Here is a 144,179-nt window from a genome sequence, read left to right on the forward strand (position 1 = left end):
GGCTAGGATAGATGTCGTCGTCCTATTCTTCTTCATTGTCTTCCATCATAACCCCTCTTTCTCCGTGCTTGGTCCAAACATTATAGTGGGGCATGAAACCGGACTCAAACAGGTGGACGTGAATGGTTCTTGACTTAGAGTAATTGTGATCATTATTACAACCAGCACATGGACAAGGCATAAAACCATCCGCCCGCTTGTTTGCCTCAGCCACAAGCAGAAAAGTTTGCACGCCATTAATGAACTCGGGAGAGCATCGGTCATCGTACATCCATTGTCGGCTCATCTTTGTTACACAACACAGAAAAGACCAAATTAATACAAGTTCATACAACACTTAAATGCAACAAACAAATAGCTCTCTAGCTAAAGCATTTAAATGCGACAACAAATGCGATCAAGATCGCAACTAAGGTAACAATTGATCCAACAGCATAATGATACCAAGCCTCACTATCAATGGCATATTTTCTAATCTTTCTAATCTTCAAGCGCATTTTCTCCATCTTGATATTGTGATCATCGACGACATCGGCAACATGCAACTCCAATTCCATCTTCTCCCCCTCAATTCTTTTCAATTTTTCTTTCAAATACTCATTTTCACTTACAACTAAATTTAACCTCTCGACAATAGGGTCGGTTGAAATTTCCGGTTCACATACCTCCTAGATAAAAATATCAATGTCAACATGATGGGCATAATTTGTCATAAACACGAAATGCAACAAATAGTTTTAAAAGAGAATATACCACATCCGAATCATAACACGGATGAGGGCCGACGGGGAAAGATATCAAAACCATGACACTATGTATAACAAACAATGTATGGGTAAGATAATTATATGAGTAACTATATATCCAAATGACACAAACATGAATTTTTTATATAAAAAAGATAAGAACAATAGGCTCACCACAAGGTGGTGCTGGCAACGGGACGGTGCGGGCGATCGACGGTGGTTACGACGGAGATTTAGAAGTCACTAAGTAACCACACCTACATATGCAAACTAAGTGTTATTTTGACCTCAAATTGCATATAAATCAAATACTACCACATATAATTCCTCCCAAATTACTAAAACCCACAAGTAATCACTATATAAACCAATGCAAGAGCTAATCTAGCAATGAGAGATGAAAGGACAAAGTTGCTAACCTTTGTGATCATTTGAATGGATGGGGGCCTGCAAATCTTGACAAATTTTGGGCAAAATTTATGATGAGCTCGAGAGGAAGAAGGGAAGAACAGAGGAGAGGGAGAGGGGAAAGGGGGAAGAACAGAGTGCGGGTGGACGAAGGGTTTATATAGGACGACCTTTAGTACCGGTTCGTGCCACGAACCGGTACTAAAGGTGCTGGAGGGGCCCTAGTCTAACAACATCCTGCCACCACTCTATTTAGTACCGGCTCGTGGCACGAACCGGTGTTAAAGTTCAGCACGAACCGGTACTAATGAGGGACGCCCGCCTAGCCGTTGGAACCGGCACTAATGGTCACATTAGTGCCAGCTCAAATTCAAACCGGGACTACTGAGCTGAACATTTGACCCTTTTTCTACTAGTGTTAGTTTGCATATGTAGGTGTGGTTTACTTAGTGCCTTCTAAATGTCCGTCGTAACCACCGTCGATCGCCCGCACCGTCCCGTCGCCGGCACCACCTTGTGGTGAGCCTCTTGTTCATGAATTTTTTATATAAAAATTTGATGTTTGTGTGATTGGGATAGATAGTTACTCGTATAATTATCTTACCCGTACGTTGTTTATTATACATAGTGCCATGGTTTTGATATCCGTCCCCGTCGGCCCTCGTTCTTGTTATGATTCGGATGTGGTATATTCTCTTTTAAAACTATTTGTTGCATTTCGTGTTTATGACAAATTATGCCCATCAAGTTTGACATAGATATTTTTATCTAGGAGGTATGTGAACCGGAAATTCCAACCGACCCTATTGTCGAGAGGTTAAATTTAGTTGAAAGAGAAAACGAGTATTTGAAAGAAAAATTGAAAAGAATTGAGGGGGAGAAGATGGAATTGGAGTTGCATGGTGCCGATGTCATCGATGATCACAAGATCAAGATGGAGAAAATGCGCTTGAAGATTAGACAGATTAGAAAATATGCCATTGATAGTGAGGCTTGGTATCATTATGTTGTTGGATCATTTGTTACCTTAGTTGCGATCTTGATCGCATTTGTTGTGGCATTTAAATGCTTTAGCTAGAGAGTTATTTGTTTGTTGCATTTTAGTGTTGTATGAACTTGTATTAATTTGGTATTTTCGGTGTCGTGTAATGAAGATGAGCTGACAATGGATGTACGATGACCGATGCTCTCCCGAGTTCATTAATGGCGTGCAAACTTTTCTGCTTGCGGCTGAGGCAAACAAGCGGGCGGATGGTTTTATGCCTTGTCCATGTGCTGGCTGTAATAATGATCACAATTACTCTAAGTCAAGAACCATTCACGTCCACCTGTTTGAGTCTGGTTTCATGCCCCACTATAATGTTTGGACCAAGCACGGAGAAAGAGGGGTTATGATGGAAGACAATGAAGAAGAAGAGGACGACGACATCTATCCTGGCCATGGGTTCCCTGAATACGATGATACAACAATGGGGGAAGAAGCTGAGCCGGCAATGCGTGAAGAAGCTGAAGAAGAGGCATCAGATGACCCCGCGGATGATCTAGGTCGGGCCATTGCCGATGCAAAGATAAACTGCGCAAGTGATTTGGAGAAGAAGAAGTTGCAGCGCATGTTAGAAGATCACAAGAAATTGTTGTACCCGAATTGCGAAGCTGACAAGAAAAAGTTGGGCCCCACACTGGAATTGCTGCAATGGAAGACAGAGAATGGTGTATCTGACAAGGGATTTGGAAAGTTGCTGGTAATGATAAAGAATATGCCTCGAAAGGACAACGAATTGCCCGAGAGTACGTACGAAGGAAAGAAGGATGTCTGCCCTCTCGGGTTATAGTTGCAGAAGATACATGCATGCCCTAATGACTGCATCCTCTACCGCGGTGAGTACGAGGATTTGAACGCTTGCTCGGTATGCGGTGCATTCCGCTATAAGATCAGACGCGATGACCCTGGTGATGTCGAGGGCGAGCGCCCCAGGAAGAAGATTCCTGCCAAGGTGATGTGCTATGCTCCTATAGTACCACGGTTGAAACGTTTGTTCCAAAACAAAGAGCATGCCAAGGAGATGCAATGGCATAGAGAAGACCGTAAGAAGGGCGGAAAGTTGAGAGTACCCGCTGACGGGTCGTAGTGGAGAAAAATCGAGAGAAAGTACAGGGAGGAGTTTGCATGTGATGCAAGGAACGTATGGTTTGGTCTAAGCACAGATGGCATTTATCCTTTTGGGGAGCAGAGCAGCAACCGTAGCACCTGGCCTGTGACTCTATGTTTGTATAACCTTCCTCCTTGGTTGTGCATGAAGCGGAAGTTCATTATGATGCCAGTGCTCATCCAAGGCCCTAAGCAACCCGGCAACGACATTGATGTGTACCTAAGGCCATTAGTTGAAGAACTCTTACAGCTGTGGAATGGAACAGGTGTACGTGCATGGGATGATCTCGCAAAGGAAGAATTTTACCTAAAGGCGTTGCTGTTCGTGACCATCAATGATTGGCCTGCTCTTAGTAACCTTTCAGGATAGACAAACAAGGGATACCGCGCATGCACGCACTGTTTGGATGATACCGACAGTATATATTTGGATAATTGTAGGAAGAATATGTACCTGGGACATCGTTGATTTCTCCCGAGCAGGCATCCCGTAAGAAAGAAAGGCAAGCATTTCAAAGGTGAGGCAGATCACCGGACGAAGCCTCGCCACCGTACAGGTGCTGATGTACATGATATTGTCAAGAATTTGAAGGTAGTCTTTGGAAAGGGTCCTGGCGGACAACCTGTTCCGAATGACGCTGACGGACGCGCACCCATGTGGAAGAAGAAATCTATATTTTGGGACCTGCCCTATTGGAAAGACCTAGAGGTCCACTCCGCAATCGACGTGATGCACGTGATGAAGAATCTTTGCGTGACCCTGCTAGGCTTCTTGGGCGTGTATGGGAAGACAAAAGATACACCTGACGCACGGGAGGACCAGCAACGTATGCACGGAAAAGACGGCATACATCAGGGTCATGCCAGCTACGCTCTTACCAAAGAAGAGAAGGAAATCTTCTTTGAATGCCTGCTCAGTATTAAGGTACCGTCTGGCTTCTCGTCGAATATAAAGGGAATAATTAATATGGCAGAGAAAAAGGTCCAGAACCTAAAGTCTCATGACTGCCACGTGATTATTGCGCAACTGCTTCCGGTTGCATTGAAGGGGCTTCTACCAAAAAACGTTCGATTAGCCATTGTGAAGCTATGTGCATTCCTCAATGCAATCTCTCAGAAGATAATCGATCCAGAAATCATACCAAGGTTAGAGAATGATTTGGTGCAATGTCTTGTCAGTTTCGAGTTGGTGTTCCCACCATCCTTGTTCAACATCATGACGCACTTCCTAGTTCACCTATGCGAAGAGATTAACGTTTTGGGTCCTATATTTCTACACAATATGTTCCCCTTTGAGAGGTTCATGGGAGTCTTAAAGAAATATGTTCAAAACCGTGCTAGGCCAGAAGGAAGCATCTCCAAGGGCCATGAAAATGAGGAGGTCATTGAGTTTTCTATTGACTTTATTCCTGACCTTAAGCCGATTGGTGTTCCTGAATCGCGGCATAAGGGCAGACTGGATGGAAAAGGCACGCTAGGAGGGAATCAAATAATATGTATGGACGGACATTCTCTCACTGAAGCACACTACACAGTTCTATAGAATTCCGCCTTGGTGGCTCCGTATATGGACGAACACAAGAATTTTCTACGCTCCAAACACCCGGAGCGGTCTGATGACTGGATTACACATGAACAAAAGGGGACTTTCGCCGGCTGGTTGCACACACGTGCCATGCATGACGCCTCTATTGAAGATGACCTGTACTTGTTGTCCCAGATACCATCTTCGAAGGGTACGAGATAAATGGGAATACATTTTACATGATCGCCCAAGATAAGAAGAGGCACCAACCAAAACAGTGGTGTCCGCTTTGATGCAGCAACCAAGACGGGAAAGGAAACATATTATGGTTACATAGAGGACATATGGGAACTTGACTATGGACGTGGTTTGAAGGTCCCTTTGTTTCGGTACAAATGGGTCAATATGACATGAGGCGGGGTAAGGGAAGACCCGCAGTACGGAATGACAACAGTGGATCTCAACAATATTGTGTATGCAGATGAACGATTCGTCCTAGCCAATGATGTGGCACAGGTTTTCTATGTGAAGGACATGTCTACCAAGCCGAGAAAAAGAAAAGATAAGGAAGCGAATGCATCATACGATGAGCCAAAGTGCCACATAGTTCTTTTTGGGAAGAGAAATATCGTGGGAGTGGATGACAAGACGGACATGTCAGAAGATTATGAAAAGTTTGATGAAATTGCTCCATTCACAGTGAATATTGACCCGAGCATCCAGTTAAATGATGAAGATTTTCCATGGCTACGGCGCAATGGGACACACGCGAAGAAAAAGTTTCACACCCAAAGATCTGGGATGTGATCGGCTTCACTATCATCACTTTCTTCTGTGTTTCACACCCAGGAGGGAATCTATGTAATAGTTAGGGTAGTTATGTGTTTTGGCATTTGAAACGCGAAGAAATTTTATTTGAAAACAAATTCTTTCATGCATTCACTGATTTTTTTCCAGCTAAATGACACTGAAATTGAAAAACACTTCAAATGAACTCCGAAAAGGTTGAAAGTTGGCATGGTACCATAATTTCACCCACATAGCATGTGCAAAAAAGTAGAGAGGATTACGGCAAAAACTGGATGCACTTCGTGTACAAAATGGACAATCTCTTGCGAAGTATCAGGGTTTCGGACGAGAACTCATCAGTTACAAAGACATTTCATTTTTTTAAATAACCTAAGCATTACCAAATTGAATATAATGATAAAACACACTAATATTAAACATAGGAAAAAAGAATCACTAAAAAAATCTATTTTTAAAGTTAAGTTATTCACAAACTAGTGATTCACACAAATTTCAAATAAGTCAAAATTTAAACTATTCAAATTTGAAAACTACCGGCACTAACAAAAAGTTTGTAATTTTTTCTACCTAAAGAAAAAATATTCACAAAGATACTCCAAATACAGCAAAAAACAACTCAAAAATAAATAAAAGAAAATAAATAAAGAAAAAACAAAATAAAAGAAAAAAAGAAAATAAAAAGCCCGCCTACTGGGCCACAGCGGCCTGCATACGACTAGAAACCCAACTTCTGTTGGGCCAGGATGCAGGCCCGCAAGGCCCAGTTGGCCCATAGGGCAGCACAGAACATGTAGGCCTAGAAGGCCTGCTTTGGAGAGGAGCTCGAAGGAGCAGCCGTGGCTAGGTTTATAAACCAGTGCGGCTGCCCTTCGCTAGGCGAGGTGGGACTAAACTTTGCGCCCCTCGCCTGGCAGCGCACCCCACCTTAGTACCGGGTCGTGACTCCAACCGGTACTAAAGGGGGGTCTTTAGTATCGGTTAGAGCCACCGCCCGGTACTAAAGGCCTACCCTTCCTGCCGCTTGGCCTAGCCAAAACAGGCCTTTAATATCGGTTGGTGGCTCCAACCGGTACTAAAGGTGCCTCCTATATAAGAAAACACTTCAAAATTTCAGTTTCTCATCTCCCACTTCTCTCTGCCGCCGCCCCGTCCCGTGCCATCGCCGTCCCCGTCCTGCGCCGTCGCCGCCCCCGTCGCGCCGTCCCGCGCCGTCGCCGCCCCCGTCGCGCCGTCCCGCGCCGTCGCCGCCCCCGTCGCGCCGTCCCGCGCCGTCGCCGTCGCCGTTCCTGTCACGCCGCCGCCCCGTCCCGTCCCGCGACGTCGTCGTCCCCGTCGCCGTCCCCGTCGCCGCGCGTCGCCATCCTTGTCACCGTCGCCGTCCCCGTCGCGCTGCCGACCCGTCCCGCGCCGTCGCCGTCCCCGTCGCCATCGCCTCGACCTCGCCCGCGCGCGTTATGAGCCCCTCCCCGGCCTCTCCTCGCTCCAATCCACCGCGCCGTCGCTGGTGCCGGCCGCGCGCGCGCACACACACACACACTACACGCGCGCGCACACACACACAATTTTTCTGTTTTTAGTTTTTAGTTTCTTCTGTTTTTCTGTTTTTCATACAAAGTTTTAGATAAATTAATTAATTAGATTAGATTAATGTCAAATAGTACATAGAAATGTTAGGTATAATATAATGTCAAAGGTTTTTTCTGTTTGTTCTGTTTTTATACAAATGTTATAAATTTTAGTATATAGAAATGTTAGAAATTTTAGAAATGTTAGTTTTAGCTAGATGAATTAGATTAATTTCAAATTGTTAGACGATGATCGAGATTTTTTAGTTTCTTATAATTTTAGTTATAGAAATTTAGAATTTGAATATAAAACACAATCCAATAATTTAAAATATGTTACATTTGCATATAGTATTTGTTTTCGACGATGCCCGGACCGCATCTTCGCTGTCGACCCGTTCGCGACGACGTCCTGCTTCAGAGGACCCATGTCTGGGACTGGGCTCCGCCGGGCTGGCACTGGGAGGTGCTAGCTTGAGGGGCGCGCCACTTCGTGAGGAACCCGGCCCCGGGTCCCGTCGTCGACCCTCATCTCCTATGGTGGCGTTCGCGTGGGCCACATTCGGTGCAGAGGGAGCCGGCCCCGCCGGAGGTGGTGCGTCGCCGTGTCAGGGAGGAGGACGAGCACGTCCGTCGCTACATGGCTTCTATGGACGTCAGGTTCTCCAATATATGGCAGGTTCTTTGGGCAGATGACCGGAGATATGATCCTGTGATGGTTCCTTCTCTTTGGGTGTCCACCGCCCGTGCATCAGGAACCACGAGTGGCCTAGATTCTTCTGTAGTATTCAATCTTTATTAGCTAGCTAGCTATAGTGATATATTCGATATATAATATTCGAGACGATGTATTCGAGATTATATATATTATTAGAGACGATGTTGTGACGCCCTCGATTCAATCATACACTAATCATGCACGCAAATGTGTACGATCAAGATCAAGGACTCACGGGAAGATAACACAACACAACTCTAGACACAAATTAAAAAATAATACAAGTTTTATGGTACAAGCCATGGGCCTCGAGGGCTCGAATACATAAGCTCGAATACACAAGAGTCAGCGGAAGCAACAATATCTGAGAACATACATCAGTTAGACAAGTTTGCTTTAAGAAGGCTAGCACAAAAGCAACATCAGTCGAAAAGGCAAGGCCTCCTGCCTGGGAGCCTCCTAACTACTCCTGGTCGTCATCGGCCTCCACGTAGTAGTAGGCATCAGCGGTGGCATCTGGCTCCTGGGCTCCGACATCTGGTTGCATCAACCGGAAAGAAGAAGAAAGGGGGAAAAGGGGGAGCAAAGCAACCGTGAGTACTCATCCAAAGTACTCGCAAGCAAGGATCTACACTACATATGCATCGGTATCAATGAAATGGGATGTATATGTGGACTAGACTACAGAATGGCAGAAGAGAAGAAGATAGCCTAGCCTATCGAAGACTAGCATCTTCAAGCAGCTCCAAGCATCTTGTAGCATCAGAAGAGATAAGAGTAGCATAAAGTAAAGTAGTAGTAGTGTTATCAACCTCGGCCAGAGATCCTTTCTCGACTCCCTACGAGAAAGCAATCCCAGAGCCATACTATCCAGTTATCACCTCAAGTATCCAGTTCTAGTTGTATCGATCGGGATACAACTCCAAGTGTCCGTTACCGTAGGACAGGCTATCGATAGATGTTTTCTTCCCTGCAGGGGTGTGATAATCCCCAAGTGCAGGGAATCATCGTAGCAATTTCCAAAGGTGGAAGTGATAAATATAGAGTGTCGAACCCACAAGGAGCTAAAGGTACGATCAATATTCTCTCAAGCCCTATCTGCCACTGATACGACTCTACTTGCACCGAACGTTTGCTTCCAACTAGAAACGAGAAATAAAACTACGTTGTGGGTATGAAGTGGATAACTTTGTATGATATCGGAGAGCTAAAATATGAAAGTAGGTCCTGTTATCATAAAGTTAGAATATATTACTAAATATTATAAATAGTGAGTGTGGAATAATGGTGGATCGGTGTGCGGAATTGTCCTAGGCAATTGTTAACAAGACCGGTAGTCCTCACTGCAATTTCATATGAGGGAGAGGCATAAGCTAACATACTTTCTCTTCTTGGATCATATGCACTTATGATTGGAACTCGAGCAAGAATCCGTAACTACTAAAGATCATTAAGGTAAAACCCAACCATAGCATTAAAGCATCAAGTCCCCTTTATCCCATACGCAACAACGCCCTTACTCGGGTTTATGCTTCTGTCACTCAAGCAACCCACTATAAGCGAATCATAAACGTATTGCAACACCCTACAACGGGAACCCCTCACGCTTGCACGACATGGAGGGCACCATAGGACAGCATCAAAGTAAAACATACAACTCATACCAATCTAGATCATCAATCAACCCAAAGACAAAAGATATCTACTCAAAACATCATAGGATGGCAACACATCATTGGATCATAATATGTGGCATAAAGCACCATGTTCAAGTAGGGATTACAGCGGTGTGCGGGAGAGTGGACCGCGTAAAATAGATGAGGATGGTGATGATGATGGTGATGTTGATGAAGACGATCACCGCGGCGATGATTCCCCTCCCGATGGCACTCCGGTGCCACCAAGAGAGAGGAGGAGAGGTTCTCCCCCTTGTGCTTCCTCCTCCATGGCCTCCCCCCTGGATGGGGAAAGGTTCTCCCTCTGGTCCATGGCCTTCATGGCGATGATGGCCTCTCCGGGATACTCCTCCATGGCCACCGGTGATGATGGCCCCCTCCGGCAGGGTGCCAGAGAGGGCCTAGATTGATTTCTCGTGGCTATAGAGGCTTACGGCGGCGGAACTTCCGATCTAGGTTAATTTTTCGAGGTTTCTGTATTTATAGGAATTTTTGGCGTCGGTCTCACGTCAAGGAGGTGCCCGAGCTGTCCACGAGGTAGGCCCACGCTCCCAGGGGGGTGGGCGCGCCCCCCACCCTCGTGGGCAGCCCGGGACTCTTCTGGCCCAACTCTGATGCTCCGTGGTCTTCTTTTGGCCCATAAAAAATCATCAAAAATTGGCACGTCAATTGGACTCCGTTTGGTATTCCTTTTCTGCAAAACTCAAAAACAAGGAGAAAACAGAAACTGTCACTGGGCTCTAGGTTAATAGGTTAGTCCAAAAAATCATATAAAATAGCATATAAATGCATATAAAACATATAAGATGGATAATATAATAGCATGAATACTTCATAAATTATACATACATTGGAGACGTATCAGCATCCCCAAGCTTAATTCCTGCTCGTCCTCGAGTAGGTAAATGATAAAAGAAATAATTTATGAAGTGTGAATGCTAGCAAGTGCTTAAGTTTGATTAATGATAATTCCAATCACTTTTTCTAGCATCATTATATGTCATAACAGTAGCTCATCTCATAAAACTTTTCATGATCAAGTAACAAGCTATTCACATATTAAAGTATAGATCATAAACTTTCTTGAAAACTAACAAACAATATTCTCAGTCATCAAACAATTGCAATTCATCTTATTTTCAAGAAGGGTCTATGTCAGAGCTTTGATTCAGCAAACTCCACATACTCAACTATCATTTAATCTTTCACAATTGCTAACACTCACGTGATATTTATGGGTTCAAAGTTTTAATCAGACACAGAGAAAGATAGGGGCTTATAGATTCGCCTCCCAACCTTTTACCTCAAGGGTAATATCAACAAAAATAGTTCATGATGCCTTACAACCAATTGGATATATATATATATATATATATATATATATATATATATATATATATATATATATATATATCAGAATCTTTCCAACACAATGTGCTTGCCAAAGGATAGGCCCTTGCATAAGGTAGAAGATAAAAGTAAAAGATAGGCCCTTCGTAGAGGGAAGTAGAGGTTGTCATGCGCTTTTGTGGTTGGATGCACAAAATCTTAATGCGAAAGAACGTCACTTTATATTGCCACTTGTGATATGGACCTTTATATGCAGTCCGTCGCTTTTATTTCTTCCACATCACCAGATCGTATAAACCTTATTTCCTCCACACTAATCAATCATACATATTTAGAGAGCAATTTTTATTTCTTGCACCAATGAAAACTTACTTGAAGGATCTTACTCAATCCATAGGTAGGTATGGTGGACTCTCATGGCAAAACCGGGTTTAAGGGTATTTGGAAGCACAAGTAGTATCTCTACTTAGTGCAAAGAATTTGGCTAGCGTGAGGGGGAAAGGCAAGCTCAACGTGTTGGGCGATCCATGACAATATACTTTATTTCAGATATAAGAAAACATAACCCATTACGTCGTCTTCCTTGTCCAACGTCAACCTTTTAGCATGTCATATTTTAATGAGTGCTCACAATTACAAAAGATGTCCAAGATAGTATATTTATATGTGAAATCCCTCTTCCTTCAATATTCTTTCACGAATTGTTCAAGTGACCAATTCTACGTTTGCTAACTTTCAATAAGTTTACTACCTATAATTATTATGTGTGAAGTCATTACTCCCCATGTTATAAGCATATGAAACATATATAAATTCATATTGATGAAATTCAATTTATTGAACCATTTACTCATAAGATATACGTGAAGCACATGAGTAAATGACAAACTACTCCAAAAGATATGAGTGAAGAACACTGAGTAGTCAAATAATTAACTAGCCATGGGAGGATTCTCTTTCATTCAATAATTCAGATCCAATTATTTTATTCAAACAGCAAGTAAAATTTAAAATACGCTCCAAGCAAAACACATATCATGTGACGATAAAAATATAGCTCTGAGTGAGGTATACCGATAGTTTTGAAGACGAAAGAGGGGATGCCTTCCGGGGCATCCCCAAGCTTAGGTACTTGAGTCTTCCTTGAATATTACCTTGGGGTGCCTTGGGCATCCCCAAGCTTAGGGTCTTTTCACTCCTTATTCTCCTCATATCGATATCTCACCCAAAGCTTCAAAACTTCAATCACACAAAACTTAACAAAACTTCGTGAGATAGGTTAGTATGATAAAGAGTAAACCATCCACTTTGGTACTGTCTAATACAAGGTTCATAATTGTTCTCACACAATGTCTACTGTACCATATCATTTCTACAATTTATATTGAGACATATAAGCCATAAAAACTAGAAAACAAGCAAACTATGCAATGAAAACAGAATCTGTCAGAAACAGAACAGTCTGTAATGATCTGAACATAAACCATACTTCTGCTACTCCAAAAATTATTAAATAAATTGGTGGACGTGAGGAATTTGTCTATTAATCTTCTGCAAAAGGAATCAACTCAAAAGCACTCTTCTGTAAAAAAATGACAGCTAATCTCGTGAGCGCAAAGTTTCTGTTTTTTACAGCAAGATCACATTAACTTTCACCCAAGTCTTCCCAAAGGTCTTACTTGGTACTTTATTTAAACAAAAGCTATAAAACATGATTACTACAGTAGCTTAATCATGTAAACATACAAAAACAGTAAGGGTAAATATTGGGTTGTCTCCCAACAAGCACTTTTCTTTAGTGCCTTTTAGCTAGGCATGATGATTTCAATGATGCTCACATAAAAGAAAAGTATTGAAACATAAAGAGAGCATCATGAAGAATATGACTAGCACATTTAAACATAACCCACTTACTATGCCTAGGGATTTTGTGAGCACACCATTTATAAGAACAACAATCAACTAGCATAGGAAGGCAAAACAAGTATAACTTCAAAACTTTAAGCACTTAGAGAGGAAACTTGATATTACTGCAACTCCTACAAGCATGTATTCCTCCCTCATAATATTTTTCAGTAGCATCATGGATAGCAACTTTGTTCTCATACTCAATTGGAACCTCTTCCGAAATAGTGGAATCATTACTAGCTAAAGTTGACACTCTTCCAAATCCACTTCATAAATATCACACTAAGATTCAACACCCTCCAAAATAGTGGGATCACTAATTCCTAAAGTTGACACTCTTCCAAACCCACTTTAAATGATAGTATTATTCATACTCCAAAAGATATAAGTGAAGTTCATGGAGCATTCTACAATTAATGTAGACTAACCAAGCTCAAAATGTATAAGTGAAGCACAAAGAGCAATTCTATAAGATCGTACTTAAAAGGTATAAGTGAAGCACATAAAGTATTCTATAAATCAATGAAGGGCTATCTCATACTAGCATGGTTGTTGAAGAAAAAGAAAAACACAAAGGACACAAATCATGTGAACAAAACAAAAACTGAGGTATACCGATAATTGTTGAAGAAGAAAGATGGGATGCCAACCGGGGCATCCCCAAGCTTAGGTGCTTGAGCATACTTGAAATATATACTTGGGGTTCCTTGGGAATCCCCAAGCTTGAACTCTTGCCTCTCTTTATTCTTCTCATATTGATAGCTCCTCGATCTTCGAACACTTCATCCACACAAAACTTTAACAAAAACTTTGTGCGATCCGTTAGTGTAATAAAGCAAACTACCACTTTAAGGTACTGTAATGAACTCATTCTTTATTTATATTGGTGTTAAACCTACTGTACTCCAACTTCTCTATGGTTCATACCCCCCGATACTAGCCATAGATTCATCAAAATAAGCAAACAACACGCGAAAAACAGAATCTGTCAAAAACAGGACTGTCTGTAGTAATCTGGAAGTTTAGTAAACTTCTGTAACTCCTAAAATTATGAAATAAATTTGCAAATTTGAAAAACTTGTACAGAAGTAATGTGCAAAAAGTTTAAGACCCATTTGACTTTCCAGTAAAAAATGTAAAATCATGCACTACAGCCAAAGTTTCTGTTTTTGTTCTGCACATAGCAAACTAGCAATCTAATCATCCTAAAACCAAAGCTTGGCACATTATTTTTATAATATAATGGACATATATAAGGGGATAATTATTTATATAGAAACTTCCATGAAAAATTCTACATTGTTTCCGTGAGCATGAACACAAGTGTTCAAGGTCGACCCTCACTTCTTCAATGCATAACTTTCCAATCACTTCTCTTTTTGAAAAACTTTTTAGGCATGAGAGGCAAGTAATTTTTTTTTTCATTCTTAAAAAAAATGTTTCAGCCACAACTAAACAGAAAAAAAGGAAAAACAAAATCTAATTAGTGAAGAAAGCAAACAAGCACACACGAGAATATCAACCCCACGCTATTGCTCCCCGGCAATGGCGCCAGAAAAGAGCTTGATAATCCCCAACTGCAGGGAATCATCGTAGCAATTTCCAAAGGTGGAAGTGATAAGTATGGAGTGTCAAACCCACAAGGAGCTAAAGGTAAGATCAATATTCTCTCAAGCCCTATCTGCCACTGATACGACTCTACTTGCACCGAACGTTTGCTTCCAACTAGAAACGAGAAATAAAACTACGTTGTGGGTATGAAGTGGATAACTTTGTATGATATCGGAGAGCTAAAATATGAAAGTAGGTGCTGTTATCATAAAGTTAGAACATATTACTAAATATTATAAATAGCGAGTGTGGAGTAATGGTGGATCGGTGTGCGGAATTGTCCTAGGCAATTGTTAACAAGACCGGTAGTCGTCATTGCAATTTCATATGAGGGAGAGGCATAAGCTAACATACTTTCTCTTCTTGGATCATATGAACTTATGATTGGAACTCTATAAGCGAATCATAAACGTATTCCAACACCCTACAGCGGGAACCCCTCACGCTTGCGCGACACGGAGGGCACCATAGGACAGCATCAAAGTAAAACATACAACTCATACCAATCTTGATCATCAATCAACCCAAAGACAAAAGATATCTACTCAAAACATCATAGGATGGCAACACATCATTGGATCATAATATGTGGCATAAAGCACCATGTTCAAGTAGGGATTACAGCGGGGTGCGGGAGAGTGGACCGCGTAAAATAGATGAGGATGGTGATGATGATGGTGATGTTGATGAAGACGATCACCGCGGCGATGATTCCCCTCCCGATGGCACTCCGGTGCCACCAAGAGAGAGGAGGAGAGGTTCTCCCCCTTGTGCTTCCTCCTCCATGGCCTCCCCCTGGATGCGGAAAGGTTCTCCCTCTGGTCCTTGGCCTTCATGGCTATCATGGCCTCTCCGGGATACTCCTCCATGGCCACTGGTGATGATGGCCCCCTCCGGCAGGGTGCCAGAGAGGGCCTAGATTGATTTCTCGTGGCTACAGAGGCTTGCGGCGGCGGAACTTCCGATCTAGGTTAATTTTCCGAGGTTTCTGTATTTATAGGAATTTTTGGCGTCGGTCTCACGTCAAGGAGGTGCCCGAGCTGTCCACGAGGCAGGCCCACGCGCCCAGGGGGGTGGGCGAGCCCCCCACCCTCGTGGCCCACCCGGGACTCTTCTGGCCCAACTCCGATGCTCCGTGGTCTTCTTCTGGTCCATAAAAAATCATCAAAAATTGGCACGTCAATTGGACTCCATTTGGTATTCCTTTTCTGCAAAACTCAAAAACAAGGAGAAAACAGAAACTAGCACTGGGCTGTAGGTTAATAGGTTAGTCCCAAAAATCATATAACATAGCATATAAATGCATATAAAACATCTAAGATGGATAATATAATAGCATGAATACTTCATAAATTATAGATACGTTGGAGATGTATCAGGGTGCACCAACTTACCCACCACGCTCGATTAACTCCGGTCGGACAAACTTTCCTGGGTCATGCCCGACCTCGGCCAAACAATACGCGGCAACCCGACCTAGGCTTAATAGAGAGGTTAGCACGCCGGACTAAACCTATGCCCCCAGGGGTCATGGGCCATCGCCCCGGGAACTCCTGCAGGTTGCGAACGCGGCCGGTGAGCAGACCTAGCTACCTCCTTCAACAAGGCTTACCAGTGAAACCCGGCGCGCGCTGATACGTCTCCATCGTATCTATAATTTTTTATTGTTCCATGCCAATATTATACAACTTTCATATACTTTTTGGCAACTTTTTATACTATTTTGGGACTAACATATTGATCCAGTGCCCAGTGCCAGTTCCTGTTTGTTGCATGTTTTATGTTCCGCAGAATATCCATATCAAACGGAATCCAAACGGGATAAAAACAGACAGAGCTTATTTTTGGAATATTTGGAAAATTCCGAAAGAAAAATCCATGCGAGACGGTGCCCTAGGTGGCCACGAGGCAGGGGGGCGCGCCTGCCCCCCTGGGCGCGCCCCTGACCTTCGTGGGCCACCCGTAAGGCGGTTGATGCCCTTCTTCGGCCGCAAGAAAGCTAATTTTTCGTAAAAAATCACGGCGAAGGTTTCAGTCCAATCGGAGTTACGGATCTCCATATATATACGAAACGGTGAAAGGGAAGCAGGGGAGAACGCAGAAACAGATAGAGACAGAGAGACAGATCCAATCTCGGAGGGGCTCTCGCGCCTCCCACACCATGGAGACCATGGACCAGAGGGGAAACTCTTCTCCCGTCTAGGGAGAAGGTCAAGGAAGAAGAAGGAGGAGGGGGGCTCTCTCCCCCTCGCTTCCGGTGGCGCCGGAACACCGCCGGGGGCCATCATCATCACCGCGATCTACACCAACACCTCCGCCATCTTCACCAACATGTCCATCACCTTCCCCCCCCCCTCTATCTACAGCGGTCCACTCTCCCGCAACCCGCTGTACCCTCTACTTGAACATGGTGCTTTATGCTTTATATTATTATCCAATGATGTGTTGCCATCCTATGATGTCTGAGTAGATTTTCGTTGTCCTATCGGTGGTTGATGAATTGCTATGATTGATTTAATTTGCTTGTGGTTATGTTGCTGTCCTTTGGTGCCCATCATATGAGCGCGCGCGTGGATCACACCATAGGGTTAGTTGTATGTTGATAGGACCATGTATTGGAGGGCAAGAGTGACAGAAGCTTCAACCTAGCATAGAAATTGATGCATACAGGATTGAAGGGGGGCCAATATATCTTAATGCTATGGTTGGGTTTTACCTTAATGAACGTTAGTAGTTGCGGATGCTTGCTAATAGTTCCAATCATAAGTGCATAGAATTCCAAGTCAGGGATGACATGCTAGCTGTGGCCTCTCCCACATAATACTTGCTATCGGTCTAGTAAAGTAGTCAATTGCTTAGGGACAATTTCTCATTTCCTACCACCACTTTTCCACACTCGCTATACTAACTTTATTGCTTCTTTGCTTACAAAAACCCCTAGCTTTTACTTTCGTGCTCTTTACTTTCTTGCAAACCTATCCAAAAACACCTACAAAGTACTTCTAGTTTTATACTTGTTTCCGGTAAAGCGAACGTTAACCGTGCGTAGAGTTGTATCGGTGGTCGATAGAACTTGAGGGAATATTTGTTCTACCTTTAGCTCCTCGTTGGGTTCAACACTCTTACTTATCGAAAAAGGCTACAATTGATCCCCTATACTTGTGGGTTATCAAGACCTTTTTCTGGTGCCGTTGCCGGGGAGCAATAGCGTGGGGTGAATATTCTCGTGTGTGCTTGTTTGCTTTATCACTAAGTAATTTTTATTTTCTGTTCTTAGTTGTTTTCTATCTTTAGTTATGGGTAGGAAACGCAAAATACCAAAAAAATTAGTTGTACCTACTGAACCAATGGTTGAAGAACCACTCAAAATCTATCACACTCCTGAAGCTTATTACTTGGATCATCTTCGATCCCTATGTGCTCGTGCTGAAACCCCAACTAGCTTAGTTGAGGGCAAATCTTTAGATGAGCATGCCTGCTATGTGCGACACCGTATATCTGAAAAAGGGAAACTTTTGCTGGGTCAAATTCATCGTTTGCAATGCTATGCTTGGAATTTATGTTATATATATGATTTTACTTGTTGTTCTAAAAACCCTAAGAAACACCTTCCCTACCAATGTGAGTTTAGTGATAATGGAATCGTATCTTCGTATGCGAAGGTTGTTTATAATTACTATGATGTTCAACAAATTGAAGAATTTGTTGCTTTTAAGGGTGCTTATGAAATTGCTTCTCTGATTGAAAAGTATGGTGCTACTCTTTACTTCTGAAAACTTTGCCATACTTAAATATTGCTATGATAATTATGCTTCTAATGCCTATGTTGAACCATATATTGAGGACTACTCCGCTATCCAAGAAGAGACTAATATTTTGCAGGAGTCTATGGAAGAAGAAATTGACGAAACTGTGAGCTCATTGGATGAAAAACATGAGGAGGAGAGTGAAGAACAAAAGGAGGAAGAGCGGATAAGCTACCCGTGCCCACCTTCTAATGAGAGTAACTCTTCAACTCATACATTGTTTAATTTCCTTTCGTGCTTACCGAAGGATGATTGCTATGATGATTGTTATGATCCCGTTGATTCTCTCGAAATATCCCTTTTTGATGATGCTTGCTATGCTTGTGGCCGAGATGCCAATATGAATTATGCTTATGGAGATGAACTTGCTACAGTTCCTTATGTTAAACATGAAATTGTTGCTATTGCACCCACGCATGATAGTCCTATTATCTTTTTGAATTCTCCCGACTACACTATATCGGAGAAGTTTGCCCTTATTAAGGATTATATTGATGGGTTACCTTATACCGTTCCACATGATGATTTTGATGAATATAATATGCATGTGGTTGCTGCTCCTACTTGCAATTATTATGAGAGAGTAACTATATCTCCACCTCTCTATGTTTCCAACATGGTAAAATTGCAAGAAACTGCTTATACTATGCATTGGCCTTTACTATGTGTGCATGAATTGTTCTTTTATGACATGCCAATGCATAGGAAGAGAGTTAGACTTCGTCATTGCTTGATATATGTTGCTTTGTGCTCACTACTAAATGCCAAATCATTGCTAATTAAAATTGGCTTTGATATACCTTGGGATCCGGGTGGATTCACTACTTGAGCACTATATGCCTAGCTTAATGGCTTTAAAGAAAGCGCTGCCAGGGAGACAACCCGGAAGTTTTAGAGAGTCAATTATTTCTGTTGTGTGCTCTTATAAGGTTTAAAATAGAAATAATGTGCCAAGGTTTGCCTTTAGGACGTTTACAAAGCTTGTTGGTTTGTGCGGTGCAGGACAGAAACTTTGGCTGTAGTGCGCGATTTTTAAGTTTTTACTGGAACGTCAAATGGTTCTGATTCTTTTTGCACTGTCTTTCTAAACAAATTGTTTATTGTTCCTAATTTTGGTAGAATTTTGCAAGTATCAGAAATATGCTGAATGTTCAGATTATTACATACTGTTCTGTTTTAGACAGATTCTGTTTTTGATGCATAGTTTGCTTGTTTTGATGAAACTATCGATTTTTATCAGTGGATTAAGCCATAAAAAAGTTATAGTACAGTAGACACAATGCAAAAATAAAATATGAATTGGTTTGCAACAGTACTTAGAGTAGTGATTTGCTTTATTATACTAATGGATCTTACCGAGTTTTCTGTTGGAGTTTTGTGTGGATGAAGTGTTCGATGATCGAGGAGGTCTCGATGTGAGAAGAAGGAAGGGAGGCAAGAGCTCAAGCTTGGGGATGCCAAAGGCACCCCAATTGAATATTGAAGGAGACTCAAGCATCTAAGCTCGGGGATGCCCCGGAAGGCATCCCCTCTTTCTTCAACAAGTATCGGTATGTTTTCAGATTCGTTTCGTTCTTGCGATATGTGCAATCTTGGAGCGTATTTTGCTTTAGTTTTCATTTTTCTTTTATGCACCATGCTGGTATGAGATAGTCCTTGGTTGATTTATATAATGCTCTTTGTACTTCACTTAAATCTTTTGAGTATGGCTTTATAGAATGCTTCATGTGCTTCACTTATATCATTTGAAGTTTTGATTGCCTGTTTTCTTCACCTAGACAACCGCCATTTGTAGAATGCTCTTTTGCTTCACTTATATTTGTTAGAGCGTGGACATATCTTTTGTAGAAAGAATTAAACTCTCTTGCTTCACTTATATCTATTTAGAGAGATGACAGGAACTGGTCATTCACATGGTTAGTCATAAAATCCTACATAAAACTTGTAGATCACTGAATATGACATGTTTGATTCCTTGCAATAGTTTTGCAATATAAAGATGGTGATATTAGAGTCATGCTAGTGGGTGGTTGTGGATTGTAGAAATACTTGCGTTGAGGTTTGTGATTCCCGTAGCATGCACATATGGTGAACCGTTATTTAACGAAGTTGGAGCATGATTTATTTATTTATTGTCTTCCTTATGAGTGGCGGTCGGGGACGAGCGATGGTCTTTTCCTACCAATCTATCCCCCTAGGAGCATGCACGTAGTAATTTGTTTCGATGACTAATAGATTTTTGCAATAAGTATGTGAGTTCTTTATGACTAATGTTGAGTCCATGGATTATACGCACTCTCACCCTTCCATCATTGCTAGCCTCTTCGGTACCGTGCATTGCCCTTTCTCACCTCGAGAGTTGCTGCAAACTTCATCGGTGCATCCAAACCCCGTGATATGATACACTCTGTCACACATAAGCCTCATTATATCTTCCTCAAAACACCCACCATACCTACCTATCATGGCATTTCCATAGCCATTCCGAGATATATTGACATGCAACTTCCGTCATCATCATATACATGACTTGAGCATTCATTGTCATATTGCTTTGCATGATCGTAAGATAGCTAGCATGATGTTTCCATGGCTTGTCCTTTTTTGATGTCATTGCTACGCTAGATCATTGCACATCCCGGTACACCGCTGGAGGCATTCATATAGAGTCATATCTTTGTTCTAGATATCGAGTTGTAATATTGAGTTGTAAGTAAATAAAAGTGTGATGATCATCATTATTAGAGCATAGCCCCAGTGAGGAAAGGATGATGGAGACTATGATTCCCCCACAAGTCGGGATGAGACTCCGGACGAAAAAAAAGAAAAAAGAGAGAGAGGCCAAAAAAAGAGAAGGCCCAAAAAAAGGAGAAAAAAAGAAAAAAATGAGAGAAAAAGAGAGAAGGGGCAATGTTACTATCCTTTTACCACACTTGTGCTTCAAAGTAGCACTATTTTCTTCATATAGAGAGTCTCTTGAGTTATCACTTTCATATACTAGTGGGAATTTTCATTATAGAACTTGGCTTGTATATTCCAACGATGGGCTTCCTCAAATGCCCTAGGTCTTCATGCGCAAGCAAGTTGGATGCACACCCACTTAGTTTCAGTTTGAGCTTTCATACACTTATAGATCTAGTGCATCCGTTGCATGGCAATCCCTACTCCTCACATTGACATCAATTGATGGGCATCTCCATAGCCCATTGATGTCACATCCTAGCTAGTTCATGCATTAGAGTGTTGCATCATGTCTATTTTTCACAGAAACATGAAATGGGGATGCCAGAAACCCCCAGCACCCCCCTGAAACAACTAGGGTTTACTAAAATCTTTTTCAATGAACCTGAAATGCCCTCCATAAATGTTCACCATCTTTGGTTCTGGCCAAAACCTCTGCCAAAAATGGTTTCATATTTTCGGAGGCCATCTTGGATTTTTGCACAAGCCATAAGTATTTGCATTTGGGCATTTTTAATTCTATAAATATTTTCAAATGCCCAAATAATCTTGAAGGTATTTTTAGGCTGTTGAGAATAATTTCAAAGGTGCCTCAGAATATTCTCAGGATTTTTCCAAATGAAATAGTATTTTTACTATTTCAAAACACAGAACAGAAATAAATAAATAAAAGAGAAAACAGAAAGCAGAAGGACTTACCTAGTAGCCCACCTGGCGGCCCAGCACTGTGCTGGCCCGCGCCAGTCAGCTGCCTGCTCTCGCCAGAGCAGGCAGAGAGGTGACGCCGGCGAGCGCGAGCTCGCCACGGCGCCACCTGCTTGCCGCCCTCGCCCGTGGATGCGTTGGACGAACCCCTCGACGTGCCCCCGAGCCTCTGGACACCGCCATTCTCCCCCGTCGCCTCTCCCTCGCCTTTCCCCCACCATGGCCGACGCCGCCGCAGCCACCTCGCCGGAGTAGCCGCGCCCACCGTCGACCTCGCGCCGTCCCACCGTGTCCAACAGCTCCGCCGTCGCCCACTCCTTCGAGCAAGTCGAGCCCCGAGCGCTCGTTTGCCCCGAAGCCTCGCCTCCGACCTCGCCTTCGCCGCTCACCGTCGGAGATCCCCTCCGCCGTCGCCACTGCAACAGCTCGCCTCCGACCTCGCCGTTCGCTCCGTCGCAACCGCCGTGAGCATGGCCACCTTCCCATCCTCTCCTCTCTCCCTCTCAAGCTCCGCAGCCACTGCACGAAGCTCACCCATACGCGCCGCCGCACGAGCTCGTCGCCGACGAGGCTCTGGCCATCCAACGGCCGCACCACCGTAGCCATTAGCTCCACCGCAACGCCAGGAACCTGTAGCACCATCCCACGTCCCTCGCCGTGCTCTCTAGCAACGGATTCAACCACGCCCGTACCCCGGCAGCCGCACGGCTCGTCGCCGGCGTCGATTCCGGCGACCCCGAGCTCCACCACTACCACTAGTCGATGCGGTTCGCCCCCAGCTACACGTAGGTACCCTCTGCCGTCCATTTGGTCGCCGGAGGAGGGATCCCGCACTCCACCGCCGCGTCTGGACGTTGCCGGCGGCTAAACGCCAGCGAGTCAGCGTGGTTTGACCACAGGTTGACCCCCCCAGAGTCACTGACAAGTGGGGCCCGCCTGCTAATTAATCTGAGTTAGAGATTAAAACTAATCCTAATTAGCTAATTACCTAACAGTGACACTGACATAGGGGACCCACACGTCAGGTTTGACCTGGACGACCCCGTTGACCTGCTGACGTCACACTGACGTCAGGCTGACGCAGTAAAGCATTACTGGAATTATTCTTATATTGGAAATTCCAGAAATTATCACAAATTCAAAAAATCATAGAAAATAATCTATAGCTCAGAATGAAAAGATTTATATATGAAAAATGATCAGAAAAATCCATTCTATCAATCTGTACTGGTTTTATGCATGTTTAAGCAAGTTAACCTACTGTTTATTGCAGAAAAAGATAAAGCACTAACATGGGCCATTTATGAACTTGGAATTTGAATCTTTGATTCAAAATAGTCCAAACCCATCTAGCCTTAGTTGCATTAGCCCAGTACATCCATCTTGCCATGTCTCATGCATGCATCATATTGTTGCACTTGTTTGGTGTTGATTGTGCTTCGGTATGTTCATTGTGGTAGGTCCTGCCTCCGAGGATATTCACGAGTATCCAACTGAAGGGCAGTATCCCACCACCACTCCGTCGGGCAAGTAACCCATTGATCATTTCGATACAAACCCATCTTCTCGCTTCTGCTCTCGTTTACTGCATTAAGACAACGCGATTCAAACTGCTGTGTGTTGCGGTAGTTGAACCCACTTTCCTTTGCATGACCTGTCATTGCCACAGTAACTAGATGAAACCCACTAGCATGTGTAGGAGTTGATTGAGCCATGTTATGTTCCTACAATGCTATGCTTGCTACGCTTAGAGTTGTGTCAGGTCTGGCTCATCAGGGTGATGAACTAGAGTGAAAGTGTGTGTGTCGATAATGAGAGTGAAGTGTTGAATACGATTTGGTAAAGGTATCGATGGGAGGCCATGTAGGAGTACATGGTGGGTTGTTTCATTGAGACCGTCCGTAAGAACTGAGATCTGGATGCGTGATTTAAGATTCAGCTACTACCACGCATTGGGCCCGAAACCAATGGACCCCCTCGGCTTCTTATTCACCCTTGTCCTCTGTCCAGGAGTTGCACGTAGTTTCTGGTGTTTGTAGTAAGCTGGAGGCCGTGGACAGCGCTGACCAAGGGGTGGGCTGTGATGCGGTAGGCTCGTGGCCCGGTGTACCGAGTCGCCCGTTTGGTGTCCGGGAACCCTGCACACATCGTTCGGGGCCGTATGTGGAAACCTCGGCCGGACTCCCTGCGGATGGAACCTGAATAGGCCATAAACCTGGACTAGAGACTCGAGTGTTTAGGTAGGCTGTGGCCGACACCCACGTTGGGCTTCCGCTTGAAGGTTGCCGAGTACACGTCGTGTAGCGACGATAAGTGGTGAGAGCGTGTGTGACGAAGTACACCCCTGCAGGGTATAAAACTATTCGAATAGCCGCGTCCGCGGTAAAGGACTACTTGGTCACTTATGCAGTTCATAGACAAGTAAATGGATACTACTAAAAGCCTCAAGATAAGTGTGAGTACCGCGGATGGCCCTCTCGTGGGATGACGAGGGAGGATCCACGGTGGAGTATTGAGGTGGTGATTAGTGGACTCGTGTGCGAAAACTATTTCACAAGTGGTGTATCGTAGGATAGCTTAGCCCAGAGTCAAAGCTGGCTTGCTGCAATAACCCCACTACCTTCTTGAGAATGAACATGTATAGTAGGATCTGTTGTAAGACTTGCTGAGTACCTTTGTACTCATGTTGCTTCAATTACTGTTTTCAGACGACAACCCCGCCCCTTCTGATGGGTTCTACGTAGAACTCGACGACGATGAGTGACTTGCCACCCAGGTGGTGATCTAGGCTTGTGAAGGGCCTATGTAGATAGACAGGCTTCGTCAAGCCTTCTTTCTTTCTAGTGTCTGTACCCAGACAGTTTGCTTCCGCATGTTCTTGTATGATTGTATGACTTGAGTGTCGGGTCATGTGACCCCTATCTGTATGAACAAGTTATGTAAGGCTCTCCGGAGCCCTTTAAATAAAGTACTTTGAGTTGTAGAGTTTTGTTGTGATGCCATGTTGTATTTGCACATATCGAGCATATTGTGTGTATGTTTGAAATGCTTGGTATGTGTGGGATCCGACAATCTAGTTGTTTATCCTTGGCAGCCTCTCTTATGGGGAAATGTAGTCTAGTGCCTCCTTGAGCCATAGTAGTTCGCTACAGCCCGGTTCACCGGAGTCCTGCTAGCCCAGCACTACTGCTCTGGACACCTGACTGGCCGGCATGTGATTCATATCGTTCCTGTGTCTGTCCCTTCGGGGAAATGTCACGCGGTGACATCCGGAGTCCTGCCTATCCTGCTACAGCCCGGGTTCCCGGAGTCCTGTTAGCCCAGTGCTACAGCCCGGATTCACACGCTGCTGACCGACACGCTCGATGTTGATTCATGTATGCCTGTCCCCATACGTTAGTGCCGCTTTGGGTTCACGACTAGCCATGTCGGCCCGGGTTCTCTGTCATATGGATGCTAGCGACATTGTCATATACGTGAGCCAAAAGGCGCAAACGGTCCTGGGCCATGGTAAGGCGACACCCGTGGGAGTACCGTGCGTGAGGCCGCAATGTGATATGAGGTGTTACAGGCTAGATCGGTGTGACTTGGAATCGGGGTCCTGACAGCGTTGGCATCAGAGCCGGACTGCCTGTAGGTGCGATAAGCCAAACTGGTCGATGTCGAGTCTAGAAATGCTTTAGTTATATGTAGGGGAATTGATTGTGGGAGGGAACGTAAGGTGCTTTTACTCCTTTACCTCATGCCCTCTGATCTGGGTCATTCTCTTCTCATTCTACGTGGGTTAAGGACTAGGCTCTCTCCTCTCTATCAGGTTCACGTGTTACTAATCCGTAGTAACTTATAGGATTGTTGGTTCCGTGCTTTGGTTCAGTTTCTACTACCTTAGTATGTTGTCGGTTGAACCAGAACCTTGACATGATGTTGTTGAGTGGTATTGCAAACTGTTGCGAATGTCTCAAATCCTTTTTCGAGCATTTACAGCCGTTATGATGTCCGAATTCTCCTAGAAATACTAATGCCTTGCATTATTTCGTGCTTTCAGATGGCCACCCGTTCCCAGAATCAAGTGGTTCGTCTGACCCGGTGCATCGGCGTACCTGGTCACACGGCCATGCTGGTCCGAGTGATGGTTGAGACAGGCTATCATTGGTATCCCGAGTATACCGTCGAGGAGCAGTTTCGAGACTTTAATCAAAGTCAATATCTTTGCACAGTCAGGATTTACCCATCCTATCCTGGAGCCACTGAACCCCTCCATTGCTCTTATGGACTTGGGGTTACCATCGAGATGTCCGTGCAGGACGCAGCTTACTCAATGATGACTATCATGCGAGCCAGAACTGCCTTGCTTCAGAACACTGACTTCTGCTATATGCCAGCAGCACTCCCTGGGGCACAGGGGTACTATCAGGCCACTTACTGTGATTCTACCCATGAGGGCTCACTACTCCGTACCACCACCGAGATGCTTGAGGACAAGGACCGTGAGAATCGTGCTTTGTGAATGGAGCTCTTTAATGCTCCTGCTGATCACTGGGCCACTCTGACACGGTTTGCACCTGCCGTGCAAGCTGGGTTTATGGACATCAGGGACTTATACCCCGTGCGATCTGGTCTGCCAGAATGTATGGAATGGCGTGATGTAGGAGGCATCACCCCTCCTCGTGGACCCCGTCTGCCACCGTTGTCGGGACCCCGATTCCAAGTCACACCGATCTAGCCTGTAACACCTCATATCACTTTGCGGCCTCACGCACGGTATTCCCACGGGTGTCGCCTTACCATGGCCCGGGACCGTTTGCGCCTTTTGGCTCACGTATATGATAATGTCGCTAGCATCCATATGACAGAGAACCCGGACCGACATGGCGAGTCGTGAACCCAAAGCGGCACTAACGTATGGGGACAGACATACATGAATCAACATCGAACGTGTCGGTCAGCAGCGTGCGAATTCGGGCTATAGCGCTCGGCTAACAGGACTCCGGGAACCCGGGCTGTAGCAGGCTAGGCAGGACTCCGGATGTCACCGCGTGACATTTCCCCGAAGGGACAGACACAGGAACGATATGAATCACATGCCGGCCAGTCAGGTGTCCAGAGCAGTAGTGCTGGGCTAGCAGGACTCCGGTGAACCGGGCTGTAGCGGACTACTATGGCTCATGGAAGCACAAGACTACATTTCCCCATAAGAGAGGCTACCAAGGATAACAACTAGGTTGTCGGATCCCACACATACCAAGCATTTCAATCATACACACAATATGCTCGATATGTGCAAATACAACATGGCATCACAACAAGACTCTACGACTCAGGGTATTTATTCATTAGGCTCCGAAGAGCCAGATATTACAAACATAGGTCTCATGACCCAACATTCAGAGCATACAAGTCAAACACATGCGGAAGCTTAACATGTCTGAGTACAGACATCTACAAATGAAAAAAGGCTGAGAAGCCTGACTATTTACTAGATCCTGCCGAGGGCACAAGATCGTAGCTGAGGTATCAAGCTAAACGTCGAAGTCCACACGGAACTACTAGCGAGACTGACGTCTCTCTGCAAAACATAAAATAAGCAAACGTGAGTACAAATGTACCCAGCAAGACTTACATCAGAACTATCTACATATGCATCGGTATCAACAAAGGGGGTGGTGGAGTTTAACTGCAGCAAGCCAGCTTTGACTCGGTGGCTATCCTAACTGCGACTGCAAGTAACTCTTTTGAGGTGGCGCACATGAGTCCACATATTCACCATATCAATACTCCACTATGGATCCGCTCCCGTCTCCTTACGAGAACGCCATCCATAGCACTCACGCTTATCTTGCGCATTTTAGAGTATCCACTTTCACTTGTCTATGAACTGTTATAGGCAACCCAGAAGTCCATTTCCGCGGACACGGCTATTCGAATAGATCATATTAACCCTGCAGGGGTGTACTTCGACACACACGCTCTCACCACTTACCGCCGTTTACACGACATGTACTCGGCAACCTTCAAGCGGAGGCCCAGCGAGGGTGTCGGCCACAGCCTACCTAAACACTCAAGTCTCTAGTCCAGGTTTATCGCCTATTCAGGTTCCATCCGCAGGGAGTCCGGCCGAGGTTTCCACATACGACCCCGAACGATGTGTGCAGGGTTCCCGAGACACCAAACGGGCGCCCGGTACACCGTGCCACGTGCCTACCGCATCACAGCCCACCCCTCCGGTCAGCGCTGCCCACGGCCTCCAGCATACTACAAACACCAGAAACTACTTGCAACTCCTGGACAGAGGACAAGGATGATTAAGAAGTCGAGAGGGTCCATTGGTTTCGGGCCCAATGCGTGGTAGTAACTGTATCATGGATCACAAACACAGAACTCAGTTCCTGAGAACGGCTGCAATGAGACAACCCACCATGTACTCCTACATGGCCTCTCACCGCTACCTTTACCAAATCGTGTTCACACACTTAGCTCACACACAGTAGGACATGTTCATCACCATTCCAACTCATCCCCGACGAATCAGACCCGACTCAACTCTAAGCAGTAGCAGGCATGACAAACAAGCATGAACGAGTAGGCACATCAGGGCTCAAACAACTCCTACTCATGCTAGTGGGTTTCATCTATTTACTGTGGCAATGACAGGTCATGCAGAGGATAAGGGGTTCAACTACCGCAACAAGTAACAGTTGAATCGTTGTTGTCCTAATGCAGTAAGGAGAGCAGGAGCGAGAGAGTGGGATTGTATCGGAATGAACAACGGGGTTATGCTTGCCTGACACTTCCGAAGATAGTATAGCTCTTCATCGGTGTCATCGATCTCATCGTCGGAATCACGGCTATCGAGAGGGGACAATCACCGGCAAACAAGGAAGAACACAATCAATGCAATGCACAATATGATGCATGATCATGACATGGCAATATGACGTGATTTGGCCTAATGCAACTAGCAACAGAAAGGTTTGGGTTGATTTGAACTCAAGGTTCAAATTCAAATTCAAACTATGAATTCAAATAGTGCATTATCATTTTTTCACCTATACAGCAGGTATAACTTAGTTTGACATGCATGAAAATGATACAGATGGATAGATTGCATTTTTCTGATAATTTTTCATATATAAATTATTTCATTCTGAGCTACGGTTGATTTTCTATGAATTTTAGAAGTTTATACTATTTTCTGGAATTTTCTGAATTATTTTAAATCCAGAAAATGAGTTATTGCGTCAGCACTGCGTCACTGTGACGTCAGCTGGTCAACAGCGGCTGGTCCAGGTCAAACCTGACCAGTGGGTCCCGCGTGTCAGTCTCTCAGTGCCTAATTAAGTTTGGGTTTAAACTAAACTAACTTTTAACAGGGGCTGGCCCCACACGTCAGTGGGTCAGGGGGGAAGTCAAACCCCGGTCAAGCAGGGTTAAACCCGCCGGACTTGGTCCACGGCTCGTCGCCGGTGAAACCCGGGACGGCGGAGGGGCTCGGGATTTGCTCACGGTCGACCAAATCGACCGCGGTTTGGTCCTACGCGTAGCTGGGGTTCGCGCGCATCTAGTAGGCCAAGCGGGAGGAGCTGGGGTGGTCTAAGTCGACGGCGGCGAGCACGAATGCGGCGGCCGGAGTTCGGGCGTCGGTGGTTTCGGTGTTGCGAAGCATGGCAGGAGCAGCTAGAGGGGGTTTTGGGCTTCGGGCATTGCGCTGAGCACAGCTATGTGCTCGGTTGCAGCTCTATGTGACAGTGGCCACGGCGACGTCATGGCCGGCGGAGCCGAGCTTCGGGCATGGTGGCTAGTCTGGCTAGAGCTCGAAATCGAGCACGGGAGTAGGGGGAAACGATTCAGGGGCTCACAGTGAGTGCAGAGGTGGCCTCGGCGTGCTCGGGGAAGCACCGGAGCAAGCGGGGCGGCGAGAGGGATCTCCGGCGTTGGGAGGTTGAAGACGACGACGTGGAGGCACTCGGGGGCGTCCGGCGTTGCACAGCTCGATGAGGAGGAAGAGGGATACTAGGCGGAGCTCTTGGGCATCTCAGGGCGTCGCCGGGATGGAGGTGTCCGCGGTGGTGGCGAGCGGCGGCGACGGAGGCGTTCGGGCGGGAAGAACAGAGGAGGGGGAGAGCGTTCGGGGGAGAGAGAGGGAGAGCCGGACGGCTCTGGGGTCGCGTGGCATCGTCCAGACGCGTCGAGGCGGAGCCAGGCAGGCAGGGAGGGAGGAGGTGGCCGCGGCGTGTAGCTGCGCGCGTCGGGCACGCGCCCTCGCCTACTGGCGCGAGGAGGAAGGCGACAGGAGAGCGCCTGGTGGGCTGGGCCGCCAGCTGGGCCGGCCAGGTGGCTTTGGTGGGTGCCAGGTAGGTATCTTCTCTCTCTGCTTTCTGTTTTTCTAATTTGTTTCTGTTTTCTAATTATTTGCCTCTGTTTTGAGCTTAGGAAAAATACCAAGGCATTTCCTAAAATCCTGAAAATATTCATGGACACTTGCTGAATTATTTTAGTGGCCCAAAAATAGTTCCAACATTATTTGAACATTTAAATTATTTATAGCATTTAAATGCCCAAAAGTCAAATACAATAAGATTTAATTCAAAAATCCAGGATGGCCTAGAAATAGGTGCATCATTTTTGGCAGAGGTTTTCACCTTTAACAAAAATCATGAACTTTTCTAAAGGGCATTTGGGTTCATTGAAAATATTGTTTACTTGAACCTAGTTGAATGCATTTGGTGCTAGGGTTTCAACATCCCCATTTCAAGTTTCTTTGAAAATTAAACATGATGACATGAGGAACAAGCAAAAGTCAAACAAGGGCTGATCTGGGGCTGTGACAGCTCACCCCCACTAAACAAGAATCTCGTCCCGAGATTCAAGACGTGAGGTAAGAAGACAGAGGGGACACAAAGCTAACACGATCTTCATGATCCAATTGCTCTTCACGAAGATGTTGATCCGTTGCTTCAATTAACGTTGACGTCTTTGCTTTCGAGATCTTCATCCGACACGATGACGACAAGGGAAACTTTATAGAAATCGATCTCCTTGAAGATCGGGCACTCAAGATCAACTCATGGAGTGAGACGTTGAAACATCTCGAGTTGAGACACAAAACACATCGAGAGGGATGGAAGAACAAACGATGAGATTTGATTTGGTGGGCAACAATCCCACGCTTAGGTAGGATGGTGCATGGTTTCAAAGGAGCGAGGAGATAATTGCCACGATTCCATAACGGGGCACGTTGGGAAGGGTGACTCATAGAACTATTCCTTAAGTGGCAAAAAGAATTACTTTTGATATAGATATCATTGAAACTTTATACCAACTTAAGGCAAATCACAGCAATCGTTTGGCGGGGTTCGAAGGAATGGCATACTCGGACTAGAATGGATGATGTGAACTACCTTGTTGAAGACAATGCAAGGGATGATTTGCTTGCGCGTGCTCTCAAGACCTTGAGCATTTCCATATTCATCAAGTTTTTACCATTATCCGTGTCGAGGATCCTGGCAACACAACATACTACCATGATGAACGGTGATGGAGGATGCAGGTGCAAAGGAGGACATCACTTTCTCAGATTTTTCCTTAGCAATGCCAAAGAGGCAAATCTGGATGATCGACCGAGAGACATTTAGCACTCCGCTTCTAATGTTCTCCTTGATGCACTAGCATATCCCATTCATAGACATGGTTTGATATCTAGAACATCAAGTAAAGGTCGGACTTCGGGTGCGCAGGAATTCATAGGGAATAACTAGTGGAATAAATCCTAGGAAATCCTTATGGGGAGTTGGCCAACTTCCTCAATCAAGATACTACAATAATAGGCCTTCCGGCTGGATGTGTTGGCCACGACATCCACTTTACCGGTTATCGAGAGGGCAATATTATAATTCTTGGGAAATGTTCCAACCATCATATCTGCCTGAGATTCAGATCTAGTTAGTTTCAGTATATTCCAGACTCATCAAGTCTAGAAAGAAAATTAAGGTTTGCAACACAAATCGACGAGAAGATGTTGCAAGATTCTCGGGAGATGGACTACGGTAGTAAGCTCCAAAACATGAGCTAGTTCTGCTGCAAACATGTGAACACGTTGTCCCAGACAAGCATGCCCACATGGTAGTCTTACAATGAAACACTATCGAGTTCTGGTTGGGAACCATCAACGAGGATATCAAAGTTCTTTCATAAGTCCGGATTAGATCTTATGAAGGAACTCCTTCTCCTTAAACAAGTCAGTTAGTGGCTTGGTGTGCTAGGGATACATATAGAATGAAGGTTGCAAGTCTCCAAACCATGGTATACTTCGCACATATGCATGACTGACTTGGGATGATTCCAGAGGAAGCAAAACAAACTTTCTCGAATTCACGGCGGCAACTTGCATCTAATGCACATGAATTAGAGTAAGTCACTTCTTTCATCCAACATATGCTTCATGAACGGAACGCGAAGATAATGCTTATAAAGTTTCCAATACTGGCTGGATGTTCAACATGAGTCATGGAGAAGGTAGCAGTGTTGCTGATGGGCTCAACAACAATTCATCCAGGTTTCCATGGAGATGGAATTCCATAATTATGTGAACAAGTGATAGCATTGGTCAGACCCAAAGATATAATGGTGTATGCTCGAGGAATCAACCATGAGTAAGACAACATCACGAACATCGTTGGTTCTGATTTGATTTGATAATAGCCCATACTCAAATCAAAGTTTGGTTAAGATGATAGGTCCATTAATTGATCACGAGAACCAATCGATGAAGAAATTATCTTTCTACGACAAACACACACAAAAGAGATATCCTTTGGAAAGAACTAAGCCAGGCAAGCTTTATCTTCCAACTCTCCAAGTTGTTGTTTAGCTTGACCAACTAGCTCAGGGGTATCCAACACAGATTCTTGGAGAATGGGTGGTTTACTGGAAAACCAACTTGTTCACGACCCAACATATCGGTCACGGACAACCTGGTGGTACTTCCAAGAAGATATTTGGAAAATCACGATCCACCGTCATGTTATTAAGATCGAGAACAATCTTGCTTTTCAGGGCAAGACGATATGATCAAATAAGCAAGGGATTCAATCCTAACTCAAGGATCGAAGAGTGCACCAGAATAAGAACAAGGTAGCACGATCAATCCTAGTATAGTGGTTCAATAACCAACACGCTAAGGATGAAATTATTGTCCTTTAACTACCAAGCAACGGAGTTGCTAGGAGTATAGATTCCACACATCATAGTTCACCTGTCGGTATTCCGGTTGTGACAACACGGGACCGAGGAATGAATAATGATGGCGAGAAGTATCACTGCGTCAAGAATTCATAAGAGATGGTGCAATTCTCATGACACTCTTGGCATAAAGATGGTAACACTCCGAGGTAGAACAGAACAAAAACTGGATTGGCATTTGATCTGTGGAATACAACTACTTTGACCCAATCCCAGAGATGGACGAGGTACTGGAGTTTGTTTCTCCTAGTCATTCCGGATTAGAATGGCTTGACAGAGCACAAGAATAGTAGGCATCGATAACACAAATGCACAATTACTCCTGACTATCAATTGATAGACGAGGGCCAGAAAATAACTAAAGAGCGACAACCCAAAGGAACATATGTTTTTCTAAGTTGTGGATGCATGGATTAGTATGTCGAACAAATTCAACATATTTCTTCCGGATAACCCATGCAGAGGAGGAAGGACTGGCAGAGTCACAATATGAATGGAGTACTCCTCAAGAGCGCCCTGGTTGTGATCTTTTGGTTAAAAGAACTTCTGCCATGAATGGTTCATGGTATTTGGAAGAACGATATACCACAGACCTCGAAGACTATCACAAAGGTTACTAATATTTTAAAGGAGCAAGCAAACACTATCAACAGGAGGTAAGTGGAGTGAATCTTGGGTTCAAGAACCCAGAAATAGAATGCCTACTAACTAAATGGCATCATGGGATGCTTTCAAGAATAATGGCCAGAATCATCACACTAGGGATGCAAGCATTGCTAGATTACTAAGTGGTCCTCTAAGACACCTAGGGTCATAATAATAACTCCAACATATATGTCAAGGCAACAGAGTACCTCAACTCAACGACTAGTGTGGTTAATCTGGCCCAAAGGAACATCGAGAACGGAAAGAAGGAATTTGCAAATGCATCAGATTATTTAGAAACCTGGGATGACTCGGACAGCATAACGGCTGTAAATGCTCAAAAGATTTGAGACATCCTACAAATTGGTGGCATAACCACTTAACATCGCATTATCAGTGTTCGGAGATCAACTAAGAACACATGGAAGTAGTAGAAACTGAACTGAGGCTTCAGACCAACAATCCTACGAGTCTACGGATTAGTAACACGTGATCCTGATAGAAAGATGAGAAGCCTAGTTCTTAATCCCCGTAGAAGAGAAGAGGGTGACTCAGATCAGAAGAGCATAAGGTATAAGAAGTAAAAAGAGCTTTACGTTCCCTTCCACAATCAATTCCCTTATATAACTAAAGCATTTCTAGACACAACTTCGACCAGTTTGGCTTGGTAATCCTACAGGCAGTCAGGCTCTGATACCAACGCTGTCGGGACCCCGATTCCAAGTCACACCGATCTAGCCTGTAACACCTCATATCACTTTGCGGCCTCACGCACGGTATTCCCACGGGTGTCGCCTTACCATGGCCCGGGACCGTTTGCGCCTTTTGGCTCACGTATATGATAATGTCGCTAGCATCCATATGACAGAGAACCCGGGCCGACATGGCGAGTCGTGAACCCAAAGCGGCACTAACGTATGGGGACATGCATACATGAATCAACATCGAACGTGTCGGTCAGCAGCGTGCGAATCCGGGCTGTAGCGCTGGGCTAATAGGACTCCGGGAACCCGGGCTGTAGCAGGCTAGGCAGGACTCCGGATGTCAACGCGTGACATTTCCCCGAAGGGACAGACACAGGAACGATATGAATCACATGCCGGCCAGTCAAGTGTCCAGAGCAGTAGTGCTGGGATAGCAGGACTCCGGTGAACCGGGCTGTAGCGGACTACTATGGCTCAAGGAGGCACTAGACTACATTTCCCCATAAGAGAGGCAGCCAAGGATAGACAACTAGGTTATCGGATCCCACACATACCAAGCATTTCAAAATAAGCAAACGTGAGTACAAATGTACCCAGCAAGACTTACATCAGAACTATCTACATATGCATCGGTATCAACAAAGGGGGTGGTGGAGTTTAACTACAGCAAGCCAGCTTTGACTCGGTGGCTATCCTAACTGCGACTGCAAGTAACTCTTTTGAGGTGGCGCACACGAGTCCACATATTCACCATATCAATACTCCACTATGGATCCGCTCCCGTCTCCTTACGAGAACGCCATCCATAGCACTCACGCTTATCTTGCGCATTTTAGAGTATCCACTTTCACTTGTCTACGAACTATTATAGGCAACCCAGAAGTCCATTTCCGTGGACACGGCTATTCGAATAGATCATATTAACCCTGCAGGGGTGTACTTCGACACACACGCTCTCACCACTTACCGCCGTTTACACGACATGTACTCGGCAAACTTCAAGCGGAGGCCCAGCGAGGGTGTCGGCCACAGCCTACCTAAACACTCAAGTCTCTAGTCCAGGTTTATCGCCTATTCAGGTTCCATCCGCAGGGAGTCCGGCCGAGGTTTCCACATACGGCCCCGAACGATGTGTGCAGGGTTCCCGAGACACCAAACGGGCGCCCGGTACACCGTGCCATGTGCCTACCGCATCACAGCCCACCCCTCCGGTCAGCGCTGCCCACGGCCTCCAGCATACTACAAACACCAGAAACTACTTGCAACTCCTGGACAGAGGACAAGGGTGATTAAGAAGCCGAGAGGGTCCATTGGTTTCGGGCCCAATGCGTGGTAGTAACTGTATCATGGATCACAAACACAGAACTCAGTTCCTGAGAACGGCTGCAATGAGACAACCCACCATGTACTCCTACATGGCCTCTCACCGCTACCTTTACCAAATCGTGTTCACACACTTAGCTCACACACAGTAGGACATGTTCATCACCATTCCAACTCATCCCCGACGAATCAGAACCGACTCAACTCTAAGCAGTAGCAGGCATGACAAACAAGCATGAACGAGTAGGCACATCAGGGCTCAAACAACTCCTACTCATGCTAGTGGGTTTCATCTATTTACTGTGGCAATGACAGGTCATGCAGAGGATAAGGGGTTCAACTACCGCAACAAGTAACAGTTGAATCGTTGTTGTCCTAATGCAGTAAGGAGAGCAGGAGCGAGAGAGTGGGATTGTATCGGAATGAACAAGGGGGTTATGCTTGCCTGACACTTCCGAAGATAGTATAGCTCTTCATCGGTGTCATCGATCTCATCGTCGGAATCACGGCTATCGAGAGGGGACAATCACCGGCAAACAAGGAAGAACACAATCAATGCAATGCACAATATGATGCATGATCATGACATGGCAATATGACGTGATTTGGCCTAATGCAACTAGCAACAGAAAGGTTTGGGTTGATTTGAACTCAAGGTTCAAATTCAAATTCAAACTATGAATTCAAATAGTGCATTATCATGTTTTCACCTATACAGCAGGTATAACTTAGTTTGACATGCATGAAAATGATACAGATGGATAGATTGCATTTTTCTGATAATTTTTCATATATAAATTATTTCATTCTGAGCTACGGTTGATTTTCTATGAATTTTAGAAGTTTATACTATTTTCTGGAATTTTCTGAATTATTTTAAATCCAAAAAATGAGTTATTGCGTCAGCACTGCGTCACTGTGACGTCAGCTGGTCAACAGCGGCTGGTCCAGGTCAAAACTGACCAGTGGGTCCCGCGTGTCAGTCTCTCAGTGCCTAATTAAGTTTGGGTTTAAACTAATCTAACTTTTAACAGGGGCTGGCCCCACATGTCAGTGGGTCAGGGGGGAAGTCAAACCCCGGTCAAGCAGGGTTAAACCCGCCGGACTTGGTCCACGGATCGTCGCCGGTGAAACCCGGGACGGCGGAGGGGCTCGGGATTTGCCCACGGTCGACCAAATCGACCGCGGTTTGGTCCTACGCGTAGCTGGGGTTCGCGCGCATCTAGTAGGCCAAGCGGGAGGAGCTGGGGTGGTCTAAGTCGACGGCGGCGAGCACGAATGCGGCGGCCGGAGTTCGGGCGTCGGTGGTTTCGGTGTTGCGAAGCACGGCAGGAGCAGCTGGAGGGGGTTTTGGGCTTCGGGCGTTGCGCTGAGCACAGCTATGTGCTCGGTTGCAACTCTATGTGACAGTGGCCACGGCGACGTCATGGCCGGCGGAGCCGAGCTTCGGGCATGGTGGCTAGTCTGGCTAGAGCTCGAAATCGAGCACGGGAGTAGGGGGAAACGATTCAGGGGCTCACAGTGAGTGCAGAGGTGGCCTCGGCGTGCTCGGGGAAGCACTGGAGCAAGCGGGGCGGCGAGAGGGATCTCCGGCGTTGGGAGGTTGAAGACGACGACGTGGAGGCACTCGGGGGCGTCCGGCGTTGCACAGCTCGACGAGGAGGAAGAGGGATACTAGGCGGAGCTCTTGGGCATCTCAGGGCGTCGCCAGGATGGCGGTGTCCGCGGTGGTGGCGAGCGGCGGCGACGAAGGCGTTCGGGCGGGAAGAACAGAGGAGGGGGAGAGCATTCGGGGGAGAGAGAGGGAGAGCCGGATGGCTCTGGGGTCGCGTGGCATCGTCCAGACGCGTCGAGGCGGAGCCAGGCAGGCAGGGAGGGAGGAGGTGGCCGCGGCGTGTAGCTGCGCGCGTCGGGCACGCGCCCTCGCCTACTAGCGCGAGGAGGAAGGCGACAGGAGAGCGCCTGGTAGGCTGGGCCGCCAGCTGGGCCGGCCAGGTGGCTTTGGTGGGTGCCAGGTAGGTATCTTCTCTCTCTGCTTTCTGTTTTTCTAATTTGTTTCTGTTTTCTAATTATTTGCCTCTGTTTTGAGCTTAGGAAAAATACCAAGGCATTTCCTAAAATCCTGAAAATATTCATGGACACTTGCTGAATTATTTTAGTGGCCCAAAAATAGTTCCAACATTATTTGAACATTTAAATTATTTATAGCATTTAAATGCCCAAAAGTCAAATACAATAAGATTTAATTCAAAAATCCAGGATGGCCTAGAAATAGGTGCATCATTTTTGGCAGAGGTTTTCACCTTTAACAAAAATCATGAACTTTTCTAAAGGGCATTTGGGTTCATTGAAAATATTGTTTACTTGAACCTAGTTGAATGCATTTGGTGCTAGGGTTTCAACATCCCCATTTCAAGTTTCTTTGAAAATTAAACATGATGACATGAGGAACAAGCAAAAGTCAAACAAGGGCTGATCTGGGGCTGTGACAACCGTTTGTTGGACCAAGGCCACACCCGAGTCCTTATGGACCGCAAGCTCCACAGGACCGACTGTTTCCAGATGATCATGTTCAGCTCCCAGGACATGGTGGTGACTTCTATGAGGATTACTACGGAGACGTCTGAGTTGGTAGTAGTTCCACTAGTATTGTAACAGTTGTAATCTCCACAGTCCTGCGTGTCTTGTGGGATACGACTTGGTGTGTATCACGTTCCGGAGGTGTAGAAAAATAATGTATAGGAGCTTGGAATGCCTCTGATGAGATGTATCATCTTTCATCGTAGTTGTACCTTAGCCTGGGCTTGTGCTAAACTATGTATGGCGTGTATGACCGTTGGTATATGTATGTCGGTTGCTATGTTACCATGTCATACTGATGATCATCTCCGCATTCCGTGTTATCCATTACATTCCGCATTTCCCTATCAAGATTTAGCCATCCTCGTCTAAACCGTTGCTTTGTTTCTCCTAGGATGGTTAACACCCGCAACAACCCTGCTGTCCAGGCACAGGGTGAAGCCAATGCAGCCAGGGCGGAGAATCTGCCCCAACCGCCTTCACTGGCCGAAGTTATGCTGGAGGCAGAAAGAAACAAGCGTGAGACTAACCGCTTGCTAGAGCGAATTGAGCAGAATACTGCACGTCACCAGAGGAACGACCTGGTGTCCATCAATGACTTTATCAAGTTGTACCCACCGAAGTTCAACCACTCCGTCGAGCCCCTTGATGCGGATGATTGGCTTCGTAGCGTCACCCATAAGCTACGTTCTGCCAACATAGCCGAAGCTGTTAAGGTTACCTACGCTGCCTATCACCTCGAAGGCCCTGCTAGCCTTTGGTGGGAGAACTTTGAGGCTATGCGCCCAGCTGGCCAAATCACTACTTGGGCTGAATTCAGTGAGGCTTTCCGTGAGCATCACATTCCGGAGGGTCTCATAGATCATAAGCGGGAAGAATTCTGCAACTTCACCCAAGGCAGACTGACCGTGGATGCATACAGCCGTGAGTTTGGAAATCTAGCACGCTATGCTCCTGAAGAGGTATCCACCGACGCCAAGAAGCAGGCAAGGTTCCGCAAGGGACTTAGCCCTGAGCTTCGCCGTGATCTTCGTCTGCATGAGTGCACCTCCTTCCAAAAGTTGGTCAATAAGGCCATCAGTGCCGAGACAGGACAGACTGACTATGACGCTACACGCAAGCACTCTCGCGATTTTGGTTCCTCATCCGGCTCCGGATACCAGAAGCGCCGGGTCTGGATTCCAAACACTGCTCTGCCACCCAGGTTCACTCCGAGGCCATCCTTCGAGGCGCCTCGCCCCAACCAGCAGCATGCACCGCCCAAGGTCTATGGTGGCCCCGCTGCTAATGCTGCTCCACGCCCCAATATTGTGACATGCTTCAAGTGTGGAGAAACGGGTCACTATTTGCGTGAGTGCCCCCGAAACAACCTCAATCAACCTGGACAGTCCGTTGGCTGTGGTAAACCAACAGGAAAGACTTACTACGCCAAGCCAGCCACCACTGCACGTGGCCATGTCAACTATGTTTCAGCTGAAGAAACTCATGAGGATCCCAACGTCGTCCTTGGTACGCTCCTTGTTAATTGCCATCCGGCAACTGTTCTTTTCGATACTGGAGCATCTCATTCATTTATCTCTGAGAGCTATGCTCGATTACACAACACCAGATTTAGTGACATGCCTACCTCCATGGACATTCAAACTCCTGGTTCTAGATGGCAAACCTCTAGGATAAGCCATGGAAATGAAATTCTTGTCGACAGATTGGTCTTCCTTGCATCACTAATAGCTCTCAAGTCCTCGGACATAAACATCATCTTGGGTATGGACTAGATGTCAGCTCATTATGCTAAGATTGATTGCTCTACTAGAAATGTTCAACTCACCCATCCGTCGGGCAAGACAGTCAATGTTTTGACCCGAGTGTCTAAGCGTCAGCTCTACTCATTAAATGCCAACCCTCTTCCAGACCTCGAAGATGTGCCGGTAGTCCGTGACTTCCCGGATGTCTTCTCTGAAGAACTGCCAGGTATTCCACCTGACAGGGATGTTGAGTTCGTGATAGACCTTGTTCCAGGAACCGTCCCAATCTCTAGAAGACCCTATAAGATGGCACCCCTAGAGCTAGCCGAGCTTAAGAAACAACTCGATGAGTCCTTGAAAAAGGGTTTCATCCGTCCTAGTTCTTCTCCGTAGGCTTGCCCCGTCCTCTTCGTCAAGAAGAAGGATGGTACGGATCGGATGGTTGTAGATTACCGACCCGTCAACCTAGTCACAATCAAGAACAAGTATCCGCTTCCCAGGATCAACGATCTGTATGATCAGCTCGCTGGATCCTCAGTCTTCTCTAAAATGGATTTGAGGTTGGGCTACCATCAAATCAAAATCAAGAACGGGGACATTCCTAAAACGGCCTTTGTTACTCGTTATGGCCAATACGAGTATACTGTCATGTCCTTCGGTTTCACCAATGCTCCAGCCACCTTCTCTCGGTTAATGAACTCAATCTTCATGGAGTATTTGGATAAATTCGTCGTAGTATACCTCGATGATATACTCATCTACTCCAAGAACGAGGCAGAACATGCCGAGCATCTAAGGCTAGTACTGACGAAACTTCGAGAGCATCGCCTTTATGCTAAATTCTCTAAGTGTGAATTCTGGTTGCCAGAAGTGACCTATCTAGGCCATGTAATCTCTGGTAAGGGTATTGCTGTCAATCCCGAGCGAGTTCAAGCCATCCTTGACTGGACTCCACCTGAATCGGTCAAGCAAGTCCGGAGTTTCCTTGGCTTAGCGAGCTACTGCCGCCGCTTCGTCGAGAATTTCTCCAAGGTTGCTAAACCTCTAACCGAACTCCTCAAGAAAGATAAAAAGTTCGAGTGGACCCCACAGTGCGAGTTCAGCTTTCAGGAACTGAAAAGACACCTGACATCTGCCCCCGTACTCGTACCACCAGATTTTTCTAAGGACTTTGTTATCTATTGCGACGCCTCGCGACAAGGACTAGGTTGCATACTCATGCAAGATCGTCATGTGATTGCCTACGCTTCCCGATAGTTGCGTCCACATGAGGATAATTATCCCACACATGATCTAGAGCTTGCAGCCGTAGTCCATGCACTCAAAACATGGCGACATTACCTTCTCGGTAATCGTTGCGAGATTTTCACCGACCACCAGAGTCTGAAATACATTTTCACCCAACCGGATTTGAATCTCAGGCAAAGACGTTGGGTCGAGTTGATCACAGATTACGACTTAGGAATAACTTACACCCCGGGCAAAGCCAACGTCATGGCTGATGCGCTAAGCCGTAAATCCTATTGTAACAACTTGATGTTACAACAAAGTCAACCACTTCTCCACGAGGAATTCCGTAAGCTTAACCTTCACATTGTTCCTCGAGGTTTTCTATCCACCCTGGTGGCGAAACCTACCCTTACGGATCAGGTCATCAAAGCTCAGAAGGTAGATCCGAGAATCTCCCGTATTAAGAGAAACATCAAGAAAGGAGTTGCGGATTGTTTCTCCGTTGATGTCCAAGGTGTTGTGTTCTTTGGAGACCTCCTAGTGGTTCCCAAGGTACGCAACCTAAGGCGATTGATCCTTAAGGAAGCTCATGAATCTCCTCTCACCATTCATCTCGGTAGTACTAAAATGTATCAAGACCTACGCCATAGGTTTTGGTGGACTAGGATGAAGAGAGAAATTGCTCAATACATTGCTAATTGCGACATCTGCCGTCGTGTTAAAGCAGAGCATCAACGGCCTGCTGGCACCCTTCAGCCTCTGGCTATTCCTGAATGGAAATGGGATAAAATCGGTATGGATTTCATTACCGGGTTTCCCAGGACCAAGAGAGGGAATAATGCTATCTTCGTTGTTGTCGATCGTCTTTCCAAAGTAGCCCACTTCCTACCTGTTCGTGAGAGTATAACCGCTAGCCAGCTAGCAGACTTGTACATCTCCCGAATAGTGTCTCTTCATGGTGTTCCATTGGAAATTAATTCAGACCGTGGAAGTCTCTTCACCTCTCGATTTTGGGAAAGTTTCCAAAATGCTATGGGAACTCGTCTCTCTTTTAGCACCGCCTTTCACCCTCAATCAAGTGGTCAGGTAGAACGAGTTAATCAAATTCTGGAGGATATGCTCCGAGCTTCTGTCATCTCGTTTGGCATGGATTGGGAGAAATGCCTTCCATTCGCCGAGTTTGCTTATAACAATAGTTACAAAGCTAGCTTGGGCAAAGCCCTTTTCGAGGTTCTCTATGGACGAAAATGTCGAACGCCTCTTAGCTGGTCAGAAACTGGGGAAAGACAACTCTTTGGCCCGGATATGATTCAGGAAGCAGAAGAGCAGGTTCGCATTATTCGTGAGAAATTGAAAACAGCCCAATCTCGCCAAAAGAGCCATTATGATCGCAAACATAAGGCTGTGACTTTTGAGGTTGACGAGAAGGCTTATCTTCGGGTGACTCCTTTAAAGGGAACCCATCGATTCGGTATCAAAGGCAAATTGGCTCCTCGTTACATTGGACCCTTTCGCATTCTCGCCAAGCGAGGAGAAGTTGCCTACCAATTGGAACTACCTCCGCATTTTTCCAAGGTTCATGACGTCTTCCACGTTTCCCAACTCAGGCGTTGCTTCTCGGATCCTATCCGTGGAGTGGACCACGAAACGCTTGATCTCCAAGATAATCTCACATACCGGGAGTATCCCGTTCGAATCCTTGATCAAGCCGAGCGTACCACTCGACGCCAAAACATCAAGTTTCTCAAGGTTCAATGGTCACACCATTCCGAGAAAGAAGCTACTTGGGAAAGGGAGGATCGTCTTCGACTTGAGTACCCCAGCTTTTTCCCAACGGATCCTAAATCTCGGGACGAGATTCTTTTGAGTGGGGGTGAGTTGTCACATCCTAGCTAGTTCATGCATTAGAGTGTTGCATCATGTCTATTTTTCACAGAAACTTGAAATGGGGATGCCAGAAACCCCCAGCACCCCCCTGAAACAACTAGGGTTTACTAAAATCCTTTTCAATGAACCTGAAATGCCCTCCATAAATGTTCACCATCTTTGGTTCTGGCCAAAACCTCTGCCAAAATGGTTTCATATTTTTGGAGGCCATCTTGGATTTTTGCACAAGCCATAAGTATTTGCATTTGGGCATTTTTAATTCTATAAATATTTTCAAATGCCCAAATAATCTTGAAGGTATTTTTAGGCTGTTGAGAATAATTTCAAAGGTGCCTCAGAATATTCTCAGGATTTTTCCAAATGAAATAGTATTTTTACTATTTCAAAACACAGAACAGAAATAAATAAATAAAAGAGAAAACAGAAAGCAGAAGGACTTACCTGGCAGCCCACCTGGCGGCCCAGCACTGTGCTGGCCCGCGCCAGTCAGCTGCCTGCTCTCGCCAGAGCAGGCAGAGAGGTGACGCCGGCGAGCGCGAGCTCGCCACGGCGCCACCTGCTTGCCGCCCTCGCCCGTGGATGCGCTGGACGAACCCCTCGACGCGCCCCCGAGCTTCTGGACACCGCCATTCTCCCCCGTCGCCTCTCCCTCGCCTTTCCCCCACCATGGCCGACACCGCCGCAGCCACCTCGCCGGAGTAGCCGCGCCCACCGTCGACCTCGCGCCGTCCCACCGTGTCCAACAGCTCCGCCGTCGCCCACTCCTTCGAGCAAGTCGAGCCCCGAGCGCTCGTTTGCCCCGAACCCTCGCCTCCGACCTCGCCTTCGCCGCTCACCGTCGGAGATCCCCTCCGCCGTCGCCACTGCAACAGCTCGCCTCCGACCTCGCCGTTCGCTCCGTCGCAACTGCCGTGAACATGGCCACCTTCCCATCCTCTCCTCTCTCCCTCTCGAGCTCCGTAGCCACTGCACGAAGCTCACATGTACGCGCCGCCGCACGAGCTCGTCGCCGACGAGGCTCCGGCCATCCAACGGCCGCACCACCGTAGCCATTAGCTCCACCGCAACGCCAGGAACCTGTAGCACCATCCCACGTCCCTCGCCGTGCTCTCTAGCAACGGATTCAACCACGCCCGTACCCGGCAGCCGCACGGCTCGTCGCCGGCGTCGATTCTGGCAACCCCGAGCTCCACCACCACCACCAGTCGACGCGATTCGCCCCCAGCTACACGTAGGTACCCTCCGCCGTCCATTTGGTCGCCGGAGGAGGGATCCCGCACTCCACCGCCGCGTCTGGACGTCGCCGGCGGCTAAACGCCGGCGAGTCAGCGTGGTTTGACCACAGGTTGACCCCCCCAGAGTCACTGACAAGTGGGGCCCGCCTGCTAATTAATCTGAGTTAGAGATTAAAACTAATCCTAATTAGCTAATTACCTAACAGTGACACTGACATAGGGGACCCACACGTCAGGTTTGACCTGGATGACCCCGTTGACCTGCTGACGTCACACTAACGTCAGGCTGACGCAGTAAAGCATTACTGGAATTATTCTTATATTGGAAATTCCAGAAATTATCACAAACTTCAAAAAATCATAGAAAATAATCTATAGCTCAGAATGAAAAGATTTATATATGAAAAATGATCAGAAAAATCCATTCTATCCATCTGTACTGGTTTCATGCATGTTTAAGCAAGTTAACCTACTGTTTATTGCAGAACAAGATAAAGCACTAACGTGGGCCATTTATGAACTTGGAATTTGAATCTTTGATTCAAAATAGTCCAAACCCATCTGGCCTTAGTTCCATTAGCCCAGTACATCCATCTTGCCATGTCTCATGCATGCATCATATTGTTGCACTTGTTTGGTGTTGATTGTGCTTCGGTATGTTCATTGTGGTAGGTCCTGCCTCCGAGGATATTCACGAGTATCCAACTGAAGGGCAGTATCCCACCACCACTCCGTCAGGCAAGCAACCCATTGATCATTTCGATACAAACCCATCTTCTCGCTTCTGCTCTCGTTTACTGCATTAAGACAACGCGATTCAAACTGCTGTGTGTTGCGGTAGTTGAACCCACTTTCCTTTGCATGACCTGTCATTGCCACAGTAACTAGATGAAACCCACTAGCATGTGTAGGAGTTTATTGAGCCATGTTGTGTTCCTACAATGCTATGCTTGCTATGCTTAGAGTTGTGTCAGGTCTGTCTCATCAGGGTGATGAACTAGAGTGAAAGTGTGTGTGTCGATAATGAGAGTGAAGTGTTGAATACGATTTGGTAAAGGTATCGATGGGAGGCCATGTAGGAGTACATGGCGGGTTGTTTCATTGAGACCGTCCGTAAGAACTGAGATCTGTATGCGTGATTTAAGATTCAGCTACTACCACGCATTGGGCCCGAAACCAATGGACCCCCTCGGCTTCTTATTCACCCTTGTCCTCTGTCCAGGAGTTGCACGTAGTTTCTGGTGTTTGTAGTAAGCTGGAGGCCGTGGACAGCGCTGACCAAGGGGTGGGCTGTGATGCGGTAGGCTCGTGGCCCGGTGTACCGAGTCGCCCGTTTGGTGTCCGGGAACCCTGCACACATCGTTCGGGGCCGTATGTGGAAACCTCGGCCGGACTCCCTGCGGATGGAACCTGAATAGGCCATAAACCTGGACTAGAGACTCGAGTGTTTAGGTAGGCTGTGGCCGACACCCACGTTGGGCTTCCGCTTGAAGGTTGCCGAGTACACGTCGTGTAGCGACGATAAGTGGTGAGAGCGTGTGTGACGAAGTACACCCCTGCAGGGTATAAAACTATTCGAATAGCCGCGTCCGCGGTAAAGGACTACTTGGTCGCTTATGCAGTTCATAGACAAGTAAATGGATACTACTAAAAGCCTCAAGATAAGTGTGAGTACCGCGGATGGCCCTCTCGTGGGATGACGAGGGAGGATCCACGGTGGAGTATTGAGGTGGTGATTAGTGGACTCGTGTGCGAAAACTATTTCACAAGTGGTGTATCGTAGGATAGGTTAGCCCAGAGTCAAAGTTGGCTTGCTGCAATAACCCCACTACCTTCTTGAGAATGAACATGTATAGTAGGATCTGTTGTAAGACTTGCTGAGTACCTTTGTACTCATGTTGCTTCAATTACTGTTTTCAGACGACAACCCCGCCCCTTCTGATGGGTTCTACGTAGAACTCGACGACGATGAGTGACTTGCCACCCAGGTGGTGATCTAGGCTTGTGAAGGGCCTATGTAGATAGACAGGCTTCGTCAAGCCTTCTTTCTTTCTAGTGTCTGTACCCAGACAGTTTGCTTCCGCATGTTCTTGTATGATTGTATGACTTGAGTGTCGGGTCATGTGACCCCTATCTGTATGAACAAGTTATGTAAGGCTCTCCGGAGCCCTTTAAATAAAGTACTTTGAGTTGTAGAGTTTTGTTGTGATGCCATGTTGTATTTGCACATATCGAGCATATTGTGTGTATGTTTGAAATGCTTGGTATGTGTGGGATCCGACAATCTAGTTGTTTATCCTTGGCAGCCTCTCTTATGGGGAAATGTAGTCTAGTGCCTCCTTGAGCCATAGTAGTTTGCTACAGCCCGGTTCACCGGAGTCCTGCTAGCCCAGCACTACTGCTCTGGACACCTGACTGGCCGGCATGTGATTCATATCGTTCTTGTGTCTGTCCCTTCGGGGAAATGTCACGCGGTGACATCCAGAGTCCTGCCTAGCCTGCTACAGCCCGGGTTCCCGGAGTCCTGTTAGCCCAGTGCTACAGCCCGGATTCACAAGCTGCTGACCGACACGCTCGATGTTGATTCATGTATGCCTGTCCCCATACGTTAGTGCCGCTTTGGGTTCACGACTAGCCATGTCGGGCCGGGTTCTCTGTCATATGGATGCTAGCGACATTGTCATATACGTGAGCCAAAAGGCGCAAACGGTCCCGGGCCATGGTAAGGCGACACCCGTGGGAGTACCGTGCGTGAGGCCGCAATGTGATATGAGGTGTTACAGGCTAGATCAGTGTGACTTGGAATCGGGGTCCTGACAATTGATTAGCCGCGTCGATGTGAGACTTTCTCCTTTTTTGTCTTCTCCACATAACCCCCATCATCATATTCTATTCCACATATAGTGCTATGTCCATGGCTCATGCTCATGTATTGCATGAAAGTTGAAAAGGTTTGAGAAACGTCGAAAGTATGAAACAATTGCTTCGCTTGTCATCGGGGTTGTGCATGATTTGAATATTTTGTGTGGTGAAGATGGAGCATAGCCAGACTATATGATTTTGTAGGGATAACTTTGTTTGGCCATGTTATTTTGAAAAGACATGATTGCTTTATTAGTAGGCTTCAAGTATTATTGTTTTTATGTCAAATGATAGACTATTGCTTTGAGTCACTCATGTCTTAATATTCATGCCATGATTAGATACATGTTCAAGATTATGCTAGGTAGCATTCCACATCAAAAATTATCTTGTTTATCATTGACCTACTCGAGGACGAGCAGGAATTAAGCTTGGGGATGCTGATACGTCTCCGTCGTATCTATAATTTTTTATTGTTCCATGCCAATATTATACAACTTTCATATACTTTTTGGCAACTTTTTATACTATTTTTGGGACTAACATATTGATCCAGTATTGCTATGCTAATTATCTTTATATTGATCCAGTATTGCTATTTTTGGGATTAATTATATTGATGGCTATGCTTTTTGGCTTCTTTGATTGAAAAGTATGGTGCTACTCTTTACAAATCTGAAAACTTTGCCATACTTAAATATTGCTATGATAATTATGCTTCTAATGCCTATGTTGAACCATATATTGAGGACTACTCCGCTGTCCAAGAAGAGACTAATATTTTGCAGGAGTCTATGGAAGAAGAAATTGATGAAACTGTGAGCTCATTGGATGAGAAAGATGAGGAGGAGAGCAAAGAACAAAAGGAGGAAGAGCGATTAGCTACCCGTGCCCACCTTCTAATGAGAGTAACTCTTCAACTCATACATTGTTTAATTTCCCTTCGTGCTTACCGAAGGATGATTGCTATGATGATTGTTATGATCCCGTCGATTCTCTTGAAATATCCCTTTTTGATGATGCTTGCTATGCTTGTGGCCAAGATGCCAATATGAATTATGCTTATGGAGATGAACTTGCTATAGTTCCTTATGTTAAACATGAAATTGTTGCTATTGCACCCACGCATGATAGTCCTATTATCTTTTTGAATTCTCCCGACTACACTATATCGGAGAAGTTTGCCCTTATTAAGGATTATATTGATGGGTTGCCTTATACCGTTGCAGATGATGATTTTGATGAATATAATATGCATGTGCTTGCTGCTCCTACTTGCAATTATTATGAGAGAGGAACTATATCTCCACCTCTCTATGTTTCCAACATGGTAAAATTGCAAGAAACTGCTTATACTATGCATTGGCCTTTACTATGTGTGCATGAATTGTTCTTTTATGACATGCCAATGCATAGGAAGAGAGTTAGACTTCGTCATTGCTTGATATATGTTGCTTTGTGCTCACTACTAAATGCCAAATCATTGCTAATTAAAATTGGCTTTGATATACCTTGGGATCCGGGTGGATTCACTACTTGAGCACTATATGGCTAGCTTAATGGCTTTAAAGAAAGCGCTGCCAGGTAGACAACCCGGAAGTTTTAGAGAGTCAATTATTTCTGTTGTGTGCTCTTATAAGGTTTAAAATAAAAAAATAATGTGCCAAGGTTTGCCTTTAGGACGTTTACAAAGCTCGTTGGTTTGTGCGGTGGAGGACAGAAACTTTGGCTGTAGTGCGCGATTTTTAAGTTTTTACTGGAACGTCAAATGGTTCTGATTCTTTTCGCACTGTCTTTCTATGCAAATTTTTTATTTTTGCTAATTTTGGCAGAGTTTTTCAAGTATCATAAGTATGGTGAATGTTCAGATTATTACATACTGTTCTGTTTTAGACAGATTCTGTTTTTGATGCATAGTTTGCTTGTTTTGATGAAACTATCGATTTATATCAGTGGATTAAGCCATAAAAAAGTTATAGTACAGTAGACACAATGCAAAAATAAAATATAAATTGGTTTGCAACAATACTTAGAGTAGTGATTTGCTTTATTATACTAATGGATCTTACCGAGTTTTCTGTTGGAGTTTTGTGTGGATGAAGTGTTCGATGATCGAGGAGGTCTCGATGTGAGAAGAAGGAAGGGAGGCAAGAGCTCAAGATTGGGGATGTCCAAGGAACCCCAAGTAAATATTCAAGGAGACTCAAGCGTCTAAGCTTGGGGATGCCCCGGAAGGCATCCCCTCTTTCTTCAACAAGTATCGATATGTTTTCGGATTCGTTTCGTTCTTGCGATATGTGCAATCTTGGAGCGTCTTTTGCTTTAGTTTTCATTTTTCTTTTATGCACCATGCTGGTATGAGATAGTCCTTGGTTGATTTATAGAATGCTCTTTGTACTTCACTTAAATCTTGTGAGTATGGCTTTATAGAATGCTTCATGTGCTTCACTTATATCATTTGAAGTTTGGATTGCCTGTTTCTCTTCACCTAGACAACCGCCATTTGTAGAATGCTCTTTTGCTTCACTTATATTTGTTAGAGCGTGGGCATATCTTTTGTAGAAAGAATTAAACTCTCTTGCTTCACTTATATCTATTTAGAGAGATCATAGGAACTGGTCATTCACATGGTTAGTCATAAAATCCTACATAAAACTTGTAGATCACTGAATATGACATGTTTGATTCCTTGCAATAGTTTTGCGATATAAAGATGGTGATATTAGAGTCATGCTAGTGGGTGGTTGTGGATTGTAGAAATACTTGTGTTGAGGTTTGTGATTCTCGTAGCATGCACGTATGGTGAACCGTTATGTAACGAACACTACAAAAAAATACACTTCCGTGATGATACGTGTTTGTCACAGTAGGTCGCGTTTTTTGTCATGCATGTACATCCATGACAAATTTATGACAGAATCAAGATAGTCATACCTGTGTTGTCGTAGAAGAGTTCCATGACATTACCAAAAATTATCATCACAGAAGTGTCCACTACCATGACGATAAATCGCGCGTCACAGAAGTGCTTTCGTCAAGGGTGACCGACACGTGGCATCCACCGTAACGGAACGCCGTTAAGCTATCGGGCCGGTTTTGGATCCGATAAACCATTAACAGCCCCGACCAATGGGGATTTTCCACGTGTAAAATCATCATTGGCTAGAGGAAACACGTGTCGGCTCATCGTTGGGACAGATGTCATCCACTCACTGGACAGAAGGTGCCTATGATACATCGACACGTGGCACGGCCCAACAGTGGCCCATTCCTGTGAAAAGGCTGGCCCGTTTGACTTGGTCAAAAGCTGGCGGGCCGGCCCATGGAAAGCCTTTAACGGCATGTTCGCATATAGCCAATTTACAGCCCGCTAACCCAAGGCCCGTTACGCCCTATCCGAATTAGGCCCAGTAGCGTCATCGGGGCCATCCAATATGATTCCAGCCCGTTTTCACTTCTGGCCCATGTATAGCCCATGACGTCTTTCGGCCCATATGAGGCCCTTTGTAACTCTTGGCCCATTAGCGGCCCGTGCTGAAACTGGCCCGTAATGAACAGTGTATTACTTTACACCCATTAACGGCCCGTGGTGAAACTGGCCCGTAATGAACAGTGTATCACTTTATACCCATTAACGGCCCGTTATTCCGTTGGGCCTTTTCCAGCCCAAGTTAACTTTCGGCCTTCTCAGGGCCCATTTATTCTTTGGCTCATTTGCGGCATTCGGTTACTTACGGCCCGTTACTGTCATTTTCTGCTTGTGGGCCAAATTCAGCCCGTCGTTACAGTCGGCCCGTTTGTGGACCATTAGTCTGTTGGGCCATTTTCATAGCATCACCAAATACGGCCTATTAACGATGGCCATTATGGTCGGCCCATGAACGGACGATTCCAACTCTAGCCCGTTTACGGCCATAATGCGGTCTATTTGGCCCATGTTTGGCCAATCGATCATACGGCCCGTATAAGGCCCATTGATGATACGGCCCGCAGAAGGCCCATTGTTTCTACGGCCCGTAGAAGGCCCATTGTTTCTACGGCCCGTAGAAGGCCCACTGTTTCTACGGCCAGTAGGAGGCCCAGTGTCACTACAGTAAATATTAGCCCATGGTTATTGTGGCCTAGTTTTAAAAAATAGGTTATTGCAGGCACTAGCTAACCGCGGAAAAAGAACTGCAATGACTACAAGCAAACAAATAAACAAGAAAACAAGGAAATAAATAAGCAAGCAACTTACGCTAGGCTATCACGGCTATTACACATATTACATCCACTGGGCATCAAAGTTCGCCACCAGTGCAAATATAGGGAACAAAGCAGCATATCATATACACTGGTTGTCAAAGTTGGCGACCAGCGCAAATAAACGCCGCAGCAAAACAAATCCAGAACTGAAACCACCTTAGAAGATCTCAAGAAACAATATCCTGGGTACCCGTAATGCTGGCAAGATGCTTAGCAAGCTTATTAACTTTCTCTTGTTTGGCGCTTAAATCTTCCACCGCTTGCTATTGCACCAGAAAATATGCATCTGAATTCTGCAGGGACTTCCTCAGTCCTTCAGCTTCCTGTCGCAACACATCTGATCGATGTCTTTCAACTTGAAGTTGAGACTCAAGAAGACAAACTGATTCAGGCAGCGAGTTCGAAGAGCTTGTGCCAGCAGTAGTGGCCAATAACTCGAACACTACATCAAGACAGGACTTTTGGGTTCCCTCACTGTCGTCAAGATAGTTTTTATCAGCTTTCTTGGAGACCAACAGGGATGTCTCACTATCTTGAACCTTATCTGCATTACTTCCTTTACCATTGGATAACGCGGTACTGTTCTCCAATATTTTGTCCGCATTCTAAAAGAGAAACAAGCAGACACATCACATGTTTACCATGTTGTATATGAAACTAATTTTGGTAAACCAGTTCAGTAGTAAAGTGGACAGGATAACAACATTAAACAAACATATATCTATGTACCATGGTCACTTTATGGTCTATATCATTCTAGTTTTTGTTGCCAAATCAAGATAGAGACACAGTTCAAATAATATTTGTTCAAGACAAAGCAGAATAGACAGAATATAAGTGTAGGTAACTATAGAGCAATAACAACACTTGTAATGTGCATGACATGAGAACATAACTGTTTATTCAATTGAAACTGAAATCAACATAGAGCAGGTTACAACAGCAAACCAGTTAAAGAAACAGGTTTAAAACATACCTGTTGCGCCATTGGAGTTTCAATTCCATCCTTCAAATTTGAAAATAGTTGGTATGAGTAAATACAGTAATGCAAGAGCAAAGGAGTATGAACCATAGCTACAGAACCTGACCTAAGAACAAATCTTCTTCTCCTTTAAGCGTTGAGTTGGGATTCGGAGTGGTGGTCCTCGTGCTTTGGGCACTGCAGTTCCCTTACTAACTGCTCGTGTTTGGGTGCTCTGTGGTGGAGATGGTGCTGTGTCAACTGGAACTGGGTTACTATCTGTCGGGGTTGGGGTTAGAAGGGGTGTAGCTGGTTCTCTGTCCAACTGGGTAGGGGTACAATCTGCGAGAGTCTGGGTTATGTGTGGTGGATCTGGTCCTTGGGCAAGTACAACCGTGGTTCTATCTGCATCAACTGGTAGCACTATCTTTTCTGAATACGGTGTTGTTACTCCCTTAGATACTGCCATCACGCTCTCCAATTCAAATGACTGATAAACAAGAAAAGTAATTGAAAGTATAGACATTGTATGATAGACAGGTGCAATGGATAGTGGGGAATAAAAGAGGGCATGCCATAATTCATATTTATTTTGTCTAACCAAACAGGATAGCATGACACAATTTCACATATATGATGGCTAACTAAACAAGATAGCATGACACAATTTCACATTATGATGGCTAACTAAAAAAGATGGAAAGACATAGTTCAAAATATGAGACTATGTAAACAGGATGACATGACATAACTATATAATGTGTTTATTAAATAGGTTGGCATGCCATAATTCACATACATTCACGGATAGAATGCCATTATTCAAAATATGATGACTGTAAACACTAAACAGGATGAGATGATATAACTATATGATGTCTTTATTAAATGGGTTGCCATGCCATAATTCAGATAGATGATGTGTATGTACTATGTAAACATGATGGCATGATATAATTCAAATATATGATTTATATAGTAAGCAAGTAAGCAGATGGAAATCCATATATGATGTAAAAACTAAGCAATGCAAGACAACATGCATGACATGGGTAATATAACCCTGCCAAGTTTGAGCATAGGCCTCGGGGGGAAATAGGACTGGTCATTAGTCTCTGAATCCTCCTCTGAGGAGCTCTCTGTAACCAGCAAGATGTCTTCTTCAGCAGGTAGCATTGTCTGCTCTGAATACCTTGTTTTCACTCCAAATACTTCCATCACCGCTTCAAATGGCTGATGCACAGGAAGAGTAGTTGAATATACAAACGTTGTCGACAAATGGAACACGTAATACAAAAAAATGATAGCATGATATAATTCACATACATGATGATTGGCTAAACAGCATGGCATTGCATAATTCACATATATAATGCCTTTGCAACAAGATAGCATTGTATAATTCACATATATAATGTCTTGCAACTAGATGGCAATGCATAATTCACATATATGGTAATTAGACACTGAACAGGTGGCATTCACACAAAGCATGTCTAAACTAATCAAATGACATAGCAATGCGAGACACCATACGCACGATATGAGCAACATAACCCTGCCAAGTTAGAGCATACACCTCGGGGGGGGGGGGAATAGGACTGGTCATCTGTCTCTGAATCCTCCTCTGTGGAGCTATCCGTAACCAGCTAGATATGCGCTTCGTCAGATAGCATAGTCTGCTCTAAAGACCTTATTTTCACTCCAGAATTTGCCATCACCGTGTCAAATGGCTGATGCACACGAAGAGCAATTGAATGTACTAACATTGTTGACAAATGTAATATGTAAAGAAAAAAAGGATGTCCTGATATAATTTACATATAAGATGACTGGCTAAGCAGGATGGCATAGCAAAATTCACATATATGATGCCTGGCTAAACAAGATGGCGTTGGATAATTCACATAAATGATGACATATTTGATGTATAAAGTAAGAAATGCAAGACACCATATGCATGATATAACCAACATCAGCATGCCAAGTTAAAGCGAAGACCTCAGGGGGTAAATAGGAGTTGTCTTCTCCTTCTGAATCCCCCTCGGAACAGATATCTTCCTCTCGATTACAATCCGAAATGCGTGGAGGGGGGGCTGCCTTTGCGCCTAACATGGAGCGACGTCTGCATGAAATTTTATTTCCACGCAAGGCTCGTCTCTTTTGCTCTACATGTTCAGTTCCATTGTTTACAATAACTGTCATGCATAGGAATAAAACATAGTGAGATTATGTAAGGAGTGCATGCAGAAATCCAGAGTGATGGTAGCAACCTGTGGATAGACCCAAAACCAATAATAGCAAGCAGATAATGGCTTCAGTTAAAAAATACAGATAATGGCTTCTTTACTGTTTGTTTCCCACCCAACATGAAACTCATAGTAGACACCGGAGATTAACCAGATAGTAGATAGATACTATTGATAGCGGCCCGATATGTACCCCACAACCATTTAAAAACTCAAGTTTGACCATTAGTTTGGAGCTGACTCAGAGTCTAATCGGTGAACAGGATGATAAAGTAGCATGTAATATTAAGCGATGCATAACGTAAGCAGACACGAAAGAGTGCGACCTCTCTTGCGGACCCGTGTAGTCCTCGAGGTCATCTGCTCGGTTGATGATGGTAATGCAGTTTTCATGGCTTCCAGCGGCGAGGAAGAAGATCTGAGGCGGCGAAAGACAGTCTGGAGGCCGGATCCCTGCTGTGCTGGACCCTTCTGTCGTTGGAGCAGCTGAGCTGGGGTGGACGACGGCGCAGCAGGAGCAGGACAAACCACGCAAGGTTTTCTTTGACAACTATCTGTAAGAGAAGTAATTCTGTAAGGGCTCGTTTGAATTGGAGGATTCCAACAATGCAGGGATAGGAAATAGACAGGAATAGGATAGGAATGCACGTGCAAAACAGAGAATTTAAAAACACAGGATTTCTGCCAATCTGGGTGTTTGATTCACAACAATTGGAAGATCACAGGATGCAAAGAAGCATGGTGAGATTAAGTCAAACCACAAGAAAATGCACGGTTATAATGCTATTATGCTACTATCTCTTAGTCTTGTGCTTCATGAATAGGAATTCGAAAAGGAGGACAAGTGAAAATTAAAATTCCTACGTTTTTTCTTTCAAGGAGACACTAAAGGAACAAATCCGTGTGCTCAGTGGACAATATATATAACATGTACAGTAAAAAAGAGATGCAAGAAGTGTACAACCTCTTTGGTGAAGCCATGTCGATCTCAGCGTGATTGGGTTGGCCGGTGAGGATGCTCCGGCTAACTTTGCTGTCGGAGGAGGAGAAGAAGATTTTAGGCATCTGGAGATGGAGCCCGAGGTACTGCTCCGCTGTGATGGAGGGTTTCGTCGTTGGAGCAGCTCCGGTGAGTTGTACGACGCCGAGGCTGAAGCAGGACAAGAGAGACAACGAACAATGTTAACCTGAGTGGAATTCTAATAGCATCTCCAATACATGACGTAAAATACATAACCACGAAGTGCTAGATGTAAAAATACAGCAGCCGCTCATCTCTGAACTTAACTGTCGAAACTGAACTTAACTGTCAAAACTGAACTTAACTGTCGAAACTAAACTTAACTGTCGAAACTGAATTTTGCTATCGAAACTGAATTTTGCTGTCGAAACTGAACGCACTAGCAAGGTGAGGCTACACGTCCGTCGACTGACTTTTTCATCTCTGGTCAGTCGATTTTGCAGCCGTTGGATACGAAATTAAGGGCCTGCGGTTCATTTTCAACCTCCACCCCCTGAGCCGCCAGCCACCACTGACCAAACAGCAGCCCCCCGCCCCAAAAACACTCCCCACCGCCGGTCCGCCGCCGCCCCAGCCATCCCTCTAGGCCCCCCTTGCCGAGCTTTTTCTCCGGCGATCCCCACGCCACCGCCCCGCCACCGCCGGCGACCACCGCCCCCATCCTGAACCCTAAGATAGATAGTGGGGTACCTCTCCGGTGAGCCCCCCTCCCCACTGCGGCTGGTTCCTCCTTCCCCCCGGCGAGCCCCCCCCCCCCCCCACGCCCTGAAAATCGACTGACCCAAAAGTCGATTCAGTCGACTGAAGTGTAGCTAAATCGGAGCAGCATTGCAAGCAAGAGCAAGAGCGAGAGCAGTAGCGCGAGCAAGAGCAATAGCAAGAGCAGACCAGGCAGGGGACTGAGAGCAAGTGCAGAGCAGCAGCGCGAGCGAGAGCTAAAGCAGCAGCATCTCCTACTGATGTGGACGTCGCCGCTGAGGGAGCGACGCCGTGGACGAAGTGGCCGGCGACGCCGCCGTGGATGGAGTCGCGCCGTGTCGGCTCGGGACCGATCGCCGGCAGCACCGTGAGATCGAATCAAGAAGAAAATGTGGCGATTAGTGTACAACCTCTTTGGTGGCGCCGATTAGGCCGCAGCTTCATCCGAGGAAATGGTGATGATGATGCTCTTCTGGTGGTGCAGGTGAAGACGACGGTGTGGGAATGGAGATGGCGCGAAAGACGAAGGGAACGTCGGGTCAGCTCCTTGGAGGTGGAGGACGGGGTGGCTGAACCGGCGGGACGATGAGATCGACGACGGATCCTCATCCGGTACGGTGGATGAGGGACGTCGAGGTGTTGCTGTGGACGACGTCGTCGGGAAGAGGCTCCGGCTGGGTGGCGGACGAAGCAGGGTGTGGGGTTTCGTCGCGGGTTTTCGCGGCCTTGGTGTACGAATGGGTGGGCGGATGGGATGGCAGTGGGGAACCATGGCTGAGAGACGCGCTTGTCCGAAATGTGTGGTAAGTTATGAAAGTACCCCCACCGATTTGAGGCGGTTCTTTCGGTTCAGGGGTACCACAGGCATTTCGCGTGTCGGGATTTCACAGGAGGTGGGAGTTTTCGTGCGCGTTGTAATTTAGGAATAGCAAGGCGCGGGTTGAGATGGAGGGAGTTGTCGGAGCACAACGAGACAAAGATATATCTTAAATATTTCGGGCTAACAAGGCGCGGGTCGAAATTTCCGGACAAGCCTAACGTGTACTGTACCAAATCAATGCGCACTACAAATGTCATTCAAAACTTTGAATTGATGTTATGTTCAATTAAAATATTTCGCTACATGTATAATGCATGCAACCTACTACTCAAATGAACGTTTTAGTGCATTCCAAACGTATATACTACCGCTTCAATATGAACTAAATTTGAATTCGTTTCTCCATTTGTCGGGTGGTAGGTGCGACATATGCCAACGGGTGGCTTATCATTGTGGGAGCCAGTAAGACATCGCCCGTGCCTGGAAACGGGATAAGGCGAAGACATGCACGCCGGCGGATCGTACCCAGGTTCGGGGCTCTCCGTGGAGATAACACCCCTAGTCCTGCTCTGCAGGGTCTCCGCATGATGACTAGATCAATACAAGTAGCTACAAGTGCTCCTCGAGCTGTTTGGCTAGGGGAAGAAGAAGGGCAATGCTAGCACTCCTTTTCTCTCTATGTGGTGTGTGAAACTATGTGAGCTCAACCCATTCCATTGGTGTCCCGGGGGATTTATATAGGCCTACCCCCCAGGGGTACAATGGTAATCTTGCTGGGCGCGGGTCCCAGCCATCAGTGTCTGTGCTCGCCGGCTTCTCCGCCGGCCATTGGGGCCTGCCGACTGGTGGGTCCCGCCGGCTGCCGGCCTCTTGGCCGACAGGCCGGCCCCACCGCTTGGGGGCCTTGTCGGTGGCTGGTTACTATTGCCTCGCCCCTGATGACGAGGGCTTTGTCGAGGTAAGCGTTGCTACAGTGCCGCCGCCTTGCGGGCTCTCACTGTAGCCTCACCTCGTCTTGTCTCCTTAATGAGGTACATGTTTCGAGGGAGGAAGGTAGCCGGCTATTGGGAGCCGGCTATGCCCCAGGCCGACTAGGGGAGGCCGGGCCGCCTTCGAGCGTCTCTCTGGCTAAAGGGGCCCGCCACCCGCAGGCCGTACTGGCGCCTGTCGTGGGTGACGTCGAGGTCAACATGGCTACAGTGCTGCGCCGGACGGGGGATAGCTGACCCGTACGGCGCCCTATGGTCATGCTTGTTCCGGGTTTCAGGGGTAGTGGGCTATACTGCGGCCACGCCCCATCTTATCACCGTTATGTGGGTGCAGTCTTGGTGGGTGCAGTCTTGGCCGGCTTCCTGGAGTCGGCCATCTCGTAGCTTTCTTCGGGAAGGTTTTCGAGGCCGGGTCGCCTTCTGGTAGTCGGCCCTGGGGATAGCCGGCCAGAGGAAGGTGGCCCCATGCTCTGGATGCTTGAAGCCTCGATTGGCCTGATAATTTTTCGAAGAGCCAGGGGGAGTCGGTTAGGCTACCCGTGGCCATTTACTCCGACAGTAGTCCCCGAGGCTGGTTGGGCTTCGAGGCTGAGAGGAGGTCGAGAAGCTCGGTCAGCTTCTTATCTTGACGAGCCGGTAGCTGGGAGCCGGCTTCGGTTGGGCGCGCCGTCTTGGTGAAATTTTTAAAGTCTAAAGGCGGGAGTCAGTTGGTACGCGCGCCGGGCTGCGGGCCGGCCGCTCACCGCCCGCGAACCACGTGGCATCCAACGGCTGAGAAAAGCCTGCCAACCCACGCGCGCGACAGGACGTCGCCGCAGGCCGGGGGCCCACCACTCCTATGCCTAGGCCCAGGCGCGGATTCTCTGTGGCCCAGAGCGGGCCGCACGCCTTCCGGCGGCAGTTTCCGCACGTCGTTAGGGCGCAATAATCGCGGGACGTGGGGGAGTGGGCGCAGTTAATCCCACGTTCCCGCCAAGCCTCGCCTCCTCGGCTTCGCCGCATGAGGCTATAAGTAGGGGGAGGAGGGGAAGCGGCAGACGCTCGCACGCTCCTCCTCTCTCCGCCATCTTCTTCCTCCTTCTTTCCATTGCAGTAGCATCTTGCCACCATGCCGTCCCACCAATCTTCGCGCAACCCCGCAGCTTCGCCGCCGCGGGGCCGTGCTTTCTCCGCCGCCGCACCCTTTCTCGCCAGCCTCTCGCCATCATGCAGTACGGCAGGGGCTGGGACGGCTCCAACGTCCATATGGACCACATCGACTTCCTCCGCAAGACGCGGCGGTTGCCCGGCAAAGACCAGGTGCGGGTCCGTCTCGCGCCGGAGAAGGAGATCACGCCGGCGCCGGAGGAAGGCGAGCGGGTAATCTTTCGCTCGCACTTCCTGCGCGGCCTCGGTCTGCCCGCGAGCGCCTTCTTCCGCTCCTTCCTCGAGTTCTATCAACTCCAGCCGCACCACCTCACTCCAAACACGGTGGTGCTGTTGTCCGCCTTCGTCACTCTGTGCGAGGGCTTTCTTGGCGTTCTCCCCACCCTCGAGATCTGGGGGGAATTCTTCCAAACCAAGCTCGGCACCCGCATGCAGGGCGTGCCGGCTCAGAGCGGCGCCTTCATCGCGATGCGGAGGCTGGCAGCCGACAACCCCTTCCCCGTCATCACGCTGATCCAGTCGGTGAAGCGCTGGCAAAAGTCGTACTTCTACGTGAAGAACGTCGCCCCGCAAGGCGACTACGTCAACCTACCGGCTTACGTAGCCGGCCCGCCGGCTGGGAGGCGGCCCCAGTGGTCCTATCGGGCCCTGACGCTGTCGCCGGCTGGAGCCGCGGCCGTCGCCCGACTCCGGGTAATGATCCAGTCGGAGGGCCTGACTGGGTCCGACCTGCTGGCCGCCTTCGTCACGCGCCGGGTGCTCCCGCTTCAAAGCCGCCCTCATCTAATCTGTCAGATGAGCGGCCAACTCGACCCGAGTCGGGTGTGCACCAAAGAGATGCCTCATGACGAGGTGGCTCATATGGTGAATTATCTCGCGAACTGCAAGCTCTCCGCAGAGTGGCGGTTTGGCAAGCAGCCGTACTCCCGTGCACATCCCCCGCCTACGGTATGCTTTCTTTATCCCTTCTTCTCTTAGCTTTGTCGCCAAGTTTTTCTTGGCCGACTCTGACCAGTTGGCACGTCTTGGCAGAGCCCTCTCCTTCGACCTGCGGCCGGGTCGGGGGCGGATCGCCGATTTCTCTCCGACCGGGCGGAGCATGACTTGGAGGACCACGACTTCGGGGCAGCCGCCATGGACGACAACACCGAGGCGGGAGGCGGCGAAGTAGGCGGCGACGCAGGCGGTTCTGGGCTTGGAGCCAGCTTCGACGACTGGTCGGGTGACGACGAGGCGGAAATCGTCCCACGCCGCCAGCCGGCGTCCGACCATGGCGCGGGTTCCTCCGCCGCGCCGCCTGCTCGGGGCGGCGCGCAGAAGCGTCGGGCCGCGTCTGGCTTGTTCGGCAGTCGGCCGAAGAAGCCCAAGGGCGGGGCGGCTGCGACCAGACGGGATGAGGCGGCCGCGAAGGCGGCCCGCTTCCGCAAGGTGGTAAAGCAGCCGCAGACGGTGTCGGCGTAAGTGTCGACTCTTTTGCATATTCCTTCTTCTTTTCTTGTTGATTTCTGAATCCTTGTCTTGTCTCAAAAATCAGGGCTCCGCTTTCTCTTGAGCGGGTTGCTACCGCCTCCGTGGTTGGATCGCCGGGAGGATCCGGGAGCACCCGCCGTGTGGGCCCCCGCGCCGAGCTTCAAGCGGCGACGGAGCGAAATGCGCAGGAGGCGCAGGAGGAGCGGGAGGCGGAAGAGGTGAGGGCGGCTGCCGCCAAGGCGGCACAGGAGGAGGCGGAGGAGTCGGCGAAGGCACGTGCCGACGCGGCGGCCAAGGCCCAGGCGGAGGCTGCAGCCGCAGCGACAGCGGAGGGGGCCTTGCTTGGCACCCCCCTGCGTGTCGCGGCGCCCGAGATCCCGGAGCCCCCACCGAAGGAAGCCGGCGGCGACCTGCCGGGGTTGGAGAGGGAGGACGACGTCATCGTCTAGGAGAGGGAGGCGGCACCGTCCTCGCCGACTGGGGTGGCCCAAGGCAGCCGGCCTAACATGCCGCCTACGCAATCGGCTGGGGGCGAGCCGGCTGCGAGGACGGACCTGGTGGTCCAGTCGCCATCGTGCCAGTGCGCGGGGAAGGCAACTTCGGCTCCGGACCCGCAGAAGGCCGCGGGCTCCAGCTCGTCGGCCCAGGACGTGGAGACGGCCAGCGCTAGCTCGGGGCGGACGCCGGGTGGTGGGACGGCCATGGTGAATGTGGCGGCGCAAGAAGTCTGGAACCGGCTTCAGTCCCAGGCCGCAGTGCTGAGGCAATATAATGATGAGTTCCTCGCGACGCGGGCGGCCATTCGGGTAAGTCTTCCCGTTTTTGCTTCTTGATCTTGGTTTCTTTCGTGGGGGCGTGCCAGCGCACCCACTGGGTGTAGTCCCCGAGTTCCGAGTCGGCTGCTGAGCAGGCGGCTTGGAACTTCTTAGTGGGCTTTGTTTGCTATCTTGTTCTCATTCGCTTCTCTGTCTGACTTGCAGGACTACCACAACCTCCGTGCGGCTGCCTTCAACTCCCAGGCTCGGGAGCTGACCTAGAAGAATGCTGATCTATCTGAGAGCCGGGGTAAGTGCTTCATCTTTTATCTCACGTGGGGGCGCGTCAGCGCACCCACTAGGTGTAGTCCCCGAGATTCGGGCCAACTGCTGAGCAGTCGGGTTGGATCTTTCTTGACGACTTCTTTCTTATTGCTTTTTTCTTCTCTGCCATGTCTGCAGCGGCCAACGCCAAACTGAGGGAGCAGCTGGGTGGGACTCGGGTCGTCCTTCGCGCTAAGGAAGCCGAGTTCGACGCCTTGGCCCAGGAGCGTGACCGCCTGGTCAAGAAGCTGGCCGACCAGGAGGAGAGCCACAAGGCGGCCCTGAAGGCGGTGCAGGATAGCGAGGCCGCCCTCCAAGCCGAATATGTGACCGAGGCGGCGAGCTGCGCCGAGGCGAGGCAGTCGTTGATCAACGGCAACGGCCAGATCGAAGACTTGGTTGACGGTAGGCCGCCCTCTTCTTCGTTCCTTGCTTGCCGCTTGCCGTTTGGTTCACTCTCTAACTTGGTATTTTTCTCTTCTTTCTCTTTCTTTCTTGTGCAGAGTACTTCCCTGGCTACTCTACTGCAGCCAACCAGGTCGTCGAGGCCCACCGTGAGGCGCAAAGGCAGGCTGGCGCTGAGATCGCGCCGAACGCTCGTCGGTCGCTTGAGGAACTGCTCCTGGCAATTCAAGCCCGCCTCCAGCCGGCTCACCGCATGCTCCGCCGGCTTCAGCGTGTTGGGGCGCAGGTGCTGGCCGCTCTCTGGCCCGGCGAGATGATTTCCCGCACCCCCAGTCGGACAGCCGACTGGCTGGAGGTAGCGGCGGGCCGCTTCGAGGCCTGGAAGGCTTCTGCGGCTCGGTCAGGCGCCAGGCGAGCGCTGGAGTTCGTCAAGGCCTGGTATCCTGAGCTGAGTTTGGACCAGCTGGCCACCTGGCGGCAGGAGGCCGACACGGAGCTGGAGCCGGTGCGGCCGGCTATCATCCAGCGTGCCTCGGCGATCGCCGACTACACCGACATCAGCGCCTTTGCTCCTGAGGTGGATGACAACGACCTTGCTCAGCCGGAGGAGTGGTTCGGGCTGAATCCAGCAGATGGCGAGGACTCGGCGGAGGAGATCGACTCCAGCGACGAGGGCGAGGAGGGGGAGGAGGAGGAGGGTGAAGATGCCGTGCCAGATGGTGGAGCAGCCGGCCAACCTCAGCTTGACCGTGCCTCCAGCAACAAGGCGCGTGCGAGCGCACCGCCTGCAGGCGGCGATGATCAAGCCGAGACTTGCCAGCCGGCCACTCCTCCAGCCGGCGCTGCCGTCTCCACCAACCAGCCCGGCTCCCGTGCTGCGCCCTTAGCCTAATCTGTTGCCTTTCCTTTCCTATTTTATTACTCTTTGAACACTATTTTGTTAAGTTTGCGCATTACCACCCACTGGGGGTGTATTCGAACTATATTGACTGCCGGCTTGTTGAAGGCCTTATGTGTAAATATAATCATGCATGTGTTTGGCTTTCCATTGTTCTTGCTTTTCATCCTTTGGCTATTTCCTTTGCCGCCCTCCCTTGGTTTCCACCTTCCCAGCTGGACAGCTGCTCTGCAGTCTGTGGCTGGAAAAGTGCTTGGCCGGTTGGGAGGGCAAGTACTCTAGCTTTCTTGGATTGTAGCGAAGTGACTAGGAAGCTGGCCAGCCGGCTGTTCTGAAAGCCGGTAGGCATGGTTGGAGGCCGGCTTGTGTTATATAAGTTCGTTAGTCCTTAGCTGTTTTTCGTGTGGGCATCCTTTCCTGCCTTTGGCTCTTGCCAGTCAGACAGTCGGTTCCTCGAGCTGCGACTTACACCAAGAGAGGGCTCGGGTGCTGGCACACTACTTGTCTGACTTCAGGTAGAACTTTTAATACAACTCAAGGCGGCCAGTCCCCGGGCCGACTAGTCAAACCCGGTGCCAGATAGAGAATCAAATGTAATAGTACATTCATGGGTATGACACTCGTCATTCATAGATAAAGGAGGGCAGTCCCCGAGTGCGCCTCGGGGGGGCCTGTTTTTTTGTACTTAATACAAAAAGGTAGCATGATACATACTACTTTTAACTGTAAAATCTTCTCAGGAGATTTGCGTTCCATGGTCGTTCCGACTCCTTGCCGAAATCATCCCTCTTGCGTGCTCTTGGCTTCTGTGCGTCGATCAGGTAGTAGGAGTCGTTGCCTAGGGCCTTGCTAATGACGAAAGGGCCTTGCCAAGGGGCCAAGAGCTTGTGCTGGCTGGCTGTTCGCTGGACCAGCCGGAGCACAAGATCGCCGTCTTGGAAGGATCTTGGCTTGACCTTCCGGTTGTGGTAACGGCGCAAACCCTGCTGGTAGATGGCGGACCGGCTGAGTGCTAGCAGCCGGCCTTCTTCCAGCAGGTCGATGCCGTCTTCTCGAGCTTCCTTGGCCTCCGCCTCCGTGTACATGGTGACCCGAGGCGAGTCGAACTCGATGTCAGTTGGGATGACAGCCTCGGCACCATATAAAAGGAAGAAAGGGGTGAAGCCGGTTGACTTGTTCGGGGTAGTACGCAGACTCCAGAGGACAGCCGGCAGCTCATCGAGCCAGCGCCGGCCGAACGCTCCAGTGGTACGACTAGTCGGGGCTTGATGCCGGAGAGGATGAGGCCGTTTGCTCGCTCGACCTGGCCGTTTGACTGCGGGTGGGCAACGGACGCTAAGTCCAGTCGGATGCCCTGTGTCGCGCAAAAACGTGCCAGTGCTCCCTTGGCAAAATTTGTGCCGTTGTCGGTGATGATGCTGTGTGGTACACCATACCGAGTAGTGATGTCTGCGATGAATGTCATGGCAGTCGGCCCGTTCAGCTTCTTGATTGGCTTCGCTTCGATCCACTTGGTGAATTTGTCCATGGCGACAAGCAGATGTGTCATGCCGCCGCGGGCTGTCTTGAATGGGCCCACCATGTCCAGCCCCCAAACGGCAAAGGGCCAGGTGAGGGGGATGGTCTTGAGTGCAGAAGCCGGCAGGTGTTGCTTGGAGCTGAAGACTTGGCATCCTTTGTAGCATTTGACTAACTCCTTGGCGTCTTCCAAAGCAGTCGGCCAGAAGAAACCATGGCGGAAAGCTTTGGCGACAAGTGATCTTGAGGCCGCGTGGTGGCCGCATTCGCCTTGGTGGATATCCTTGAGGATTGCTATGCCCTTCTCTGGCTCGACGCAGCGCTGGAAGACTCCAGTGATGCTACGCTTAACAAGTTCTCTGTTTATTATTACGTATGCTCCGGCTCGGCGTTGCACTAGTCTTGCCGAGATCTCATCAGTCGGCAGCTCTCTATTTACTAGGAAGTTGAGGATGGGCTGGGCCCATGATGGAGCTGTGACTTCTTCTATTGTCAGTACGGCCACTGTGATCCGGGTGGGTGGGTTGGGTGGTGGAGAGTTGGAGTCGGCCACCGCCTGTTGTGTCGCTGCAGTCCCCGGGCCGACTGCTGCAGTCCCTAGGCCGGGTTCTGAAGTCCCCGAGCCGCCTGCTGGGTTCCTCCAGTTGGATCCAACTGCATCAGGGGTGGGCGGTACGAAGATAGAGTCCGATTTTGGAGACGGCTTGATAGACGGTTTGAGGAGGCGCTGGAGACAGACACCGGTTGGTATAGCTTGTCGGGTGGAGCCGATCCGTGCCAGGGCATCTGCTTGTTTGTTGTCGGCCCGTGGCACGTCGAGGAACTCGCACCCTTCAAAGTACCCGCTGATTTGCTGGACGAAGAATCGATAGCTCGCCATGTTTGCGTCCTTGGCATCCCAATCGCCAGATGACTGCTGGACCACCAAATCCGAGTCGCCATAACACAGGATCCGGCGTATGCCGAGCTCTTTGGCTAGCCGGGGCCCGTGTATGAGCGCCTCGTACTCAGCCATGTTGTGGGAGGCGACAAAATGGATTTGCAATGTGTATCTGAGCTTGTCGCCTTGGGGAGAGGTGAGGACGATGCCGGCTCCCAAGCCGGTGCGCATCTTGGACCCGTCGAAGTGCATCCGCCAATGAGTGGAGTCGGGAGCCGGCGGTAGGTACTGGGTCTCGGCCCAGTCGACAAGGAAGTCGGCCAATGCTTGGGACTTGATGGCGGTGCGGGGCTGGTAGAAGATTGTGTAAGGAGCGAGCGCAATGGCCCACTTGGCCACCCGGCCGGATGCATCCCGACTGCCTATGATCTGGGCAAGCGGGGCAGTGCATACGACCGTGATGGGATGCTCTTGGAAGTAGGGCTTCAGCTTCTTGGCGGTGAAGTACACTCCATAGCACATCTTCTGGTAATGCGGGTAGTTTTGCTTCGAGGTGGACAGTACTTCGCTTAAATAATATACCGGCCTCTGAACTAACTGGGCTCGGCCTTCTTCTGGGAGCCTTCTTCTGGGCGCTTGTAACGCCCACAATGCGGCTATATCTCCCACGTGTCGAGGCACGACTTAGAGGCATAACCGCATAGTGGTTTTGTCGCAAGAAGGGTGATCTTCACACAATCCCATGTAATGAACAAGAATGGGATAAAGAGTTGGCTTACAATCGCCACTTCACACAATACATAAATATAATTCATACATCATCCAAAATACAAACATATAGACCGACTACGGTCAAATCCAGATGAAAATAAGACAACCCCAAATGCTAGGTCCCCGATCGTCCGAACTGGACTCCACTACTGATCATCAGGAAAAGACACATAGTAACGACCCCGTTCCTCGTCGAACTCCCACTTGAGATCGACCCCATCATTTGCACTGGCATCGTCGGCACCTGCAACTGTTTTGGTAGAATCTGTGAGTCACGAGGACTCAGCAATCTCACACCCGCGAGATCAAGACTATTTAAGCTTATAGGAAAAGGATGGTGTAAAGAGGTGGAGCTGCAGCAGGCAATAAGCATATATGGTGGCTAATATACGCAAGAGAGAGCGAGAAGAGAAGCAACGGAACGGTCGTCATCTAGCAATGACCAAGAAGTGATCCTAAACTCCTACTTACGTCATACATAACTCAGACCGTGTTCACTTCCCGGACTCCGCCGAGAAGAGACCATCACGGCTACACACACGGTTGATGTATTTTAACTGGGTCAAGTGACAAGTTCTCTACAACCGGACATTAACAAATTCCCATCTGCCTCATAACCGCGGGCACGGCTTTCGAAAGATAATACCCTGCAGGGGTGTCCCAACTTAGCCCATCATAAGCTCTCACGGTCAACGAAGGATAAACCTTCTCCCGGAAAGACCCGATCAGTCTCGGAATCCCGGTTTACAAGACATTTCGACAATTGTAAAACAAGACCAGCAAAGCCTCCCGATGTGCCGACAAATCCCGATAGGAGCTGCACATATCTCGTTCTCAGGGCAACACCGGATGAGACATCCTATGAGTAAAACCAGACCTCGAGTTTCCAAGAGGGGGCCCCGCAGTCTACTCAGTTCGGACCAACACTCGAAGGAGCACTGGCCCGGGGGGGTTAAAATAAGATGACCCTCGGGCTCGCGAAAACCCGGGGGAAAAGGCTTAGGTGGCAAATGGTAAAACCAAGGTTGGGCCTTGCTGGAGGAGTTTTATTCAAGGCGAACTGTCAAGGGGGTCCCATAAATCACCCAACCGCATAAGGAAAGCAAACTCAAGGAACATAATCCCGGTATATCAGTAACTAGGGCGGCAAAAGTGGAACAAAACACCAGGCATAAGGCCGAGCCTTCCACCCTTTACCAAATATATATATAGATGCATTAATTAAATAAGAGATATTGTCGTGGAATTGTCACGGCAGATGTCCTTAGTGTCAGCACTTAGTCGCGAGGACAACGCATCTATGTGGTAGCTTGAGAGGGGTTGAACGGAATCGAGAGACGCAACACAAGACGAGGATTTAGACAGCTTCGGGCCCCGGGAAACATCATCCGGTAACAACCCTACATGCTGTTTGAGGCTAGGTCTCATTATGATCACGGGAGAGTCGCCGGGAACCGGCTCTCGGTGTTTAGCCCTATCGATTGTTTCTTGTTCCCTCTTGGGGTGCCCCGCCCCTCCTTATACAAGCTGAAGGGGCGGGTCACATGTAGAGTCCAACTCGGGCTTAAGATTTAACCTTACTTTGACGTCTCACCACGGGCTTCTTAACGTCTTCGGCTTCTTACAATCTGGCTTACGATCTGACTTACCATCTGGCTTACCATCTGGCTTACCGTCTGGCTTACGATCCGACTTACCGTCTGGCTTACCACCTGGCTTAACATGTGCCGGGTTACATGACTGTGTCTGCCGGGTTACATGACCATGTCTGCCGGGTTACAATGCTCAACTGTTCCCGCGAGCTTAACCTACTTAACTGTTCCTGCCGGCTTATAGTCTGCCGGGTCATCAATGAAACACCCAATCCCAGCCGGGTTATATCTCCAGCCGGGTCATACTGCGGGGTATATCCCTGACAGATATTGTGATATCCCAACATATCCATGTTCCAACATGGAACCAACTTCAACTTCACCTGCAACTAGCAACGCTATAAGAAGGGCTGAGCAAAAGCGGTAACTTAGCCAAGCAACGGTTTGCTAGGAAAGGATGGTTAGGGGCTGACATGGCAAAATGGAAGACATGATATAGCAAGTGATAGGTAACGTGGCATGGCAAAAGAGCGAACAACTAGCAAAGCAAAGATAGAAGTGATTTCGAGGGGTGGTCATCTTGCCTGCAAGGTTCTCAGAGTTGTCGAAAGCTGGATCCTCGTAAGCGTACTCAACAGGTTCCTCGTTCACGAAATCGTCTCCCGACTCTACCCAAGACAAGAACACAAACAAACGGAACCACAATCAACCACGAGAAATGCACAAGCAACATGATGCAAAACATGTATGATATGCAAGACATGATATGCGATGCATATGCGTGCTCCGGAAGGAAAATGACGAACAAGGCATTAACTTGACAAACCAAGCATGCCATTGGAAATATGAGATGATTTCAGTCGAAATCAATATAAAGATCACCGGAAACGGATGTACGGTTTGCAAATGGCAAGCAAAACAAGAATGACACGAATCTGCGATTAACAGCATGATAGCACTTAAAATGCAACAAGTAACAAAGCTACAGCACTCCAACATAGGAACAAAGCATATGTTAGCAGTCTACAGAAGATGCTTGACAAAACATGAACACTGAGCTACTGCTATATCACAACATATCAAGCTCAAACAAGCATGGAAAAATTGCAAAAGATAACAGGTTCCAGACTTGGTGAAATTACTGGACATGGCAGAAAACAGCATCAGGTAGCAATGTTCAGAGCACGAAATCAACATGCTAAAGGCAAGCTAACATAGCAAAACAAGGCATGGCAGTATTCTACTAAACGCATATGACAAAAGTCCGTTACTGACCATAAGACAAATAGGACCAGAAGATATGATGGCAAGCATGTAAACATAGCAAGTTCCATTATCAGGTTTTAGACTTGGCAGAAAACAGAGCATGGCAGAAACAATAATATGAAGGCATGTTTGTGAGCTTGATGCACTCACCACAGAGCAATGCATGACAAAACAAGCATACCTACAGCAAGATGGCATGTTTATGAAGCTATCAATGGCAAGAGAAAATACATAGCATGTATGGATCAACTACAATAAGCTTGGCAAAAATGAATATCATGTTAGAATCTGCCAGTAATATTTTAGAGCAAAAGTAGAGCAAGATTGAGTCATGCTATGGTACTCCATAATTGCAAACAATTGCAGGAATGGATCAATCACAACAATATCTACAAAACATCCTTACTGAACATCTCCAAAATATGCATGGATCTCTCTGTAGCATCAAGTTTACATGGCAACAAAATAACAGCAGACAGACAGAATTCTCTGTCCCTGAAATCAGAAACATTACGGAGCCTAGTTTGCATGCTTGTGCTAGTCACCACAAAGATCACAAAAATACATGGAATGCACCACTGGAAAGATGGCATGGCATACAACAAAACACATGTAGAGCTCATGCCCATAAGATGCACATATTAAATGATACAAAAATGACAAATCTCCAAGTTCTGATAAGAACCAGAAGATAACAGCAACTAGCCCTCTTGCAACAGAGATTTGGGCATCAAGATGACCTCTAATGAACATGGTTCAATTTAACAAAATGTAGAACATCGCGAGACGAACAATTTGACATATTACACGCGCGAAACGGAGCTATATGCAGAGAGTTATGCAACAATGAACATGGGCACTTGCTGTGAAAAAAATATGACAGGAAATTTCTAGGGTTCGAGAAAGTCAACTGTACAGTGGCCCGATCGGATCTGGATCGCTCGAGGAGCTCATGCTCGTCGCCGGCGGTGGAAGGGAAGAAGGAGACGGCGAGGCACGGGGGAAGAGGAGGAAGGAGACGGCGAGGGAGACCGGAGGGCGGGGCCGGGGCGCACCGGCGGTGACCCGCGGGAGGCGCCGGGCAGCGGCGGCCGGGGCGCGTGGCGGTGGCCGGCGAGACGGCGCAGGCGGCGGAGCACACCGGAGCGGGCGGCGGGGCGAGGAGGAGGCGCGAGGGCGGCGGGCGGCCGGGCCCCGCAGGCCAGGTGCGGGCCGCGCAGGTCGGCGGCACTGGTGCGGCGGCGGGATAGGTGGCGGCCCCCAATTCGTCGGGCGGAGGCGGCGGACACGTCCGGCGGCGGGGAAAATTGTCCGGGCACGAGGTGGAAGAGGGCTAGGGTTTCATCTGCGTGCATTTTTCGGGGGAGATGCATCTTTATAGGTAGAGGGAGCTAGGAGAGTCCAAATGAGGTGCGGTTTTCGCCCACACGATCGTGATCGAACGACATAGAGCATGGAGATGACTTGGAGGGGTTTTGGGCTGGTTTTTAGGGGTGTTTTGCTGCAACACACAAATGGACTTAGCGGATGCCCGGTTAACCGTTGGAGTACCAAACGACCTGCAAATGGAACGAAACTTGACCGGTGGTCTCCGGGTGGTATACCAAGGCCACTTGACAAGCCTCGGTCCATTCCGAGAACGTTTGACACCCGCACACGAAAGAAAACAAAAGGGGTGCACCGGAGGAGATAGGAGCGCCGGATTGCAAAACGGACAACGGGGAAAATGCTCGGATGCATGAGATGAACACGTACGCAAATGCAATACACATGATGACATGATATGAAAAGCATGACATAAACAAAATGCAAAACGAAAGACAAAACCCGACCACGGAGGGAATATCATAGCACATAGCCGAAATGGCAAGAGTCGGAGTTACAAATATGGCAAGTTACATCCAGGGTGTTACAGCGCTGGACCACGATGACTGTACTGACCACTCTGCTAGTCGCAGCAATGTAGAGGAGCATGGGCTCCTTCTCAGTCGGCGCTGCCAGGACAGGTGGAGTGGACAGCATCTTCTTCAACTCGTGGAAGGCTTGGTCTGCCTGGTCGTTCCACTCGAAGTGGGTGGATTTCTTCATGAGTCGGTACAGGGGGAGAGCTTTATCCTCTAGCCGGCTGATAAAGCGGTTTAGGGAGGCCAGGCACCCGGTGAACTTCTGAACGTCTCGCAACTTGGTAGGAATCTCCATTCTCTCAATGGCCTTGATCTTCACTGGGTTGCACTCAATACCGCGTTCGGAGACCAAAAAGCCTAGAAGCTGGCCGGCTGGTACTCCGAACACGCATTTCTCGGGGTTGAGCTTGATCTAGAATCGGCGCAAGTTGGCAAATGTTTCTCTGAGGTCTTCCAGCAGGGTGCCGCGCTTCTCCGTCTTCACCACAATATCGTCTACATAGACATGCGATTTTCTGCCGAGTTGCTTGAGGAGGCATTTCTGCATGCAACGCTGAAAAGTGGCACCGGCATTACTCAAGCCGAATATCATAGTCAGGTAGTAGAAAGCTCCGAATGGTGTGATGAAGGTGGTCTTCAGGCGGTCGGCTGGGTCCAACTTGATCTGGTGGTATCCTGAGTAGGCATCCAAGAAACTCAACAGCTCGCATGTGGCTGTGGAGTCTATCACTTGATCAATCCGTGGTAGGGCAAACGGATCTTTGGGGCAGGCTATGTTGAGGCTGGTGTAATCTATACACATACGCCATTTGTTGTTCTTCTTCAACACCAAGACCGGGTTGGCAAGCCACTCTGGAAAAACAACTCCATAATGAAGCCGGCGGCCAAGAGCCGGGCTATCTCTTCTCCTACGATCCTTCTTTTGTCCTCCGATAGTCAGCGGAGAGGCTGCTTGACTGGTTTCGCGTCCGCTCGGACGTGTAGCTTGTGGTCGGCGAAATCCTTCAGAACACCCGGCATGTCCTTTGGGGACCATGCAAAGATGTCCTGATTCTCACGAGGAAGTCGACGAGCTCGCCTTCCTATTTACTGTCCAGGTTTGCACCAATGACAGCAAACCTCTCCGGGTTCTCCGGGTCCAGAGGTATCTTCTTTGTCTCCTTGGCCGGCTGGAAGGAGCCCTGAGCATCATACTCCTTGGGGTTGGGGGACAGGGCCGGCTGCTTGCCGGCCATGGCCATGACTCGATCCAACATCTTCTTCTCTTCAGCAACCACGAGGGACTCGGCCAGTCGGCTGCTGGCTGCAGCGCACTCGATGGACTTCTTGTAGTCTCCGGCTATAGTGATGATCCCCTTCGAACTCGGCATCTTCATCTTGAGGTCGGCGTAGTCCGGCACAGCCATGAACTTGGCCAGGGAAGGTCGGCCAAGCAAGGCGTGGTAAGGGCTTTCCAGATCCACTACTTCAAACCAGATCGCTTCTCGGCGAAAGTGATCCTTGTCTCCGAAGAGAACATCCATCTTGATCTTGCCAATTGGGGAACAGGACAGGCCGGGTACGATGCCATGGAACACAGTCCGGCTTGGCATGAGCTGCTTCGCCTTGAGGTTCAACTTCTCCATACTGTCGCGGTAAAGTATGTTGATGCTGCTTCCACCATCGATCAGCACGCGGGAGAAATGGGCAGCTCGCCTTTCTGTTGCGAGGGTGACGTCCAACACCAATGCGTAGGAGCTGGGAGACGGCATCACCTCTGGGTGATCGGCCCGGCTCCAGCTAATAGGCCTTTCAGACCAATGCATGAACTCGGGGTTGCTGGAGGCGACCGCGTTGACTTCTTGGTGCTGTCAGCGCCGACTGCGCTTGTCTTCAATCTGGCTCGTGAAGACGACGTAGGCGGCGTGCTCATCTGGGAACTCATCCTGAATGGCTCCGACTGCTGGTCGGACAGCCGGCTGCTGAGGGGCTGGAGGCGGTGGGCCGGGAGGCGGAGGCGGCACCAGCCCCTCGCCCTTGGAGATCCGCGTGAGCCAATGGCACTTCCGGGTCATGTGGTTGGACGGCTTCGCGCCGCTGTGGAACTTGCAGGGGGCATCGAGAGTTTGTTCATAGGAGAAGGCCGGCTGCCAAGCCGGCCTGCCGCCCTTCTTCTTGGGAGCGGGCCGCTCTTCGGGCTGCTCGTCTTCGACGGTGGCCACTTGCCGACTGGTGGAAGGCGGCATGGGGGCCTTGCGCTTGTGGTCGTTCTGGTAGGGGCGTCGGTTGGAGTCACCAGCCGGCGTCTTGGGAGCAGGAGCGAGCACCTTTCCAGAGGCGTCCACTGGGAGCTCGGTCTTCATCGAGGAGTCGGCCGTGGCGTACTTGTCTGCTATGACCAGCAGCTCATCGAGGGTAGTTGGCTCGTCGCAGAGGAGTCGGTGCTTGAGGAGTCTGCCCTCTCGGCAGCCGGTGGTGAAGTATTCTATGGCTTGAACCTCGTGCACCCCCTTGCAGGAGTTGCGGAGCTCAGCCCAACGCGTGAGGTAGTCGCGAGTCAATTCGCTGGGCCCTTGGACGCACAAGGAGAGCTGGCGGGGCTTGGGAGGCCGCTTGTATGTGTTGGTGAAGTTGCGTACGAAGACTTCGGTGAAGTCTAGCCAGCTGTTGACACTGTAGGGCTTGAGGCTGTTCAGCCAGGTGCGTGACGTGCCTTGAAGCATGAGAGGGACGTAATTCACGGCAACGCACCTGTTGTCGTTCGCTATGCTGACAGCGGTAGAGTAGTCGATCAGCCAATCTTCCGGCTTCACGGAGCCATTGTACTTTGGCGTGTCTCTGGGGAGTGAGAACCCTTTGGGGAAGGGCTCGTCGCGGATGCGGGGGCCGAAGCAAGGCGGGCCGACATCATCTTGTTCTTCTAGCGCCAGGGATCGCGCTAGGCGGTCGATCCGGTGGCGGGCATCATTCTCGCCGACTCCTTCTCGGTGGCCTAGCCGGCCACCGAGAGTCGGATGCGTGACAGGCGGCGGGGTGGGATATCTCTCCCCACGAGGCGGGGGGGAGGCGGATTGCCTTATCGTTCCACCGCTCGGGGGTGGCCATCTGCGTCGCGCTCGATGGTGACCCGAGTCCGGCTGCGGCTAGCAGCTGGCTCCTTGTCTTTCCTTGCACGGGCGCCGCTTGCAGTCGGCGTCCGGGATGTCGCATCGTGTTCTCGGCGCGGGGGAGGACTCTCAGCACGGACGCTAGCTTCATACCGTTCTGCGGCCGCGTCGATCAACTGCTGGATGCGTCTAGTCATGTAGGGGAGCTCATCAGCCCCCAGCCCATTCAGCTCTTCTGCGGCCGCCTGAGCGGCACGCGGGTTTTCGAGTGGCGTGGCGTAGACTAGGCGGTCTGCTCCCAGCATGCTGGCGATGGCCGCGCTGCGCTTCTTGACGGGGCCGGCTCGGCTCGGTCCGCCAGGAGGCGGCGCGGTCGACTTCGCGCTGGTGAGCCTCAGTGAGGCGTCTCATGGATGCTATCTTCTGGCCCTCCGCGATGAGGGCGAGGCGGCGTGCCTCCTGGGTCTCGGCGTCGGCGTCGGCCGGGATGGGGACGAACAAGTTGTGCAGCGCCGCTTGTAGGGCCTCGTGGGCGTTCTCGCCCGAGACGGTGTCGTGGCTGATGACCAGCACCTCAGTGACAGCGCTGCTGCCACTGTCGGCTCGAGGGAGAGGGTTGGCGATGATCACCACGTCGGTGGGGAAGGCGTCAAGCGATGCCGTGTCAGAGTCGACAAGCATCGGGTCGGTGGAGCTGACCGACTCCAAGTCCACAGCAAGCTTGCTGGAGACGTGAAGCTGGTCAAGGAGGCTGACGAGGCGGCTCTCGGGGTAGTCTGTGCCCGCGTCGGACGCGGGCTCGTCGGAGATGCGAGTCTCGCCAAGAAGGTCGGCGAGGCAGCTCGGCGCGTAGGCGTCGTCGACGCCTTGCTGCGCATCAGGGCAAGCGCCATCGGGCGTAGCAGGCTGGCTACGCTCGCGGGGGAGGAAAAAGGTTCCCGTCCAGAACAGGTCTCCGGACAACGGAGCACCTGGCCCCATGGTGGGCGCCAAATGTCGGGTGGTAGGTGCGACATATGCCAACGGATGGCTTATCATTGTGGGAGCCAGTAAGACATCGCCGGTGCCTGGAAATGGGATAAGGCGAAGACATGCACGCCGGAGGATCTTACCCAGGTTCGGGGCTCTCCGTGGAGATAACACCCCTAGTCCTGCTCTGCGGGGTCTCCGCATGATCACTAGATCAATACAAGTAGCTACAAGTGCTCCTCGAGCTGTTTGGCTAGGGGAAGAAGAAGGGCAATGCTAGCTCTCCTTTTCTCTCTATGTGGTGTGTGAAACTATGTGAGCTCAACCCTTTGCATGGGTGTCCCGGGGGATTTATATAGGCCTACCCCCCCAGGGGTACAATGGTAATCCGGCTGGGCGCGGGTCCCAGCCGTCAGTGTCTGTGCTCGTCGGCTTCTCCGCCGGCCATTGGGGCCCGCCGACTGGTGGGTCCCGCCGGCTGCCGGCCTCTTGGCCGACAGGCCGGCCCCACCGCTTGGGGGCCTTGTCGGCGGCTGGTTACTATTGCCTCGCCCCTGATGATGAGGGCTTTGTCGAGGTAAGCGTGGCTATAATGCCGCCGCCTTGCGGGCTCTCACTGTAGCCTCACCTCGTCTTGTCTCCTTAATGAGGCACATGTTTCGAGGGAGGGAGGTAGCCGGCTATTGGGAGCCGGCTACGCCCCAGGCCGACTAGGGGAGGCCGGGCCGCCTTCGAGCGTCTCTCTGGCTAAAGGGGCCCACCGCCCGCGGGCCGTACTGGCGCCTATCGTGGGTGACGTCGAGGTCAACATGGCTACAGTGCCGCGCCGGACGGGGGATGGCTGACCCGTACGGCGCCCTGTGGTCATGCTTGTTCCGGGTTTCGGGGGTAGTGGGCTGTACTGCGGCCACGCCCCATCTTATCACCATTATGTGGGTGCAGTCTTGGTGGGTGCAGTCTTGGCCGGCTTCCTGGAGTCGGCCATCTCGTAGCTTTCTTCGGGAAGGTTTTCGAGGCCGGGGCGCCTTCTGGTAGTCGGCCCTGGGGATAGCCAGCCAGAGGAAGGCGGCCCCATGCTCTGGATGCTTGAAGGCTCGATTGGCCTGATAATTTTTCGAAGAGCCAGGGGGAGTCGGTTAGGCTACCCGTGGCCATTTACTCTGACACTATTTGAATAAGATCTGTAGTAATGATTGTTGTGAAGTCAAAGCATTTGAATTCGTTTCTCTGTTTTAATAAGATCTACAATCATCATTATTGTCAAGTTAAACCATCGTTTGTGTATTATCTTCACAGCACACCACATGATTAGTCTCGAGTTACATATGAACTATGTGTACTATATGAACTCGAACTAGATTTTTTGAATCCACTTTATTTTGATTTCAAATCACATTACATTTCTAGCTCTAGCTAGATCTTCATAATCTAAACCATGTCTCATATTTATAATGTGTTTATCACATTATGTATGGTGCCCCGCCCCCTACGCCTACAAGTATTTAGATGTGAGTTGCAAACACCACACATTACCAAAAATTCAAATAAAATGTGAGAATGTTCGATATATAGTATTGTTTAGATTGTTCGATATTTAGTTGTAAGCTGCAAACACCACACATTATCACAAATTCAAATAAAATGTGAGATTGTTTGATGTATAGCATGGTCTAGATTGTTCGGCATTTAACTGTGAGTTGCAAACGCCATGCATTATCACATTATGGTATAACATGTGCACAGCACGTGTGTCACCGCTATATTCATGCATGCAATGTTTAAAACACTATGATCTCCTATTCAAATATATGAATCCGCTTTCATATCAAATTATGATCTTTGTTAGTCTCTACACCCACACAATCCTCTAACCTTTGTAGCTACCACTAACTTTCTCTCGTGCATGCACACGCCCTCCTCACCCTCCCCCTCCCTCGGCATTCTATCCACCGGGCACATTCATTTTTTTCTTTAGGTCGTTCTCCCTGAGTCTCCACAACTCCTTTCCGACACACACCGATCGATAAACCTCTCCAGCGATGCCTGCCTACAACATACACACACACCTTCAATCTCCTCCTTTATGGGTGCTTGCCTCGTGTCTCTCATACGGTCAGACACACGTGTAAACTCTCGCCCCTCTTTTCATCGATCTCACAACCGCACACTCCTCCCCCTATCTAGCTAGTAGTTGGGCCTCTCGCACCACCTCCTAGCTCCATTCTCTCTGTCTATCCGTCTCGCTGGGCCTTATTTGCCTCTAACAAATGGACGTACACCGACCGATCTCTCGCTATACATATAGCTAGCTAGGTCCTTATAACTCGTTTTTACCCACACGTCAATCGATCTACCTCATTAGTTGTGTCTCTCCCTTCCTCCGACAAACAACAATTGATCTACCGATCTAGTTAGTTTTCTTACCAAACACATGGTTCCCCTTCATCATCCATGGATGCGTCCCGACAGATCTATCACGCACAGGCACACACAGAAACACATCCCCACTCTTATTGATAACATTGCAGTTCCACCCTCAGTTTGTCTAGTAGGCCTCTCCCACCATCTTCGAGAAGCAACTCCATCACCCATCCAGCACTCTACCCCTCTCCCTCCCTCTCCCTCCCTCTCTCTCTCCTCTCTCTCTCTCTCCGTCCCATCATATTTCCCGTCCTTCAGTTATGTATGGATGTCGACCGATCTCCCTCAAGACATAGCTAGGTCTCTCCTTCTCAACACATATACAAGTCTTTCTACCTCTATAGTTAGGCCTCTGCCTACCCCTCCCCCACCCCCCTCCCCCCACACACATCGATACATCGAGCGCTCTAGTCATGTCTCCCTGCCACACACAAACTTGACATGTGCCCTCTAACGTTCCGGTAGGCCAGTCGCCCTATATCTTTGACTTGCACACACACACAATTTCGATGGCTCTCTTCATCGATCTCGCACCCACCCACTTGATCCTCTCTTCGACTCTATCGATAGCTATGACCGCTCCCTCTCTTCTCGTGGATTGCCCGACCCTCTATGTATGATATGGATAGGCCTCCATTTCACACACATTGCATGCAAAAATTTGTTTGAGATGTCATCGACACATAGTCCCACAAATAACTCACGAAATTAACCTCCCACCCCAAAACAAAAAATACTCACGAACGCGGTTTCTATCTCTCACACACACCCACGTAGGTGGGGGACGTGCACGAAGAGAAGAGGTGCATGCACAGCGCACGTACTCCCGTCTCTTTCCCAACCACACCCGCGCGGGTACACGGTGGAGCTCATTTCTGTATGAAAAAGGCAGCCCACGTGGTAATTTGGCACGTGTACTGGTTGTCCACTTGGTGGAGGGAGGATCATCTACCACGGGTGAACAAACAAATTGCGACTTGACGTGTTATGTTAAAAAAAGAGGCAAACCATGTGGGGCCTACCTTAGAGGCAAGGCTCTATACACTGGAGTACTTTTGATGTGTCCCGTCAACTAGCAGAACGAGGAGAAGCTTGCTTAGTACGCGTCTCCCCCGCCCACGGGCGCGGTGGCTCGCAGGATGAGGTGAAGCTTGCTCCGCCTTACGCTCGCTCCCTCGCCCATGCACGCGGTGGCTCGCAGGACGAGGAGAAAAATTTACTACTCCCTCCGTTTACTCCTCGTCCCTACTACCATGGTTATAGAGATTATATCATATCGTTTGGAATATATATGTCCTTTAGTAGATTTCAATATGAACTACTAGTACATACTCCAAACGCTGATGTATATAGACGTATTTTAGAGTGTAGATTCACTCATTTTGCTCCGTATGTAGCACTCTCCCTCGCCCCTCGACTCTCACCCACGTGGTGGACGTGCAGCAATTCATTCGGTCTCATATAGCCAGAATGATATATACTGGACTACCATTATTGCTCGACTTCCCGAAGACGCGAAGAGCCAATCGCAAGGTTAATATTTTGGAGATGCCAAGCGCATGGTTATAGGAGAACGAGTAGTAGGTGCCGCGTCATTTATAAATAAAGTTTTTTTTCTTCAGTGGCACGTACGCAATATGATAGATTCATATGGAGAGAAAAGGAAACCGCCCACTATATACATAGTCAGGACGGGCCAGCCTACACGGTTGCTTGCTGGGGTTGCTCTCTTCACACTCTCTCGCACAAAACGACTGTGGCCACATCTCTAACATCCCGGCGGATCACGTCCGCTTGGGGAAGGGGTGGATGCTTAGTGTAGATGCGGTGGCCGTCGCCGACGGCGAAAACCCACTGTCGGCACATCCCGATCAGGGGTCCCCGCCGTTCTCTCTCACAAAGCCAGTGAGGTTGCCTTTGTCCCTTGCTCACTGCCGCGACGTGGGCAGTTGCCGCCTCCCGCCGCCCTCCACAAGGTTGAGCTACGTCCCTCAGGTACAACTCCCTTTACAGCCGGCTTGCACCACTGCTCGAGCTGCCCACATCACTCCCTGTGGATATTTCTCTACTTCTTTGCCCCGCACATACCTCTACTGGCTTCGACGTACTGTATTTGTGATGAGTTTATGTCTCATCAACTAGTCCCAGTAATCTTATTCTAATCACGCTTCTTCAATTTCTTTGCCACAGGGATGCTCATCTCGATTTTGGTGAAACTGCACAAAATGATCCGATGGTCAAAAGGTTGCAAACTTCATTTATTAGGAAGCTCAAACGTTGCCAGCAAATTGAAGCCTGGTCAGGGTTCACGGTTCAAGGTCTAGGGACTGCATGGATCGTTTTTTTCTTTAGCTGCCTCTATTCCAAAATATGTGCAACTTTAGTAGTAGTACAACTTTGTACTAAAGTTTGCACAAAGTTGAGACACTTATTTTGGAACGGAGGGAGTACATATTCGCTATGATCTATCAATCATGGAGATGCAATAGCATGCATGTTAGTCTCCTTTGTATTTGATGAAATGTTGCAATGGGCAACCTTGGACGCAAGATACATGTAACAGAAGCTGGAAGCTTCATAGCATTGTACAAATTTATCTCGCTGATAAATTACAGTACGTACTATACTAGTCCTTCCTCCGTTCCTAAATATAAGTCTTTGTAGAGGTTTCACCATGAACCACATGCGGATGTATATAGATGCATTTTAAGTGTAGATTCATTCATTTTGTTCCGTATGTAGTGGAATCTCTACAAAGACTTATCTACTAGTAATAGCTAGCCTCCACTACTAGGAATTCTCTATCCTCTCCTTGAGCCACATCATCAAAATTGATGTAGCCGTTAGATGAAGTAAATCAGTCCATAATAGCCGTCTGATCTAGACGTTGAGAGGCTCCGCACTAAGACACATGCAAGCATGCAGAAATACCATGGCACATGCATGTGAGTGGGTTTTAAATCACATCAACATGTCTGCATGCAAGCATGCACCGATAGCATGCATGTAATTGAGCTTTTAAGTCCCATTAACATGTCAAAAAGAAAAATATAATCCCATTATGCAGTAGGAGTTGGCTGATCTTTTTTTCTTACGTGGGATGATCTAAATGATGATCGGAGTTTATTTAGTTTGGCTACCACATTTGTCATGCGGTTATAGAGTTTTTTTAGTTCTATGAAATCAATAATTTTGCGCAGAGAGATATACCGCTGTTCCGCGGCAACGCGCGGGGACTCATCTAGTAATATTTACGAACGGAGGGAGTACTATGTAAAGAGTTAGGTGTCGCACGATGATAGTGTGAGGTGGGCCATGTAATCACTGAGCCTGCGTGTTTTCACTGCTCTTGCACGCCTCCGCTGTAAGAATGGAGAAAATTGTAATCTAGTAGTAGTACCTCCTTTCGCCGAAAGCGTGGGACATCCACTAGTCCTACCACCTCAGTAATAAAGACCAATGAACCGTCAAATCACATAGACCCAGCAGTAAGTTGGACGGACGAAGCAACCATCACTCTTGCGCCAGTGAGAGGTCGCGTCCGCTCTGCCCGGGCATGAATGCGGCACCGATTCTTTGGAGCAGCACTGACCGTTTCGGGCGGGAAGCGCGCGCGGGCGATGGAGGGGCTTTGGGTGGGCCAGGCTGGTCAGGAGCGGGCATGGCAGCTGTCCGCATGTCCCTACCGGACATGCCCGGAAACGAGAGGATGCACCGACTCTGGTGGCTAAAATCGTACACTACACAACATCTCTCTGTAGGAGTAGGTCGATCTGTCGCTCTCTCTAACACACACATGTTGTTAAACACACACACACACACATGCACACGCACGCACCTTGGTCCCGTTGCACCTTCTAACGTGACTTATTACACCTAGACAGAGGGAGTAGTAAGTACACGAGATATGGTGGCACACTGACTTAAGTCGAATACAAGTGCCCAAAATTTGTGTGCATGTTATAATAAGGATTCACTTAAAATAGTACGTGAGCGAACAAAGGGATCAATTGGACAGTGTTCCCGAGCAGTAGCGAGATGTGTGAGGTAAGATACACCGCTGGCGCTTTTAATTTTTCTTATTAATTTGTTTGTTTCACCCTCTGACTGGTGCGACCCAACGTACTAAATGGAGAGAGGTAAGGTGACTAAGGCTGCATTATTTCTGCACCACTCTGGATAGTCTTACCACCAAAGCCACATGACACGATTATGATTGAAATCCCAATGACTCCCACACACACACAAAAAAACACGGCATGCTTGTCACACGAATGCAGGAGTGTATAAAAGGTTATTTCCCTCTCGTTGAACATAACGGGAGGGTTGTGTAGCTGGTTAGCCTGTTCGCTCATCAAACTTGAGGTCTCGGGTTCGATAACTACACTTGAGCATAATTTGTGCCAGGAGGATTCTTTGACTGGTCAAAATGTTTTCTAGGGCTTGCACGCTTCACACTCTCTCTCCAGTATATATATACACGCTGGAGCCTCAGTGCTTGTAGTTGCTCTCTTCACACTCTCTCGCCCTCTCCCGCTGGAGCCTCAGCGCTTGTAGTTGCTCTCTTCACACTCTCTCGCCCTCTCCAGATCTAAACAAGACTTTGTTGGCCTCTCTCTCCCCTCACTGCTGCTCAAAGAGCCGGCAGGATCCGTCCGCCGGGAAGGGAAGGAGGCTTAACGCTGTCGCCGTTGGCGAGGGACTACCGGCACAGCTGTTCAGTTTCCACCCAGCGGCGGCGCGGGAGGGCCTCCGACCCCTTCTTCTTCGCCGCCGTCCCGTCGCCCACCGAACCACGCCACAAGAACCTTAAGGTATAATTTACTTACTCCACATGCATTGCTCTAGCTGCATGTATACCATGAATCTAGGACGTGGTTCAAAGAGGAACGGAGTGGGGGAAAGTAGTGGGAAAAGTTGTATATAGCATGAATCAAGGACGTGGTTCAAAGAGGAAATGAAGGGGGAAAGTTGTATAGCACGAATCTTGGACGTGGTTCAAAGAGGAAAGGTATGGGGGAAAGTAGTGGGGAAAGTTGTATTGCATAAATCTAGGACGTGGTTCAAAGAGGAAAGGAAGGGGCGAAAGTACTAGTTCAAAAAGGAAAGGAAGGGACAAGGCTGTAGAGTTTGAGCAGGACTAGATTTGCTGCGCTCACGTAGGGAAAGGTGTCTAAAGATAACAAAACGGGGACCAACACAAATATGCTCCTTGGTTATTTGTTCTTTGTTGCAACAGACCGTGCATGACCACGGTACATCGGTAGATGCACATGGTGCTGGTGCGTCCACTGTCCCGTGCAACTCATTAGCTGTTGTTAATCTAAGGCCCTGTTTGGTTAAAAACTCCATAGTCCCTACCTGCTTGGTTCCAGGGACTAAACATGGACTAGAGGTTATTAAATGACATGCTAAAAGACCATGTTACCCCTAGTAATGAACTAATAGAGACAAGGTGCGATGCGTGGCAGGGGCAACTGTTGGAAAAAGTCCCAAAAAGACTCCCTCGGGGTCTTCTTTGTTTAGTCCCAAATGCCCACTTTTAGTACCTAAAAGTGCCTCCTGTTTGGTTTAGATGGGACTGACACGGAGTTTTTTTAGTCCTTACACCAAAATGTCCCTGTAAACAAACACCCTCTAATAATGCCGCTGGAAAATTCATGCAATGCCACAGTTAAAAGCAAATTACATGTTTAACAAATTTTATTGTTAATATAATCTCTATGTTAATACTAATCAATGCCACCGTTTGAGAAATGCTACTATCTTGCTTTCTTTCCCATTTAGATAAGGTAGATGCTTGTTTTTGTTGGCTTCTGTGTCATCCACCATTATTGACCACTAATTGTTTCCTTTGCACCTCTGTGTAAACAGGGTTATCTACTTCACCTCGTTGCCATTGTGAACTTTTGTTGCACTACACAAAACACTTTTGTTTTAAGAGTGTTTTGTGCAGTTCAACCAAAATGTCACACCGACAACGTTGCTTGATTGCTTGATCTTAGTGGAACTGCACAAGAGGAGATCTTACTTCCTATCCGTTAAGGCGAATTTGGTTCAGATCTTCTTCTTGTGAGTTGTTTGAATTCCCCATCATGAGAGGTCAGTACTAGCCTTCTTTCACATGATTCTGAAGTGTGCTTTCATATGTTGTGCTACTTGTACGATAATGTTGCTTGATTTTAGTGAACTGCACAAATGGAGACAAGACTTCCAATCTGTATGTGCACCGTAATATCCCATTGAGGTAAGATAAGGATATTTCACAACTGCTGGCCTATATTTTGCCACTTTCATCAGAAAATTAAGTTTAGTACTATACTTGTCTCCCTAATTGACATGCCAAATCTTACATTGAAGGCGAAGCTTGTCTGTTATTGAACCAAGTGATGAAGGGGAAGAACAAGCGGAAGAAAAACAAAAATCAACGCCCGGTGCTGTAATGAAGCACTGGAACTGTGATGACACAAGTAATGATATAGTTTTGCATCTTAATTTATTGCTATGGCTGGAACGAGCAATTGTTTTGCCACTGATTTGATGCCACTCTTAATGTAATATGTAATTATCTCTACTTGTGCAAACAGGGATCTTCTTTGAAGATACCATATATTTTAGTGGAACTGCACAAGAAGATGTTGGAAACATTAAACTAATCGAGGAGTATATAGTAAGCATGGCCACCACCGTAGATAGCAACAGATGGTTCCGGAGAAGTGCTTCATCTGTATGCTCTACACAATAAGCCTCCTGAAAAAGGTTGGTACTCGCCCAATGATTTCATCCATATGATTGAGCTTTGTCATCTCTATTGGTGTTGTGCTACTGTTTAGATACTGTCATGAAAAAGTGGTATTGTCCTTGAGAAGTGCTTCATCTGTGTTGTTTTAAATATTTCCTTTCCTTTTTTTGAGCAAACAGGGATGCTAGCATTTAGTAGTCCTCTTGTCTTTGCACAACAGGATCATCTTCCTCTGAAGAAGAATATGGAGTACGTGAAGTGACTAGTTCCGATTATGCCAGGATGAAGAAGCCCTGTCTATCTTCTCATCAGAAGGTGCAGTTGAAGGATGGTTACACTACTCCCCACAAGACCAAACTAACTTCAGCTCAGAAGGACTGACAAATATTCATTTTTTTGCTGTGATGCGCGAGTGCAATGTTGGTCTAGGATGCTTTCTGGTGAGTTCCATTTTTCTAAAAGTGTATTCTACATGGACCATGTATGTGCGTGTTGAAACTGTCAATTCATAGTACAGTTTGCTTTATACTAATCACTTTTTTGTATTTGTGCAAACAGGGGTGCTCAGCTTGATTTCTATGGGAACTGCACAAAATGTTCATGAATACATCGAATCATTCATTTCCACCACAAGAAAGGAGGTGCCGATAAGTTCAAGGCGTTGCAACATATAAGGGCGAAATCATACAAGCTACGCACGAATTTGGTTGATTTTGGTGGAACTGCACAAAAAGAACAGCTGGTTTATTTAGCACGAGGTGCCATGTCAATGTCCGAACTGATGGCAAACCCTGCCCATTCCACAATCGTAGGCATTTAATATTTTGGAATGGGACAACCTTGTCAAATTTTGCTCATTGATTTTAGCAAGACATGCGTTTGATATTTTCGAATGGGACACCCTTTGCTGTCAGCAGCGTCGATCAATTTTTTCTTTATTCTTTAGTTGTGAAGTAAATATTGCCTCTGACATGTGAGTCGCTGAGATATATAATCATCGATTGTTTTGAATGTTCTCTATGAATTGTCAGGCCTGTGTGTTTGATTGCAATGTACAGAAACGCTAAAAAGATGCTCAAACTCTTTGTACTCCTTCTGTTCCTTTTTACTTCGCACATTGTGAAAGTGCATACTTTTTTGTATAAGATTGGTCAAAGTAGAGATACTTTGACTGCAGACAAAACTTGTATGCAGACTAGAAAGGACCGGAGGGAGTACATGTGAAACTGCTGCAAACGAGGTGATCACCCTGGGAATAATGCTAGTACGTATTGTTTTGCATGTTCATCCAATGCCAGTGATACAGGAATTCGAACTAATCAAAATAAATTCATTCATACACGGTCGGATTTCATATAAACATGCCGGATTTCATTACATTTCATACATTCTTCAACTAAAAAGGGGTGCGCTGGAGGTATAATTAATTAACCGAAGCTACCCACCTGTGTCCCGCTAAGCCGAACAGAAGCTTCAGTGACTTAACTGCAGGTGCAGTTGCGTAACTGACATGTGGCCTGTTGGGCCCACATGTCAGTCGGCCAACTGCACCAGCAGTTAAGTAGAAGCAGCGTTCTTCTCCAGTGCAGCTCTCCGACTCCACGTCGCCGCCAAGAAGCTAACCGGCCGTCAATGGTCAACCCGCCTAGCTTGGCTTCAACCGGAGGGTAGCAGCGGTGGCCTTAGTTGGACCCGAGCAGCGGCGACCTACCGTGTTCTACTCTTCCTCGTTTTCTATGTGGCGCGGCCTCGTTGGCAGCGGGGCGGGGCCTCGGCGGAGCCGGCGATGTCCTCTGTCTCGTTGCTGGCGGGCGGCGCCTCAGCGGAGCGGTGGAAATCCTCCCCCACGTTGCCAGCAGGGTGGGGCCTCGGCTGAGCCGGCGATCTCCTCTGCCTCGTTGTTGGCGAGGCGGGGCCTCGGCGGAGCCGGCGGTGTCCTCTGCCTCGTTGTTGGCGCCACGGGGCCTCGGCGGAGCAGGGCCTCGTCGACGCCAGCGGAGCGGGGACTCGTCGGAGCCGGCATTGTCCTCTGCCTCGTCCTCGGTCTCGCCAAATAGCGCCTCGCCCGCTTCATCGCCCTCTTTGCTAGCCTCTTTGCAGGCGGCCGCAGCCTCCGCCACCCGCATGCGGTACCTCCAGCGCTCGAGGCGGCCCTTGCGGGCGGAGCGGTACGAGTCGAGCAGCGCCTCCTGCTCCGCCCGGTCCGCGGCGATCTGCTCCTCCGCCTGCAGGTGCTCCTGGAGGAGATGATGGTTGTAGGCGGCGTCGGCCTGCGCCTCCCGGAACTGCTCCTCACGCATCTGCCTCACCCTGTCCATATATTGGGCACGGGCCTCGCCGATGGTCATGGTGCAATGCACTGGCGAGGATGGCGCGGAGGAGGGGGTTGGCGCCGGATCGTCGACTACCATGTTCTCCATTGGGACGTCGTCGTCCTCCGGCTGCCTGCCGGCCAGCCGGTCGGCAGCAATGGCTGCCATCTCCTCGTGGTCCGTCGTCCGCCCGTCCCGAAGAGCGCTGGAGCGCGAGGAAGCCATGATGGGCGGTAGTGGTGTGGACAGGAGAAAGGGAACGGATGCGGATGACCGTGGCTATGGCCGGCGCAGCAGTTTATATATCAATGGTGGGCGGGCGGAGGGACGGACGAGTGGCGCCGGAGTAGCCGCCTCGGCAACCACGTATCATTAATGTGGGCGGCAGATGGACGGACGGACGGCACTTGTGTCGTTTGAAGGCGGAACAATCGCCTACACCGGGAAGAGGGGCGGGCGGCGCTGACTGTTTCGGGCGGAAAGCGCGCGCGGGCGAGGAGATGACTTTACTTGGAGAGGATGACAATGGGGACCCACCAGGTCCATAGCCTCACGTACGCAAGTGCCTCCTTATTATATATATATATATATATATATATATATAACTATAATTTATTTTGCTTCCTCCTGGTTTCCTGACATCACGGTCCCACACCATTGTCAACCTATGTAGTAGTCAATAAACGAGAGAATTGCATAAGAAGCAGCCGACAGCTGGGACTAAGCAGCTCGAGCAGTATTTGTGTGTTTGAGCTGTGAGCACTGCAGAGTTTTTCGATGTTTAGCCCAGATTTTAATTTTTCTCCTCTGAACAACAACGAAAACATCGCTGCAGGTATTAACTGGGCGGGCTGTGGCCCGTCTAGCCGAGGCCAGATATCCAGCCCAGATATTAATTTTTTTCAAGATGAAAATGGCTAGCCCAGCTATACTTTTTTTAGGAATACCCAGGCAAGGTCAAGTTGTTATTCTCCGCCCCGCTGGGCTGCAAATCTTTCCTAGGAGGGATGCATTAGGCCTAACAAGAAAATGGGCTTTAAGAAATAATAAATGGGATGTAATTATAAAAACTGGGCAGTAACAATAAAAATGCACCAAACACGTGATTACTTTATAAAATATTATTTTGGATATTGAAAATTTTAATTTCATTAATTGTTGCGAGCGCAATGTTTTGTTGGATTTTTACGTAATATAAATTTATATTGAAATTGTATTTAATCTGACTAGAAATTTCGGGATAAAAATATTTCGGATCCCATCAAAATGTGGGAAATTTTATTAAATTCTGTTTTGAACGGTTGGTTGAAATGGGCTGTACTTTTAAGAAACTGTAAATGGGATGTAGTAAATTCCATTAGAATTCAAAAATGGGCTACACATTCTTACAAATCTCAAATGGGCTATAAGTTCTCTGCCACACACTTCTGGCCTTACTAAGTTGACGCGTCCCCTAAAAAAACAGAGTTGACGCGTATGCAAGGCTTTGTCAACTTATAGTCAGCACACGGTTCTAGCAGCAGTGGCCGTTGGATGCCCATCCAACAGATGCCGTGCTTCTTCTTCAATCTCGGATATTCTAGCTTCACCCGCCCAAAAAATGATTCCTCCCCCTGACATCTGGGGCGCACCATTTCGGAAGCTGACCTGTGGGCCTACTAAGTTGACGTACCAAGGGCTTTGTCAACTTAGTCGATATAAATGATTCTAGCTGCAGTGACCGTACGATGTCCATCCAACGGCCGTCGTGCTTCTTCAACCTCTGGTCTTCTTGCTCTAGCCGCCCAAAGCAGCGCCGGTCGTGCCGCCTGCTCCTGCCTCCCGTGGCCGGCTGTGCTGCCGCGGAGGCCTCACCGCCCCCTACTACTCCCACCGCTGGCCAGGCCATCCCTCCACTCACCCACACCCCCTGTTATTCTGCGGCGACGGCAGCGCAGCCGAACCAGTGAACCCTCGTACTCCTCTCCGCGTGTGCATCCACTGCCGCGTCTTCCCCGGCTCCGCGTTGTCCCCTTCCTAGGCCTCGCCGTCGTCCACCACCCTGGTGCTCTCGACGCGGCGTGGTCAACGTGGTCAAGGAACGACTTCCATCGGACGTGGACTGTATGTGGAGAGGCTGACAGCTGGGTCCACGGCAGCCGCAAGGAAGTGCCTCCTTATTACGCGCAAAATAATTATTCCTCCACCTGACAGCAGGGACGCACTGGACGGGCCACCGTATTTCGCGAAAAAAATGATTCGCCCCCTGACAGCTAGGACCCACGAGCTACATCTTCGCACGCAAGGAAGTGCGTCCGGGAAAAAACGATTCGCCCCCCTGACTGCTGGGACCCACCAGCTGCATCTTCGCACGCAAGGAAGTGCATCCTGGAAAAAAAATGATTCGCCCCCCGACTGCTGGGACCCATCAGCTACACCTTCGCACGCAAGGAAGTGCGTCCGGGCAAAAAAAACGATTCGCCCCCCTGACTACTGGGACCCAGCGGCTACACCTTCGCACGCAAGGAAGTGCGTCCGGGCAAAAAAAACAAAATGATTCGCCCCCCTGACTGCTGGGACCCACCAGCTACATCTTCGCAGGCAAGGAAGTGCCTGGCAGTCGGGACCCACCTGGTCGAAGCGTACGTAGCATTGTCATTCTGGTCGCGAACGTGTACGTACATACTGGTCGATGTAGAGGCGCGCACGTGTCGTAGTAGAGGCGCGCACGTGTTGTAGTAGAGGCGCGCACGTAGCATGTACACGTACGTACAGCGGCTAGGGTGCAAGAAAGAAAATACGGCCAGGTATGTGTACATACGGGCAGGGTCTCGAACGCCTACTCGCGCATACGTACGGCCAGGGCTCGTGTACATGGCTGGGTCAGAATGGAGAAACAGCGTCGTCGTCGTGTTCATGGGGAGGCAACGGAATGCGTCGTGTTCATGGGGAGGCAACGGAATGCGTCGTGTTCATCGGGAGGCAACGGAATGCGTCGTGTTCATCGGGAGGCAACGGAACGCGTGGGAGCCAACCGGCTGGGTCGAAACGGAATGCGTGGTCATGTTCATCGGGAGGGTTTGGACGGAACAGGCGATGGAAACGAGGCCTGGCGTACCGCAGAACGGAGGAAACGTACCTCCTATGTTTGGAACGGGGTCCTGTTGATCGGGAGGGGTGTGGCGTACCGCAAAACGGAGGAAACGGTCCTCCTACGGTCGAAACGGGGGTCCTGTTGATTGGGAGGGGTGTGGCGTACCGCAAAACGGACGAAATGGACCTCCTACGGTCGAAACGGGGGTCCTGTTGATCGGGAGGGGTGTGGCGTACCGCAAAACGGACGAAACGGACCTCCTACGGTCGAAACGGGGGTCCTGTTGATCGGGAGGGGTGTGGCGTACTGCAAAACGGATGAAACGGACCTCCTACGGTCGAAACGGGGGTCCTGTTCATCGGGAGGGTGTGGCGTACCGCAAAACGGGACTCCACGGGATACTGTTCATCTCCACCGTCGACCTCCTCCAGCCTCCACGGGCTCCTGTTCATCCAGCCTCCACCGCGCGCTACTCCACCGGCTACTGTTCAACCACCCCTCCACGGGCACCCCTCCACCGTCTACTGTTCATCCAGCCCTCCACACCACGGGGTCCTGTTCAACCACCCCTCCACGGGCACCCCTCCACCGTCTACTGTTCATCCAGCCCTCCACCACACCACGGGGTCCTGTTCATCCAGCCCTCCACCACACCACGGGGTCCTGTTCATCCAGAGGCAACGCCACCACTCACTGTTCATCAAACCCCCCCCCCCCCCGCAACGCTCACTGTTCATCCAATCGATCGGCTTCAGTTAGCAGCAGTAGCGAAGGAATCGCTCGATCGGGTTCAGTTAACAGCCATCGATCGATCGCTCGGGTTCAGTAACGCATAGCCTGCAGTGCAATCGCTCGGGTTCAGTTAGAGCCCAACGCCTTGCTCGGGTTCAGTTAGAGCCAACACCTCGCACACACGCGCGTACATGTATGAGAGAAACGCGCATCGCTCGGCCCCCGACCTCCCACCGTAACCAGGAACTCCCCGAAATTTTCCTCCCCCCTCGCTTCTACCACGGTTTTTCTGTCATGGACGGCCCAAAGAATGTCATGCAGCTGCGTCTCCGGCCCGCCCAGGACGAAAAGCCCATTTTCTGTCATGATTTTTTGTCCTAGAAGTAGGGGCCCACCACATCTATGATGATACCGGGTTTTGTCACAATTATCGTCATAGAAGTGTCATATGTATGACAGAAAAAATTTCGTTCGGCCCAAAATGTCACGGATGTGTCTTTTTTTTTGTAGTGGAAGTTGGAGCATGATTTATTTATTGATTGTCTTCCTTATGAGTGGCGGTCGGGGACGAGCGATCGTCTTTTCCTACCAATCTATCCCCCTAGGAGCATGCGCGTAGTACTTTGTTTCGATGACTAATAGATTTTTGCAATAAGTATGTGAGTTCTTTATGACTAATGTTGAGTCCATGGATTATACGCACTCTCACCCTTCCATCATTGGTAGCCTCTTCGGTACCGTGCATTGCCCTTTCTCACCTCGAGAATTGGTGCAAACTTTGTCAGTGCATCCAAACCCCGTGATATGATACACTCTGTCACACATAAGCCTCATTATATCTTCCTCAAAACAGCCACCATACCTACCTATCATGGCATTTCCATAGCCATTCCGAGATATATTGCCATGCAACTTCCGTCATCATCATATACATTACTTGAGCATTCATTGTCATATTGCTTTGCATGATCGTAATATAGCTAGCATGATGTTTCCATGGCTTGTCCATTTTTTGATGTCATTGCTACGCTAGATCATTGCACATCCCAGTACACCGCCGGAGCCATTCATATAGAGTCATATCTTTGTTCTAGATATCGAGTTGTAATATTGAGTTGTAAGTAAATAAAAGTGTGATGATCATCATTATTAGAGCATTGCCCCAGTGAGGAAAGGATGATGGAGACTATGATTCCCCCACAACTCGGGATGAGACTCCAGACGAAAAATAAATAAAATAAAAAGAGAGAGAGGCCAAAAAAGAGAAGGCCCAAAAAAGGAGAAAACAAAAAACAAAAAAATGAGAGAAAAAGAGAGAAGGGGCAATGTTACTATCCTTTTACCACACTTGTGCTTCAAAGTAGCACCATGTTCTTCATATAGAGAGTCTCTTGAGTTATCACTTTCATATACTAGTGGGAATTTTCATTATAGAACTTGGCTTGTATATTCCAACGATGGGCTTCCTCAAATGCCCTAGGTCTTCATGAGCAAGCAAGTTGGATGCACACCCACTTAGTTTCAGTTTGAGCTTTCATAAACTTATAGCTCTAGTGCATCCGTTGCATGGCAATCCCTACTCCTCACATTGACATCAATTGATGGGCATCTCCATAGCCCGTTGATTAGCCGCGTCGATGTGAGACTTTCTCCTTTTTTGTCTTCTCCACATAACCCCCATCATCATATTCTATTCCACATATAGTGCTATGTCCATGTCTCACGCTCATGTATTGCGTGAAAGTTGAAAAGATTTGAGAAACGTCAAAAGTATGAAACAATTGCTTGGCTTGTCATCGGGGTTGTGCATGATTTGAATATTTTGTGTGGTGAAGATGGAGCATAGCCAGACTATATGATTTTGAAAAGACATGATTGCTTTATTAGTAGGCTTCAAGTATTATTGGTTTTATGTCAAATGATAGACTATTGCTTTGAATCACTCGTGTCATAACATTCATGCCATGATTATATACATGTTCAAGATTATGCTAGGTAGCATTCCACATCAAAAATTATCTTTTTTATCATTTACCTACTCGAGGACGAGCAGGAATTAAGCTTGGGGATGCTGATACATCTCCGTCGTATCTACAATTTTTTATTGTTCCATGCCAATATTATACAACATTCATATACTTTTTGGCAACTTTTTATACAACTTTCCACACTCGTTATACTAACTTTATTGCTTCTTTGCTTACAACAGCCCCTAGATTTTACATTCGTGCTCTTTACTTTCTTGCAAACCTATCCAAAAACACCTACAAAGTACTTCTAGTTTTATACTTGTTTCCAGTAAAGTGAACGTTAAGCGTGCGTAGAGTTGTATCGGTGGTCGATAGAACTTGAGGGAATATTTTTTCTACCTTTAGCTCCTCGTTGGGTTCGACACTCTTACTTATCGAAGGAGGCTATAATCGATCCCTATACTTGTGGTTTATCACGCGCCGCTCAGTCGCTGACGTCTATTAAGCTTCGGTTGATGCATACGACGCAGAACGCCCATACTATGCCCACGTGATGGTTTGTGCTATCAGGCCAGAGGCCCCTTGGATCAAATATCCAAATCGTACTGGATTAGGAACGCGCGGTAACAAGCAGAGACTCACGAAACATGTGACCCCGTTACCCCGTCTCGAGGACTTGCGGCAAGGTCTAGGAATGCCCGGCCACGCATCGTAATTATCTCGAGGGCACCCTCCAGGTCAACCTGTCTCCACATCACTCACGGGTACCCCTCAGGGTCGACCCGCCTTTCCAAGTAACAGTTGTCAAGTCCAAGTATCCGTGTGTCCAAACATCAAGGGGAAAACCCGAGGAATCACCCCCGGTGAATTCCACTCGATGTAATCATCAAGGTGAATGTAAGAGGATCCACCCTCGAGGTTCACACTTGAGGGGTTGCACGACAGAGTCGTATCAGAAGTGGTTAAGGAGGAAATCACCCTCGATGACCATGACCGAATAGCTACACTACAGATATCTCATCGGGAGTGATGTATGAGGTTCCACCCTCGGCACTCGATGGTAACTCTGTAGAGTCGAGCAACAAAAGGGGCATGATGTGCGGTGTCGGGGCCTAGACAACGATCACGTTGATCGAGTCATCGATGATGAAGCAGGGGCAACAATGACTAGGTGGGGGTCACTGATGGATCACTAACCAACCTTAATAGGCAGTTTAGGATAAGCAGGTAGGTAACAATAAGCAGGTTACAAAAGCAGGCTATGCATCAGAATAGGAGCAATCAATTACAGTAGCAAAATCTAATGCAAGCATGAGAGAATGGAATGGGACGATATCGGGATGATCAAAGGGGGGGCTTGCCTGGTTGCTCAGACGAGAAGGAGGGGTCGTCGGTGACGTAGTCGATCACAGGGGCAGCATCAGCGGTCTCGGGGTCTACCGGAGAGAAGAAGGGGAAGAACAGTAAATACAAGCAAACAAGTGCACAACAGGACAACAGGCAGAGCTAGACGTGTTCTAACGCGGTGCTACGCGATACCGGGGAAGGGGGAAAACATCCGGGAAAGTTTTCCTGGAGTTTGCATTTTTCGGACAGATGAAATGGAGGGGCACGGTTGCGTGTTCGCTATGCTAGGGACGCGTGGCGGATGAACGGACCACGTATTTGGATTTGTCTCGCAGTTCTAAGCAACTTTCATGTATAAAACTTTTTCATCCGAGCTACGGATTAATTTCTATTAATTATCAAAGATTTAATTCCTTTTGGAACTAATAGGATTGATTTAATTTCAAACAATATGTTTACTGCATCAGCATGACATCATCATGACATCAACAGGGTCAATAGTAAACTCTGACCAGGTTGACTGGTCAAAGGGGCAGTGGGGCCCAATCGTCATTGCCTGGTTAATTAATTATAGCTAATTAGCTAACTAATCAGACTAATTATGTTAGGTTAATTAATAGGATTAATTACACTAATTAATTATTGATTAACTAATTAAGTAATTATTATTTTTATAATTCTTTTTTTAACCAGGGGCTGGGCCCCGCGTGTCATACACACAGGGCCTACCGGGCGGTGCTTAGCGTGTAACGGGCGCGGCCAACGGGGCAGGCACCCGCGGAGGTCGTAGCCTGCCGGGGCGGGGCGAGGCCATGGCCGGTGCGCCGGTGCGGGCGGGCGGCGCATGTGCGCGGCAGAGGTGGGTGGCAGCGCTTGGCAGCGGGGCAAGGGCGACTGCGGCGGACGCGCGACCGTGGGGGAAGGAAGAAGCGGCGGGGAGCGCGGGCAGCAACTACGGCGCGCCGGACGCGGCGGCACACAGGCGGCCGAGCTGGGCGCGTGGTAGAGGCAAGCGAGGCCGCGGTGGGGGCTCGCGGCCGCGGTGAGCACGGGGCGCCGCGGAGGAGGGCGAGGTGGGCAGGGCGAGGTCGGGCGCGCGAACGCACGGGGGCGAGGGGCATCCCGGGGTGGTTACGGCACGGCGGGGGCGGCACGAGCTCGGGCGCGTCGGCGTTGGCACCCTATGGCGAAGTAGGACATAGGGGAGGAGGGGATGTGACAGAGGGCCTCACGTTGCTGATGTAGGGTATTGGCAGCGAGCTCGGGGAGGCCGATGACGATGCGTAGGGGCGTCCGAGGTGCATGGGACGTTCGGGGCGGCGGGGACGGGCGCCGAAGGACGTCGGGGCGCGAGATCCATCCAGGTCCTGGGCGAGGATGGCGGCGCAAGGACGAAGAGGTGAGTTGCGAGCGGAGGCGGCGGTCCTCGGGCGGGGGCGCGCTCCAGATCTGGTGAGGGAGCGAGAGGAGGGGATCGGGGAGAGTGACAGGGATCGAGTGCCCTCCCTTGTGACAGCGCTGGAGGGAGAGGGTGGAGATCGTGGGGGAGTGGGGGTGATTCTAGGGTTCGGTCTGGGGGGAGTGGCCTAATAGGCCAGGGGCAAAGTGGCCGGCTGGCTAGCTGGGCCGGTTGGCCCAGCGTGGGGGAGGGGGTCGTTTCTTCCCTTTTCGCATTTGATTGCCTCTGTTTTCTTTTATTTTAGGGCAATAAGCCACCTTATAAAATGTTGGTTCACCACCAATATTAAGAAGTGAATATTTGGCACATGATCAACATTTTAGTTTTCATGTTTGTGAACCTTTTTTGGATTTCACTTAGTATTTGAATTTGAATAAGAATTTGAACCGGATTGAATCTAAGCGGGATTTAGCAACAATAAAAGAGATGGCATGGCATCATTAGCAGGGGATTACTGTAGCTTAATTATCCGGGTGTCACAATTCTCCTCCACTACAAGAAATCTCGTCCCGAGATTTAAGGGGTGGAGTAAGGGGGAAACTCTGGCAGGACGGAGCTCAACACAAGATAGGTACCCGGGGGCTATCTCAGTGAACGTGGCATAGAGGCATCTCTCGAGTTGAAATTCAAGAAATTCATCGAGAGCAAGGTAAGGAGGGGCAATAAGAAGTTTCAAGCGGATGGACAATCGTTCGATGTCTGAAACAGAGTGTGAAAGGGGTTCAGGGCATCGAGAATAAGTATTGCATCTGATACCAGAATAGATCACAAGAAGGTGGCTCTGAATTACATACGAAACCAAGCGTGAGGAACAATTTTGGAAGACAGGGATGTACAGGAGAGTCGGGTTTCGATCCCGTGGAATTGTGTGTTATGGGCCCACCATGTGGGTTAAAAGTAGGAAGGGTGCTAACATTTTGCACGGCCATGATAGCAAGGCAGGTCTGAGGACAGCCTGTCAGTTATGTTGGCAACAACATTGGTACCAAGGGCGAGGGACGAAGAGAACCATTTTCCTGCTCACAAGGCGAGGCGGACCAATAGGCAAAGTTCTCATCCATCGGTGGCTACCACAATGTCAACAACAATAGTAACATGGTTTTACTGTAAGAGTTGTACACCAAGATGTTTATTTAAGCAGAAGAATATTACTGCTTAGATCATATAGATCACAAGAAAGGTTTAAACAAATCAAGGGAAAGGAAAATGTGATTATTAATTTAATCAGAACAATGGAAAGTAAAATGTGTTTAAACACAAATATCAAGAGTATATTATTCCCAAGGACAAGCAGCGGATGGCATCCATGACAAGGTAGTAGTTACCTTTTAACTAAAGGGGAGAGGAAATTCATGATGTTACCCATACAACAGTGTTTGGACAAGTAATCAAGAAACATTTAGCATTGTGCCTCCAAATGTTTTAAAGAGGTTCGGAGTACCACAATCATGCTTTGGGATAGCATTGACATGGTCAGCAGGTAAAGGTCGGACCTGGGAACACAAAGGATCCATCGAAATTTTTAGAACATATCGTGCTATTTTATCAGGGAAAAGATGAGGAGGTGGCCGATGGGTTCAGTATCAATCCATCGACATGTCAAACAGGATGTATTCCAAAAATTAATATGATCAAGTTTGTGTTGGGGGGAGACAAGAATGTTGTCGATGCTGACACGAATCATCGAGAGGCAAGGATGGTATTTCTAGCCATGAATTCAATTGACTTCTCTGAAGAAGCCAAAGTGTTGACGGTGATCATGACAAATTTAGTCAAGAGACTCTATGAAGATGCCATCGAGCAAAAAAGGAAGGATGAAGTGAAAGGCTGTTGGAACCATGGATACGACACAAGTTCAAAATCAAGCTTGTTCTTCGAGGTGAAATGATAAGATGAAGAAGATCGACGTAAGCTTCGCTCGTCGTCGGAAGTTGCTCCGGGCATAAGGACCAGGTAGCACAGTTAAAAGTTGGCACAATAAAAATATAGCCGATCAGGCTAGGAATGATGTGATAGGGTATTAAACTTCCCAGTAACAAGCACTAGGGGTAATACCGGAAGGTAAAACGGAGTAGAGGTTGGGCAGGTGAAATGATCTGCAGAGGGAAAGTATTTTAACTTATCCGGGAAATGAAATCAAGGAGAAATTATGGTCAGAACCACGGTTGTAAAGGATCAATTCATAGATACAAGATGAACTTGTACCAAGGAAATAATTATTTTTGCGAGCAGCTTCCATGATAAGTTCTACTTCGGGTCCATGGGCATGAACACAAAGTTCAATGTCGACTCCCACTTCTTCAATGCATAACCTTTCATTCACTTTCTCGTTTTCGAAGAAATTGTAGTGCTGAAAATTTATCTGGTGAAGTACCAAAAGAGTAAGACTCATGAGAACTCTCAGGTTCACACGGAATATGGAAGGCATAAGTTCAACCCATCGGGGCATTTTTACGAATCTATACAACCATCGACCAAGAAAAGATACGAGTTTGAAAGTAGAGTATCGAAGTCAAAGCAGATAATACAATATACCGAAGGTATTATGTATCAGGGAAAAACAGATAAGATTTTGGATGTGAAGGACACTGTCGGATAACAACCCAGCAATGGATCTAGCGATTCACGACAGAGTTGATGTGAGTATCGGTAATCAATCAGATGAAGAAGGGGATGCAAAGGCATCAGCTTATAGAAACGTCTGAATGATTCGATGCTTGGGTACACAGGAATTATGATTTCAAGACGAAGGATCAGAAGGAGAGGCTCTGATCAAAAGATGAGTAAGTTGAATAGACTTAGAGGTGCACCCGATCAAATCTTGATTGGGCAAGAACCAGCCCATATCCAGAGCGATGTCGGAGCCGGAAGGAAAATTTCCAAGGATTAATTGATGATTGTGAGTATTCGCTCACACGTTAAATCCATAGGAACAGAATGACAATCACAAAAAGAATTTTAAAGAATATTGCTAGACATATGGAATTAATCCTAATGTGAGCAGGCAAGGAGAATCAAGAGTAATAGGCTGCAGAGGATTTTCGGAAGATCAGATAGTGTTTCCAAGTATTTAGGAAAGCATATGAACAACTGGGGATGAAAGAACCCCCGATAATTGTGAGGAATTATTCATACACGTATTCAGGCAGAAAAGGAGCTGCAACGCAGCAGGCACAATGGATTCTCGAAATACCTGAAAGTATTACAAGGCATCTTCTAATAACAAGATCAACTGGGGATGATAACATGAACGACAGGTGTATGTAGTTATCCAGAGGGATTTATCGGTGATATGGAATTGCAACGGTGAAGGGCACAAAGGTTTCGGGGAAACATCGGAGAGTATCTTCGAAATCTTCTGAAGCAGCAAGCGATCAGCTGGACTGAATGGGCTCTCCGAGAGAAAGTGGTTACGAGAGCCTAATGTCAGACTTACTAAATGTTTAACCCGAATAGACGAGAGATCAGAGTCCCAGATTATAGACGAGGAATAAAAAGACCCTATTACCACCCAATAGCGACGTGGGCCCATAAGCCACACAACCAAGTTAGTAAAACAGTTTTGGACGACTAGACTCAACTTCGGCCAAGGAGTTGGAAGGGGGGCTACCTACAGGCAGTCGGCTCTGATACCAACTTGTGACGCCCTCGATTCAATCATACACTAATCATGCACGCAAATGTGTACGATCAAGATCAAGGACTCACGGGAAGATATCACAACACAACTCTAGACACAAATTAAAAAATAATACAAGATTTATGTTACAAGCCATGGGCCTCGAGGGCTCGAATACATAAGCTCGAATACACAAGAGTCAGCGGAAGCAACAATATCTGAGAACAGACATCAGTTAGACAAGTTTGCTTTAAGAAGGCTAGCACAAAAGAAACATCGATCGAAAAGGCAAGGCTTCCTGCCTGGTAGCCTCCTAACTACTCCTGGTCGTCGTCGGCCTCCACGTAGTAGTAGGCATCAGCGGTGGCATCTGGCTCCTGGGCTCCGACATCTCGTTGCATCAACCGAAAAGAAGAAGAAAGGGGGAAAAGGGGGAGCAAAGCAACCGTGAGTACTCATCCAAAGTACTCGCAAGCAAGGATCTACACTACATATGCATCGGTATCAATGAAATGGGTTGTATCTGTGGACTGGACTGCAGAATGCCAGAAGAGAAGGGGAAAGCCTAGCCTATCGAAGACTAGCATCTTCAAGCAGCTCCAGGCATCTTGCAGCATCAGAAGAGATAAGAGTAGCATAAAGTAAAGTAGTAGTAGTGTTATCAACCTCGGCCGGAGATCCTTTCTCGACTCCCTGCGAGAAAGCAATCCCAGAGCCATACTATCCAGTTATCACCTCAAGTATCCAGTTCAAGTCGTATCGATCGGGATATAACCCCAAGTGTCCGTTACCGTAGGACAGTCTATCGACAGATGTTTTCTTCCCTGCAGGGGTGCACACAATTACCCACCACGCTCGATTAACTCCGGCCGGACACACTTTTTTGGGTCATGCCCGGCCTCCGCCAAACAATACGCCGCAACCCTACCTAGGCTTAATAGAGAGGTTAGCACGCCGGACTAAACCTATGCCCCCAGGGGTCATGGGCCATCGCCCCGAGAACTCCTGCACGTTGCGAACACGGCCGGTGAGCAGACCTAGCTACCTCCTTCAAAACGGCAGGTGCTTACCAGTCCAACCCAGTGCGCGCCACTCAGTCGCTGACGTCTATTAAGCTTCGGCTGATGCATACGACGCAGAACGCCCATACCCACGTGATGGTTAGTGCTATCAGGCCAGAGGCCCCTTGGATCAAATATCCAAATCATAGTGGATTAGGAACGCGCGGCAACAAGCAGGGACTCGAGAAAGATGTGACCCCGTTGCCCCGTCTCGAGGACTTGCGGCAAGGGCAAGGAATGCCCGGCCACGCCTCGTAATTATCACGCGGGCACCCTCCAGGTCAACCTGTCTCCACATCACTCGCGGGTACCCTCAGGGTCGACCCGCCTTTCCAAGTAACAGTTGTCAAGTCCAAGTATCCGTGTGTCCAAACATCAAGGGGAAAACCCGAGAAATCACCCTCGGTGAATTCCACTCGATGTAATCATCAAGGTGAACGTAAGAGGATCCACCCTCGAGGTTCACACTTGAGGGGTTGCACGACAGAGTCGTATCAGAAGTGGCTAAGGAGGAAATCACCCTCGATGACCACGGCCGAATAGCTACACTACAGAGATCTCATCAGGAGTGATGTATGAGGTTCCACCCTCGGCACTCGATGGTAACTCTGTAGAGTCGAGCAACAAAAGGGGCGTGATGTGTGGTGTCGGGGCCGAGACGTCGATCACGTTGATCGAGTCATCGATGATGAAGCAGGGGCAACAAGGACTAGGTGGGGGTCACTGATGGATCACTAACCAACCTATACTAAGCAGTTTAGGATAAGCAGGTAGGTAAGAATAAGCAGGTTACAAAAGCAGGCTATGCATCAGAATAGGAGCAATCAACTACACTAGAAAAATCTAATGCAAGCATGAGAGAATGAAATGGGCGATATCGGGATGATCAACTGGGGGGCTTTCCTGGTTGCTCAGACGAGAAGGAGGGGTCGTCGGTGACGTAGGCGATCACAGGGGCAGCATCAGCGGTCTCGGGGTCTACCAGAGAGAAGAAGGGGAAGAACAGTAAATACAAGCAAACAAGTGCACAACAGGACAACAGGCAGAGCTAGACGTGTTCTAACACGGTGCTACATCATACTGGCGAAGGGGGAAAACATCCGGGAAAGTTTTCCCGGAGTTCGCATTTTTTGGACAGATGAAACGAGGGGCACGGTTGCATGTTCGGTATGCTAGGGACGCGTGGCGGACGAACGGACCGCGTGTTGGATTCGTCTCATCGTTCTAAGCAACTTTCATGTATAAAACTTTTTCATCCGAGCTACGGATTAATTTCTATTAATTTTCAAAGATTTAATTCCTTTTGGAATTAATAGGATTAATTTAATTTAAAAAAATATGTTTACTGCATCAGCATGACATCATCATGACGTTAGCAGGGACAACAGTAAACTCTGACCGGGTTGACTGGTCAAAGGGGCAGTGGGGCCCAATCGTCATTGCCTGGTTAATTAATTAATAGCTAATTAGCTAACTAATCAGACTACTTAGGTTAGGTTAATTAATAGGATTAATTAAACTAATTAATTATGATTAACTAATTAAGTAATTATTATTATTATAATTCTTATTTTTTAACCAGGGGCTGGGCCCAGCGTGTCATACTCACAGGGCCTACCGGGCGGGGCTTAGCAGGTACCGGGCGCGGCCAACGGGGCGGGCACCCACGGAGGTCGTAGCCTGCCCGGGGCGGGGCGAGGCCATGGCCGGTCCGCTGGTGCGGGCGGGCAGCGCGTGTGCGCGGCAGAGGTAGGTGCCAGCGCTTGGGAGCGCGACAAGGGGCGGCTGCGGCGGACGCGCGACCGTGAGGGAAGGCAGAAGCGGCAGGGAGCGCGGGCAGCAACTACGACGCGCCGGACGCGGCGGCAGGCAGGCGGCCGAGCTGGGCGCATGGTAGAGACGAGTGAGGCCGCGGTGGGGGCTCGCGGCCAGGGTGAGCACGGGGCGCGGCGCAGGCGGTTGCGGAGGAGGGCGAGGCAGGCAGGGCGAGGTCGGGCGCGCGAACGCGCGGGAGCGAGGGGGCATCCCGGGGTGGTTACGGCACGGCGGGGGGGCACGAGCTCGGGCGCGTCGGCGTTGGCACCCTACTGGGAAGTAGGACGTAGGGGAGGAGGGGATGTGACAGAGGGCCTCACGTTGCTGCTGTAGGGTATTGGCAGCGAGCTCGGGGAAGCCGATGACGATGCTTAGGGGCGTCCGAGGTGCATGGGAGGTTCGGGGCGGCGGGGACGGGCGCCAAAGGACGTCGGGGCACGAGATCTATCCAGGTCCTGGGCGAGGATGGCGGCGCAAGGACGAAGAGGTGAGTTGCGACCGGAGGCGGGAGTCCTCAGGCGGGGGCGCGCTCCTGATCTGGTGAGGGAGCGAGAGGAGGGGATCGGGGAGAGTGACGGGGATCGAGTGCCCTCCCTTTTGACGGCGCTGGAGGGAGAGGGTGGAGATCGTGGGGGAGTGGGGGTGATTCTAGGGTTCGGTCGGGGGGGAGTGGCATAATAGGCCAGGGGCAAAGTAGTCGGCTGGCTAGCTGGATAGGTTGGCCCAGCGTGGGGGAGGGGGTCGTTTCCTTCCTTTTTCGCATTTGATTGCCTCTGTTTTATTTTATTTTTGGGCAATAAGCCACCTTATAAAATGTTGGTTCACCACCAATATTGAGAAGTGAATATTTGGCACATGATCAACATTTTACTTTTCACGTTTGTGAACTTTTTTTGAATTTCACTTAGTATTTGAATTTGAATAAGAATTTGAACCGGATTGAATCTAAGCGGGATTTAGCAACAATAAAAGCGATGACATGGCATCATTAGCAGGGGATTACTGTAGCTTAATTATCCGGGCGTCACAGATGTATTCGAGATTATATATTATTCGAGATTATCCATATCGAGACGATGCATATTATGTACTATGATTCAGTTTTTCCTTATGGATTGCATCCGTGCATTGTAATTTGAATACTAAATTATTTTATATTTCTTCTGGATTAGTTAAATAAAAGCTATGGCGGACAATACCGGCAGAGTGGGAGAAGAGGCCCTGTTCGAGATCATACACAGCCCTCGCAGGCCAGATGATCTGAATGAAGAAGATGACGGCTCCCAATATCTGAACAATACCGAGGAGGGTGATGATAAGATATTCGATCTCGACGACCGAATTGATGAAGTCATGAACTATGATTATGATTATGATGACGCAGACAATGTTGATCTTGAAATAACAAAGACCGGCGAGGTATATTTATATAAGCAGGCATCTGGTGATCATCACATGTTTTTTGATTTGAAGATATATTAACGAATCGGTCTTTCTTCTTTCAGCCCTCCGGATCGAGCAAATCTGCTTCTACAGGCAGCAGGACAAAGCGAGGCCCGGGCAAAAAGTTGAAGGAGGGTGTAAAGTACAACATCGATGCCATCAAAGCTAATGGCAAACCAAGCACACCTAAGAACATTGCAAACAAGTTCATTCATCAGCGCGGAGTTCTTATGAAGGACCAACTCCCGATCTCCATTCAAGAATGGAAAGAGCCAAAAAAATAAACGTCCAGATCTTACTTGGGTCGACGAGAGAGCAAAAAAAACGCTTTGGGAATCTCTCGTGGAACATTTCACCCTACCAGATCATTTCACTGATGCAGATGTGCAGAAAGTCAAGGACGCTGCTCTTAGGAAGATGTCAATTGCATTCAACACCCACAAGAAAACTGTATGGGCCAACTATGTCGAAGGAGGAAGGAAGACTCCAGAATTCAACGGAACACTGGAGAAGCAAAGAGAACACTGGCCCGCTTTCGTGAAATTCAAGGAATCAGAATTATCTAAGGAACGGTCGAGAAAAAACAAGGCCAATGCCGCAAAAAAGACGCAGTTCCATAGGCTGGGGCCAGGTGGCTACACGGTGGCAATGCCTAAGTGGGATAAGTCGGAGCAAGAGATGCTGGATGCAAAGGTCACTCCAGTTACTAGGAGCTAGCCCCCCAAGTGCAAAACTTGGTTCTATGCGCATGGGGGGCGTTGGACCCGTAGACAGGCCTGGTTTCGAAGAAGGCAGGTCTAAAAGGAGCCGAAGATAAGTTACTTGAAGCAATAGAAGATGCTCGAAAGGGGGTGTTCACGCCCAACAGAGAGAACAACGAGCTTACGCACGCCCTGGGAAATCCTGAACACCCGGGAAGAACACGAGGCAAGGGCGTTATTCCGTGGTATGAGGGCTTTTCGGACTGGAACGCCAACTACAGAAGCCGTGCAAGAAGGAAGATGGAGGAGGAGAAGAAGAGGAAGCTATAGGAGGAGCAGAGGAAGCAGGAAGCAGAACGCCTTCAAGGCCTAGAATCAGCACCCGCGGACTTGGCACTCAAATTCCAGCGGCAGCAGCAGCAGATCAACTCACTTAGCCAGGAAAGGGGGTCTCAGCAGCAGCGGCAGCTAGCGGATGATCCAGCTTTGGATAGCACCGTCCCATCCATGCCGAGAAGCAGCGTTGGTTCCGCCCCGGGCGACGCACTGCTGGATAGATACCCAGTGGATGACATCATGGAGAGCACTAACTGTGAGCTACACTTCAAAATGAAGAACATATCCATGAAGGTGGCGGGCGCAATTGCTCATACAAATTCCCCCGATGCAACCTTCCATTGCAACCCGATTCCTGCCAGCTATGCTCGTGTCGTGGTTGATGAGGTGGTGGACCAATATTCGGGGCTAGAGCTTGACATTCCTGGAGGTGACGAGGAGCACACACTGGGAGAGGCTAAACATCGTATCATCTTATGGAGAAAGGATTGCATCATCTTTCCAAGGCCACCGACACCGCATCAGCCGACTCCTCCTCGAAGTCCGCCACCGCATCAGCACACTCCCGCTCCTCCAAGCCCGGCAGAGCATCGAGCCACTCATCCTGCTTCAAGTCCGGCACAGCGTCAGCAGACTCCTCCTCGAAGTCCGCCACCGCGTCAGCAGACTCCCGCTCCTCCAAGTCCACCAACGCGTCAGGCCACTCCTCCTCCTCCCAGTCAGGCACAGCGTCAGGCCACTCCTCTTGCTCCAACTCAGCCACGTCAGCCATCTCCGCCGCCTCAGCAATCACAGAAGAGGGCCACCACAGCTATGGTGCGTAGCGGTACGAGTCGAGGTAGTACAAGAGGTACATGCAGAGGAAAGCGATATAAATATGGTCCAAGCCTCGCTCCTCTTCCTCAGAGGCCTTACGACATGACCGAGGAGCAAAACGCAGCCATAGTGCAGGCCCAAGTGGACGCCCATTTTGGACGGAAACTGGCACCGCCGCCAAGGGAGAAAGTGCCTGAGGAAAAGATTGACCACTTCATTCGTATGGCTGGACCACCAGCTCCCAAGCCTGTTGACTCAGACTATGAGCGCCAAATCAGGAAGGCACATCGAGCACGACTACAGAAGGAGTCGAGCTCGAGCTTGAGCCAAGCAGCTGGCAAAAAATGCGGGAAAACCGTTCCCCAGCTGGGAGAACAGGCGGCGCAGTCGATCCCCCCGCTTGTTGTGCCAACAACACATGAGAGTACTACCGCCCTATATATATGTGGGCAAACCGTTCCCCAGCTTGGCAATCTGGTAATAACCGAGGATCATATAATGCAGGCTGAAATGCTCGGTATCACTGTTGGACAACTCCTCAAGATCGAGCCCATATCTCCGCTTACAGAGGAGGAAATAAAATGGAAATATGTCCGCGGGCAACCTTTGGTCGAGCCCGAGGAGGTCAAGAACCTCCCAACAAGAATGTATGAATTGCATGATTGGTACATGAAAACTACCAAGAGTTCCAATCGAGAGTCCCTCATGGTGAATGTCAAGGAAGAGCATTACTTCCATAAGCTAGCTCTGTCCGTTGAGTATTCAGAACTATTTTAGTTATTCAATCAAGATGCACTCGACAAATCTCTCGTCAGTTGCTATTGTCTGTAAGTAATTTCTTTCTGTAATTTAAGTCTCAAGCTAGCTTTAGTGCTCATTGATCGATCATTACCTGTAATTATCCTCACTATATTCTTTTTTGTGGTATTATGCAGGATGAAGATGTATGAAATGAAAAAAGCTGGACGCTATGGCATTGGGTTCATTGTCCCAAATACCATTAATGAAACAACACGGAAATTGGAATGGTATAAACAAGATGTAGAGAATAAAATGCTAGAGTTCTTGAAGCGCCTCAATACCAATGAAGATATACTACTTCCTTACAACTTCCTGTGAGTCACACTGTCTTGTACTACAAATTCTGTTTTTGCTTACTAGCTAGCTAGATGTTAATAATTAAGTGTATAGGGTTTAGGGTAGTTGATTAGTGTTATGCACATGCCCGCTTAATTAAGACATGCAAATGTGTGCGCATGCAGTTACCACTGGATCTTGTTAGACATTTGTGACACCCCAAAATTTTGACCTTGTTTTATTTATTAAAATGTTGCCAGGAAATAAAACTTTTCCATTTGTCAAGATTTACCCTTTTGTTATTGTGGATTTTTACTTCAAGTGGAAAAGTTTCAAAAAGGTATTGTTGGACTTGAATACTCTCTATGATAAAACAATTCTTTATCAGTGGATTTAAATTGCAAGATTTGTTTTCTCAGAGCTTTATTCTTTTAAAATGATTTCTTTTGAATTTGGAGCCTGTTTTGCACTACAACCATTTGACAAATGCATTTAAAATTTCCACCAAAATTTGGGGATGTCATGTGATGTCTCCACATCACTTTTATGCAAAAATATCTCTTGGCCATTGGAGATTTTTGAGCTCTACACGAACTTTTCCAATCTGGTCCAGTAGGCATTTTTACACTGCAACCTATTTAAATATTTCTTTAAAAATTCTTCCAAGTGTTTGGGGATGTCAGTGGATGCATACAATTCAACTTTATACCAAAACCCAGAGTTGTTCTTTGAAAAATTTGAGTGAGTCAACTCTTTTTCATTCTGGTCTAATTTGGTGATTTGTACTGCAACTCTATTTTATTTTGCTCTAGTGCCCATGACCCTTTTTCCTACTTGTAGCCCTCCCTTCAAAACCCTTATGTCCAGGAGAGTGGACTCATTGGCCGATTTTAAGTGCATGCAATGAACCCTTTTTCTTTCTGTCCAAAACTAAAGTTTTGCAAAACTTGCACTAACAAGTTTCTGGTTTTGCCCAAGTAATCTTGCCACCATCTTCTGCATCTAAAGAGACCCTGATCTGGAGATTTTGGCCACTCCAAGAGTTGCCTAAGTGCACTTGGCATTCTGTCGAACACTTGGTGTCCACAGTCTGTTTTGGCATGAGTTCTTTGTTTGCACTGTGATCTTGTTCCACTGACCCAGCAACCATGTCCACTGAGCTCCTAGCTACCCCTACCCCTGTCCTGTTACTTGCCAGCTCCACCCTCGCGCTCTACACCGCCCTAGCATTTCGTCGAGCAGGTTCCGTGCGTGCTCTGGGCGCGCCCAGAGCGCACGTTTTGCACGCGCGCGCACTGAGCCGCCGCGTCGCACTGACGCACTCGATGCGACCCGTCCCTGGCCCCCTGCTCCACTGCTGAACCGCGCACTACGCTCGCTCACTCCCCACGCACCCCTGGTGCCCTGCAGCGCCGCTGGCAGAGCTCTTGGCGGCATGCCGGCGTCGGCAGCAAGCCTCTGCCATGGACGGCACCGCCCAAACCACACCAGCGCGCCAGCTGCCCCCATGAACAGCCCGGTCTTATCCCGAAGCTCGTCGGCACGCGCTCGTCGCCGCCACGTCGCCCTGTGGCTACAGCATGGCTGTCGCCGGCGATCTTATCCCCAGCCGCCACGGTCCAACCTCGAGCGCCTATTTAAAGGGTCCCCGAACTCGTTCAAGACCTCAGGCGACCTCAGACCCTCCGCGTAGAGCTTCCCTAGCAGTGGATTGACCGGAGAAGACCGTCTTCACCAACTCCGGCCAGTTCGGCCGCCGCCGAACTCCGGTGCAATACGTCGCAACCAGCCACTCTCTCGCCCAACCAGCGCCACCAGTAGCTTCCCCTTGTCCTTGCGGAGCTGCCCAACAACCCAACCTCGATCGGAGACCACCGGAGCCCAAAACCCACTTCTCACCCGTAGCCCCCTCCGCCGCGGAGCTCGCCGCCGGCGACTCCTTCCACCTCCGACGACCCAGCGACCACCAAGGGTACCGCCTCGGTCTGGCCAGTCCATCCCTGCCCTCGGATGCCCTCGAGGAGCCGCCGTTCGTCGCCGGCGATCGCCGGAGTCCCGCTCCCGTCGGGCAGAGAAGAGGAGGGAGAGGGAGGAACGGTCAAACCTGACCAGTGGGCCCTCTGGACCAACTGTCAGTGACCCGCGCACCGTCTTCTCTGTTTTAAGTGAAGACGCATAAGTCCTGAGTACGTCTCCTCTGCTGCGAAAGCGTATTTCTCCCGAAACGTTTTCTTTTCTGGTCTTATTTAAAAACAGAGATTTGACCAAACTTTGACTGGCTATAACTTTTAAAATAAAACTCCAAATGAGCTGATTCCTTTTCCTACCTCTCTCAAATTCCATCTAGTTTATTTTATGATTTATTTCAAAAATATTTGAGACAACTTTTTGTACTGTGTTTGAAATATTTGTTGTTTGAATATTTCTCAAAATAGGATTTTGGAGAAAAGGAAAAGCTTTCAAAAAAAGTGCATCCTTTGCATACTCTTAAAGGCAAGCATTTCTACTCTGGCATAATACTTTGTTGTGGTGTTCTAATACGATTACAACAGCATTTGACTTGGAGTATGCGTTATCTTTATGTATCGATAAAGTCTCGTGCATGAGTGCTTTTTGGAGATGTTTTGTGGTCAGCGATGGATACGCTAGTGATTTGGATCATCCTCATGAGCTCCTCATGCATACCGGAAGGAAGTCGGGAGAGTCGTGGTCTTGGGTAGACACGAGCTTGTCCCTAGTTCCTCGTCGGGACGAGTGTGCCCGGTAAGGCATGGTGAGGCTTGATGAGTGGTGATTTATTCCATTAATGGTAATATTGTTGGAGGATACTTGGACCACCTGAGTCGGTCGTAGGTCGAGTCTTGTTCAGTAACTCCCCCTACTTGTTTTGTACTACCACTTGTCCCTGCCGCAGGTAGGGTATGGTTCAGTAAGTTGTCAACCCCTTACCAAAGCACACACCGTACAGAGAGGCCATGGTGGAAGATACCGGGTGCATCCGGTAGGCATGCCACCTGGTCCGGGGGCATGGGTGTTTCCAGTTGGGACCGAGAGGGGGGGCACCCCTTAGAGCGCGCGTAAATAAATTTCATCCCATGCTACGTCGAGGTTGTAGCCTCCCCACTTAGAGTTTTGCTTGGCAGGTGTCGTGGGTGATTCCAGACACCGGTGAGTTAAGCTAGTGTGTGCAGGTCAGGCGTGTTTTCAATTAAAAGGCCGTAGACGGGATTAGTCCTGATGGGCTAAGTAAACCCGTTACTCGTGGGTAAATAGTACGCCCTCTGCAGAGGATATATCCATTCGGATAGCCAAGTTCTTGAGTAAGGACCACAGTCTGAGTTGACTCGAGTAACGGTATTCGGATGGAGAACGATTTAACTAGAACTCAGTGATGGTTTTCGGATGGAGACACGGCTAACTGGATCATAGTAACGGTATTCGGATGGAGAACGGCTTAATTAGACCCTAGTGACGGTCTTCGGATGGAGAAACGGCTAGACTAAATTTTGTTTGTGACCTGTGACATCTGAGGATCGTGTTTTATTATTATTATTATGGACTAACCATTTACATTATGTATTTTATCGAGTATCCCTGGGATGGTTCTACCTCCTGGATATTCATTGTGATTATCTTTTATAAGCCCTTTATGTGGTGTCGCTCAGACGCCCAACTGCGGCAATGCTTGTTGTTTATTTATCTTTTATAAGCCCTTTATGTGGTGTCGCTCAGACGCCCGACTGCGGCAATGCTTGTTGTTTATTTATCTTTTATAAGCCCTTTATGTGGTGTCACTCAGACGCCCGACTGCGGCAATGCTTGTTGTTTATTTATCTTTTATAAGCCCTTTATGTGGTGTCGCTCAGACGCCCGACTGCGGCAATGCTTGTTGTTTATTTATATTTTATAAGCCCTTTATGTGGTGTCGCTCAGACGCCCCACTGCGGCAATGCTTGTTGTTTATTTGTCTTTTATAAGCCCTTTATGTGGTGTCGCTCAGACGCCCGACTGCGGCATTGTTATTTATTTGCAACCTTTCGAGGAGTCCTTTCAGACACTCGGTCAGTGCATTTTATTTCTACCCCGTGTTGCATATACATATTTTTCTCTGCATACGAGCATGACAGGCTTTCGTGGCAGACGTTGTGATCATAATTATTTCGGAGCATGATTGTCCCTTATTATATTATACCCGTGTTCTGAATGTTTGCGAGTACATTCAAACGTACTCACTGGCTTGTCCCTGGCTATTGTCTTGGCCAGATTCCTTGCCTGGAGATCAGCATCGCGACGACAGCCCCGGAACCTGCGCATCGACGATAGTAGCCTCGCGAAGATAGGAGTTATCCTGGTCAGCTGTTCTTGTGGGAAATGGAGTCCCATAGACGCAGATGAACCACAAACCGCTTCCGCCATCAACCATTAGAAACCAAGTGTTGTACTCCTAGGCCACAATGGTCTTGTACTACATATTTTGTTCCTTACTTGGAATTCTTGTATTAAGTTGATGCCTCATCAGCTAACAGTAATCCTGGGGCTGGTGAGCACAAAGGCCGTTTTCTGGGAAATTTATATCCCGAAAATCCGGTCGTGACAACATTAAAGTTGATGAAGGAAAAGTTGAAGTACTGAACTCACTACTTAAAAAATAAAGTGACTACACCATCTTGAAGGGGATAGTCGGCAGGTAATTTCAATCATTATTAACTACATCTCGGCCTATTTAGTTCGTCATTTCCTGATATCAACTATTTAATATAATAACCCCTTTATTAATTTTCTTTGCCGGTGGGCAGGGCTTGGGCAAAGTTCATCAAGGTGACTCCAGGCAAATGGCGAGAAAAGCTGTTTTGGTATCGACCCAAGGTAAGTAATTAAGTAGTACTAGCTAGCTACCATCTCTTTAATTCTTGTTTCAATACCATTAATTAATAATCATGCTTGATTAATTATTATCTGATTAAATTCCATTCTCGTAAAGGCCCTGAAGCAGGCGTCGGGGACTGATCTGTGTGCATACTACGTTTGCGAGAACATTCGCATGATGGCGTCCGAAAGGAGCAAATCTCAAAGACAGGAATGGGTACGTTTGCCAGAACACTATTCACAATTTTTACATCATTATCGATATCTAGTCACACAACTAATACACATGCATATTGATCTCCTTCTTAACAGTTCAAAGAGGTGCGGGAGAAGCTCCTACCAATGGAGCGCATACTAGCACTTCAAGAGGAAATAGCGGAATTTTTGCTCGACCAGGTTATAGATCCCAAAGGAGAATACTATTACCCGCTACCGCCCCCATGAACCACTCCCGATTGTCATCGTGCTCCGAAGGCACCAAGGCAACATGTAGGAGAAATTGTGTGTGTGTGTGTGTGTGTCTATATATATGTATATATATATATACATGTGTATGTGTGAATAATGGTGGTTGTGAGACATTCAATGATATATATATATAGAAATTCTATTTATATATATGCATAATGTGTACAATATGTAGTATCGTAAAATACCAGCAAACAGAAAAGAATTAAATGCAAAACACAAAATTAAAGGAAAAGAAAAAAATAAAACCAAAACCCGCCAAATATTTTAGTACCGGTTGGTGTTACCAACCGGTACTAAAGGGCTCCCCGCCCCTGGCGCTGGCTCGTGCCACGTGGTGGCCCTTTAGCGGCGGTTCATGCAAAACCGGTACTAAAGGGGGGAACCTTTAGTCCCCACTCTTTAGTGCCGGTTGCAGAACTGGCACTAAAGGTCCTTAGGAACCGATGATACATCTTGGTTCTGCACTAGTTGGAGGACTTTGAGGAGGAGGAGGATGTGGGAGACGCTGGGGCGTGGATCTGCACGCGGAGCAACAAGCCATCCTCGATTCCTTTCGCTCGGAGTCGGATGCAGAGGCCATACGCTGCCGCCCACAGGAGATGAAGGTGCAGCATGCCGTGGAGGAGGAGGAGATGCTCGCCTACATAGAGGAGGTCTATCAGGAGGAGATGAGCCGGAGCCGTCCTGCGCGCACGTCCACCCGGCGCCCGGCACCGACGTCATGGACATCTCCGACGATGAAGATTACCAAGGGTAATACGTAGTATGTAGTACGTAGGTTTTTTTTTGCATGCTTTGTACTCAGATGCACAGTAGCTAATTTAAGGCGTGTTGTCAAGTCCGGTTGTGAGTGCTCTGAGTCCGCGCTCCACGATCCCACGTTTGGCAAACGGTATCCTGCCTAAATTGTCCTGTCGTGTCGCCCCGATGACCCTCGAAACCAGCGCTGCGCAGCTGGCTGGGGCAAATTTGACAATTTTGACCTGTGAATGAAATCATTTCACAAAATGAACTGCTTCTAAAAAATCATTCAGCTCACCTTTTTGAGTGGCGCCCGACATGAAGGTGCCACACTACACTGTGCAGCGCCTGACTAACAGGCGCTGCACGCCTAGCCAGCGTCGCATCCGGGTGATCCGAAAATTACTAAGTCAGTGTGTAGCGCCTAAGAGCTAGGCGCCACACTATACAGTCAGGCGCACCAGATGGGATACACTCAGGCGCAGCTGACGGGATACACTGCACTCACGTATACGTCCGTGTGGAGCGTACTCGTCTGCGTCTGCGTAGGAGCGGGAAGCGCGGGGTGAAAAACCATGCTGAAAGCGCCTGTATACGCGTGCGCTGCCTACTACCAACTATAAATGGTGGCAAGATCTCAGATGGAGATCGCATGGTCCTTTGGACCCGATGCATGCCGCTCGTCATCCTCCCGCCGCCATGAATGTCGGCGCAGGTAGGGCAGCTAAGGTTGTCCGAGGGGCCGGGGCCGGTCGCCATTACATACCATTCTCCGTGGCATCCCGGGGTGGTTACGGCACGGCGGGGGGCACGAGCTCGGGCGCGTCGGCATTAGCACCCTACGGCGAAGTAGGACGTAGGGGAGGAGGGAATGTGACAGAGGGCCTCACGTTGCTGTTGTAGGGTATTGGCAGCGAGCTCGGGGAGGCCGATGACAATGCGTAGGGGTGTCCGAGGTGCATGGGAGGTTCGGGGCGGTGGGGACGGGCGCCGAAGGACGTCGGGGCGCGAGATCCATCCAGGTCCTGGGCGAGGATGGCGGCGCAAGGACGAAGAGGTGAGTTGCGAGCGGAGGCGGCGGTCCTCGGGCGACGGCGCGCTCCAGATCTGGTGAGGGAGCGAGAGGAGGGGATCGGGGAGAGTGAAAGGGATCGAGTGCCCTCCCTTGTGACGGCGCTGGAGGGAGAGGGTGGAGATCGTGGGGGAGTGGGGTGATTCTAGGGTTCGGTCGGGGGGGAGTGGCCTAATAGGCCAGGGGCAAAGTGGTCGGCTGGCTAGCTGGGTAGGTTTGCCCAGCGTGGGGGAGGGGGTCGTTTCTTTCCCTTTTCGCATTTGATTGCCACTGTTTTCTTTTATTTTAGGGCAATAAGCCACCTTATAAAATGTTGGTTCACCACCAATATTAAGAGGTGAATATTTGGCACATGATCAACATTTTAGTTTCATGTTTGTGAACTTTTTTTGAATTTCACTTAGTATTTGAATTGGAATAAGAATTTGAACCGGATTGAATCTAAGCGGGATTTAGCAACAATAAAAGCGATGACATGGCATCATTAGCAGGGGATTATTGTAGCTTAATTATCCGGGCGTCCCAGATGTATTCGAGATTATATATTATTCGAGACGATGTATTCGAGATTATATATATCGAGACGATGCATATTATGTACTGTGATTCAGTTTTTCCTTATGGATTGCATCCATGCATTGTAAGTTGAATACTAAATTATTTTATATTTCTTCTGGATTAGTTAAATAAAAGCTATGGCGGACAATACCGGCAGAGAGGGAGAAGAGGCCCTGTTCGAGATCATACGCAGCCCTCGCAGGCCAGATGATCTGAATGAAGAAGATGACGGCTCCCAATATCTGAACAATACCGGGGAGGGTGATGATAAGATATTCGATCTCGACGACCGAATTGATGAAGTCATGAACTATGATTATGATTATGATGACGCAGACAATGTTGATCTTGAAATAACAAAGACCGGCGAGGTATATTTATATAAGCAGGCATCTGGTGATCATCACATGTTTTTTGATTTGAAGATATATTAACGAATCGGTCTTTCTTCTTTCAGCCCTCCGGATTGAGCAAATCTGCTTCTAGAGGCACAGGACAAAGCGAGGCCCGGGCAAAAAGTTGAAGGAGGGTGTAAAGTACAACATCGATGCCATCAAAGCTAATGGCGAACCAAGCACACCTAAGAACATTGCGAACAAGTTCATTCGTCAGTGCGGAGTTCTTGTGAAGGACCAACTCCCGATCTCCATTCAAGAATGGAAATAGCCAAAAAATTGAAGGAAATATGCCCTAGAGGCAATAATAAAGTTATTATTTATTTCCTTATATCATGATAAATGTTTATTATTCATGCTAGAATTGTATTAACTGGAAACATAATACATGTGTGAATACATAGACGAACAGAGTGTCACTAGTATGCCTCTACTTGACTAGCTTGTTAATCAAAGATGGTTATGTTTCCTAGCCATGGACATGAGTTGTCATTTGATTAACGGGATCACCTCATTAGGAGAATGACGTGATTGACTTGACCCATTCCGTTAGCTTAGCACCCGATCGTTTAGTATGTTGCTATTGCTTTCTTCATGACTTATACATGTTCCTATGACTATGAGATTATGCAACTCCCGTTTACCGGAGGAACACTCTGTGTGCTACCAAACGTCACAACGTAAATGGGTGATTATAAAGGTGCTCTACAGGTGTCTCCAAAGGTACTTGTTGGGTTGGCGTATTTCGAGATTAGGATTTGTCACTCCAATTGTCGGAGAGGTATCTCTGGGCCCACTCGGTAATGCACATCACTATAAGCCTTGCAAGCATTGTGACTAATGAGTTAGTTGCGAGATGATGTGTTACGGAACGAGTAAAGAGACTTACCGGTAACGAGATTGAACTAGGTATCGAGATACCGACGATCAAATCTCGGGCAAGTAACATACCGGTGACAAAGGGAACAACGTATGTTGTTATGCGGTCTGACCGATAAAGATCTTCGTAGAATATGTGGGAGCCAATATGGGCATCCAGGTCCCGCTATTGGTTATTGACCGAAGACGTGTCTCGGTCATGTCTACATAGTTCTCGAACCCGTAGGGTCCGCACGCTTAACGTTACGATGACGGTTTTATTGAGTTTTGATGTACCGAAGGAGTTCGGAGTCCCGGATGAGATCGGGGATATGACGAGGAGTCTCGAAATGGTCGAGACGTAAAAATTGATATATTGGACGACTATATTTGGACTTCGGAAAGGTTCCGAGTGATTCGGGTATTTTTCGGAGTACCGGAGAATTACGGGAATTCGTATTGGGCCTTAATGGGCCATACGGGAAAGGAGAGAAAGGCCTCAAAAGGTGGCCGCACCCCTCCCCATGGTCTGCTACGAATTGGACTAGGGAAGGGGGGCGCACCCTTCCTTCTTTCTCCTTCCCCCTTCCCTTCTCCTACTCCCACAAGGAAAGGAGGAGTCCTACTCCCGGTGGGAGTAGGACTCCCCCCTATGGCGCGCCTCTCCCCTTGGCCGGCTGCCTCCCCCTTGCTCCTTTATATACGGGGGCAGGGGGGCACCCCAGAGACACAACAATTGATCCTTAAGATCTCTTAGCCGTGTGCGGTGCCCCCCTCCACCATATTACACCTCGATAATACCGTTGCGGAGCTTAGGCGAAGCCCTGCGTCGGTGGAACATCATCATTGTCACCACGCCGTCGTGCTGACGAAACTCTCCCTCAACACTCGGCTGGATCGGAGTTCGAGGGACGTCATCGAGCTGAACGTGTGTAGAACTCGGAGGTGCCGTACGTTCGGTACTTGATCGGTCGGATTGTGAAGACGTACGACTACATCAACCGCGTTGTGATAACGCTTCCGCTGTCGGTCTACGAGGGTACGTGGACAACACTCTCCCCTCTCGTTGCTATGCATCACCATGATCTTGCGTGTGCGTAGGAATTTTTTTTGAAATTACTACGTTCCCCAACAAAAATAAACGTCCAGATCTTACTTGGGTCGACGACAGAGCAAAAAAAACGCTTTGGGAATCTCTCATGGAACATTTCACCCTACCAGATCATTTCACTGATGCAGATGTGCAGAAAGTTAAGGACGCTGCTCTTAGGAAGATGTTAATGGCATTCAACACCCACAAGAAAACTGTATGGGCCAACTATGTCGAAGGAGGAAGGAAGACTCCAGAATTCAACGGAACACTGGAGAAGCAAAGAGAACACTGGCCCGCTTTCGTGAAATTCAAGGAATCAGAATTATCTAAGGAACGGTCGAGAAAAAACAAGGCCAATGCTGCAAAAAAGACGCAGTTCCATAGGCTGGGGCCAGGTGGCTACGCGGTGGCAATGCCTAAGTGGGGTAAGTCTGAGCAAGAGATGCTGGATGCAGAGGTCACTCCAGTTACTAGGAGATGGCCCCCCAGGTGCAGAACTTGGTTCTATGCACATGGGGGGCGTTGGACCCGTAGACAGGCCTGGTTTCAAAGAACGCAGGTCTAAAAGGAGCCGAAGATAAGTTACTTGAAGCAATAGAAGATCCTCGAAAGGGGGTGTTCACGCCCAACAGAGAGAACAACGAGCTTATGCGCACCCTAGGAAATCCTGAACACCCGGGAAGAACACGAGGCAAGGGCGTTATTCCGTGGTATGAGGGCTTTTCGGACTGGAACGCCAACTACAGAAGCCGTGCAAGAAGGAAGATGGAGGAGGAGAAGAAGAGGAAGCTAGAGGAGGAGCAGAGGAAGCAGGAAGCAAAACGCCTTCAAGGCCTAGAATCAGCGCACGCGGACTTGGCACTCAAATTCTAGCGGCAGCAGCAGCAGATCAACTCACTTAGCCAGGAAAGGGGGTCTTAGCAGCGGCAGCAGCTAGCGGATGATCCAGCTTTGGATAGCACCGTCCCATCCATGCCGAGAAGCAGCGTTGGTTCCGCCCCGGGCGGCGCACTGCTGGATAGATACCCTATGGATGACATCATGGAGAGCACTAACTGTGAGCTACACTTCAAAATGAAGAACATATCCATGAAGGTGGCGGACGCAATTGCTCATACAAATTCCCCCGATGCAACCTTCCATTGCAACCCGATTCCAGCCGGCTATGCTCGTGTCGTGGTTGATGAGGTGGTGGACCAATATTCGGGGCTAGAGCTTGACATTCCTGGAGGTGACGAGAAGCACACACTGGGAGAGGCCAAACATCGTATCATCCTATGGAGAAAGGATTGCATCATCTTTCCAAGGCCAGCGACACCGCATCAGCCGACTCCTCCTCGAAGTCCGCCACGCATTAGCAGACTCCCGCTCCTCCAAGTCCGGCACAGCATCGGGCCACTCATCCTGCTTCAAGTCCGGCACAGCTTCAGCAAACTCCTCCTCGAAGTCCGCCACCGCATCAGCAGACTCCCGCTCCTCCAAGTCCACCAACGCGTCAGGCCACTCCTCCTCCTCCCAGTCAGGCACAGCGTCAGGCCACTCCTCCTGCTCCAACTCAGCCACGTCAGTCATCTCCGCCGCCTCAGCAATCACAGAAGAGGGCCGCCGCAGCTATGGTGCGTAGCGGTAGGAGTCGAGGTAGTACAGGAGGTACATGCAGAGGCAAGCGATATAAATATGGTCCAAGCCTTGCTCCTCTTCCTCAGAGGCCTTACGACATGACCGAGGGGCAAAACGCAGCCATAGTGCAGGCCCAAGTGGACGCCCATTTTGGACGGAAACCGGCACCGCCGCCAAGGGAGAAAGTGCCTAAGGAAAAGATTGACCACTTCATTCGTATGGCTAGACCACCAGCTCCCAAGCCTGTTGACTCAGACTATGAGCGCCAAATCAGGAAGGCACATCGAGCACGACTACAGAAGGAGTCGAGCTCAAGCTCGAGCCAAGCAGCTGGCAAAAAATGCGGGAAAACCGTTCCCCAGCTGGGAGAACAGGCGGCGCAGTCGATCCCCCCGCTTGTTGTGCCAACAACACATGAGAGTACTACCGCCCTATATATATGTGGGAAAACCGTTCCCCAGCTTGGCAATCTGGTAATAACCGAGGAGCATATAATGCAGGCTGAAATGCTCGGTATCACTATTGGACAACTCCTCGAGATCGAGCCCATGTCTCCGCTTACAGAGGAGGAAATAAAATGGAAATATGTTCGCGGGCAACCTTTGGTCGAGCCCGAGGAGGTCAAGAACCTCCCAACAAGAATGTATGAATTGCATGATTGGTACATGAAAATTACCAAGAGCTACAATCGAGAGTCCCTCATGGTGAATGTCAAGAAAGAGCATTACTTCCATAAGCTAGCTCTGTCCGTTGAGTATTCAGAACTATTTCAGTTATTCAATCAAGATGCACTCGACCAATCTCTCGTCAGTTGCTATTGTCTGTAAGTAATTTCTTTCTGTAATTTAAGTCTCAAGCTAGCTTTAGTGCTCATTGATCGATCATTACCTGTAATTATCCTCACTATATTCTTTTTTGTGGTATTATGCAGGATGAAGATGTATGAAATGAAAAAAGCTGGACGCTATGGCATTGGGTTCATTGTCCCAAATACCATTAATGAAACAACACGGAAATTGGAATGGTATAAACAAGATGTAGAGAATAAAATGCTAGAGTTCTTGAAGCGCCTCAATACCAATAAAGATATACTACTTCCTTACAACTTCCTGTGAGTCACACTGTCTTGTACTACAAATCTTGTTTTTGCTTACTAGCTAGCTAGATGTTAATAATTAAGTGTATAGGGTTTAGGGTAGTTGATTAGTGTTATGCACATGCCCGCTTAATTAAGACATGCAAATGTGTGCGCATGCAGTTACCACTGGATCTTGTTAGACATTAAAGTTGATGAAGGAAAAATTGAAGTACTAGACTCACTACTTGAAAAAGAAAGTGACTACACCATCTTGAAGGGGATAGTCGACAGGTAATTTCAATCATTATTAACTATATCTCGGCCTATTTAGTTCGTCATTTCCTGATATCAACTATTTAATATAATAACCCCTTTATTAATTTTCTTTGCCGACGGGTAGGGCTTGGGCAAAGTTCATCAAGGTGACTCCAGGCAAATGGCGAGAAAAGCTGTTTTGGTATCGACCCAAGGTAAGTAATTAAGTAGTACTAGCTAGCTACCATCTCTTTAATTCTTGTTTCAATACCATTAATTAATAATCATGCTTGATTAATTATTATCTGATTAAATTCCATTCTCGTAAAGGCCCTGAAGCAGGCGCCGGGGATAGATCTGTGTGCATACTATGTTTGCGAGAACATTCGCATGATGGCGTCCGAAAGGAGCAAATCTCAAAGACAGGAATGGGTACGTTTACCAAAACACTATTCACAATTTTTACATCATTATCGATATCTAGTCACACAACTAATACACATGCATATTGATCTCCTTCTTAACAGTTCAAAGAGGTGCGGGAGAAGCTCCTACCAACGGAGCGCATATTAGCACTTCAAGAGGAAATAGCGGAATTTTTGCTCGACCAGGTCATAGATCTCAAAGGAGAATACTATTACCCGCTACCGCCCCCATGAACCACTCCCGATTGTCATCGTGCTCCGAAGGCACCAAGGCAACATGTAGGAGAAATTGTGTGTGTGTGTGTATATATATATACACGTGTATGTGTGAATAATAGTGGTTATGGGACATTCAATGATATATATATATATAAATTCTATTTATATATATGCATAATGTGTACAATATGTAGTATCGTAAAATACTAGCAAACAGAAAAGAATTAAATGGAAAACACAAAGTTAAAGGAAAAGTAAAAAATAAAACCAAAACCCCCCAAATATTTTAGTACCGGTTGGTAAACACCAACCGGTACTAAAGGGCTCCCCGCCCCCGGCGCTGGCTCGTGCCACGTGGTGGCCCTTTAGCGGTGGTTCATGCAGAACCGGTACTAAAGGGGGGACCTTTAGTCCCCACTCTTTAGTGCCGGTTGCAGAACCGGCACTAAAGGTCCTTACGAACCGATGATACATCCTGGTTCTGCACTAGTGGGAGGAGTTTGAGGAGGAGGAGGAGGAGGAGGAGGATGTGGGAGACGCTGGGGCGTGGATCTGCACGCGGAGCAACAAGCCATCCTCGATTCCTTTCGCTCGGAGTCGGATGCAGAGGCCAGACGCTGTCGCCCACAGGAGATGAAGGTGCAGCACGCCGTGGAGGAGGAGGAGATGCTCGCCTACATAGAGGAGGTCTATCAGAAGGAGATGAGCCGGAGCCGTCCTGCGCGCCCGTCCACCCGTCGCCCGGCACCTACGTCGTGGACATCTCCGACGATGAAGATTACCTAGGGTAATACGTAGTATGTAGTACGTAGGTTTTTTTGCATGCTTTGTACTCAGATCCAGAATAGCTAATTTAAGGCGTGTTGTCAAGTCCGGTTGTGAGTGCTCTGAGTCCGCGCTCCACGATCCCACATTTGGCAAACGGCATCCTGCCTAAATTGTCTTGTCGTGTCGCCCCGATGACCCTCGAAACCAGCGCTGCGCAGCTGGCTGGGGCAAATTTGACAATTTTGACCTGTGAATGAAATCATTTCACAAAATGAACTGCTTCTAAAAAAATTCACTCAGCTGACTTTTTGAGTGGCACCCGACACGAAGACGCCACACTACACTGTGCAGCACCTGACTAACAGGCGCTACACGCCTAGCCAGCGTCGCATCCGGATGATCCGAAAATTACTAAGTCAGTGTGTAGCGCCTGAGAGTTAGGCGCACACTATACAGTCAGGCGCAGCAGACGGGATACACTCAGGCGCAGCAGACGGGATACACTGCACCCGGGTATACGTCCGTGTGGAGCGTCACTAGTAGAAAAAGAGGCTTCCATACGCCCCCATTAGTCCCCAAAATAATCGAACCGCGACAAAAGGGTTCTTTAGTCGCGGTTCGGTGGAGACCCGCGACCAACTATCTGGGCCCAGCGCGCTCGGTCGACAGCTGGCGGACGGGAGGGGCTTTAGTCCCGGTTGGCCTGGCCAACCGGGACTAAAGGTCCTCAGGCTGGCCCGAAGGCCTTTAGTCGCGGTTGGCCAGACCAACCGGGACTAAAGGTTAGTCCTTTAGTCCCGGTTGGTGCCACCAACCGGTACTAATGGGATTTGAGGCATTAGTACCCCCCCCCCCCTCGTGGACCGCCTTTTCAGTTTTAGAAAAACCAAAAGAAAATGATGGAAATGTCAAAAAAATAAAATAAAATAAGTTTCTCATGTGATATGTGGTCTAGTTGTTGGGAAAATTAACAAATATGAATTTCGACTTTATTTGCAAAATCTCTCTGGAATTTCTTAAAATGGGCATAACTTTTGCATACGAACTCGGATGAAAAAGTTTTTTATATGAAAAATCATCTACTCGAAAAGTTACATCCGTATTTAATCGGGGGAACCTCCCGCGTTAAACATTTTCAAAATCCTCAAAAACCTAACAGAAAAAAAGATACGGGGCTTTTAAGATCTGGAGAGGCAAAAAATTTCAAAAAATTTCAAATTGTGGTCAAACTGTGGTCAAACAATGGTCAAACTAATTATTCTAGAATATTAGTGTTACTAAATAATTATTTCAGTTTTTTTAAATTTTGGTCAAATCTGGTCAAACTGTGGTCAAACAGTGGTCAAACAATGGTTAAACTAATTTTCCAGAAATATTAGTGTTACTAAATAATTATTGTTTTTTAAAACAATAGTTTCAAACTCAAACAGTGAAATGTGTCACTTCATGCTCAAGCTAAATTCCTGAGGGTTAATAGAATTGACATCCTACTATTGACAGGAAAACAACAAGTGCAGACTTGGAAACGAGGGAGAATAGAACCCGGAAGTTAAGCATGCTCAGGCTGGAGTAGTGAGAGGATGGGTGACCGTCCGGGAAGTTAGATGATTTGGAATGATGAGGGGTGATTAGAGATTAGAGGATAAATTGAGCAGTGATGAGGGGTGGTGATTAGAGATTAGAGGTTAAAATAATTCAGAAATTTGAAAATAAAAAAAATTAAAAAAATTCGAAAAAAACCAGGTTTAGGGGGGCTAAAACCCTAAACCTGCGGAGGAGGCCTTTAGTCCCGGTTAGCCACGAGAACCGGGACTAAAGGTCCTCCGCCCCGACGGACTCCTGGCACCCACGTGGACGGGCCTTTAGTCGCGGTTCGTAAGAGGCGCGACTAAAGGGGGGCCTTTAGTCGCGCATATTTAGTCTCGGTTGCACAGCCGGGATTAATGACCTTTGCGAACCGGGACTAAAGGCCTATTCTCTACCGCGTACTCGTCTGCGTCTGCGTAGGAGCGGGAAGCGCGGGGTGAAAAACCACGCTGAAAGCGCCTGTATACGCGCGCTGCCTACTACCAGCTGTAAATGGTGGCAAGATCTCAGATGGAGATCGCATGGTCGTCTGGACCCGATGCATGCCGCTTGTCATCCTCCCGCCGCCATGAATGCCGGCGCAGGTAGGGCAGCCAAGGTCGTCCGAGGGGCCGGGGCCGGCCGCCATTACGTACCATTCGTCGCGGCATCCATGATGTCATGTCACACCTCGCAGCTTCATGTTGCCCCCCCCCCCCCCCCCCCCCCCCGCGCGCCGCGTAGGAAACAGGTTACGTGGCATAACGATGCATGCACGTCCATACGTGCTGAGGCCATCGTTACCGTGTGCCAGTTCTTTCTTACTAATACTGAAACCCTAGCTAGCGTCCAACACTTTTGAAATCCGTGCATGACCAACACTTCGTTCTATACCTGCGGCGGGCAACTTGTGGAGATCGACGCAGTCCTGTTCTTAATAAATCACCGTGAGACAAGTAGTGAATTTGTATGCGCACTTTATATACATAATGGTCAAAAAGCGTGGGGCCAATAAGTCCCTGAAAACAAACACACTCTAAGTTTTAATCTCTAGCTAGGTCCACTAATCAATGCATGCCCGGCCGTGTGCATGCATGCATGAGAGGCAGGAGAAGAAAAAAGATCCAAGGCATGCATAACGCAAGAGGGTACTACCACTACGTGGTTACGACGTGAGGCATTATCGGTCACTACTCGCGCCCACTTGCTTACGAGTAGTTATACCACAAGTTAGTATCAACCGTGTAAAACATGTGTGTACCCCCCGGCCCTGCAGGCTCAGCTTGCGGCCATGAATGCCTGCATTGAGCTTCTGAATTTCTGATCAGCTGTCCATCTGGGCCATCAATGGTCAAATCATTTCCCTGTCTGGCCTGTCGCGATGAACAGCCTTCATGTAAAATCCGGTGGCGGGGCGCCCTGCATCATATCATTTCGTTGTCCATCTTGCAGCAGATTACATTACAGCGCTTCACACGTAGGGTATGTAGAGGACCATCACATGCAATCTTGATCATGTTGCTCAGCATATGCTCACATAGTGCACGCACGCACGCACCACCCCACGTTGATCCATAACTGAATCATTAGTATCGGTCAGATTCGACCACCCTCATCCGTTGGATCTTAGTTCAACGGTTCAGATTTTTCAATTAACTCGAGTAAGCGCTCCTCTTCCCCGCAGACGATGACCGAACCTCTAGCTAAGCTGGCCACTTCAGGTCCTAAGCATTTGTTCTCCGACTTCTAACCACGCCGGTAGACAAATGACCCTGTGCCTCAGTTAGGAATTCTTCATGCACGTGCCCGGTCGTCATCATTGAACACTTAAACCGGGCACCCAGCATTTTCTTGAATAGACTGACAACTTAGACACATACTCATTAGTGACATGTCACATTATGTCAAATTTTATGAAATTCTATGGGTTTTTTATGTCAATTTAGCAAAAACATTTGCAACTAGGTACACCACACTGCCCCCCCCCCCCCCCCCAAGCGAATAAGGGAGTGAGTTGTCTGTAGGGGTGTAGCTACAATAAAACGACATCAATACCCCATGTTGATGTATATCATTGTCATTCTTATTTTTTAAGCCACTTAATTGTTTCTAAAGAGCATTAACAAGAAATCATAGGTGTCATTTGAGACCAGTGACTACAACTAACCAGTAAAAGAGGGTAAACATTGTCACGACTCACGAGGTAGCCACTATGGGGTAAAAAGTCTAACTTACTCAAAACCAAGTGGTCAGCTTGGTAAGCTACCTACAAAAGTTTGCAATAAAAAATGTCTAACTTACTCAAAGATAATATTTAACGGCTGATGGAGTGAGCAACAAGAGGAAACAAATGAGTGATCATGTAGTTTGTTGTACGTATATCACCACATAAGCAATATTTTTTCAAAGAAACATAAGTGAACACACAAGTAAATCGATTGATTGCACACAATTACGGAGCTAGTGGCTAGTGGCGAGGGGGGGCCATGGCCCCCTCCGAGATTAAGATTTTTTTTATATGATCTTACAAATTTCATGTAAAACAGCCAACAATTAGTGTTTGCCTCCCCCCTCCCTGCCCCCATCCTTGGCAATTGGTGTCCCCCCCCCCCCCCCCCCCCCCCTCCATTTACCCCCTCTAGTAAGAAAATCACCAAGTAGTAGCTAGTAATGCAAAATTAAACAAAAAAACAGAAAAGAAAGAGAGTGCCCTTCTATTTTGGCAACAAAACAAGGCGCCAAGGACTACATTTTTTCGTTGAAATTAAATCAAGTGAAAGCTAGGTACGAGAATGAAATCTTAGTCGATCGCTCGCTCGACATGGGCCATGTAGGCCGTCGATGGACATGTCGTTTATGCAACCTTTTTTTTTACGTAATACATGTCTCATTTATATAACAAAGAATATAGTGCAAGTCACGTAGACACTGGCCTGATTTTTTTTGGAAAGACAACAAAACATAAGCTTCAACCCAAAAAACCACAACCAAGAAAGAAAATTACAATCAAGACCCAAGAATCACCTGAACTTGATGCCAACTTCCGTCACCCGCCTCTGACACCAACATAGTGGCCACCGAAGGAAAAGAGGACATATCACCTCTTCACCCGAGCTCAGCGCGGCTCCACCGTTGATTTCCAGCTTTTCGGACCTTCAAAGTAGCTTGTCAAAGGCGAACCCATTACTGTTGAAAGAATCTGGCCGAAGCAGCACCCCGAACACGCCATTGAACTATATATCCGGAACCTTCTCGCGGCGATGTCGGAGGAGGAAATCTGAACCCGCCAACCATCAACCACGAATCCACCATCTTCTGGCTGCTGCCGACGAAGAAAACCATCAACACCAACTTATGAACAACATCACATGCTCCGCGCTGACGCTAGAGCGAATGTCGTCGCAACAACGAAGCCCAAGGACACAAGTTCATCATAGACGAGCACACTCAAATCCATCGCCCACCAAAGAGCAGAACGCCGTGTCGGGAAAGATTCTGAAACTTTATTATTCGAAGCCGCTGTCGCCCTTGCCAAAGCCAAGATGCCGAGCGGCCAAAACCTAATCTATTAGAGACCTAAAACCTAAAGCTAAATGATCCACACATGTGGGATCCAGAGTACACAGGGCCCTGCACAAGTACGTACTATACCATGCTGTATAGTAGTACAATAGTGTAGGGATGCTCCGTTGCTCCCGGCCCACACGTAGTATAGCCAAGCAAGTGGAGATGCCATTTTTTTTTTTGGCATGGAAGTGGAGATGCCATTTGCAGCGTGCATTCACTCAGGCTGACATGCACACACACGTACGTAGAGAACTCCACTGTTCGTGTAAACCCTCCCAATATTTACGGTACATCGGTACCCATGCGTGTCGCACGACCCATCATTTGGGCCCTGATCTAGAGCACATTTACTTTCGTGCCAGCGAATTTATTGGCGGCTGGCCAACGTATGTACGTACTTAGGTAGATCTGATCATGCATTCTCTCGTTCTTTCGCAGTGGAAAAACTACAGTGAAAAGTACTAGGAACAGTAGAGTGGTGATTCTTGTAGACGTACGTACGTGCGATAGCCGACCGACACCACCTTGCTTAAGTTGTCCGGTAGCCGTCCGATATATATACATGCGCCAAGTGTGTGTACACTCCATGCATGATGCATCCTGTCCCGTAGGTTACGTACGTGCAGATCACACGCGGTGCCGCCAATGACTGTGCATCGTAATGATGCAGAGCCGGGGGTAATCCTACTTGTTTCAGAAAAAAAACACATGGTAACGGCCGGCTTGTGCATAGTTGCATGCAGTATAGCATTTCATACACATGAAGGATGAGTATGTATTAACGTGTATATGTTGGTCGATGTGCATGATTAATTATTTGCCGGGGCCCGGGTGTACGTGTACCTACCGCGTGTAGGTACGTCTAGTTTTTTTTTTGCGTACCGTAGGTACGTCTAGTAATACCATCATATATCCATCCACCTTGTTCGAGCACGCACGTACACGTACGAGCGGGTTAAAATTTAAATTAAACCGCGCGCATACAATAGATACCGCTCACATCAACATGCTTCGTGCTTGCACGGGAGTACGCGGCATGTCACGTTGCCGCGTATATAGTACTGTGCACGTGCGTACTGTGTATGTACACGCGCACTGGATCTCTATCTCCATGCAGAAGCCATCTCTCTCTATGCAGTAACCAGCTTTCTCTCTCTCTCTCTCTCAACGCCATAATGAACACTTGAACAGTGCTGCGCTGCATATGGCGCGTGCAGGCGATGAGATCCATATCGTGCAGCAGGCCCGATCCATCGATCCGATCCGTTGCTCCGTAGCAAGATCATGCACTATGTTTAGGCGCCCGAGGCAGCTAGGCAGCCGGCCACTCCGACCAACATTTGTTCGCCTGCATGCCCGCCCGCCCGCTTCGATGGATCCGTTCATGTACTCGGCTATTAACTCGAGACATTCACGCGAAGATCCGCCGGATCCGTCCATGCATAAATTCGTACGCTCTGCGCGATAAATCCTATCGATCGCGCATGATTGCGCTGTGCGTGCCCCCCAGCCCCTCCGCCTGTGGACGCGCGCGCCACTGGAGTATCTGCTAGCAGCTAGCCCATGGCTGGACACATCGAAACCGGCCGGCGTAACTACACGTTGTCAGAGTAGTAGCCGGAGGCCCAGATTTCAATTAACTGCCCACGAGCATGTATGATGATAGCCTGAAACAAACACGCTTGAACAAACACAGGGGAGCTCCATCTGGTGTTTGCCATGAGTGGTTGGTTGAATTGGAAGTGTGCGCGTGAGGTGTCGATTGCTTTGGTGGTCATATATGCAACTGTACATATGTTGGTCCATGAATCATCGCTGCCATGACACCCACATGATCTTAGTTTGTCCTGAGGTTTGGGAAGATAAGAACGTCGGATAGTATATATGTTTTTTCAAACATATACATAATTATAAAAAATGTACTCCCTTCCTCCATCCGAAATTACTTGTTATAGAAATGGATGTACCTATATCCATCTTAGTTCTAGATACATCGATTTTTATTCATTTCCGTGCCAAGTAATTTGCGACGGAGGGAGTACATTGATTGTTATTTTTTTTTGTGTCGATACATCCTTACAATCACTAAGAGCATCTACAACGGGGCGCCCGGTCATTGACCAGTAAAAAAAGGACCTACCCCCCCCTTCCCCCCAAACCGGCCTCAAACGCCCGGGCTGACCGGCACCTCTCATATCCAGCCCAAATCTGGAACAGATGTGGAGAGGTCCGCCACGTCGGATTGACGTCCTGATCCCACACGAAAACACTCCGAAAACCAGTGGTTCGAAGCTCGTCTCCTCCGTCGGACCGATGGCGCCGCATGTCACCGCTCCGGCGGGCCGCGTAGTGCCCTAGCCTATCTATTTAAGCCAACCGTCGGACACCAAAACCCTACCGTCGACATGTCACCCCCTCTCGTCCGCCGCCGCCGCCACTTTTCACTCGCCGGCCGCCACCAGTAGTAGCCATGCCACCACGTTGCTGAGTAAGGAGCTAGCATATCTAACGCCGGAGCGTCGTCTTTAGCTCCTTGAGCAGATCCGGGCAAGGCGCGATGTCCGAATCGCCATGGGGCTACCTCCGGACGCGGTGGATCCAGAGGAGGAGGAGGATGACGGAGAGGACGCAAGCAGGAAGAGAACGAGGAGGGCGTGGGGGATGCAGATCTGCAGGCGGAGCAGCAGGCAATCCTTGTTTCCCTTCAGTTGGGGGCAGAGGGGCCAACCGCCATCACCTGCAAGAGGCAGAGGCGGAGCACGCCGCGGCTGCTGATGAGATGCTCGCATGTATGGATGAGGAGGAGCCCTCCTACACACCCATCTACCCGGTGCCCGGCACGGAAGTCGTGGACATTTCCGACGACGAAGCGTAGTGGCTAACGTGATGTGTGTAGTTCGTATGATTTTATTTCCATGCTTTGTATGGTTTTAGGGGATGAAATATAAGGTAATCGAATGCATAGCACAAAGATGAGGTCTGATCGGTCAGTGCCCGACTGGATTTGGATGCTTAAGATCCCTAGGAATAGAGGCCTAGGAGAGCCCCAACACCCCCCCCCCCGAAGTGGACCCCGCCTGTAAGTAGGGATGCAAGCGATAGTCCCGCACAGTCTCGAAAAAATAGGAAGTAAGGTCAATCTAAAGTAAATCTGAGTCAAGCGATTAAAACAAAACCTGGTTAGTTTTGACTATGGAGCGGGGTGGATCAGGAGCCGCTCTGCATCCCTACCTGTAAGGGTCTTGTTGGGTTGTGGGTCCCGCATGACAGTGTCAGAACCAACATTGTCGCTTTGGTGAAAAATGAGGCTAATGGGTGTTCTGTCTACTAAGGTCCCTAGTAATAAAGGCATGGGAGAGCTTCAATATTTTTTCCTCGAAGTGGACCCGACTTGTAGAAATCTGGTCGGATCATGGGTCCCGCGTGATATTATCTGAACAGACATCCTTGCTTTGGTCAAAAATCATTCTTGCTTTGACATCCTCCTTTCAGATCCCTCCAACACAGGGATTTCTCCGAGATCCCTCCCGCACAAGGAACAGCAGGAGCAACTCACCCGTGCTTGGGAGGATGGGCGACGCACGCTGGAGGGTTTGCTTCGCGGCGGACCTCGTGACGGCACGACACGTCACGTTCGACGACGGCGAACTATGGCTGCGCGGGGAGGCTCTCCGGATCGTGTTGCTCGACACAAAGGGGCACACGGTGGGTGCACGCTACCTTCGACCCGGTGAGTGGATCGACATCGGGGATATCATCGCATTTCCTTGCCACTTTGCTAGGGTATGCGACAGATCTCCGGCGAACGGCGGAATTTCCGGCGAGGATGCGCCATCGCATGGCCTTACCTACGGACACACGGTACACGAGGGCGGTTGTGCGGATCTGGACGTGCACCGCCGACCACCACATCTGACAGATGGACCCGGGGTCCTTGGGCGTGGACCGGTCCGCCATGAGACGGATGCGCAACACGTAGGTGAGGGGAGATCGGACCGCCATGAGTGCGATGGAGCTAGGGTTTCTGGGGGCGCCGCGGGTATAAAACATACGGTTGCCACCCCTTCTCTTGTTTTGGATCTCGACGAGGGGCTCGCCCACTTCTGGAGCGCTCCGTCTCTCGCCAGATCTAGGGTTCAGCCAAACTTCGCTTGGTGGGATGGCAAAATCCATGGCGACCTTCGCTCCTTTGCTCAAGTAGTTGCCTCTCAACCCCCCACAAAACCCCTTGCTGGATTCAAAGAGAAGCCACCTGTTAGATTTTCCGTGAACCCTACCGATAGATCCAAAGAGAAGACGCCTGTTGAGATGAGAGGGGATGGTTTTGGTGCGGGCCTCCAGGGGCGCGGCGCTGGGCGTTTCGACCGTGGCCGCGGCCGCGGCCGCGGCTTCGACTCCCACGTCTGGAAGCGCAAGACGGAGATGGGGAGTTCCTCCACTACGAACGACAAGTGGGAAGAGGTGGCCGGCGGTCTGCAGGCGAACCGAACCCGGCAATCCTGATGGGATGGGGATGGCGGTGACCTGTAGGACCCCCAAGAGACGGCGGCGTCTGAGGGGCGGCAGGAAGCTCCTCCCCATCGTCAAGAGATGCGTGGTGGAGATAGCGGAAGCGACAAGGTGCACCGCGTCTTCGACAAGAACAACGTCTCTGCCATGAACCGCGAGTACTCCTCCTCTGGTATTATCGCTCCACCTTGTGATGCTTGTCAGATCTGCCATCTACCTGGGCACTTTACTGTTAGATGCCCTCAAGCTTTCTGTGAGAGATGTAAGAAAAGAGGTCACTTATCCTTTGTTTGCAATGAGTTCTTCCCTTGGGATCACACGCCTGTGATGTGTGCATTTCAAACCAAGGGTCGGGGTTTCTTTTACATTCCTGACTACAGCGTGGATAGGCAGAGCAGGGATAACGTTTTCAATATAGTTGTCACCATTATTGATGGCTCGGCTCAGACCAAAGATATTGAGCATGAGCTAAGTGTGTATGTTGGCCAGGGGTGGCGTTGCTCTGCTAGATTCTTTGCTCCTCAGAAGTTTGTAATGAGAATGCCGAATCCTAGAGAGGTTGACAGAGCTCTTTTTGTTGAAAATATCAAGTTGAAAAATTGTGGGGTTAGTGTCAAGTTCTCTCCCTGGTCTGAGGATATTGATTCTGAGGGACTGTTAGAGATTGCTTGGGTTAGGATTGGGAAAATTCCACCTAACAAGAGATGTGACAAAACTGTTGCTTATGTGGGAGGGTTAGTTGGAATTACCCTGGAAGTTGATATGTCAACTATAAATCGTCCCTCTTCTGTCAGAGCTAAAATTGGTTGTAGATCGATAGCTCAACTTCCTGCCACTGCTGAAGGGGTGCTTGCAGGACGCTTCTACAGGTTCACTTATGAAGTTGAGGAGGTTTTGGTTAAAAATCCTGTGAATGCAGAAACTGTCGATCCTATTCCTGAGGAAAAGACCAAGCCAGATCAGACCCCTAAGAGGAAATGTACTGAACAAGAGAAAGGGATGCCGCAGCCTGAGTCTGCTGGATGTGGCAACATTGGGGGTTCCTATCGTGGTGGCAAGGCCTGTCGCCTGCTATACGATGATAAGGAGGGATCTCCCTCTACTGAAAGTGATGAAGATAATTCTCTATTTATTGAAACGCTGCAGAAATAAATTGAGGAAAAAATGAAAGAAGATGACATGGATTCCTCTAACTGGATTGTCCCTAGAAATCCTGATGTCATGGAGACTACTGTTCAAGATATACAGGTGAAAGAAGTCATACATAATAAATTTGCTTCGGCTTGTCAAACTGCTACTAACCCTTCTCAGATTGTGGAGGTGACTGGTGAGGTGGACCCTGGGCTAAAGACTTCATGCAGCTATATGGTACAACTCCCATCTTCTGAAAACATGGAGGAGATCATTCTTACCCCTCCACTAGCGCCTGAAGCCCCACTGAGATTCAGCAAACGTAACGCCTCTGGGATGCAGGACAAGATTGAGGACAAGGCCAAGAAACTGGCTAGTAAGAAAAATCTGGAAGGTAACAATACCACGCTTTCAAAAATTCCTTTGATGTACTTTCTGACAATGAGTTGATTAGTAGAGCTAATAAGATAGGGGTAGACATACCCAATGATAATTTCGCTGTTGTTGACATTATTAGAGAGCTTGAATGCGCCCGAAAAGAATTAGAAGATAAAAAGGAAGATAACAACACTGAAATAGTACGGGATAACTTGATTGTGACAGACAGTTTGGGTAGGAAAACCCCTGTGAATTTCGAATGGTTGGACCAGGAAGAACATATATATGAACATATCTCTTCTGTTAAACCTAAGAAAAAAAACATAGCAAATCTGCTGTAAAATTCCTAGGCCTATGACTAGGAGTCAGAAAAGAAACACTTCTGAGGAAGACTTGTTAGGTAACCCTGCCCCGTCTCCTGGTAGGGTTACTCAGGCCAAATTCCACAAAAAACGTTCCAAATGAGAGGACTCATTTGGAACTGTCGAGGGGTGGGCAAGAAAGGGATGGCCACCTGCCTCTCAGACATGATTAGTGACCATTCCCCTGACTTCTTAGGTCTGCAAGAAACTATGAAGAAAGAGTTCACACCTAAATGTTTGAGGAGAATTGACCCCTTTGACATATTCCAGTGGAACTGGGTGCCTTCTATTGGCAAATCTGGGGGCATTTTGTGTGGTGTGAGGAGAGATACTCTGGATATAGTATCCTGTGCTAAGGGCAAATATGTGCTACAACTAATACTGTATGACAAAAAGAAAAAAATACAGTGGGGTTTGCTGGTAGTTTATGGATCGGCACATGATGAGTTCAAAAATGACTTCCTGATTGAACTGGCATCCTTTTGTAGTGGCATGACCGTGCCATACATAGTGGGGGGGAGACTTTAATATCCTGAGACATGCGGGGAGAAGAATAAGAAGATGGTGAACAACAAAGCCACTGACCTGTTCAACTCCATTATCAATACACTAGCTCTTAGACAAATTCATATCAGTGGGGGTAAATATACATGGACCAACAATCAGACCCATCCCACTCTGGAGAAGCTAGATCGAATTCTTATGTCTGAATGCTGGGAAGATATCTTCCCTCTGGTCTCTGTGAGGAAATTAGTTCGGGAGATTTCTGACCATAATCCACTACTGTTGTCCTCCGGGGAAGAAGGGCGCGAAGCCCCGAAACCTCGTGAATTTCGTTTTGATCTGTCCTGGATCAATGATGAAAAGTTCTTGCCCACTGTGGGGAAAATCTGGGCCAGGAAAGTTGCTTCATCAGATCCTATCGATGTCCTGAATATCAAGTTGAAAAGATTCAAAACATACTTTAAAGGTTGGGGTTCAGATAAGTATGGTCACGATAAAAAGAGAAAAGAGGACTTACGTACGGAACTAGCTATGCTGGAGGAACTAGAAGAAGAAGATGTGTTACCTCCTGACTTATATAGTAGAAAAGTGGATATCAACGCTGGCTTCTTAAAGGAGACTTGAATACTGACTATTATCACAAAATTGCTAATGGACGGAAACGTAAAAATACAATCCAATCACTTAAAGCGGGAGAGACAGTGATTGAAGGCACGGACAATCTGATTGTACATGCCACTGAGTTTTACAAAGATCTGTTCGGACCAGCCCCTGGTAACCAGATTCATCTTGATTCGGGAGCCTGGTCGACTGAGGAGAAATTAGATGAAAAAGATAATAAGGATCTTTGCCGAGAATTTACTGAACATGAGGTCAAAGAGGCTCTATCTGATATGGCCCCTAATAGAGCCCCTGGACCCGATAATATCCCTGCTGAGTTCTATCAAGTATGCTGGGATGTCGTTAAAGACGACATTATGGCCCTTTTTAAAGCTTTTCATCAAGGGACGTTGGATGTCCAGAGGCTTAATTATGGAATTATTACTCTGCTCCCAAAAGTTTCTGGAGCCGAGAAAATCCAGCAGTACAGGCCTATTTGCCTGCTGAGATGCCCATATAAACTGATTACCAAAGTCCTCGACCGTAGAGTTGCTATTTATGCAAACAAACTCATTAGCCCTACTCAGAACGCCTTTGTTAAAGGAAGAAATATCATGGATGGAGTCTTGTCCCTCCATGAAATTCTTAACTACACTTATGTTAAGAAAAAAGTGGGGATTGTCCTTAAATTGGACTTTGAAAAAGCCTATGATAAGGTGAATTGGGACTTTCTCCTAGAATGCCACAAGATGCGGGGCTTTAACGATACTTGGTGCAGATGGATTGAACAGATACTGCATAATGGGACAGTTAGCATCAAGCTTAATGGTAGTGTTGGGCCATATTTTCAAAGCAAAAAAAGGGGTAAGACAGGGGGACCCACACTCTCCTTTCCTATTCAATCTAGCCGTTGAATGCCTTACCAAAATGATCAAAAATGCCCAAAAAAACAAACTTATTATGGGTCTGGCTGCTGACCTCATTCCTGATGGGGTGGTGGTCCTGCAATATGCGGATGATACTATCATTTGCATTGAAGATGATGTTGATAAAGCAGTCAACCTGAAGTTGCTGTTGTATATGTTTGAGATGATGTCCGTCCTGAAAGTTAACTTTCAGAAAAGTGAGATTCTCACTGTGGGTGGAGATGAAAGTGTGGTGAACAAATATGCAGAAATCTTTAATTGTGAGGTTGGCAGTTTCCCACTCAAATACTTGCGGATGCCTGTGAGTTACGCTAATCTAAGAACGTCCGATTGGGAGTTTATTGTTAGTAAATACTTGAAGAGGTTCGAGGCCTGGATTGGCAACGCTGCCTCAATGGGGGGGAGACACACTCTACTTGATTCCGTCGTCACGCAGATCTCTCTCTATCACATGTCTATGTGGCTCATGAATAAAACTTTCATTGAGAGGCTAGATAAACACAGGCGCAAGTTCTTTTGGCAAGGCTGCAACAAAAAAAGGAGATACTATCTTGTTAAGTGGGGCAAGATATGTAGATCCAAAGACAAAGGGGGTTTAGGTATAAAAGATCTTCGTAAGCAAAATATTAGTCTCATGGTTAAATGGTGGTGGAAGTTAGAGACACAAAATGGGCTGTGGCAGGATATAGTCCGTGCCAGGTATCTTCACAACAATTCTGTTGCGGAAGTTTCTCCCAAATTCTCTGATTCGCCCTATTGGAAAGCCTTGCTTAAGATCAAAAACGTCTATATGATGGGCAGAAATATTGAGACTGGTGCTGGGAACTTGATTAGATTATGGAAAGATCCAATAAATGGGCTGATCCCATTTCAGGATCGATATCCGTGCTTATTTGAGATCTGCAATTATCCAACGAGCACCCTGGACAAAAGAGATGAACTTGATGACACTTCTATATTCAGACGCAGGCTTACCCTGAGCTGTTCAAACAGTGGGTAAATATGCGCGCTATAGTTAAAAGTATTCCCCTTGATGAGAGGAGTGATCGTGTCTTTTGGGGACTAAATCAGAATGGCAAGTTCACCACTAAGTCAGTCTATAAGATGTTGGAGAGACCCCTAAGTGGGTGCCATTATAGATGGATTTGGAAAGCCAAGATTCCTCTAAAAATCAAAATCTTCCTGTGGCAAATGTCACAGGACGCAGTTCTTACTAGGCAAGTGATGAGCAAGAGAAAATGGCCAGGGAATCCCTGTTGCTCTTTCTGCAAACAGGTGGAAACGGTGCAACATCTGTTCTTTACTTGTCCCGTGGCCAGAATTATCTGGCGATCTATTGGAGTAGTTCTTGGCACTGATAGATGCCCGTCGAATTACTGGCAATACTTCGTATGGTGCCACAAATTTCTTCCTGGGAAGCAAACGTTTTATACAGTGGGCTTAGCGGCCACATGTTGGGCCATTTGGTTGGCGCGCAATCGAGCTACTTTTGAAAAGAAACAAATCAAGACTCCTTTTGAGATTGTGTTTTCTCTGTGCTCTTTTCTACTTTACTGGACAGGGCTACAGCAAGGAGAGGACGCCAAGGAGCTGCGCACTGGAGCAGAGATGATCAGGGATAGCACAATGCAGTTAATGAAGATGTGTGGTGCTGTCAAGCAACCAATCCAAGGTGCTTGACGTTTCTGGAGTTGCGCTGGATGAAGAGTTGCCGGGCGCGCGATTTCGATGCTGTATGTTTGACACACGGCTGTGTTTTGATACTTAGTCTGATCTTTTGAGAATGTAATAGGCTAGATGTTATGTCGTGCTATCCAGGTTTTCGCCCCATGATACTCGTTTCGACGGCGAGCGAGTATGGTGGGTTTCCTGGTAGTGCTAGAACTCGCTATACCTCTTTCCCTCCTCCTGTCTTTCTCGCTTGAACTGGTTGTATTTCCGTTCTTTGCAATGGAAAGGGGTAAAGCCCGGTTCTAAAAAAAAAGAATAGAGGCCTAGGAGAGTTCCAATGTTTTTTGTTGAAGTGGATCCCTCTTGCAAAAGTCTTGTCCGACCATGGGCCTCGCATGCTAGTATCAGAACCATGGTAAAAAAATAGTTTTGTGTGCTACAATGAAGCTCAATGTAACCATTACTGGTTGCCACAAGTAAAATGTGTAACAATATTACAGGCAAACACTGAACAATTCCACCTTCCTCACAAAACAAATACTGCATAGAACAACAAACCAACCATAAACCAAATGAAATAAAACACACCACTACGCCAAGCATAATTAAAGCCCAACCCAACATAGATAAAATCAGATTGAAACAACCGACTATAATAACCTGAGAGGAGAGCTCTTGTTAATAGGAATCAAACGCGCACTAGGGTGTGGCCCATGTAGCGCCATGGGCGTATTGCATTCGTGATTATTTTTCCTTGGTACTTTATTAAAACAATTTTATTGTGGCCGTTTTTCTATTAAAATACTTTTCATATTTTTGAAAAATATTTTGGATTGTGAGCAAACGCGTGAGGCCACCACCCATGTAGTGCTATGTTCGTATTGCGTTGGTGATATTTTTGCACTCGGTTTTTTAGTAATTTTTTTATTTTATATTTTATATTAAAACACTTTTCAAAATTTTATAAATATTTAGGAATTGAATTTTTTTTGAATTCATAATTGTTGACATTTATTATTACTATTTTTGAATTGAAATAAGTTCATAAATTTTGAAACTCTTCATGAATATTAAAAATATATTCATGAATTCTAAGAAAATGTTTGAAATTTTATAAAGATTTTCACGAGTCTTAAAATTGCGCAAGAATTTCAAGATATCTAACAGGATTTTTTTCCATTAATATAAAAAATTGTTCAACATTTTCTTAGAAATGCTCACATTTTTGTAGAAACTTTTTATAAATATTTCAATAATGTTCACAGATTTAAATTATCTTCATGAATTTCAAAAAATATTCATTATTTTTCTAAAAGATCGTGGACTAAAAAGGGGAAAATATCTACAGATGAATAGGATAATAAGAAAATGGAAATGGAAAATAGAATGAAAATTGGTAGATAATAAAAGGAAAGGAAAACTGAAAGGAACCTTCACAAAATCGAAAGGGCCTTCCTACATGGCTAGCTCAATAGAGCCCGCAAGGGTCCATGTTTGCTCGACGGCCTTCGCGGTATGTGCAGAGTATGAATTTCCATAATAGCCCTTTGGAGAATAATAAAACCAATTCCACAACTAAAGAATGGCACGACAAAGTGCGCATTACCTCTAATTCCACAATCGTTAGAGTAATATAATCCGTCCTTTTTCCTTTAAATTGCGACGGTAATTCTTTCTATACTAATCGGCAAATCTAAAAAATGCTCGCCTATGACAAACAAGTTTAAATTATTTGATTATATTATAAAACTATGGGGGTATATAAAAATCGTAGACTGGTTTGCATTTTAATCTGTGTGCATCGTCAATGGCTCAAATAAGATTTCAATTTTGTATTTCAATCTGTGTGGGTCGTCAGGACTCAAAATTATGGCAGATCCTTCGTCTATGTCGAAGATGAAATCCGCCCATAGTACACGTCGGAGATTACCTTGGCCCATGGGTTGCCGCGGAACCGATATGCTTCCTCGATGTCATTGAGGCTGCCATTGGCAGCAAGATCGATTTGAGACGGAGGACGACACGGAGAGGGGGCGGGTGTGTTGAACTGGAGACGGGAACAACAACATATGGGTCGATTGGAGCAGGTGGATGGCGGCGACGGCTGATGACGATGGTGCTAGCGGTGATGACAGATGCAAGGTGACAAGAAGGATGAATTGTTGGGGATCGTTGCAGAAATTAAAAAATTTCTACGCATCACCAAGATCAATCTATGGAGAGACTGGCAACGGGAGAGAGGGGAGTGCATCTTCATACCCTTGAAGATCGCGATGCGGAAGCGTTGCAAGAACGCGGATGAAGGAGTCGTACTCGTAGCGATTCAGATCGCGGTTGATTCCGATCTAAGCGCCGAACAACGGCGCCTCCGCGTTCAACACACGTGCAGCCCGGTGACGTCTCCCACGCCTTGATCCAGCAAGGAGAGAGGGAGAGGTTAGGGAAGACAACTCCAGCAGCAGCACAACGGCGTGGTGGTGTTGGAGCAGCGTGGTACTCCGGCAGGGCTTCGCCAAGCACCGTGGAAGGAGGAGGAGGTGTTGGAGAGGGGGAGGGCTGCGCCTTGGATGTGGTGCGGCTGCCCTCCCACCTCCCCTCTATTTAGAGGGGCAAGGGAGAGGGGGGCCGGCCCCCTCCAGATGGATCTAGAGGGAGGCGGCGGCCAAGGGGGAAGGCTTGCCCCCCAAGCCAAGGGGGCGCCCCCTTTAGGGTTTCCCCCAAACCCTAGGCGCATGGGCCCTAGGGGGGTTTGGCGCCCGACCCACCTAGGGGCTGGTTCCCCTCCATATTCAGCCCATAGGGCCCTCCGGGGCAGGTGGACCCTCCCGATGGACCCACGGAACCCTTTCGGTGGTCCCGATACAATACCGATAAACCCCCAAACACTTCCGGCGACCGAATAAGGACTTCCCATATATAAATCTTTATCCCCGGACAATTCCGGAACTCCTCGTGACGTCCGGGATCTCATCCGGGACTCCGAACAACATTCGGTAACCACGAACAAACTTTCCCTATAACCCTAGCGTCATCGAACCTTAAGTGTGTAGACCCTACGGGTTCGGGAGGCACGTAGACATGACCGAGACATCTCTCCGGCCAATAACCAACAGCGGGATCTGAATACCCATGTTGGCTCCCACATGTTCCATGATGATCTCATCGGATGAACCACGACGTCGGGGATTCAATCAATCCCGTCCTCAATTCCCTTTGTCTACCGGTATAATACTTGCCCGAGATTTGATCGTCGGTATCCCTATACCTTGTTCAATCTCGTTACCGGCAAGTCTCTTTACTCGTTCGTAACACATCATCCTGTGATCAACTCCTTGGTCACATTGAGCTCATTATGATGATGTCCTACCGAGTGGGCCCAGAGATACCTCTCCGCCACACGGAGCGACAAATCCCAGTCTCGATTCGTGCCAACCCAACAGACACTTTCGGAGATACCCGTAGTGCACCTTTATAGCCACCCAGTTACGTTGTGACGTTTGGCACACCCAAAGCATTCCTACGGTATCCGGGAGTTGCACAATCTCATGGTCTAAGGAAATGATACTTGACATCAGAAAAGCTTTAGCAGATGAACTACATGATCTTGTGCTATGCTTAGGATTGGGTCTTGTCCATCACATCCTTCTCCTAATGATGTGATCCCGTTATCAACGACATCCAATGTTCATAGTCAGGAAACCGTAACCATCTATTGATCAACGAGCTAGTCAACTAGAGGCTCACTAGGGACATGTTGTGGTCTATGTATTCATACATGTATTACGATTTCCGGATAACACAATTATAGCATGAACAATAGACAATTATCATGAACAAGGAAATATAATAATAACCATTTTATTATTGCCTCTAGGGCATATTTCCAACACGAATGTCGTTGGGAGGCAATACTCGCATGCTAAGTTCCTTTTGGGGATGGGTTAGGTGAGCTTAACTCAAAAGGCAGTTTTTTGGGAGTTAGATTTATTGGCCTTCGACTATTTTTTTTAGAAGTTGTTGGCCTTCGACTAGAGATGCTCGTAGAAAATAGTCTCAAAGCAATCTACTCGGCTCAATAACCCAACCTTTTCTTCTTTCCAGAAAATAAAGAATATTTGATTTTTGTTTGAAATTGTATCAAACAATATCCTATGTTTTGAATGATTTGAAGATTGTTCACCACGCTTGCCGAGCGCTAACGATATCATATTTACTACTATTTCTGGCTCCTCCAACTATTTTACTTATAATGAAAATAGTTTATTCTAAATTTCTGGAATGTTTTATTCTATTTTTTCTCCTTTGTATATTTTTATAAGTTTGTTATTTAATAAAAAAACCTGCCTTTCTTCGGATTTAGTTTTTTTGAAAAAATTCCTAATGTCCTTTATTTGAATTAGATATATTTTTTATATGTTGCTTGGGTTGTTGTGTGTGCAAAACCCATGCTTAATTTTAAGGCTAAGACTATAGGTTTAAATACATTAAAAACACTATTCTTAAAATAAATAAATAAATAAAAACACCTGGATTCAACTACAAATCCGGCGTCAGATTTTTTACCATGGAAAAATCAAATGTTTATTTATGGCAATTTATATTTGCCGGGGATAGCAAGTTTAGTTTGCAAGTATGAGAAATCTAACTCAGTTCATTTTTTGCCCGAAATTTGCCGTGCTTGCAAACTAAATTTGTCATCCTCGCGCCAACGCATAAAAAAACTTTTGATTTGCCAATCTTTAAAATCAGAAGTCAGATTTTTGAACATTACTTCCTCGCAAAAAAGTTTTTTAACGTTACGAAAACACAAACACCTTGATATCTTTTTTTTTTCAACTGACACCACGATATCTTTTTTTTATTGACATTTACACCACCACGATATCTTTGTACTACTACTGTCACAATATCGCCAAGTACTACGACCAAGACATTTACGATTGACTGCAGAGCCTCGATGGGCTTGCAGCGGGGGCGTACTACATACGAACTGTGGACTTTTAAACAGTATAAGACCGTGGCATATGCAACAGCAAATCAGCATGTACGGCCAGTTTAATTAGGATTATTACTATTACAAGTAGGGATTCCATTATGTATTGTGCTCTGCTCGTACCACGGTAGGCTAGAGTACGTAGGAAGTACCAGCTGCTGCGTCGAGCTTAATTGTCGCTCCGCTTGCTGCGAAGGGATTCCCATCTTAATTAGCCGGAGATTACGTGCGTAGCGTACGAGTGTGCAAGCCCCGTTCGGGATGAATGTTCGATCGCTCCGCAGCGAGCAGGCGATTAAATGAAAGTTGTGATGGATCAGCCTTTTGCTCTTCGAAAATGAATGTGGTGCATGATGCTCTCTGAATCCATTCTCAGATAAGTCTGTTCTTATAAACCGTCCAGAGTCCTTGCAGTGCCACGGCCGTCCAAATCCAAATGGAATCTTCAGAGTTAAGGGCATTTTCTTCAATTTGTGGGACCCAGATCAAGGGGTTAATTCAGTATTCTCTCTGTTTTCATTCATAACTAGAGGCTAATATGAGCTTCGCCCGCCTTCACGAACGGGATGTTTTTTTCTTTCTATCTAACAGATTGCTGTGGTCGGTTGTTTTATTTTGCTTTTCTCTGTGTTGGTTTGAATTTTAATTATGCCCGATGGTATTTCTTTTTCATTTGTATATCGTGATGCATCGTTGTTAGAGACGGTATTTGCTCTGAGGGAAGAGTGAAGTTGTTCACAGCGTGGTTATGATGTTCTTACATGTTTCGGTATCGGTGTCAGTTGGTGATTGTTGTGTGAGCCCCTCGGGAGCTCATTTTCTAAAAAAATTAGCAGTAAACCAAGCTTTATTGAATAGTAACAAGGTTTACAGGGATAATTAGGGGGTCATGAGGAGCCACAACCAAACATGGCGACCAATATTTAAAGAACTAGCAAATTTAGCTAAGTTGTGAGCTTCCCAATTGAGTGCTCGGCCCTCGAAAATAAAATCACATGAACCAAACTCCATCGCCTGCATAGCAATCTCCTTTACAATGGAAGAATGCCGCCCTTCTGTACCTTTTTCAATATCTGAAACCACCGTCTTCGAATCACTCGCAACAACGATTCTATTTTCCATGAGATCAACTGCAAGCGCTTGAGCTTCTCGACACGCCAAGGCTTCTAAGACTGTTGCTTCAGTTATGCCTTCGACAACCATAGCAGAGGATCCCAGAAAAACGCCTTCATTATTTCTGCATACTGCAGCTGCTGCACCTCGCTCTCCATTCCTGGAGAAGCCTCCGTCAGCATGTATTTTAATCCCGACCAGCACCCGGTGCCATCCATCCCTGGCGAGAAACTAAACCTCGTCCGCCTGAGGTTGCATGTCATACTAAGGGAGCAACCCTTCTCTCTGAACTCTGAATATTTTCAAGCTCGAAGATGAAGCTGGTCACGAAAGAATGAGTAGCATGTGGGCTTTGTAGAATACCTTCATGAATTGCCTTTCGTCTCGCTGTCCAAATCGCCCAAAGAATAACAACCAACTCTATGAGTTTCTTGTGCTCTAAGTTGTCGATCATCGCGACTATTCAACTCTTGGCATGTGGTTCTCTCGTAGACTCAAAGAGATCCACAATTTCCATGTCAGCTAAAGCCCAGACACATCTTGACGATGAGCACTCCAATAGTGAATGCCTCCATAAGTGTAACGCCCCAGACACACCCGCCGGTGGTCGTTACTCCTGGCGGGATCTAGACTGGCCCCACAGATCAATACTAGTCTTTTCTGCGCACTTTGTCCTTACTCGTGCACACCCGGGAGCAACTTCCCGGTTGGTCACCCATCCTGAGATTACTCCAAGCTGAGCACGCTTAACTTTGGAGTTTTGTCCGAATGGGCTCCCGGAAAAGAAGGAATTCCTTATTGATATGAGTAGTCTATCATCCCTAATAAGCCAGGCTATCACATACACCCCCACTCAGAGAAACCGACGTCCTCGTCGGGCCACAGGAACGTTCCCTCTTGGCACATACGTCTGTGCATCCAGTCCAGCACATGTGTCATGCCGTGTGCCACGACGGGTCACAAACTACATGCACAACATGACGGCGCACCTGTTCGCAAACATCCGTGTAACCGCGAGGGTCGGCTCTGATACCAACTTGTAACGCCCCAGACACACCCGCCGGTGGTCGTTACTCCTGGCAGGATCTAGACTGGCCCCACAGATCAATACTAGTCTTTTCTGCGCACTTTGTCCTCACTCGTGCGCACCCGGGAGCAACTTCCTGGTTGATCACCCATCCTGAAATTACTCCAAGCTGAGCACGCTTAACTCTGGAGTTCTGTCTGAATGGGCTCCCGGAAAAGAAGGAATTCCTTATTGATATGAGTAGTCTATCATCCCTAATAAGCCAGCCTATCACAATGAGTCTTGTGCACCGCACAGCTGGCATTTGTCGCTGTCCGCCATGTTTCTACTATGTCGAACATCCTCCGTCGGGATCGAGCACCTCGCTAGTCTCCACAGAAAGTTTCTTATTATTCCTGGTACCTCCACTGCCCATAAAGAAGTCCATTCCCTTGCATCTTCCTCATAATTTGATCTAGCTGCATTGTTTTCCAACCAGTCCTCTCTCCTCCTTTTGGTATCTGCAAGCATGCGGTATGCGGATCTAACTGTGAAAATGCCATTTTCCTCATAATTCCAAGCCCACGAATCCTCTAGATTTCTAGTGCACAGATGGATGCTAAGAATGGAATTTATGTCTGGCGCCAAAAAAACCTGCTGAAGCACTTCCCTTATCCATGTTGCACTCGTTGCATCAATTAGTTCATTGACTCGCACCGGCGGGTCGCTTGACAAACAGGCAATTGGCCGCATCATAACATTGTTAGGAATCCAATTATGTTCCCATATCATTGTGGAGGTACCGTTACCAATTCTGTGTATGATACCTTGGTTCAAAACATCCCTTCCCTCCAAGATTGCTCGCCATACTTGTGATGGCCTACTACCTAGTTCAGCTGTCAAGATGGATCCATTGGAAAATAGATTGCTCTAACAATTTGTGCACATAGCGAGCTAGGATTCTGTAGTAGGCGCCAAGACTGTTTCGCAAGAAGAGATAGGTTAAAAAGTTCAAAATCTCGAAAGCCTAGACCCCCCATAAATTTGGGCTGAGTCAAGGTCTTCCACGCCATCCAATGAGGTTTGCGTTTTTCTTCCCTACTGCCCCACCAAAATTGCCTTATCAACTTATTCATATGTTCACATAATCCTCTT

This window comes from Aegilops tauschii, chromosome 7, assembly GCF_002575655.3.
Source record: "Aegilops tauschii subsp. strangulata cultivar AL8/78 chromosome 7, Aet v6.0, whole genome shotgun sequence".
NCBI classification, from domain to species: Eukaryota; Viridiplantae; Streptophyta; class Magnoliopsida; order Poales; family Poaceae; genus Aegilops; species Aegilops tauschii.